Here is a 144179-nt window from a genome sequence, read left to right as displayed (position 1 = left end):
ATGGAGAGAGGTGCTGGTCCTGATGGAGAGAGGTTCTGTTCCTGATGCAGAGAGGTTCTGGTCCTGATGGAGAGAGGTTGTAGTCCTGATGGAGAGAGGTTTTGGTCCTGATGGAGAGAGGTTCTGGTCCTGATGGAGAGGTTTTGGTCCTGATGGAGAGAGGTTTTGGTCCTGATGGAGAGAGGTTCTGGTCCTTATGGAGAGAGGTTCTGGTCCTGATGGAGAGAGGTGTTGGTCCTGATGGAGAGAGGTTTTGGTCCTTATGGAGAGAGGTTCTGGTCCTGATGGAGAGAGGTGTTGGTCCTGATGGAGAGAGGTTCTGATCCTGATGGAGAGAGGTTTTGGTCCTGATGGAGAGAGGTTCTGGTCCTTATGGAGAGAGGTTCTGGTCCTGATGGAGAGAGGTTTTGGTCCTGATGGAGAGAGGTTCTGGTCCTGATGGAGAGAGGTTTTGGTCCTGATGGAGAGAGGTGCTGGTCCTGATGGAGAGAGGTTCTGGTCCTGATGGAGAGAGGTTCTGGTCCTGATGGAGAGAGGTGTTGGTCCTGATGGAGAGAGGTGTTGGTCCTGATGGAGAGAGGTTCTGGTCCTGATGGAGAGAGGTTTTGGTCCTGATGGAGAGAGGTGTTGGTCCTGATGGAGAGAGGTTCTGGTCCTGATGGAGAGAGGTGTTGGTCCTGATGGAGAGAGGTTCTGGTCCTGATGGAGAGAGGTTCTGGTCCTGATGGAGAGAGGTGTTGGTCCTGATGGAGAGAGGTTCTGGTCCTGATGGAGAGAGGTTTTGGTCCTGATGGAGAGAGGTTCTGGTCCTGATGGAGAGAGGTTTTGGTCCTGATGGAGAGAGGTTCTGGTCCTGATGGAGAGAGGTTTTGGTCCTGATGGAGAGAGGTTCTGGTCCTGATGGAGAGAGGTTCTGGTCCTGAGGGAGAGAGGTGTTGGTCCTGATGGACAGAGGTTCTGGTCCTGATGGATTGTGTTGAAGGCAGAGCTGAAGTCCACAAACAGGATCCTGGCGTAGGTTCCTGCTGTGTCCAGGTGCTGGAGGAGGAAGTGAAGTGATAACTATTAGTAAACCATAATGATGGATGTTATTATCAGCAGCTGCCAATAGATCCCCTACATCTTGTATGATGGACCTTTGAAGCACAAGCGCATGCATTATTGTGGGAACAATCAAACGCACCCTCCCAGGCACTGCGTGTTAGCGAAGTACAACTGGGATTTCGAAGAGGAAGATATGTCAATTCTTAATAAAAAAGAAAAACCAACAAATTGAGCACTTGAGTTTTCATTAGCAGCGCCTAGCTACAGCTGCGGAGCTTCGGTCAATACCACTAACAGTCCATTTCCTTAAAATGGTACATATCGCTGAATCTATATTTTTATCTTCAGGTGATGAAATCTGCATAATGTCCCTGTACAATAAGATTCGAGCATTTTGTAATCCAGTTAGGAAATTCAAGACCAGTAAATATTGATTGATTAAACAACACTAAATAAAATGTTAGTGTTTTCTTCAAACTCAGACTCTCTGCTGCAGCTGTACCTCAAAGACAAAACAATTGTCTGATGATCTTTGTTGCACAAGGTCTGATTGTCCTGTACATGTACAATGTGGGGTATTTTTAAATACTTTACTAAACCACATTCAATATTATGTTAGACACAAGTTAGTTATTACTCACATATCAAAGTATTTTCATCTGCAAGATGGAAGAATAGCTGGGTGCTGCCTGGAGAGACTGATGAGAGGGACACAGGCTGGCGTTAGCAGCTTTCCACACAAAGCCATCACATCTTCTCTTCCATAGTCTTCACTGTCCACTGGTGCTCTGTCGAAAGAGTGAACATCACAGCCGTCATGTTAACCCTTTGTTACACAACATACAACCAACATGTGTCAAAAGTGACCCGAATTAGTTTTAATTGTAAATATCTTTGCAATAAATTACTTTAACCATTCAGGATTCCAGGGATTCTTCAATTAACCTGTTTTAGATCAACACCAATTCAAATTTTTATTTTTCCCTTTCTTACTTTTTGAATAAAAATCATGTTTGTATCAATACACTTCTAAGAGACAACATGGGTCAAACATTACCCGTATTCTTTTGCTATGTTATTTCATGCATGGCTGAGTGTTTCTTACTATACATTTTCAAAAATAATTAATTTTAGCAGTGATTTGGACCAAGCATGTATGATGTAGTAATACAAAAAGTATTTTAGTTCACACAGTGTGACATTAGCTAGTCATGTTAGCGGGTAATATATAGAGCAGAGCTAACTAGCAAGTTAGCCGAACGTTAGCGGTTAGCTGTTTATGCTATGCTAGCTGTTGGCTACTGAACATTAACAAACTAGATTCCGCTGTAAGAAAGCTGTGAAACTTGACATTAAACTTGGCGACAACACTGTGACACCCTGCTGCATGTTTATGTGTAATTCTCCCGTGTTGGATACGAGAGGGTGTGGGGGGGGGGGGGGGCAGCACTGCAATAAGCTGTAAGCTAACGTTAGCAGCCACATGTTAAGCCGGGTTTCCCGGGCGCAACATCTGGCAAGAAACAGCATCTCAGGGCTTCTTAACATTTAACAACCTATTAATGATGCATACTAACTTAACGGGAAGAAACTCAGCTAACTAGAAGAAGAAACGTAACCTTAAATAAAAAATAAAACATTCACAAACTAAGGATTATCTAAATACATGTTTAACTCCATTACAGTTGCAGGACTCACCAGATCTCAAGTCTTCTGTTCTTTGTTGACGTCCCGATGCTCATATTTAACGTGTAGATGTAAAACGATCCCGATATTAATCCATAAACTCCTATAGCAAACATACAGACAGCTGTAGCTCGCAGGAGGAGACCCGCTCAAACTGACGTGGATGTTTCATATGTGAACGACAGGCGCGGACAGTTCTCATTGGCAGGTTTCTTCGATTACGTTTATATTAACCAATCAGGAGTGTTGTGGACTCATTCCAAACATGCCTGACTTATCTGCCGTGTTTTGGCTGAATTCTATTTCAAGTGCCTGGCTGTCGGCCAGAATCCGAAAACCATACATTATACTGTAAAATTAAGGTTTATTACTGTATATTGACCAATGGGGAAAAAAACACAACAACATAAATAAAACAAGGATAACTGTGACTTATTGTTGAGTAAATAAGAGTGTGTGTTTTAAACCTTGGTCCTCCCTGCAGAGATTTCTCCACTTTCTATGATTTTTATTTTTGTTTAATGATATTGTCAACTGTAGATGTTTACAATATAGTAAGTTAGGAATTTCATGAAAACATATTTATTTACTTTTGTTTCAACATTGGATATTTTGTGTTTGTGGTGGATTCAATCGAATATTGAGAAAATGATTTATGTAAAAATGTTTTACTTACATTTTACGTTTTTTTTATTTGACGCTTTTTTTTTTACAGTTTTATGTTTACCTTAAAATTACAAAGAAAATCTTAAAGTCTTATAATGGTAATACACTTTTATATTACGAGTTACATATTTAATTACAGATAATACTTTTTATTTTACGTACATCTGCATGTATTTTCTGAAAATGCAAAAATACTGTAAATATTATATAGTACATTTACTGTAAAAAAAAGGAAATAAATGTTATTTGTTGTTATTGTCAAAATACTTAAAATAATGTTTTGGGTTGTTAATTTATAGTTAATATCTGTCATTTTACAGGATTTTGCAAGTTATTTAAAAAAACATGATAATTACTATAAAAATGTACAATTATTTCCTGTAAAATTACAATCTTTTTTTACAGTGTACATACAAGTGGACATTTAACAACTGTAGTTGCGAGGATAATACACATGTATCATAGATTTAATTTAATTTCAATGTAAACCACATGCCTTAACCTGCCACTACAGTTTATAAGAAACACTTAGATCAACCTGCGACTGTCACAGATACTTGGCTTGTCTGGCTTGGCATACCCCAACTCTCTTTTTTACTTGTTCCACAATTTTTTGTTGTCTTTCCAGTAGTGTATATGTAGGTTGATGAGGTGGAGGTGGAGTGCTGATCAACCTCTCCAGTGGGCCTTTCAGGGATCTTCCGAGTGCCAGGACTGCAGGTGTTTGCCCCGTTGTTTCATGATATTAACGCGTTAACTTGACAGCCCTAAGATAAATGTAAAAATAAAGTGAAGGAACAGCAAACCGAGCGGTCTACGAAATGAGACGGTCTTCTGGCTTAGTTCAGTAAAGTTGGAACGATATTGGGAGATTCTGATTTCACGGATCAATAACTCATGAACAAAACGTTATTCAGACACAAATGACGTCTCCTAAGTACCGTGGTAAGGTCAGTGGCGGTTCTAGACCAATTTGACTGGGGGGCCACTGGGGGGCCAGTTATTTTCTGAGGGGGGCACAATAAATGCAGGACGAAAAAGAGAACTAGACAGTATGAAGTAATTGCGCATAAGAAAACAATGCAATACAGTTATTGGTATTTGTTTCAGTACACTTATTTATTTCAGATAGATCTTATAGTTATTACTGTTAGCTTCAGCTTAAGTTATAGTGCAATGTTTACACTCACACCATATTTATATAAAAATAAAGGCAATGAACAGTTACATCTCTACTTTACATAAGGGTGTCTGCACAATCTCACATTACAGCAACAAAATCCTGCGGTTTTTAGCAAACCGAGTACCAGAAAATATACATTTAAAAAAAAAACTTAAAAAAAACTTTTCATTGTTAGGGGGGCCACAGGGGGGGGTCAGAGGTCAGTGTTAGGGGGGCACTTCCCCCCCTGCCCCCCTAGAACCGCCCCTGGGTAAGGTTGACACCGAACTACAATCACATTTTGATCAAAAAAAGCCAATACGTGCCGTCCTCCGAGCTGGACACATTACATTGGTCTCTATTCGCAGCCGGAGAAGAAACGAGTGCTCAGGGACCGTCTGCAAAGTGGAACTCCGAAAAAAGAGAATATAATAATATTCAATCACTACAGTATATTACTACCAAACTCACTACACACATTAATAGTCTCCTGTGTGTCATACTACAGCAAGGAGTTTGGAAGAATATGCTTTTGAATAATAATGGAGAATATTTATAATGTAAATCTTCAATGAATATGGCATCATCTTAAATAACTTTACTATTATACAGTATATTTCTACCAAACTTACTATTTGCATTGCTGTTGTTAGCATCTGGTTAGCTAGCTGCGCTAACGGATATTAGAAGCTGTTTCTCAAACAAGGAAAGGGAGAGCTCTGTCCTGTCAGACTGAGAGATAACTACAGCTCAGTGAGGTAAGGACTCTCTCAGTGTTTAGATAGTTAACTTTAGTCTAGTTATCTCAGTGGGTCTCAAACGTTTTGGACACCATTTATGAGAATAAATGAAAAACAATTATGAAATACTATGACAGTAAAACAAGAATAGAGTTTAAAAGGGAAGTGATTTGTAAAATATCCATAAAGAAAAAGAAAATCTGTGTACAGTTCTGTTTCATATGGGTGTTGAGAGATGTATCCTTAAATTCATTTTTGCTCTCAAAATGCACCAGGTTGACGCATTTAACTTCAATATTAAAACAAAAATAATCTTCCTGGGGGAGCATGCGCCCGGAGCCCCCGGAGGTGAGAACTCCCCCCACTTATAACCTTTGTTTTGTTTCTTTGTTTCTTTTTGTTTTGTTTGTCTACCCTCCCTCCCAAATGTAAAGCGTCTTTGGGTTCAAGAAAAGCGCTATAGAAATATAATTTATTATTATTCTAAAATAGCACTTTACCTCTGCTTACACCTATATGTCATTTTATATGCTGTGAGCTGATTATCGAGCCTTCATTCTAAGAGTCGCGGGTACACTGTGTATGTGCGTATTCCACTGTAGCGCCCGGTACATTAATGGGAAGCCCTAGTTTGTACATGTTCAATATGTAACACTGTACACATGAACGTTTCTTTTTTCGGTTCACCAAAAAAAAAATCACTCCAAGCTGAACTCAAATGTTGGCAGCCCTGTTTAAACACAATGAGAAAATGCGTTAGCATTTACGCTAGCGTTAGCATATACGGTAACGTTAGCATACGTGCTAGCGTTAGCCATACTAGCCTGCACACATGCTTATTGCACTGCTAGCATTAGCTATATTTACCTTGTTTACACTTAGTGGTCCTATGTGTTAATCTGTGTATGTTACACTTTCATGTATGAGATCATTAAGTGCCTTGTATCTTCTTTTTTTATAGTTTCACTCCGTTTGAATGTCAGTGGACTGCAAATAAGTCAATAAAGGAGCATGGCTGCTCATTCCCTGTCTGTCAAGAGAGTTTGGCTGGCTGTTTAATCTATGTTCACACTGAGACAGTAACACATAGAGAGAACAGTACACCTATTGTGTAAGTGCATACAAGCAGGTCACACAGTATGATCACAAATACATAAAATCTGTTTTTATTAAAAAGTACAGGCTGCATTATGTGTTCTCAGCCTTGGAGAAACTTGACATGTTTTGGTACATGTGTCTGAACCTCTCTTTAGAGGTTCATTGATAAAACAGATATTTCAACGTGTGCCTACTTTGTTCATGTACTGTTGAGGTTAATTTCAGTAGTTGTGTGCTCTAATGTATTTACAAAGTGTGAAGAGGAGGCAACATTAGAATAGGGAACCTGTTCAGGTCAATTAGAGTCAAACTACTTGTCACGATCTTTCTGTGTTGTGTTTTGTCTTGTCTTTTTCTGTCTTTGGTTTCATGTTTTATTTTGAAAAGTCTTCACCCCCTGTCTTGCCTGTTGCTGTCTGTCTGTTTTCCCTCCCTGATTACCCGATTGTGTTCACCTGGTGCCCCTGTGTTTTCTCCTCCCTCCTCACCTGTCTTGTTTGTGTGATTAGTCTTGTGTGTATTTAAGTTCTGGTTTTTCTGTCTGTCTTTGTCGGTTCATTGTTTGTCGTTTGACTGTGTTCACGACGGTGGTGTAGTGTTCTGTTTGTTCCTTAAACCTTGAAATAAAGGTATTTTTTCTGTTTATTCTGCATTTGGGTCCTGCCTGCTTCACTCACCCTAACACTACTAGCTTATTGGTTATGAACAAGACTTCACTTTAAAATAGGGAACATATTCTTAGATATAAATACCTAATTTTGAGTTATTTAGACTTAATTAACACTTATAGTTGCATGTCTTGTTACATAAGAATAGATCATATTTGTTAAGTGTTATTGTGGTAGAATTACTATTCTTGTGGTACTACTGCCTTATTAGGCCCATATTGAGCAGCGCATATTAAGACCAAAACTCATGTACAACAACTTCCTTACTTGCAATAAATAAGCACTAATTAGAGGGTTATTGAGGAAAAACTCTCAACTAATGGCTTATTACTTGTAGAATATGGTCATGTAGAATAAGGCATTAATAAGTGTTTTATAATGACTGATAAAGAGCCATATACTGCTAATATGCATGTTAATTGACAACTAGTTGATGGTTAATTTGTGTACCTTAATATAAAGTGTTACCAAAAATCTATTTAAAATGTGATAGAGAAGGGCCAAAGTGAACACTAGTCTGCTGAGGTTAAATGGCGTTATTTGTTGAGATCTAAAGGCCACGTAGACGTGTTGGCGTAGGTGAGCATAAGGAACCAGAGGAGAAGTGTTTATAGAAGCAGAGAGGTTCAGGAGCTTCTTCTGGGCTGATCTCAGGAGCCAGACCCTAATGAGAAACAACTGCTGGAAATGCACTTCAATGGCTCCACAGATCTCTCTTTTTATGTTGCTTGGCTGCTCATCAGCTGCACCTCCAGGCTCATCTCCATCTCTTAAGACTTCTCTGGCTGCACGCCGTTTGTGGATTTCATGGAGGGTAAAAATAAATTTGAGACCTGCCACCTAACTCCCCAGCGTTATCTCTCCTCTCACACACTGAAGGTCTCGTCCTGAAACAACAGGCTACAATCACACTTGTCAGGTCAAATCTGTTCCCAATTGGCCCTGGACTTTCTGTGTTCAGGACCGACCTGTTGCTTTCAGAAACATGACATCATGGCCCTGCTCTACTGTAGCTGCTGTAGGTGCCTTAAGCATCTTAATCTCTCACCCCCGCTCGTGTTTTGGAGTCGAGTCAGTTATCATTAGCAATGAGATCACAGAGGGATCACACTTTAGAGCAAGAAAGTGCCACTGCCAAGTTGTTCAAATCCAACTGTTCAATGCAGACCTGGGGCACAGCATGGATTCAACCACAATGCAACATCCATACAATGATTACACTTCTGGCAATAATGCATTTTGGCACACATGAACCCAGACATGAACCTCTCCAAACTTTTCAAGCTGATCTAATCCTGTCATCAGACCATCTCATGAGGGAGTTCCTCCACATGTTCTCAGACGAGCACTGGCAGAGGCTCTCCCTCATATTTGAACCAGGTGATGGAGTTTCACATCAATATTTCTTATAACATAGACTAAATAATCACAAGGCAGACTTAGCATTGCTTTTTCGGCACTGGTTCTACACTACGGATGGTGTTACAGCTAAAAATGTAGCTTTATTTTCTCACCTGACAATATGAGGAGAAGTCTGGAGAAATATATTGATGGAGAGAATAAGAGAACTTGAGGAAGGGCTGTTGTGAAGTTAATGAGGAGATATACTGCGTGCGTGAAGTATGAAATTGCAAAAGACACATATACGGTACATAACAGAGCAGGCCTGTGCAGATCTCCCAGCCAGACACTTGCTGGTTATTTGACTCAAGAAGGAAAACAAATCAAGCCTCAGCTGAAAATAAACTCTTCACTATTAACTACTGAACTTGTTTGACATTGTTGTAACCGAAATCCCCGGTATTCACACCCTATTATAACCCTATCTCCTACAAAATACATTAAGATAGTAGTAATCTTTTTCTGGACGTCCTTGCTGCCTGGATGACCTTCATACAGACGGGTTGTGTGACTTCAGTCATGGACAGCAGCTCCTGGCTGCCTTGTTGTTGGGGGCTAAGGCTTAAACCAGGGGTCCAAACAGAAAAATAAGTTAAGTTACAAGTTAGCAAAATCAATCAAATATAGGTAAATTATGCTTGATAATAGAATATGCTTTTCAAAGAAAACAGCCTGCATGACAGCTCTCCATAGGGTTTCATTTATTTTGTAGGTAGCTCATCCCAGGAGCCTCAGATTGCTTATAATAAAGGGAAATAAGAAGGGTGTATTTCAAACTGGTGTTGCAAATAAGTTATTGGGCTTTTTTATCAACTAAGATTTGTTTGAAAATGTTTTCAACCTTTATTGATGGAAATCATTTGAAAAGTGGGATTATTAACTCATAAATATGACTGTAATGTAGTTTACAGTCATATTTAGTATGACGTTTGGACAGTGGTCAGTATTTCAAATCAAATAGCTTTTTCTTACTGATAAATGTGTTCAAAAATCCCTCACAATGTATTGTTATGTCCCTTTGCACAAAAGTGTTTACAAAGGGAGAACATGGAGAAAAAGGGAGACTACAATACAAGAGCTCTATGTGTGTAAAGGGTGAACCGGGTGAGAGCCAGTTAAATAACAACAAGTGATATATTCACATTACACTGATTCATAGCCCTCTGTTTCCAACTGGACTGCACAAAAGGAATCCCAGTGAAAATGATTTAATTATTGAACTTCATCGTAATCACGTAACACGTCAAGAGCTTAGCTGTAAGCCTAAACCTGCTGTTCCAGTGATTTACCGAAGAAGGGTATTTTAGAGCGGCATTTAAAAACAGTGCACAAACGCTACGAGATGGAATTCCCTCCTAATTCTGCCCTACGCTCCCAAAAGGGGAGGGGCCTGAAAGGACAGCTAAATGCACAGCAGTCCATTTTCACCAGGCCCAACAACAAGAGCAAGGCTGCTACCAGAGCATCTTATCGTGTCAGTCACGTTCTTGCGAAACACATGAAGTCTTTCAAAGACGACGAAGTTGTGAAAGAAGCATTCCTGGAGGCTGCCGACACTCTTTTTGGGGGACAGTAAAAATAAGGCGGACATCATGACTGCTATTAAGGACGTGCAATTGTCCCGGAATACCGTTACACGGCGGTGTGAGTTGATGTCGGAGGACGTTGAGGAGCAACTGAAGAGGGACAATAGCGCCTGTGAGTGTTTTTCTCTCCAGTTTGACGAGTCGACTGATATGATGGATGTGGCACAATTATATGTTTTTATCAGAATGTTTTTTTTTAGTGCAATTTAAAGGACAAACAAGAGGTGAAGATATTTTCATTTAAAGGACAAACAAGAGGTGAAGATATTTTCCATGCGTTCATGGATTTTGTTAAGAAGAGCCAATTGCCCCTCTTTAAACTCATCTCCATCACAACTGAGCGTGCTCCAGCGATGGTGGGCCATACCAAAGGTTTCATAGCACTGTGCAGAGTGAATCTTTCCCGTGCATCCTTAATTATCATTGTATAATTCACCAGCAAGCACTGTGTGGGAAGACTTGAAATATGAAAGAAGTGATGGATGTTGCAATGAAGATTGTATGCTCTGTTCGGGCCAGGAGTCTACAGGAGGTTGTTCCGTGCTCACTTGGAGGAGACCAACACACTCACTCCCTGAACGTCCAGGAGCGACGCTTGGTCAGGGACCCCGTGGCGTGCAGTTGTGACGCGCCGAGGCTCCTTCAGCTTCATAAAGGGACGCAAAGAGCTTTCAACTGATTGCAATGTATTCCCATCGGCGGCGGTATTTGACGCTCAGGGAAGCACTGCATCCATTTATGACGGCAGCTGTTAAAGGCAATGTGAGCGTCTATTCCCATTGGATAACGGAGAATTGTACACCCGGAAGTAAGTATTATCCTTACTGTCGATTGATTTGACAGTGATATCTCCACTACTCATCAACTCAAAAACACCAGATTACCTTTGTTAATTAAACGACATTGATAGGTTTAAATTGTGTACAATGCTTTTGTGTTTTTCCCCTTCGATTCTGAGAAACAACTTGTTTTCTCTGAAATGTGGAGCGCCAAAGAGACTACACTACCCACAATCCCCAGCTATTGTTGTGACGACGCCTGTCAGTTTTGCGACACACCTCGTGATAAGTCAACAAGCTCTGTGATTGGATGAAACATAAATTCATACAAAAAAAAATCCAACCCTGTCTCCTAAAAATCACGTTCCCACAGAACTAAACTGCATTCTCAATTACGTTTAGCTAGAAACGTATTTTCTCCCACGTTACGTTTATGAACGTATCTTAAATACGTTTATTTTCTACATATCTTTGCCATGTATTGTCTTGCTTATAATAATGATAATAGTCATTTATAAATATCATTTTAGAGAACACATTTGAAATCGAGAATCAGGCTCGATATATGGTTAAATTAAAATCAGTAGGCGAAGCTGTAATTTCTCCAGCTGTTACTCTCATGAGCGAGGCAGAAAATAATAGTTTTAACATGCCAAAAAGCTGCTGTGTCGTTTATTGCACCTCAAACATTAAAACAAATCCAGAGTTACATATTTCTGTACTTCCTCTAAGAAGAAAGGACAGTAACAGAAGATCTCTGTGGCTTCAGCCTTGATTGCCATTCAAATGACAGCGTTGGTTTCCCCAAAAGTGGGCGGGGCTGTAAATGCGATATGATATCCGGGAAAAAAATCTGAGTTTAGGATGGCCGAAGACACTACACTACCCATAATCCCCAGCTATCGTTTGGGACTACAGTCCCGTTGACAAACCCCGTGATTAATCTTCAAGCTCTGGGATTGGATGTTGGAGTGGCAGTGCGCCAAGGTTACGCCTTCTTTGAAATGGAACGAAACCACGGCAGACTATTCAAAACTGGACTCGAATGCCCCCCCAGAACTACACATACTGGCTATTGTGTTTCGCAACATGTTCTCTGCACGTCTCTACTGGGAATTGTAGTTTTAAAAGACGTTTTCGTTTTTCCCAAAATTAGAAGTTGACAGTATTAAACTGTGTACAGCCCTGGAGGTTTAGGCGATAGGAAACAAATGGGTGTGTACAAATTTAAAACATGTAATTAATAAATGGGTGAAAATCGCTTGTATCCATAATGCGCAGCATTAATATATACCCACATGACAGCTCATTGTTACTTTGTAATTCTACTCCACTACAATTCAGAGGTTAACTTGGTATTTTTAGGCAAGGCAAGGCAAGGCAAGTTTATTTATATAGCACTTTTCAACACAAGACAATTCAAAGTGCTTTACAAAAAATGAAAGAGATTAAGAAAATGGCATTTAAAATCAGTCATTAAAAAGAAAAGATAATAAAATAAACATTAAAAGAAAAAATACATGGATAAAAGTTACAGTGCAGTCTAAGATGTGAATAGTTCAATTAAAAGCAGCGACAAAAAGAAAAGTCTTCAGCCTGGATTTAAAAGTAGTCAGAGTTGCAGTGGACCTGCAGGTTTCTGGGAGTTTGTTCCAGATATTTGGAGCATAATAACTGAACGCTGCTTTACCATGTTTAGTTCTGACTCTGGGGACAGAAAGCTGACCAGTCCCTGAAGACCTGAGAGATTTGGATGGTTCATAATTTAGCAGGAGGTCAGAAATGTATTTTGGGCCTAAACCATTCAGTGCTTTATAAACCAGCAGCAGTATTTTGAAATATATTCTTTGACACACAGGAAGCCAGTGTAAAGACTTCAGAACTGGAGTGATGTGATCCACTTTCTTAGTGTTAGTGAGGACTCGAGCAGCAGCGTTCTGAATTAGCTGCAGCTTCCTAATAGATTTTTTAGTGAGACCTGTGAAGACACCATTGCAGTAGTCGAGTCTACTGAAGATAAAAGCATGGACAAGTTTTTCCAAATCCTGCTGTGACATTAGTTTTTACTCCACTACATTTATTTTAGTTACTTTGCAGATTCTGATTAATGATGTGAAATATAAACAACCCTTAAAGCAGACTTTAGTTACACCTGAGTAAAATTCAGTGAAGGTGATTGTCAAGTGCCAACAATCAGGAGAGATATTTGATAGTTGGTGCTTGAGAAGACTAAACATTTATCTGCAGATCCGTTTAAAGTATATTCATTACTCGTTATTCTCTTCTAATAGTTACTTAAAGAATGTATATTATTGCTATTTTGCACATCCCTTTCAAGATTTCAAGATTTTCTAAAGTTTATTGACATATCATATACACAACTATGGTGTAGTTATGCAATGAATGAAAAACTTGGGTCACAGGTTCCTCAACAGTGCATTACAAGACATCTATCAATGTGTGTGTACCTCCACCATTAAACTGTCATATTCTGTACATTTCTTATTCTATCTACATACATAAAAGTATAATTCATATGTATAATATCAGTTAAAATAAGTGCTTCAACATAGTTAACATTGCAGGAAAGCAATATATTAGACGTTAAGGATCATCAGCAGGAGAGGACTCTTTAGAGTAGAGACACAACATACTGATATACACCTGAACATAAGCAGAACAGGACTCTTTAAAGTAGAAACACTACATACTGATATACACCTGAACATCAGCAGGAGAGGACTCTTTAAAGTAGATACACTACATACTGATATACACCTGAACATCAGCAAGAGAGGACTCTTTAATGTAGAGACACAACATACTGCTATACACCTGAACATAAGCAGGAGAGGACTCTTTAATGTAGAGACACAACATACTGATATACACCTGAACATCAGCAGGAGAGGACTCTTTAAAGTAGAGACACTACATACTGATATACACCTGAACATCAGCAGGAGAGAACTCTTTAAAGTAGAGACACAACATACTGATATACACCTGAACATAAGCAGGAGAGGACTCTTTAAAGTAGAGACACTACATACTGATATACACCTGAACATCAGCAGGAGAGGACTCTTTAATGTAGAGACACAACATACTGATATACACCTGAACATAAGCAGGAGAGGACTCTTTAAAGTAGAGACACTACATACTGATACACACCTGAACATCAGCAGGTTGGACTCTTTAAAGTAGAGACACTACATACTGATATACACCTGAACATCAGCAGGAGAGGACTCTTTAAAGTAGAGACACTACATACTGATATACACCTGAACATTAGCAGGAGAGGACTCTTTAAAGTAGAGACACTACATACTGATATACACCTGAACATCAGCAGGAGAGGACTCTTTAAAGTAGAGACACTACATACTGATACACACCTGAACATCAACAGGAGAGGACTCTTTAAAGTAGAGACACTACATACTGATATACACCTGAACATCAGCAGGAGAGGACTCTTTAAAGTAGAGACACTACATACTGATATACACCTAAACATCAGCAGGAGAGGACTCTTTAAAGTAGAGACACTACATACTGCTATACACCTGAACATCAGCAGGAGAGGACTCTTTAAAGTAGAGACACTACATACTAATATACACCTGAACATCAGCAGGAGAGGACTCTTTAAAGTAGAGACACTACATACTGATATACACCTGAACATCAGCAGGAGAGGACTCTTTAAAGTAGATACACTACATACTGATAAACACCTGAACATCAGCAGGAGAGGACTCTTTAAAGTAGAGACACTACATACTGATATACACCTAAACATCAGCAGGAGAGGACTCTTTAAAGTAGAGACACTACATACTGCTATACACCTGAACATTAGCAGGAGAGGACTCTTTAAAGTAGAGACACTACATACTGATATACACCTAAACATCAGCAGGAGAGGACTCTTTAAAGTAGAGACACTACATACTGCTATACACCTGAACATCAGCAGGAGAGGGACTCTTTAAAGTAGAGACACTACATACTGCTATACACCTGAACATCAGCAGGAGAGGACTCTTTAAAGTAGAGACACTACATACTGATAAACACCTGAACATCAGCAGGAGAGGACTCTTTAAAGTAGAGACACTACATACTGATATACACCTGAACATCAGCAGGAGAGGACTCTTTAAAGTAGAGACACTACACACTGATACACACCTGAACATCAGCAGGAGAGGACTCTTTAAAGTAGAGACACTACATACTGATATACACCTGAACATCAGCAGGAGAGGACTCTTTGAAGTAGAGACACTACATACTGATATACACCTGAACATCAGCAGGAGAGGACTCCTTAAAATAGAGACACATACTGATATACACTTGAACATCAGCAGGAGAGGACTCTTTAAAGTAGAGACACTACATACTGATATACACCAGAACATCAGCAGGAGAGGACTCTTTAAAGTAGAGACACTACATACTGATATACACCTGAACATCAGCAGGAGAGGACTCTTTAAAGTAGAGACACTACACACTGATATACACCTGAACATCAGCAGGAGAGGACTCTTTAAAGTAGAGACACTACATACTGATATACACCTGAACATCAGCAGGAGAGGACTCTTTAAAGTAGAGACACTACATACTGATATACACCTGAACATCAGCAGGAGAGGACTCTTTAAAGTAGAGACACTACATACTGATATACACCTGAACATCAGCAGGAGAGCACTCTTTAAAGTAGAGACACTACATACTGATATACACCTGAACATCAGCAGGAGAGGACTCTTTAAAGTAGAGACACTACATACTGATATACACCTGAACATCAGCAGGAGATGACTCATTAAAGTAGAGACACTATACTGATATACACCTGAACATCAGCAGGAGAGGACTCTTTAAAGTAGAGACACTACATACCGATATACACCTGAACATTAGCAGGAGAGGACTCTTTAAAGTAGAGACACTACATACTGATATACACCTGAACATCAGCAGGAGAGGACTCTTTAAAGTAGAGACACTACATACTGATATACACCTGAACATCAGCAGGAGAGCACTCTTTAAAGTAGAGACACTACATACTGATATACACCTGAACATCAGCAGGAGAGGACTCTTTAAAGTAGAGACACTACATACTGATATACACCTGAACATCAGCAGGAGATGACTCTTTAAAGTAGAGACACTATACTGATATACAACTGAACATCAGCAGGAGAGGACTCTTTAAAGTAGAGACACTACATACCGATATACACCTGAACATTAGCAGGAGAGGACTCTTTAAAGTAGAGACACTACATACTGATATACACCTGAACATCAGCAGGAGAGGACTCTTTAAAGTAGAGACACTACATACTGATATACACCTGAACATCAGCAGGAGAGGACTCTTTAAAGTAGAGACACTACATACTGATATACACCTGAACATTAGCATAATAGGGCCTCTTTAAAAACAAGAACTTTGACATCTTAAACACAACATAAGTTATTGACCCTAACTCTGTCTGTTTCCCTTGACAGTAAGGTGTAAACTTCATAGGAAGATTCAGGAACCTTCTTAGCAACTATATAGAATTATTAAGCATGGTAAAATAAAGCTTGAACATTAAATGGCCGCTGCTCACTACTGAATTCTGACTGGAATAATGACTGATATTCTTAAAAAGGGAATTTTTTAACTGTGGACGAACTTCCTCAAGATTGTTGACATGATTTCAGTAAGGCAGCGATGGCCCTGCCACCCCCACCGCCCATCCTACAGTGTCTTTAGCTTATTTTGTGATTTCTTTAGACTTGGCTGTTTAAACACTAAAGTTCTCGTTTTGATTAACTAGGCACTCCATATCTGTCTGTCAGTGTTTATATTAAAAGGGACCTATGGTGCAAAATGCACTTTTTTATGTCTTTTATACATAAACATGTGTCCCCGGTGTGTCAGGGAACTCACGCAGCATCAGAAAATAAAACCCTCTCTCTTTTCCTCCGTACCCAAATCGCTAAAAACGGGGAACAACGGAGCTGATCCAGATTTGCGTCCGATATGACGTAATATCTGAAATGTAGGCTGGCTTTACACCCACGGCCCTATCAGAAAGTTGCTATCAGAAACAATGCCCGACTGTTTTTGGACGTAATATGGTCGGTGTTTACATTAGCATCGCTAACACTCAGAGCTAACCTGTACTGGAGAGCATGTGTGTGAAGAAGCAGGAAATAAAAAGGAACTCACCTTGTGGTATAACCGGCAAGAGAGAAAGCCTTTGAGCTCCAGACTGTTTCAGAGATAATCCTTGATAATCCATGATATGGCGTTTCATCACGGCAGTAGAATCTCTCGCATGAGCTCAGCCCCCTCTTTTTTTTTTTTTTAGCATGATAGGTCCACTTTAACTTATTTCCTTGAATGTATAATTAGCCTACATATACATTTCCATAATGTCTAAGCTTTTACTCTTATGCAGTTATTTTTTTTGCAAAGAAGGCAGTTTGACAGACAGTCCAGCTCCTGGGAAAAGTGGCATTGCAGAAAGGTGGAAGGCATTACGAGCTTTTAGCGACGCCCTCAGGCAGGCTCATGTGATACCCTGTAAGAGAAGGGCTATTACTTTACAGTCAGCTCGGTATTCACCAGAAGCTTGTGTAATTCACCTCAGATAAAGAGCAAAGTATCAAAACAGTCTGAGGATGAGCAGTGGGGCAGCTTCTCTTCTGAGGATCAGGCTCTACTTATCCACAAGGGGTTCACTCGGTGGTCGTATGGAGCACAAATCTGGATGTAAACATGACGTTGAAGTTAGGCTTCGAAATGTGACAGCATAAAACTGAGCCCTGGTCGTGTCGTAATCCATGATACATGGCAATAAAATGTAGAAAATCCTATTTTGTAAAACATGAGAGGGAGTCAGCCTGTTTGATTGATGGAATTGTTACTGCGTCTACTTAACAGTCCTCTAAATTTAGCTCTGATTTGGTATCCCTGTTCATGGATATCTGGCGTGCGGCTCAGGCATTACCTCATCCCCTGAGCTCTGAGTGAGCCTGTGTGCTTGAAGACTGCAGAGCTGCTGTCATCCTGTGGAAATAGCAACAATTGGTATGTTGAACTAAGCTCAGCCTGAGGTGGAATGGCAAAACAAGCAAAGTTGTTCACATTTAGCTATATTATTAGCCACGCTCAACTGAACACGCTCATGGTAATACCTTTTCTAGCAGCGAGTGAAGAGGTCCAGAGGAGCCAGGTGGTCTGGGTTTCTTCACAGCCGCTGTCACTCCAATGGCTTTTCTTGCATTTTGATAAACTCTGTTGTGAATAAAGTGAGCCTGGGGTTTAAACAACTTAATTTGAATGAAAGGATACATACGTATATTCAGGTTGGGAACAGTCTGACTGGCTGGGAAACATTGAGCAGCTAAACAGTATTCCTCTTAGAGCACACAGAGCTTCAACAGAGCGTTTTGCTCTTACAAACACATGATTCCAAAAGAATGATAATCCTCCATGTCTGCTAGATGTGTGAATAATAGTTTAAATTGGACCATACTTGCACACACATACTTGCACACAGTTTTCCTTTGCAATGAGAACAAATACAGTGCTTTGGATCATCTGGTTAGACCTTTTTACATTTCTGTCTGTGCATGTTATCTGCCCGGTTTGACTCCAGAACGCAGCTTTATTGCTCATCACCAATGGAAACAATGGGTTAAACCATTTAAATGAATAGGAATAATTATTTTTGAACTGTGTTGATTTGGACCACCCTTCTTACATTGATTGAACCCAAAACTCAACCCAGGCCACCAACTAATCACAGATGCCAGAATGTATGTGAATGTTAGCAGGGGCCGAAACATTAAGGACGGCTCTGAAGACAGAAGCAAGGAGATCCCTGATAAATCCAGGTATCTGCTTACAGCATTCAAGAATGCATGGAAGTCGTTTTCTGCTCTTCTTTGTCTTTCAAATAACCAATGTGACACGTACTCTCCAAAAGAGCTTATGATGTGATGATGGTGCATTGAAAGTATCTCTCTGTTGAAGCACAATTTGTTGAAACAGCTCCTTTCATCCTCACTGAACACGAATACACATGAGGTTTATAGACATTGTGGTACAGCGAGTATGAAATACATTTACCAGTGTGGTAATCAGTGTATTGTCAATTTTTATCATATTCTACATATGTAGTCTTTTCCTGACATGATTGCTGTTTTGATCCCTCCCATTGACTGCGTTTTACACTTCAAACAGCATCAAATCATTTCATGTTAACACGTACAGCGACGGCATTCTTAAATGAGGAATATTTTTTCTACATCCTGTGTAATAAGAACATTCAAGCTGCTTCCTTCCAGAGACTCAATCATTTTTTTTAACAACAGCACACAAATCCTTCACACGTCCATAAATGACATGAATATTTCATGATCTAACTTTTACGGGCAGCTGTGGCTACGGGGGTCCAATCCCAGGGGGACTGGTTTGATCCCCAGCCCCTGCAGTCAACATGTAAAGAGACTTAGTCCCAGTTTGTCCCACCCCCTCCAGGACACCCTGTCCTCACTGTGCAGCTCCTTCAGCGACAGGCTGCTGCACCCCTGCTGTCTCACGGAGAGATACCCCCCCCCCCCCACACACACACACACACACACACACACACACACACACACACACACACACACACACACACACACACACACACACACACACACACACACACACACACACACACACACACACACACACACACCACAACACAGACTATAACACCCCTTGCTGTTAAATACCATCCAACTATGTGCAATATGTGCTATATGTGCAATATATATGCCGTTAAAACTGTGCCATATATACCTGGCTGCTAAATCCTAAGAACTGTTACAGGATGTGTATTTTGAAAATGATGTAACTTTTTATTTCTTATTAAATGTTATTATATCATAACTTAGTACTTTTTAATGCATGTAACATATGTACATTAAGCTGTCTGTGGCTCTTTCTTCTGCTGTAACGACGTACATTTCCCCTGTGTGGGACTAATAAAGGTATTCTGATTCTGCTCCTGTAGGCATGTCTACATTACTGAAGTACATGTATGGCTTTGGATAAAGCGTCATGTGGTAATGAGCACTTCCTGGCTGGAGTGGCACATGAAACAGAGGAGGCTGTAGCCTGCTGCTTACATCAGCCATGGCTTTCAAAATAAGCATGCTCTCATTTCCCATGAAACAAGGGTTTGGGAATATTTGGAAACAGCTCAAACACAGTGCACAGACCACAGGGAAAACATTTCTACAGGATTATTTAGCAGCAACACTGGCAGCCAGAAAATGTCGTAGAAAATTAGCAAATTATCCATAAATGAAACGTTGTTTTTGCTGAGAATTCAAGACATGTCCTAACGTATTCTGTTTAAAATATTCAGTTTGACTTTATGTTAAAAATCGAATTCCAGAGTCGGGGGAAGGGCCATAAGGAAATCAAAGGAAATATTATGAACTCATGCTATTAGACCTCAAGAAGCCATTTTCCATAAAAATGTCTTAAATATGATATTGAATGACTCCACAATCACCAGATGTAACTCTTATCTGGATGGACTTTATTTGCCTTCAAAGCGTTGACATCAAACAGGGATAACATAGGATTTTATTCATGGTGCTTTCACCTGCGTGTGTAAACTACAGTGTATCCAACAGTGTCTCTAATACATCAAATGCAGTTTGATTCATATTCTTTTACAGCCAACATAAACATCTCACGGTTGCTTTTAAATCTAGGAGGACATCTTGGGACAGCTAGCCAGGGTGTAGAGATTACAGAGAAACTAATTTATGATGCCTTTCTCCTCTGAAGAGAAACACTGCACGGCCAGTTTCAGTTACTGCTCGCTTGACATCATCTCTTTGAATTAAAAACTAAACATATGGTTGACTTAAAGTACCACTTTACACTTTTCAACCTTTTTCTGTACTTATTTGATCCATATATACACTATTGCTAATGGTGCGTGGTCTGAGCAGTATACATGATGGACATGATATGAGTTTACAGGGTGTGATAATATCTAATTTTAGCTCTGGTTTGGTCTCATCCAACTCACTGTCTTCATAGCTAACTTCTAACTTTGTCTGACATCATTATTTCAAATGTTAATGAAGAAAAGTAACTGACTTATTGACATTACAAATAGTTTCCGCCAAAGTTTTATGTTTAAAAACTTAATTGCAATGTCTAATGTAAGTGTGGTGTGTCTTTGGAAGGGAAATAATATGTCACCTGATCATTGGAGCTTGACTGAACTTGAATTTCTCACACACAATGGTTGCGGTCGAACTGTCCTATCGTCTTTTCCTATCCACTATTCCTTGACCTCTGAGTGAAAGGTCACGGGGTTAAGGGATAGTGGATAGGAGAATTCAAAAGGACTTAGGAGAAGAGACCCCGGTACTTTAGAGAATCCGAATGCACTTTCACTATCCGACGTGTTTATGATGCGCCAGCGGACGTCATGAATGTGCGTCTGCTGCTGTGGGGAAACTATGGAAACTACAGTTTTCTATACAGAGGACTACAACATGGATGTTTAATAAGAACGAGGGACTACTGTAAACTCATCTAGAGACTCTGCAGCGTGCTCTGATGCTGTTGCTTTATGCTTTATGAACGTGGACAACAGAGAAACATATTCTTCAGGACCAAAGTTGGAATTGAAATAAAAAAGGAAAGTGAAACTTCTGCTTCACAGTATTAATCCACATGAATCCCAATAAGTATAATCAATCAATCAATCAATCAATCAATCAATCAATCAATCAATCAATCAATCAATCAATCAATCAATCAATCAATGTTTATTTATATAGCCCAATATCACAAATGTTACATTTGTCTCAGTGGACTTCACAGTTTGTACAGAATATCAGTATGACAATACGACACCTTCTGTCCTTAGACTCTCTGTCCTTAGACCCTCTGTCCTTAGACCCTCTGTCCTTAGACCCTCACATCGTACAAGGAAAAACTTCCTGAGAAAACCCACAGTTTAAAGGGAACATGGGAGAAACCTCAGGGAGAGCAACAGAGGAGGGATCCCTCTCCCAGGACGGACAGACGTGCAATAGATGCCGTGTGTAAATTGAAAAGATAATACATTTGCAACATAGGTGGTCCAATGTTTGGAAATGCATGTGTGTATAATAGGAAGATGAATCCATGAGGATGTCAACAATCCTGTGGGAGCCATCAGGGAAGTAGTATAGTGAGAGTCAGGTAGGACCACAGAGACAGGTTCAGCCACGACTCGAAGACACACAGACACATTGGATTATGGATGAACTTCAGCAGCGTTTTTATCGTTTTAATGCCATTGAAGAAAACTTTTGATCAGACAACAACGAAGGTAAGACATATTGCCGTGTTTGCTACCTAATGCTTGTGTTGTGATGTCTGTTTTTGTTTCTCATGTCGCGAGTTCTGATCATGGAGTGATGATACAGATACCTATCGATTCTGTGTATTCTCACGATGCTAATTGATATGTTGGATGTGCAGTTACGATAAGTAATAAGTGTGTTATACCGTGAGTTCTGTGCTAACGACGTTAGAATTGTTTCGCTCAGGGCTAATTCAGAGGCTCAGTGTTTTGATAATAAATAAATGTATTTATAATTTATAATAATGTTATAATTTGATAATAAGATGTTTTTTGCAGTGTATATATTTAGCATATTTTAACATTAGTATATGCTTACCTTTAACCTTTGTGTTCTGTTTGGGTCTGTGGGACCCGTTTGCAGTGTTTACTAAAAGAAAATGTATTCAATTTAATTATTTTAACCCGCTTTATTTGGGGGTGGACCTCACATCCTCTAGGGGGGGCCTCACATCCTCTAGGGGGGTCCTCACATCCTGGAAGATTTGTTTTTTAAATGCATCAATCTGGTGCACTTTTATTCTTATCTTATGTTACCTAGTTAGCATTCTTTCTTCTCATTTATGCATATTGTACTAATCACTCCCCTTTTAAACTGTTTTTTGTTTTTTTTACTGTCCTATAGTACACATTGGAATGATTTCTTACTTTATCTATATTAAATAGATAAAGGTCTGCTCTCCCTCCCTCCCTCCCTCTCTCTCTCTCTGTCTCGCTCGCTCACAGAGGCTGTGTGCTCCTCCATGGCGATGACGGCTTGCGTTAAAAAACAATAATAAACATATTTCTAAAGTGGAGGAACACAAACGGGATTTCAAAAAGTGGGGGGGACATGTCCCCCCTGTCCCCAGTGGAAATTACGCCATGCGTGTGTGTACGTCAAGTGCAATAAATACATATGCAAGTTGCAACACACACAGAGTAAAGCTCTGCCCTCATGTGTTGTATAGGCTGGCATGACTAGGTGGTTCAATGGGGCTGATGTGTTGTGTAGGTTCTGCCAGAAGGAAAATCACGGTCAAACTCCTTATGAAGCGATGAGCTGCCGCTCCACATCGCTTTTCTTCCCGACTGCAACGCTGGTCCCGCAAATCAAGCAAGAACGTGATTGGTCGATATTTATTATGGGGGTGGGGGAGGAGGGGTGTTAGATAGATATAGAGTTGTAGTAAGTAGATAGAGTTCGCTATGATTGATGTTTCGTTTATGCATAGGGTAGATTCTTTTAATTACATTTCCTTTTTTGTTTTGTGTATTTTTGGCGAGCAACCAACAACCCTGCATTCTTGGAACTCAATGCCCGAGTACAACGTTTCTCAAAGTCTGGGGCGCAGAGATGTGATAGGTGGGTCGCGAATGGACGCGATGAACGGAAGATTTTTTAAATTAAATAAATGTTTTGGACCTCAGTCCGGAATCGAACCTGGGTCCTCGCGGGCGGTAGTGGACTATTACAGCCGGAGACTCGCAACGTCGGTGGACTTTCACAGCACCGCTGCGCCGGACCCACCGGAGCCGCTGGAGCCTCGCAATGGCGGGTGTTTGCGGCAGCGGGTGCGGTACCGGCGCAGCGGCGCTGTGAAAGTCCACGGCCCACCTATGCCAGAGCCAGCGGCCCACCGAAGGCAGCAGCCCACCAACGGCAGCGGCCCACCGGGAAAAGTCCCGATACAGCGTTGCAGTCGGGAAGAAAAGCAATGTGGAGCGGAGCTCACCACTTCATAAGGAGTTTAACCGTGACACTTTTCGAAATCCCGTTTGTGTCCCCCCACTTTACAAATAGGCCTATGTTTATTATTATCTTTTAACGCAAGCCGTCATCGCCACGGAGGAGCACACAGCCTCTGTGAGCGAGCGAGACAGAGAGAGAGCTAGAGAGCACACCTTTATCTATTTCATATAGTTGTAAAAAGAAAATTAACAAATCATTCCAATGTGTACTATAGGACAGTAAAAAAAAAAAAAGTTTAAAAGGAGAGTGATTAGTAAAATATGCATAAATAGAAAGAAAGAATGCTAACTAGGTAACATCAAATAAGAATAAACCGGTTTAAATGATTTGTTATTGGTTGTGATCATATTCTAAAGATGTTTGGATTATTGAAAAGTATACAGCTCCCTTTCATCTGAGTGTTGAGAGCTGTATCCATACATTCATTTTGTGCTCAAAGTGCACCAGATTGATGCTTTTCACTTCAACATTTAAAAACAAATCTTCCAGGATGTGAGGTCCACCCCCATATAAAGCGGGTTAAAATAATTAAATTGAATACATTTTATTTGAGTAAACACTGAAAACGGGTCCCACAGACCCAAACAGCACACAAAGGTTAAAGGTAAGCATATAATAATGTTAAAATGTGCTAAATAGAGGAGTAAAAGTAGCTCTCATCCTAAAAAAGGTTGGAGACCCCTGTTATAGAACGATACATTTGACAATTTTAAGCTTGCCTACCATTTTATTGGAGCGATGAGGAACAGGTGGGGCTTGAAAAGGCCCACCTGTTCAAAGTGGGGAATGACAGAAAAAGTTTGAGAACCAATGCCCTAGTAGGACAGTAGGGTATAATGAGTTCTTTAAGGTAAGATGGCGCCTGCCCATTAAGGGCTTTGTAGGCGAGAAGAAGAATTTTAAATTCTATCCTGTGTTCTATAGGGAGCCAGTGTAAGGCAGCCAGAACAGGAGTAATGTGGTCCCTTTTCCTAACTCTGGTTAGTACACGAGCTGCAGCATTTTGAATCAGCTGAAGCCACTTGACTGACTTCTTGGTACACCCTGATAATAAGGAGTTACAATAATCCAGCCTTGAAGTAACAAATGCATGGACTAGTTTCTCTGCATCGTTTTGAGGCAAGATATGCCTGATTTTTGCAATGTTACGTAGATGGAAGTAGGCGGTCCTTGAAATGTATTTTATGTGGGCGTTAAAGGATAAATCCTGATCAAATATAACACCAAGATTCCTTACAGTCTCACTGGAGGCCAAATTAATGCCATCCATAGTTAGTATATCTTTAGATAGTTTGTTTCGTAGATTCTTCGGGCCAAGTACAATAACTTCAGTTTTGGTCGTGTTTAACATCAAAAAGTTTAAGGTCATCCACGTGTTTAAGTCCTTGAGGCAGTCTTGAATTTTATTTAGGTGATTGGTTTCATCATTTCATTTCATTTCAAACCTTTATTTATCCAGATTGTCCCTTGAGATCATAGATCTCTTTTTCAAGGGAGACCTGCAAAGACCTGCAGACTTGATTGATAAATATAGTATCATCCGCATAACAATGAAAATGTACAGAGTGAAGGAAGCATATATAATGTGAACAAAATAGGTCCAAGCACTGAGCCCTGTGGGTCAGTGTATGTTTTGGTCATTAGATATTCTTTTCACAAAAGGATATTAAAAAACAAAAAACTACTGGATATTTAATTTTCGTTTTAAAATTGAAAATCCAAAATTGAAATACAAGGCCTTTTTGCTTTTTACCTTATTAAATGGTCTAATGGTCATTGGAGCGAGGGGTGGGGCGAAACAAAACAAAAGCACTAATTTGAACGGTGATAATATTATAAACAAAGGGAAAACAAGGTGAATTTAGCGATCACAATGAAAACGGCCAAGACACATATTGAGCCCAGAAAATGAATGTTATTAAGGGCTGTAAATATAATAAGCCTGTGTCTAAAATTGACAACATTGTAACTAAGGAGATTTAAACTATACAGCGATTCTGCACTGCGGTCACCTCAGCCGTCTCTCGAGTTTGTTTTTTCAAATCAGCTGCTCTTCATTTTTTGTCCTGCTATATTTGATGATCGATAGAAATATTTGTCACCATAAGTTCTTAATAAAACTGATACTGTTGGACTCGGTACTTGTTTGACTGATACCAGAAATAAAGTACTTTTACGGTGTACTTTGTGAGTAATCCTCTGTCAGAGTCCCCTCCATAGTACATAATGCATGTTTTCTGCTATCTTTGATGAGTGATACAAAAAATGTTTACCATTAGTTTTTATTGTTATTGATCCTACTGGACTCAGTGGTCTTACACCTACTACCACAATACAATGAAGTACCTCTATTGTGTTGTTTAAAAATAAATAAAATCCTCTTGTCAATGTCCCCTCCTGAGAACAAAATCAAACCACTTCTGCTAAGTTTGATGAGGGAAAAATTATTGTTTCCATTAGTTCTTCATGAGTTTGACACTGTTGGACTCAGTACTAGTGAAACTACTCCCACAAGTACTACGAAGTGCTTTTATCTATTTCAGATACTTGACATACATTGCTGTCAATGAACATTTCAATTATTGTACTAATTATTTGTTTTGATTTCTGTCATTGCAGATCATTCAATTCTGAAATGGTACCACATACAGAGGACTCGATTATCAAAGCTGCGGGAGGGCAAACCCAAGAAGAAATCCCAGAAGAGGTCTGGTGATGGTCTGTCGAGTGGTGACGAGGAAGACCCCATCCTTGCTGAGGAGGCCAGTGAGAATGACAATGACCGTGACAAGTTCATCCGCCAGGTCTTTGGGTTTCTGAAGCCACACATCAGACGTCACAAGAAGGATACACCAGCTAGTGTGAGTATATCATTGAAATTAAATTAAAACTGAACTTTGTCAAACATGTTCTATTTCCCATATTTTTGTTTCCAAATATAACTTTCAAATGTACTTATTTTTGTTTACTATTTTTGTCTTTGCAGTTTAAGGACAATTGGCCCTGGCTGAGACGGGTGAGCTGGCTGGGAGTGACGACAGTACCATGGCAGGCAGTCTTGCAGACGAATCCAGCGAGCCCACCAAGAAGTACACTGGCTACCCTACACGGAGACCTCCTTCCAGGATAGGAACAGCTGCTGAGGACCAACCAAAGTCTCCTACCATGGAGATGAGAGTTACCGGAGCATCATCCCGTGATCTCCAAGATAGGCTGGTTCAGTTCAAATCAGTGGTCCTTGGCCAGCTCAGCAGTCCCAGCACAATGTGACCCAGGACAGCCTCAATATCAACAAAGACATCGATTTCTCAGAATTAGTGTCACATGACGACAATAAAAAAAATCACACAGAAACTTGAGATTGTATGTAATAAAAATGTTCCGACTTTGTCCTTTTTTTGGTCCTTTATCCTTACTTTACAAGTTATTTTCATTTCTATGTTAAAGTACTATAGGACTTTACATTTTGGAAACTTGAGATTATATCATAAAAATTGTCACTGATATTTTCAGACTTTGTTCTTTACTTTCTCCGTCTTTATATGTAGAAGATAATTGTTTGAGATGAGCTCGCCTGAAGTCGGACAGCTCGGTGTCGGCTTGACTCGGTTTGCAATGACGGAAATTTCGTTGGCGTTCTTCGTTGCAGATTAAATGGATGCAATAGAAATCCCACAATTATTATATCACTACAAATGAATGACTCAAGTGTCTGTTCATTTGAAAACAAATCAATACAAGGGGGGTTGAATCCTACATGTAAAAGACAGAACCACTTATTACTTTTCAAAACTACTTCCGTCAGTGGTCTTGACCAGTTTGCATTTATAAAGAATGCACACATGTGTTTAATCGTTAATGTCAGATATGTACTAAGTAAATATATTTGTTCCTGCTCAAGATTAGATTCAACTGTATTGATATTGCACAGATTACAGGTACTGAGACAACGAAATGCAGTTTAGCTTCTGACCAGGAGTGCAACAAGCAGTAAAGGGAAAAGTAATGTACACAATAGACAGAATAAAATATAGAATGAATTGAATGATGAATAAACAGTGAGGGGAATGAATACACTAGATATCAGCCTGTGAGTAGTATGAACAGTGTGTATGAATACATATACACAGCAGCCTGTGAGCAGTATGAACAGTGTGTATGAATACATATACACAGCAGCCTGTGAGCAGTATGAACAGTGTGTATGAATACATACACAGCAGCCTGTGAGCAGTATGAACAGTGTGTATGAATACATATACACAGCAGCCTGTGAGCAGTATGAACAGTGTGTATGAATACATACACAGCAGCCTGTGAGCAGTATGAACAGTGTGTATGAATACATATACACAGCAGCCTGTGAGCAGTATGAACCGTGTGTATGAATACATACACAGCAGCCTGTGAGCAGTATGAACAGTGTGTATGAATACATATACACAGCAGCCTGTGAGCAGTATGAACAGTGTGTATGAATATGCTAATATATATAAAGTATGAAAACGGTAAGCTGTACAAGTATAGTATAAAATATATAGATATTAATTTCATGATGATAAACATTGTGGAACAATGATGAAAAATGGGAATGGAAGTGGCGACGTAAAACTGACACAAAACAACAACAAACTTTTGCCGAGCCAATTGGAGAGTTTCATCACCAGCACGTGGTAAAAACCACCAATGAGCGCTCAGCTCGAGATACCGAGTCGTTTCCCATCAAGCATTTTGCTTCCGCAGCCCGTGGAGAAGAACTGCACTGCCTCGCCGCGCCTCGCTCTCAAGGCTGCGGGCGTCTTTGTCCCGCGAGATTTCAACGTCTCATGTAGGCGAGCCTCCAGAGCAAGTCGGACAAAATGACTAACCATCATGCAACGCACTAGCAAGACGTTGATCGCAACTGCGCAGGTCTGCCTCGGTCTCGCTCATCTCAAACAAGCCTATTAAGTTTTCTCCGTCATATTGTTTCCATAGCAACAACAACTTCCTGTCAACAGCGTAAACTCGCCTTCAAAATAAAAGCATCTACATAAAACAGGAAGTTAACCTAAATTACATTTAAGACATACAACCATGGCCGTATCCACCATTGAGGATTTTTTTCGAGCTGTGTCTATACCAAAACTTGTGAAATAATTGCACTAAACGGGGTTCTTTGTAGTACTTCCATTTACTGTCGATGGGGGCGCTGCATAACTACGTAGCCTCGATTAAAGCAAACAGAAGAAGACGACATGTATCAACAAACCACCGCAGCCCGGACTTGTACCGGAGCAGCGGAGGATTGATGAGGTATCTAGAGATCTGAGTCCAGCGGGCTGCTTGTGTTTCTGTTCATCAGGACATCATATGACCAGCAGATCCTGTGTGAACGCTCTACGTTAGTCAGTGGACGTCCGACAACATGCACACTAACTTATATTGCAGCTAGGCTATACTTTGGTTTAAATTGCGTGAATAAACTAGCTAGAGAGCTACAGTTAATTACATTCATCCAATGTCAGAAGGATTACCTTTTAACAAACGTTGTAATGCTTTTCTTTCATTTCAATTTGAGTAAAACATTGAAGATATAACATTGTATTGTTTTCTTTTTACACTGACTCAGATATAATGGAAAGACTACGTCAGTCGAAGCTCAGCTTTGGTAAGGAAGAGACAGGACAGGCAGAGAGAGAGAGAGAGAGAGAGAGAGAGAGAGAGAGAGAGAGAGAGAGAGAGAGAGAGAGAGAGAGAGAGAGAGAGAGAGAGAGAGAGAGAGAGAGAGATAGAGAGAGAGAGAGAGAGAGAGAAAAAAAGTGATGGAAGTCAGGGAGGAACTGCAGGTACAGTCACACACAAATAATGTAAGAACCCCATCTATTTATCCATCTATCTATCTATCTATCTATCTATCTATAACAATAGTCTTCATTTACAATAGGCACAATTGTAAAACAACATACATCTATTGCAGTTATGATGTCATAATAACATACAATTGTATACAACACAATTTGCTTACATCTTTGTTCTCTTTTGAGAATCAAACAAAATAGATTTAAATAAAATAAATAATGCAAACAAACAAGTGAAATGAACTAAATGGCTGAATTGCTTTTAATTCACTGGCAGGAGCGACAAGTGAGGAGGAGCAAAAAGTGAACAACGAGGGAGAGATTGAACAAAGAGAGAGAGAGGAGAGGACAGAGAGAGTAATGAACAGGAAGAAGACAGAGAGACTAAAGAAGATGGAAGAGAGGGTGCAGGTTATGGAATGGAGAGAGACGTGGAAAATGAATGTTGACAATATGTTGTGATCATTTTAGCCTCTTCTGCATGTCCAGATCATTAATAGTAACAATCAACTGATTCTTATGCATTACACTTTCAATATGCTGCAGCCCACTGACATGGTTTGAAATCAATATATTATCCAGTCCCCACAGGACTTAAAAAGCACCTAACTAGATCATGAAAATCACAAAAATCTCTGGGGGGGTATACCCCCGAACCCCCCTAGCATGTTTGGACCTCGGTATTTAGGAAATCCTGGATACGGCCCTGCATACAACTGCAACGAAAGTAACAAAAACAATGTAATATCCTTTTCAGTTTCACAGAACACATGCCCGATGGCACGACGAAGATGACACGATTTGACAAGATGCACTCACGAGTATCTTACGAAGGGCACAATGGACACACACATTCAACACGAAAATGAACCTTCGCAAGGTCCTTCGGCAATTTGTTGGCATGCCAAAGATGTTGCCACCGCTTACGAATTTGCTGCCGGAGCCTGAGAAATTCCACCGGCGGTCATACGATGGCTTAGATGCCCTCACGAATGGCCCGATGTTGTTACGATCAGAGCCGAATTTGAACATTTCCTTTATCGTGTGTCCATCTGGTGTCAATTTCGGGACAGTGTGACAGGGGCTTAAAGGAAGGTCCAGTGTTTCCTAAGCTAAAGGAAGTTATAAAGGAAGTTTCAAACCTCCTTTCCTATTGTAAATTACCTTTAATATGTTTAACCTTTTGTAGAGGTGGTTATATTTGTGTGCCGATGTTTCCTGTGGTAAAGTTTTAGTTTTGTACTTTTATTTTGATAGTTATAAGATCCGGACTTTTATTTTGAAGGGACTTTTGCCGGAAGTGAATAGAGAACGGAGGATTGTAAACCATAGACTGGTGTAAACACGTGTAATGACGGAAAAATTAACATAAACCTGGCTGATAGGGGCACAAGGTTTGTTATTACTTTAATTAATATGTGTATTGATATTATGCGGTGTTATTTCGTAGTTTTGCAGAGTTTTGAGTCCATGCTTTTGAATGAGCAAAACTGCTATATTAGCCTACATGTGCTCTGCTCTGTTAGTTAGGGGGCAGTAGTGAGCTATAATTGCATTATTTAGTTTGTATTAGAAATGTAACGTTTATAAATGCAAGGAATGGAGATGTTTTATCTGTGAGATGGTGGCTAATTATTGTGCTTTCTTTCTTTTCATAGCTCTTACGTTTGTACGTTGATACTTAATGTATACATGCAAGGGTGTACAATAACAGGATACCATCAGTTCGAGAGTATTACCATTATTCAGCTGGGGACGCTACACCTATCATCTGGAGAATTCAAACGGCACTTATCATGGCTGCCACTGAGGGACTTCCGGGTCATTTCACTCCGTTAGGAAGGTTCCTAAGCTAAACTGACAATTCAACCGCAACCATAGGCTGTGGCTCAGAAAAAGTGAGGTCATTTTCTCATAGACTTCCATTCAACCTGCAGGTAGTCAGAAATAAATCATCTTCTTTAGAAGCACGGTTGAAGACTGAAGTCCAGAAATAGCACTGGCTGTACAGCTGTTGTCTGTGTTGTATGAAATAAGACATCTGTCATGCCATTATCTCTGGCCATGGAGACAGTACACACACATGCACGTAGTCTCCACCTTCAGGACCAGCACGCGCCATCCTGCAGGTTTTAGTGAGTGGAGAGGGGTGAAGGAAATGATCCATCACTCAGAGTAAACTCTAAACAGCCTAATGACACGTGGCAATATAAAATGGAAAATTCAAATAAACACCAGTAGGCCTGTTTGGAGGCACTCCTGGTACAATAGCCCAAACACTGGGCATTTGCGTAATCATTACTACTCATAACTCAGCACACTGGAGATGTTAAATAAACAGTATACTTCGGTAAGGCATATACAACAAGGCCCACATTTACTTTAGCCGTATCACAGGAATCTGTGGGGTAAAGGACACTTTGCAGACAGAGACTTTAATGTCATGTCAGTCCTTTCATCAACAGCTTTCTGGACTCATAGTAACCCCCCCCCCCGCTGCAGGCCTTGGTGGCCTCTGGGCTCCGCTGTGGAAGTTGCATGACACAAAGAGTCAATGTCTGATTTAAATATATCTTTATATCTGTTCCTCAAACACTGCTAGAGGACATATTTTATCACAAACAATTTTCCAGCACGCTTTTTTTGCCAGCTCTACCTCTGTGTTTTATTTCAACAGGAGAAGTATTTAAAGAGTGTGCTTGTTATAAACCCAGGAATGAATAATGAAACCAGAGTCTGCTCAGCGTCTAGGGTTGATGTGGACGCTGTCCGCAGAGGTGAAATTCTGCTTCTAATTGGCTCCTAATTGGGCTTGATTACATGACAATTAGGAAGAGCTCAGCCAGGCCGAGCCCCAGGGGGGGTTAACCCTGCTGCCAGAGGCTGAAGCCCAGGTAAGGTATCCCCCAAGGGCCAAAACCCAGAGGGGCCCTCAGTTAGAGCTGAAATTAAGGCCATTACAATACTGCTGTTGTATGCACTTTCAAAGTGGACAAAGAGGAATAATCACATAATAAATAATGCTCTTAAAGAGTGTTTTTAAAAAATTCCTCATTCAGTAGAGAATGTTTATTTCAGTCCCCGGAACCTGAACATCTTTTAACCTTTAAACACTGACCCACAGTTCGGCCCAACTGTTTGTTTGTGCTGTTTTCTGATGAGCTTTAATGTTTGTCAATTCCCAGTTTTCCACTCAATTAAAACGTTACTTTTGCTTTCACTTCCATCTTCTGTGCCGTGGTTTAATGTCACCCGACTGGAGGAGAAGATGCATCCATTGCTGATCTCTATGCGCCAACTGCTAATATTCACATGACAGTAGAAGATGTAAAAAATGAAGAAACGGTTTTAAAGGTATGAACATCTAGTGAAAGAGTTAATGGTCAGAGATGACAAGTGTGTACAGTCTGTAAAACCCGCTGAGACTATTGTGCTATTGGGCTATAAAACAAATCAATTGTAATTTGTGTTGTGCGAGGTCAAAAGTGAAACGTTTTCATTCCAGCATGTTCCTGACTGTCCTATCTATAGATAGTTTCATGCCCAAACTTCTGCAAGCTCTCAATATGTGTGAAAACAGCCTTTCATGTCGTTCTGCTGGTCCCCTGACAGCCATTACTAACCCAATATCCTGTTCCAGAGCGAGTGAGCCTCCAGCCTGTTGCTTTTGGCCCCTCACCAAAATCTAGAAAGTATGTAAATTACCCATCCAGTGATGGCCTGCAGCTCTTTAAAAGCCATCAGTGTTTCTTTTGACAAACCTCCGAGGCTCTGAGGCCAGACCTGACTGGCAGAGCGCAGCTCTGCCCCCCCACCGACCACAATACGTCTCGCCTACCTCCCCCCACAGTAACCAAACAGCCATTTGTAAGACCTTATAATCCAACGAGCGCAAGGCCTGCTGATCGTAGTAATGTATGAAGCAAGATATACAGCTCTACACGTCCCTCTGAGGGCCAGACCTACAAATAGCTGTGTCTCTGGGTGTGCTCCCCATCTCTTTCTGAAACAAGGTGACACCAGAGGCCACTAGTAAGCTTTTCTAACATTGTGTGCACCCAGTGTTAATATGAGTGAGTTACAGCAACATGAGCATTTAAACACAATTATTGTCTTTCACTCTTTTGATGCTTAATGCAGTGAACTCAGTTCATATTCATTTTAGATCGTTGAGGATGTGTCCATGGACAGTTAAGGACAAATACCACCACCACAAGTACTCCTGAATTTATTCAGTTAAGTGTTAAGGGAGAGCAGGGCAGGTAGGACCCAAGTGCCGCATGGGCGAAGGATTAAACTGAGAATAACCTTTATTCAAGGTTACAAACATCAACCAGACCAAAACTCTCTCCTTTGTAAACTCAAAGAACCCACACAATGTATATTCATACAAGACGCATGAAGAAGACAAGACACTGCTGGAGAGGCACCAGGTGACCAGAATCAGATAATCAGACAGAGACAGGAAGCAAAGACAGACATGAGACAGGGGCCGTTTCTCAATGTCGAGTATACCTGCTGCAGAGCCACTATTTCAAGTATACTACGTCATCGAGTGGCGCTGAATGCTGGGCATTTAACATGCATTTAAACAGTCCTTCGGTGCCACTCGATAACGTAGTATACTTGAAATAGTGGCTTTGCAGCAGGTTTACTCGACATTGAGAAACGGCCAGGGGATGAACACTTTCAAAGTAAAACAGGAAAACAGACAGTTTTCCGTGACACTAAGAAATACTTTGGTTTACTGCACCTTATGTGGAGCTGAAACAGGGTACATTTTACAAAGTAAAATCATGTTTAATGAAAGGTTTGTTACTATATGTTTTGGGTAGGCTACCATTGATGTTAAACTCGGTTTTAAATGCACATTCATGCTTTGAGTTAAGGAGGCCGGGTCTGCGTCTGTCTCATTCAGATCATTCAGTGGAACTTCTTCTCTGCAAAGAACGTTCAAAACCTAATAAAGTAAAATCATGTACTTTGAACAATATATGGATAAGACTTCATCCAAATCTGAACTGAATGATGACACTGTTGGCCTGAAGACAAGTCCCAGAGAAGCTGGAAGCAATCAAAGCCTGCACCGCCCTCTGCTGGTGACGTGCAGGAAGTACAGGTATACACCATAACATTCATGGAGCACTGTTGGATCAGACAGCTAGGACTACCTGATAAACTGCCTAATGAGTCTACAATGAACTCTGGTCTCTGTCAAATAATGTTTGCACATAGCAAAGGCATGACACAATTAAACTCAAACACACACTTTGATAATGATTCATAAATAAATAATAATCAGCGTTAGAAATAAAAAATGATTTATAAATCTGAAATAACTAAATACAGTTTATGCTGATAAGTTATTAAATAACACATTTCATACAGTGTCATGGTTAATGGTTCTGCTTTTTCTGTTAGTCTTTGTGAGATCCTTGTTGTTGTTGAGTGTGTTCACGGGGGAGATAGTTCTGCTCTGTATGTACAGTTGTAGCCTTGAAATAAAGGTATTTTTTCAGTTATACCTCGATCTGTTCCTGCATTTGGGTCCTGCCTGCTTTGCTCACCCTGACAGATAAAGCATATCATACAGTCCATGTACCATTTGATCTTCAAAGTCTTATAGGAGCTAAACCTCCTCAGGTGCTTCAAGATCATCTCACTGACACGTTCATAAAAGTAATCAATCCTGACGGGGCGAGCCCACTGAATGCTCCTAACGTGTATTGTCAGATGAGGGTTCTCACACAGGACTGCCTCTGTGTGCCTACAGCAGCACATCCTCCTGCTCATAAACCAAACTACTACAATGGATACAATAATAGTGCCCACTTGAATAAAATGAAAAATAATTAAGTAATTATAGGCTGCTTTTAAGTTGATAAAGATATTCTTTGTAATATTTTATATTGTTTCGTCACAGTGTGTGCTCAGGCCCATCCGAAGTGTAATTCTCAGTCTTTAACTAAAATGACATGACATTACTCCAGAATCAGTATACAGTCAGTGGCGGCGGGTCATTAGGGGCAGGTGGGGCACAGCCCCACCTAGTGTCAGAAGAAAGTATTACAAATAATGATTACAAAAAAATACTAAAAAATAAATAAAAAAACATATAAAATATATTTTAAGGTCATGTTTAATAATCTGATTCGTCTGTACATTTCTGTTTTAGTCTGTGTTCTTCTAATTAGTGTCTAGAGTGCCGTTTTGAGCTGTTTAGAGCCATGTGGGACAAAACCCGATCCTGCCCCTCCCTCTCACAGTCTAAGTGAACGGTGATTGTAAAAACTACACTGCGCATGCTCAGAGTATTTTTCTATTTAATGTGTGTGGCAAAAAAATAATGACCGTAGGGGCATAGTGCTCCCATCCCCACCATACGTCATCTCACATAATTCAGAATTGATTGGCTGTAAGTACTCACGTGTGCAGTGCTGCGAAACGTCACGTGTAGTTTGAAGAGGAGACGAGAGAGCAGCATATAGCTAACATCACCAGCGATTAAAAGAAGTAAAAAACTGAAAGAAAATGAATGAAGTTGACCATTTACTGGAGCACACATTTGAGACACTTAGTCTCGGAGAGAAACTGGAGGTAAAGCGCCTCGGTGCCCACCATCCACCGGATTTCCAAATGGTCCAGACTGCGGGCAAAGTTAAACGTGGGTTTAACGCTGAGTGGTTTGCTAAAAAGAAATGGCTAACGGCGAGCATCCAGAAGAATTCCCTCTTTTGCTTTCCTTGCCTGCTTTTTGGTGAAGATCAAGGTACTTGGTCGAGGACAGGTTACAAGGACTTAAAGCATCTTTCGGAGAGGACAATGAAGCATGAGAGCAGCAACAGTCATTTGGAAAATGCCGTAAAATTGGGATTACTTGGAAGGGTGAATGTTGCAGCTCAGATTGACAGCGCCTACAGACGCGGCATTGATTCTCATAATAGGAAGGTGGAAGAAAACAGGTACGTGCTTGGTCGGATCATCACCTGTATTAAACTGTGTGGGAAATGTGAGACAGCACTGCGGGGCCACAACGAGTCGGCGGACTCTCTGAATCCAGGGATATTCAGGTCAATTTTCGAGACAATGTGTGAGGGGCGATTCCAGGCTTCAACGGCACTACGAAGCTCAGCTTGTTTTCAAAGGGACATCAAGCACCATACAGAATGAACTCTTGGACTGCATCTATGATGTGTACAGGGAGGACATAGCCAAGCAAGTGGATAACACATCATTTGTTGCCGTTCAGGCCGACGAGACAACCGATGTCTCCTGTAAATCGCAAATGGTGATTGTGCTGCGATACATTATGCCTGACCTCACAGTTACAGAGCGTTTTTTGGAGTTTGTGGAAGTAAAGGACAAAACTGGTGTAGGTCTCTCTAACAGCATCAAGGCTGTTCTGGAACCCCTGAAGCTGAAAGAAAAGCTAATCGCTCAGACCTATGACGGGGCGGCCGTCATAAGCGGTAACGTGCGCGGGGTACAGACGGTGATGAAGGAGACGTACCCAAACGCTCAGTTTGTTCACTGCTACGCCCACCAACTAAACCTGACCCTGCAGCAACTGTGTTCAGCAAGGATGAGCATCCTGAAGGTGTTTTTTGCAGATCTAACTGCTTTTTCCACTTTTTTCTCCGGTGCTCCAAAACGTGTTGCAGCTCTTGCAGAGGCAACACAGAGACGCATCCCACGGCCACCGGCTGTGAGATGGAACTTTAAAAGCAGAACTGTGAACGCGGTTTGGGAGACCCGAGATGCACTACTTCAGTGTATGAAGCATATACGCGCACAACCAGGATGGGATGCGGTCACCATAAGTGAGGCATACGGCCTGTCAAAGAAACTGCGGGACCGAGCATTTATGCAGCTCCTGGAGTTTTTTTCGTTGCTTATGCCAGAAGTGGATGTTCTATACAACACTCTGCAAAAACGAAGCATCGATGCACCTGGGATCAACAGCGCGCTCTGCCGTTTCAAGGAAAATGTTCAGAAAATGAGGCAGAAAACTGATGCATTGGCCGCCACTGCTCATGATGGAACAGACGAGCCAGGCCGACGAGTCAGCAGCACAGCGCCGGTGATGAAGGAGGCTTGTGACACAGTCATCTCACAGGTGGAACAGAGGTTCTCACAGAGTGACCATTTGATCGCTGCAAAGCTTGTTGACAGCTCATTCTTCCCACAGCATGTCCTGTCATTTCCTACACCTGAGCTTGACTGCGCCGTGAAACTGTGGCCTGCGTTGGGAAACAAGGAGAAGTTGAAGTCTGAGCTGACCACGCTCTACCGCCACAGTGAGCTTCACACTGGAAACACTGCCCTGTCTCTGTTGAAATCCATTCACGAGAACAACTTGGAGGAAACGTTTGCTGAGACTGTTATTTTGGTCAAAATAATAGTGACAACTCCGATGACGACATCCGAGTCAGAGAGGAACTTTTCCACCCTCAAAAGGATAAAGACTTTCACTCGCAACACCATGGGACAGCCGCGACTTAACGCATTGGCCATGCTTTCAATTGAAAGCCAGTTGATCCAGCAACTACAGGACTTCATCCCCAAAGTGATAGACACATTCTGTCAGAGGAAGGACCCGCCGTGCCGCTTTTCTTTTCAAGTGAGCCTTCAGCTTTGGTAAGTTCATTTATGTCATATATTTTGTTGATCTTCTGTGTTTTGCCTCTGCTGGATCGATTGATATTGTGACCTCGATGATGAGTGTCTGTGTTTTCCTTATATTTACAGTCTATGGTGTTTTAATGCTAAAGCATTACGGTTGTTGTTATTGTTAAGAATTACTTTGTGATGGTGACCTTTACTCCATGTATGAAGGTGCATTACTATGACATCCCCACGCTGTGTACGTAAATGTATGCGCTCACAGTGTTGCTCCTGTGGTCTTCAAGTATGTCAATTTGACACTCCCCTCTCTCTGTCCTCTCTATCTCATCTCGTCCTCTCACTCTCCTCTCTCTCTCATCTCCTCCTCTCTCTCTTTCTCTCTCGCCTCTCTCACTTCACTTCTCTGGTCCTTCATCCTCGATCTCTCTCTCATCCTCCGGCTCTCTCTCATCAGCTCTCTCGATATCTCTCTCTCCTCTCTCTCTCTTCCTCTCTCCATCTCTCCTCTCTCTCTCTCTCTCTCCTCTCTTCTCTCTCTCTCTCTCTCCTCTCCTTCTCTCTCTCTCTCTCTCTCTCTCTCTCTCTCTCTCTCTCTCTCGACCTCTTTCTGCCCCCCCAGTTTTGTACACCTAGAAACGCCACTGTATACAGTACACCATATTTCGAGAAAATTATTATTTCAACTACTAAAAGTGCATAATTAAAAGCTGGTATATTGTTCCATTTACTCTTCTCGACTGAATTTCCTCCATGGAGCGTTCCTGCTGCCTCACATTCACAGAATCATTCTCTTTAAATAACTTCTCTTTCTCCTGCAGTAGTGTAGCCTGTCTTAAAATGTCTTGTGATGGGACTTCCGGTTTACACATGAGGCGATAAGCAGCTAAGAAGAGGAGCTCCCGGCCAAATAAGTTCAAAAAGGAAGAAAACCCCGATAAATGTGATTCGAAGTTGGAAGAATAGGTCATGAGCAAATTAGTAAATAAGAAGGAACGGAGAAAAAGACGAAAGCCGGAAAACAGCCGGGAGAGATGCAGGTCCAGACGGAACACAGTCAGCCGCTAACGGCTAATGCTAAAGCTAGCAACGACAAGCAACCGAGCTGGGTGTCGGCGCTGCACACTAGCTTAGATGCCATGCGGGATAAACTCGAGAAAGCCCAGCACAACACGGATGCTAAACTGGATCAAATTGGCAGCCGGATGGAAGAAAATCTCAGAGGAGTACGTGAAGAAATGGGACAACTGAGAGAATATATGGACAAACACAGAGAAGATATTCAGCAAGGGCTTGATAGCTTCAGAGAGGAAACAAATAGAAACTTCGAGACCGCTGAGGATATGGAGATCCTAGAAGAGCGTACGGCTGGGGTCGAGGAGTGGAGTACCGACGTCCAGGACATTATTACGGCCTCTCTTGAACAACAAACCAAGCTCCAAGATAAGCTGTCCGACATAGAAGGGAGGTCGAGAAGAAATAATATACGAATCTGGTGGTTGAAGGATGGAATAGAGGGAGACTCGGTCTCCGAGTAGGTCGACAGGTTAATTCACAAGGAGCTGGGAATGTCGGAGGATATTAAGTTGGAGATTCAAACGGCGCACAGGGCACCTGCTCAACTTGTCAACTTGTCAACTTCTTGAGGTTCGAGGCCAAGGAGAACGTCATTAAGACGGCCTGGCGAACGGCGATGGAAGTGAAGGGACGGAGAGTGACATTCGACCACGATTATTCTTCTGAGGTGGCGGTTAAACGTCGGAAATATGCGGGGCTCAAGAGAATTCTCAAAGATAAGGGGATTCGGTTTCAATCTCCAATGGACACACTGAGGGTTTACTGGAACGAAGGACCGATAGTGTATAAGAGTGCTCAGGACGCAGCGAGGGCGATGCAGCAGAGAGGCTGGCAGGGCCGGACCCGGGAGTAGAGAGACCTACGCTGCTGCAGAGACTGCAGGCAGCGCGCAAGTGGACCAGACTTCGGAGACGAGAGCGGGGAGACAACAACGAGATGGGAGTGAGGGAAGACCGGCACCGTATCGAGGGTGTTGATGAGTAGTCTATGAGGGAACAAGATGCGGCGTTGAAAAGACAGAAGGATGAGAGGTGACGGGCCACGGCGATCAGAAAAAGACAGAGCACAGACACAAACAGATTTAACCAAATTACTTATAAATGCTATAGCCTTTTATTTTGTGCCCCGAAAATACCTTTGAAACACTGCAGTGGGTGAGTAAGAAAGATTGTTATTTGTTTTTATAAAAGAAACCTGTATGGACATGTATGCAGGCTGGGGAATTATTTATCTATAACATTTTACGATTTGATTCGGACTAATTTAAAGAAGTACTAATTCACTAGAAACATAGAATCACCTCGATCGCCAATACAGAGACCAAGGGTTTAAAGACTATATGAAAAATGTTCACAAAGTTCCGGCCGGGAGCTCCGGAGTTTAAACCACACGCTGGACAATTATAGTGAGCTTGGGAGATCAGCCACAGGAGAGATCTCCGCCACTAGGGGGGGCCCTCTCACTAGGAGAGGCCTTACCTTCCACCCACCAGCGGGGGAAAGGGGGATATTTTTTAAACCCCCGAAAATCTTGGAAGACCAAGTTCTGATGTTTAATTTGTATTTGTTTAGCTTAGCGGTTGCTGCTACTATATATATTGTGTTTTGTGACATGGAGGGAACGAAAAGATGCTTTGAAGGGAAATATAATGCAACGTAGGGGAATCAAAATGGTGTCGTTAAATGTCAATGGTTTGAACAATCCGATTAAAAGGGGGAAAGTATTAACCACATTTAGAAAGGAGGAGATGCAGGTTATCTTATTGCAAGAAACACACCTATCAGTACAAGAACATGAAAAACTGAAAAGGTATGGATATAACAACACATGTTATAGTTCATTTAAGCAAGGTAGGAGAGGGGTGGCTACACTAATTGGGAACTCAGTACAATTTGAAATAAACAAAGAAATATATGACAGAGAGGGGAGGTATGTGGTGATCAAGGGGAAAATGGAAGGACAAATGGTTACACTAATTAATGTTTACGCCCCACCGGACAGCGATAAGACTTTTTTTAAGGAATTGTTTGATATCATAGCTGTGGAAATGGAAGGAATTCTGATTTGCGGGGGGGACTTCAATGTGGTACTAAACTATGATTTAGATACAACAAGTACAAGGAAGGCTAGGACGCATATTGTCAGATACATGAACATACAACTGAAGGAACTAGGAATCACAGATATATGGAGAGATATACACATACTAGATAGAGACTACACACACTACTCACACCCACACTCAGTCTATTCTAGGATAGATTACTTTTTTATGTCAAAGGAGATAAATATAGGGTAGAAGACTGTAGAATAGGTGTTACAGACCTGTCTGACCATAGTGCAATATATCTAACATTGAATCTAAATGGTAGGAGGAAGGATTGAATGTGGGTCTATTAAACAATAAGGGGTTAGTGGACGAAATAAAGAGAGAGATAATCAGATATAAGGAGGAAAATGATAACGGGGAAGTAGACCCAACTATTCTGTGGGATGCACTAAAGGCAGTATTAAGGGGGAAACTAATAGCACAAATGGCACACCTTAAAAGAACCAGACTGGAACTCTATCAAAATGTAACTGGGCAACTAAAATAATTAGAGAGGCAACATAAAAATACAAATGACCCAGAGACACTTAGGAAGGTTAAGGACATTAGAGGGAAGATAGAAAATATATTATTAATAGAGGTGGAGAAGAAAGATAGGTTTGTAAAGCAGGCATATTATGAAGGGGGGCCCAAAGCAAATAGATTATTGGCTAGAAAGATAAGGGCACAACAAACATTAAACACTATACATAAGATTAGGAATCCTAAACCAATGAGTTACTAAGAGAGCCGGAGGAAATAGAGAGAGCATTTGAGGATTATTATAGGACACTATACGCACAACCAACTGCAGCAGAGGAAGAGAGTATGAAGGCATTTTTAGAGGGGCTGGACCTACCATCGATAGGAGAAGAACAGAATAGGTTATTGAACTCAGATATTACAGAAAAAGAGATGGGGGATGCAATTAGTAGAATGAAAAATAGCAAGTCACCAGGCAGCGACGGGCTGCCATCCGAATTTTATAAGATATTCAAATCGGAATTAAGCCCCTTACTGTTGGCATCATTTAAATATACTATGAAAGAGAACAAAACTCTCCCGTCATGGAAAGAGGCTATCATTACTACAATTCCCAAGGAAGGCAAGGATAAAGAATGATGTAGTAGCTTTAGACCAATATCCAAACTTAATGTAGACTACAAGATGTATACGTCCATAATTTCGAAAAGATTTGAGACATTCATGCCCGACATTATAGATGAGGACCAGACTGGTTTTATTAGAGGGAGACAGACACAAGATAATATAAGGAAAACAATTCATGTAGTGGAGGAGGCCCAAAGGAGGGGAGACAGTGCAATTTTAGTGAGTATAGATGCAGAAAAAGCTTTTGATAGTGTGAACTGGGTCTATTTGTCTTAGAAAAGTTTGGATTTAATGACAAGTCAATCAAATGTATAAAATCATTGTATCTTGAACCAACAGCTAGAGTGAACGGTAGTCTGACGGATCGGATTAAATTAGAGAGGTCGACAAGACAGGGCTGCTGTCTCTCCCCAACACTTTTTGATATCTTCATCGAACCATTGGCCCAAGCAATTAGGCAGAACCAGAATATACAGGGGGTTGAGGCAGGAGGTTTAGAACACAAATTGGGACTATTTGCGGACGACTTGATAGCATACATGGGGCAACCAGACGTGGGCTTCCCGATACTGATGGATTTACTGGAGGAATATGGACAATACTCAGGGTAAAAACTAAACGTGACAAAGACACAGATTTTAGCACTAAACTACACACCAACACCAGAGATCAAAGACAAATACAGAATTAGATGGGACATGGATACAATTAAATATTTAGGGGTTAACATCACAAAAGGGTTAGACAAATTATACAATGCAAATTATACGCAGATCAATCAGAATATCAAGAGGGATATATGTAGGTGGACGATACAGACCTTAGACCTTAGTTCAAGGATTGAAATACAATTCAAAATTCACTTTAAACACTTGGAACACGGTAATAAAGAGATACAAAATAGGAAAACAGACAAAGATTTTGAGATGGATAACAAATGATAATAAATTCCAGCCGGGAAAAGAAGATGCAGGTTTTAAGCGATGGGCCCAAGGGGGCATCACAGCAATATGTAGGATGGTGGAAAAAGGGGAAATGCAGAGTTCTCATTCATAACACTCCGTTCGATGTCTCACTATGGGATGCGCCTCAACGCGTATGCATCAGAAGCATCAATCTCATTACGCCAATCCTGATTGGCTGGTGATCTTGACGACTACGTCAGGGAATCCACCCACCCTTTAAGTAGCTTGCGCTACGTCGCAGCGTCATTCAAACACCTCTTCTCGCTTCGGAGCACATCTCAAAAATATTAGTAGCCGGGCTAGCTTAACTGTCCACAGACTGAACCACAAGCTAACCTTCGGTCGCCGGACGCTTGCCGGCTACTTTTGCTTCGCACAAATATTTGATTTATTAACACACCAGTTAATACTAAAATCTGCCCCGCTGTTTATTTTCCTAAATAACGGTAAGGTTTTTTTTTTTTTTTTGGTTTGTCCCTCCATGTCAACACCCCGGCGAGCGAGGATGGACCCTTCTCTCCCTCACACCAGAGGAGACGGAGGCTCGGAGGCTCGACTCTGCGGCTGCGGGTTCAAGATTTCGAGCACGGAGTCACACCTTTTCGTGAGTCCGTGCTCGAGTTCAGACCTCCTCTGAGTTCAGAGTTCCTCTGAACTCAGAGGAGGTCTGCTCGTCCTGCCTTAGGCTGGAACATGCCCGAAAGGCTATCGGCGCCCCCAGTTCGTGCGGACACTGTGCCCGCTGCACCACAAAGAGCCTCCGCCGACGGCTAGCGCGCCAAGCTAGCCTGTCGGGTTAAGACCCCTTCATGCCTGTTGATTTGCCGGCCGGCAATCGATGCATGGTGGCGACCGCCGCGGGAGTGGAGCCCAGCGCTGTGTCAAGCTGGGGCTCAATGGCGGCGGGAGCCACGGGAATGGAGCCCCGCGCTGTGACAAGCTGGGGCTCCCAACTGGACCTCACCGTGGTTCCACCCGCGGAGGATGTCCTGGAGCTGGATTACATGGAGGAAGATGAAGAGGATACCTCTGAGTTCCTCTTATCTCAGACGAAGACGAAGATGACATCTTCGTCCCATATGCTCAGGCTGCCAAGCCAGAGGCGGTGTCCGCTCCCCCAGGCGAAAGCGCGCCAACTTCGCCCCGCCTCAGCATGGACTTGCAGGCCGTGTGCCAACGCGCTGCGTCCAGGCTGGACATCCCCTGGCCTGAAGTAGCCAAGGAGACCTCCAGATCTCGCTATGAGGGGAAGTACTTGCCCCAAGCCAGCTTCTCCCTGTCTTTCCAGAGCTGCTGGACGAGGTGTCTGTCTCGTGGAGAGACCGCCCTTTCAGCAGCAAGGCCCCAATCCAGGGAGCCTCCTCTTTGGACCTTGAGGGCATGGAGAAGCTCGGCTTGCTCTGCATGCCGCCTATGGAGCCGCTTGTGGCAGCCCACCTCCAACCGTGGCTGTCTTCAGCACCTAGCAGGAACCCCACGCTAACGACAAAAGCAGACCGTTTCCAGTCAGCAATGACCGAACGGGCTTACAAAGCGGCAGCTTTGTCCGTCAAGGCGCTCAATATCTGGTCAATGCTGACCGCTTACCAGGCGGAGCTCTGTGAGGACAAGACGAACAAACCTGAGCCTGCCGTGTGGGACGAAATCACAGCGATCACGGACATTTGCTGTCCACAGACTGAACCACAAGCTAACCTTCGGTCGCCGGACGCTTGCCGGCTACTTTTGCTTCGCACAAAGATTTGATTTATTAACACACCAGTTAATACTAAAATCTGCCCCGCTGTTTTTTTTCCTAAATAACGGTAAGGTTTTTTTTTTTTTTTTTAAACGGTATCATACCTGTTACTGGTTTGTCCCTCCATGTCGACACTCCGGCGAGCGAGGATGGACCCTTCTCTCCCTCACACCAGAGGAGACGGAGGCTCGGAGGCTCGACTCTGCGGCTGCCGGTTCAAGATTTCGAGCACGGACTCACACCTTTTCGAGCACGGACTCACCTTTGTGAGTCCGTGCTCGAGTTTAGAGTTCCTCTGAACTCAGAGACGTTGCGCGGCTCGTTGCGAGGCTCGTTGCGAGGCTCGTTGCGAGGCTCGTTGCTGCTCGCCGCTGCTGCGAACTGCTGCGAGGAGCAGACAGGCTTCCGGGTCGGCGATACAGAGAGACACAGCGAAACTCATCCTGAGCACTCAAACACTCACAGCCGAAGTAAAAACAATAAGTGTGGCTTGATATTGAGTAAGAAAAAGGTTTATAATGCTGTGAGCATCGGTCTGCGGAGAGCATTTCTCCACCATCCCAACTCGTCTATTACAACACATTCTCACTCCCAGGTCGGCCTATGTTGACGTTATGTCAAGTCCCCTGTGTCGGCTTTTTCCAACGCAAGGGGGGGCGGCCCTTAGCGTACATTTTCATCTTTCCCGGGATGTAGCTATATAGCTACCTAAACGTATGTTAATGTAGACGACTTGAGATCGCGAGCGAATGCTACCTGAAGATCCATTCTCACAGCGTTTATCAACCTTTTTCTTACTCAATATCAAGCCACACTTATTGTTTTGACTTCTTTATTTTAATTGAATAATGTAGGACTTTTGTTGCCGTCAGTTAGGGGAGAGTAGGGGCTCAGAATACTGAAATCTGTATTGTTTCATCGTTTTTTCCTTCTAATTTTGTATTCTTTTCTAAACCACACACTGTTATTTACTCAACAATAACACATAATTATCCTTGTGTTTATTTATTTGTTTGATTAATAAACACAAGTTGGAGTCCGTCAGGACCGAGGGTCGGAGCAGCTCATAGTAGTTGCTTTAGAGAATGTTACACCCGGAAGTAAGTATTCTCTCCGCTTCGCTTGACAAACCCTGTGATAGTCCTCAAGCTCTGTGATTGGATGTTTGAGTGTGCGCCGAGGGTTAGGCCGAGCGTCGAACAGCACTTTGAAATGGGATGGAACCACGGCAGACTGTCCAAAACTGGATTTGAACAGGTCCACCCCTCCCCCCCCTCCCCCACCCGGTCCCCAGAACTACACATGCTGGCTATTGTGTGTTTTGCAACGTGTTCTCTATCTATGGCACGTCTCTACTGGGAATTGTAGTTTTAAAAGACGTTTTTGTATCTCCCATAATAAGAAGTTGCCAGTATTAAACTGTGTACATCCCTGGAGGTTTAGGGGATAGGAAACACTCAAATTCAAAACATATAATTAATAAATGGGTGAAAATTGCTTGTGCCCATAATGGGCAGCATTAATATATATACACACATGCCAGCTAAGGTCAGAAGAGCTTTATTTAACAGCTGGTCTTATGTCTATAAGCCTGAAACATGCACTTGTCAAGGTTCAGAGGCACATTTTGCAAATATGGCAGTAGCCATCGATCATCTTAAGATAAGATATACTTTATTGATCCCAAGTTGGAAACATTTGCGTTACATTGTGTAACAGTTGTAAATATGCAGTGGTGTTTATTTGTAAATCATTTAGTATAATCACACAAATTCTGTGTTTTATATTTAATCATTCTGTGTTCTTTATTTATTGATTGTTCAATACCTGACAAGGCCGGAGATGAACAACTTGGGTCGCAGGTTCCTCAACAGTGCATTACAAGACATCTATCAATATGTGTATACCTCCACCATTAAACTGTCATATTCTGCACATTTCTTATACTATCTACATACATCTTATAAGAGTATAATACATATGTATAATATCAGTTAAAATAAGTGCTTAAACATGCGGTAGTTAACATTGCAGGAAAGCAATATATTAGTACTTTGTCAGGCTTAATATTTATACCCCCAAAGCTTTTTTCTTATTCAAAAGAAGACCTTAACCGAAAGTATTCTTTAATGTTTAAATAAAGCCTTATTAGTTTGTCTGTCTAATAATCTAATAATAAAAATAATAAATTTCAATAACGTGCTTTAACCACCAGGTGTCCCTTTCTATCAGCTGTGCGCCGTTATGATGTAAATATACCACTATACCGATTGGATCAAATATAAAAAGTCAGCCGAATTAGTGTCGATACTGCAAGGAGACTTATATTGTGAAGAGAAATTGAGGATTGTGTTTAATGGCTGATATATTTATGATCCACGTCACATATTCAGTTTCGGCGGCAGTGCCTCATGTTTGTCTAGAAGTCTTCTAATCAGGGCTCTATAAATAGAGAACTACGGCAGATGTGTAATATTTAATGCAGCCGAACCGTGTATTACAATGCCTTTATGTGATGACCTTCAAAGAGAAAAGCAAGCACACTCGGAATAAAGTATTATTTTATTTTTAAAAAATGTTTTCGTATTTCACATCAACAGGAAGTCCGGTTAACTAAAATGTCCGTGCGGAACAATACCCCAACCCATAGATCCGTGGGTGAATAATGTCAATCACCACATTACACACATCCCTTCACATTTACATTTGAATTTACATTAAAGTATTTCGTGAGGCCTTCTAAAATGTTTTTAAATATAATTAGGGGTTGTAGTAATAATCACGTCCATTAATACAGATACAGATTTCAGTATTCTGAGCCCCTACTCTCCCCATAACTGACGGCAACAAAAGTCCTACATTATTCAATTAAAATAAAGAAGTCAAAACAATAAGTGTGGCTTGATATTGAGTAAGAAAACGGTTGATAAACGCTGTGATAATGGATCTTCAGCATTCGCTCGCCATCTCAAGTCGTCTACAACATACGTTTAGGGAGCTACAGTATATAGAAGCCTATGGACATCCCGGAAAGTTGAAAATGTACGCTAAGGGCCGCCCCCCCTTGCGTTGGAAAAAGCCGACACGGCCCCCCCCCCCCCCCCTTGCGTTGGAAAAAGCCGACACGGCCCCCTCCCTTGCTTGGGAAAAAGCCGACACGGCCCCCCCCCCCCCCCTTGCGTTGGAAAAAGCCGACACGGCCCGCCCCCCCTTGCGTTGGAAAAAGCCGACACAGGGGACTTGACATAACGTCAACATAGGCCGACCTGGGAGTGAGGATGTGTTGTCTATTACCAGCATTCAGGGAGCTCTATGCAAGTCAATGGGGACTCCCTCTTAGTTAGCCAAGGGATCCTGGTGTGTGAGGCAGAGTCCTGCATCGGGTCGGGTGACCCGCAAAAAAAATGATTCGCGGGTGGTATTTTTTCAAAGGCTTTTTTCCGGGTTCGGTTCTGGGTAAAACAAAGAAGATGCTGGTCGGGTCGCAGGTGTTGCATAATAAATATATTAAAATAATAATAATTTAGTTTAATGTTTAAAATCCTCAGACCTCTCCCCCGCGGGACCGCGCATAATCATAACCTCTGCAGCGCATCAATCTGCTGCTGTGCGCGCCACATTCGAAATGGCTGAGGTGAAGCTCTCTAGCGGAGAATACAGCATTTTCAATAACACTTCCTCAAGAGCGAAATCCAACGTCTGGGAGGCTTTTGGTGTCATCCTAGATGGAGGAAATAACCAACATCCCACGCTTTTTGAGACAAATATGAAACTGCGTGTGTTAATAATTGCACGTTTTCACTGCTCATAGGCTATTCGGGTCGGTTTGCGGATCTTGTGCCGTCGGGTCGGGTTGCAGAACTAATTGGCAATATGTGCGGGTAACGGGGCGGGTTCGGTATTGCACGTCGCGGGTGCGGGGCGGGAGCGGGTCCCCATGCAGGACTCTGGTGTGAGGTGCTCCGCGGATTGGTCCATTTGGGCCAATCCGGTCATTTGTTGTTGATTTGGGTGTTCACACATCACAGAACCCAGGAAGAAAACAATGGAAAATGAGAAATCTCCAATGAGGCGTTCTGGGGCAGCACAGACAGGTCTTCTCTGTGTTAGAGTTTTACTCGCTACAGGGCGTACTTTGAGGGTTTTTGACTCTGCAGACCGTTTACATGCAGACAAACCTTCATAACACACAAGGGGACGGGTCATAACCAGAAAAGCATGACATGGGACCTTTAATACATTTAACAAAATAGTTTAATGACTTCATTTCAAGTTATTTACTTTCTTAAAAGTAGGCTACCAATCAAGAATCAGACAGGTAGGCAGACAGACAGACAGACAGGCAGACAGACAGACAGACAGACAGACAGGCAGACAGACAGACAGACAGGCAGACAGACAGACAGGCAGACAGACAGACAGGCAGACAGACAGGCAGACAGACAGGCAGACAGACAGACAGACAGGCAGACAGACAGACAGACAGACAGACAGGCAGACAGACAGGCAGACAGACAGACAGGCAGACAGACAGGCAGACAGACAGGCAGACAGACAGACAGGCAGACAGACAGACAGACAGACAGACAGACAGACAGACAGACAGGCAGACAGGCAGGCAGGCAGGCAGGCAGACAAACAGACAGACAGACAGACAGACAGAGGGAAATCCTGGGTCAGCTGCAGGTCTCTCAAGTTCCCTAGCAACGGCTTGGTGAAAGCAAACTCTGGTTACTATGGAGACGGAGATACAGAGCTCCCAGTCAGTCAGGCCCAGGACAGCAGCACGTGCAGACATGGAGCCCCCCGCAGAGGACAGCAGACTGGCCTTCATACGGGACTATGTGCTGAGGACCCTCAGACTGCAGCCGGCCCGCTGGCACAGCTGTGTGTCCAGTGAGGACAACCAGCGGGTTCTGCAGGATTTCCTGGACCGGGCCGAGCAGCGGACCCTGGTGGTGTCTGTGACCGTGGCCGGGCAGCTGCAGCCCGCCGCCGCCCTCCCCTCCTCCCCCGCCTCCAGCAGCAGGGGCAGGGCGGTGTACTTCGTGAAGCGGAGCCGGAGCGCGCTGCGTCGGGACTGCATGGAGGAGAGCCTGCTGTACGGAGACCTGTCCCACAATGCACTGCAGCACTTCTCTGCTCTGGTTGAGGAGGTGAGCAGCACACTGTGTTCATGAAGTTAGTCATTGTTGTCTTCCAAACATCTTCTGTGATCGGTCCAACAGGTGCAGAACACCCGGCGTCACCCCACTGTGTCAGCAGAACTCCAGTCCTGTTAGTCTCGGTTTATTGCAGGTTTTTCTATGTAGCCTAAGTGCTATCCTAGAGACAACCAACAGACAAATCATTGTTTGTAACCTTAGTTACTGCTACAGCATGCTCAGTAACCAAGGTTACATGGATACAAAAGAGAAATAATAAAAGTCTTAAAACTAATATATTCTTCTAAAATATGGATGGGTTTTAATTTTGGCCCCATGCATTTAGTTGTGCATTGAGGAGGTATTTTGAAGCACATGATACAGACTCAGTCTGAGCCGGACCCTTGGCCCGGTGCGGTGCTGCTGTTAGACACATGAAGGTTTTACATTAAATAATATGATGAGCTTATTCAATATTTCCCATGAGTTCAGACTGTCACATTCTGAACGGATGTTACCAACTGTTTTGCTTTTTGTGAGCGAGGTCTTTAAGTAACATATATATTTGGTATTGTGTATGTCCTCCCGGCTTGATTTTCTGGCCAAACACGTTAGCTCTGTGAGCATTTGATAGTAAAACACAATGCATGACGTAATAACATTACGTCCAAACACATGTCCACGGTTGCACAGTGTGTATGATTTAAAGAGACAAAAATAAGACAGGACTGCTAATAAACTGTATATGACCACATCTTCCTCTAAGTCTCAGATTCTCAGGTTGGGGTTGGTGAAGTTCTCCTAACTCTCACGGAGCCTACACACGGTGGCGTGCGTTGCCGCTTGGCGGTGGGCGTGTCTTGAGCTTGGGGAGTCAATGCGAGCAACGCGACCAACAACCAATCACATGAATGTCCCGCCCCGGACATACAAAGCAAAGCATTCATGCTACATCCATGCTGGCTAAATATACTGTCTATGCTTGCTAGCTGTCCATTCAAACGAAGTACACTGGATATAAACTCCCCAAACAGGCGAAAACCTACCAGTGTCACCCACTGTCTCTGCCACCTCCCCCCATGCCTGGCTCCTCCGGTTTGTATCCATGTATGTAAAGAGGGACTGGTCATATAGTCCCGCCACGATCATTTTCTCCTCCATTTTTTTACATATGGGAAATAACTGCGGTCTGGCTCTCCCAACATACACGCGGTTTGATTGGCTAGCGCTTGTAATGTCAGATTTGCATACGCGGGATTTGATTGGCTGACGCCTCCGTCGAGGCGGCAAAAGTAGAACATTGCTCTACTTTTGCAGCGAGCACCGCGAGAGAAGCTACGCTTTTCTCCCACAATGCAGTTCGGCAAATCGTGACGTCACCCCATTCAAAGTGAATGGGCAGAAGCGTTGAAGCGGCAACGCACGCCGCCGTGTGTAGGGGCCGTCAGAGTAAATCCACCTTCAGGGGGTCCACCAGCTTGCACCTGTCTGCATGTCTTTTTTCTATGATGACTGGGGTTTAATGAATGATGACTTTTTTGATTCATCCCTTTTCCAAATTAAACACAATCAATTGGTTTCTAGAATTGTAACAGACCATTACATCATTATAATCTTAGAATTCTTGAAGGGAAACATTTTGGGATTGTAATTGCACACACAAACACACACACACACACATTTATTTTTGTCCTGATTCACTTTCACCTGTGTATTTATCACACGTTTACTCTAAAGCACAAGCTTTTTCCGTACGGAATGTCAACTTACTTACACTGCTCCAGGTTGTGGCCCCTCTGCTGTTCAACAGTAAGAACCACACTGAGTGGCCCCAGGTGGTGTCTCAGGACGTCAGGCGCCACGTCCACTCCCTCAGGACTCATGCGCTGGTGGTGTCAGGCCAAGTCCACGGCAGGACGCTGCTGCCTCTGCCTGCAGGCTGCCAGAACGTGGAGCAAGCTGACCTTGAGACGGACAAGCGGTAAACCAACAATCATGTCGAACGGTCATTTTCCTAACTCCAAAGTAAACATCTCCCTTGTGACTCTTCCCAGGGGGGAGATGGTGAATAAGAGCATCATCCACTCCCTGGAGTCAGCAGTGATTGAGTGGAGCCATCAGATCCACGCCGTCCTGAAGAAAGACTCCTCTGACGCCCTGCTGGAGGGCCAAACGCCCACACCTCACTCAGAGCTGCTCTTCTGGAGGGACAGGTATGCTCCTCTCTTATTACACACTGAATGTAAAGTGCTTCTTCCTTTGCTGTGAGTGTGTGGCCCTGACAGAGGACCTCCAGCTGGTACTTCTTATTGTTTTAGATCCAGAACTCCTGTGCATTCGAGGGAAACTGGAAAATGTTTACTTTTGTTAACTGTGTTCTTATTCTCAGCGTCCAGGAAAGAGAAGCTTAAAAAGGAGACTAAATGGAGTCTCTGAGATGTTTTCAAATTTGGTACTTTAATAATAAAAAGCGCAGTAAAATCACAAACAGGATATTGTTCGACAGAAAAGCAGCTGTCCCTGGCTCTCGCTAGCAGAGAAAAGAGGCCGAACCCCTCAGGTCTCGTTGTTTATATATCCTCTCCTGGCTCCTCCCTGGGGGCCGGCTCTCCACGTATTTAATGTCCGTTGTTACACATATCACAAGATACAGACATTGTACATTCAATATATATCTAAATACGCCTTTTCTCCTCCTTAACTCTTTCATGACTTTTCATTTAACACATTCTAAACGCTGTAATCAATACTCCAAAAAATACAGGAAATCCTTCACAGCAATTTGGTTCCGGTCGTTCCGAATGTTGTCACATGCTACCCACATCTGTAAACAATAACGAACTCAAATAAACTGTACCTTCATTTAATATCCAACAATAATAATATCTCGACGTCTATAGTTGTAGTGTTGAAATCAGTAGGTTTCGGTGTGCAACATCATATCGCTGCTAAATTCACCTTTATAGGAAATGGTATATTAGCCTCATGCTAAATGCTAACCGGAGGTGAAGGATTTTCAGAATAAAAGTCTAACTGGTTGTGCACAAGAACTTCTGGTTTTTCAGTATAAAACAGCATTTAAACTAAAGGTACATTTAAGGTACATTATGCCATCAAAACATTGATTTTAATTTCTAACAGTCCCTCCTTACACACCTAAAAGGTGTGTATAATACTGAAATCAATGAGTTCTTCATCTGAACTCTGCATAGTACATAACTCATATCAAAAACATACAAATGGAATGGTTCGAATAGCCTCAACTTTACAAAAATACAAAAATACTTTGACTGCGTTCAAACATAAAAGTTTTCCCTTTTGCATAACTTCTAGTGTTAACATTCAATATGGCTCTTTAAAATAGCAGCAATGGCTTGCTATCAGAACATTTCTTCCTCCCTCCTTTCACACAAACCGTTCTCATACCACGCTCAGTGTTAAGGCACTTGTTTTTACAAAGTGAAAAGAAACGACCCATTTTAAAATAGCAATGATTTATAAAACATGGGATCCATCATATTAGTACAGTATAGAATACAATATCTTGTACCAGTGTAATGTAATAATAAAAAATGAAAATACACTATCTTGGAATAGTATAGTATAATAATGAATAAAATAAACATACACTATCTTGGAATAGCATAAGTAAATTGAAATGGATTCACTCCATTTTAGCATTTTTCTTCTTCACATGATTTCATCATTTAAAGAATCACCTCGGCTGGACATTCATTGAACAACCTCATCTCTGAACATCCATATCGTTTAACATCATTCAAACTAACTCATCATTTTCATCAACATCTGTATACGAGGGTGGATCGTCCTGTTCTACTAGCATTTGTAACTGTCCCCCATGAGAAATGTACCCTCCCTCCTTTCATATCATTTAAGGTATGAAAGTAATATGTTCTCTAAAAGAGGCCGTTGTGATCAATCGGTATTTTAGGACATGGAATTAATGCAACATCTAGGCCTCCCCTGGGCGCCCCTATGCTATCCTTGTACCCTTGAGCCTAAACTCCCCCTGGGACTGGTCTCTTAGCCCTACTGGCTTTGGGGTGTTTCGCCATGTTGATTAAAAACATCACTGGCTGTGCTAGTGCACAGGTCCCAGCCCAATCCTGTGGCGAGACTGAGTACAAGGTTTTAGTTCCACGATACCACCAAACATCTACTCTGGGGTACGGCATTTTAGACGGTCATTTCTGGGAGAAGATTTTGGTCAGTTACAACAGTTGTAGAATTTCATCACTTAAAAGTTCCTACTTCAGTAGCTTTGGGTGGTCTGTTCTAATGCAGTGATAAAGTCCCTGAAATGGTGTGAAAACCGGTGAAATATCACTAACGCATTACACTAATTTATTTTCAATTCTGGTCTACTTAAATAACTATGCTGACCCCCTTTAACAGTGTGTGGAACCTTGGGTGCCCGAGCATGTGATAATTACTCCCTCCTTCAACAAGGACTTTAAAAACAGAAGTCATTTCATTAATGGTTTGTAGTTCAATTCAGAAATGTTCACTCATGGCAGATATGTTTCTCCTTTTAAATAACATCTCTAAATGTCAGGTCATCACTGATTAAATGGATGAGCATTAGGAGGTGGTGGCACTTGTCTTTTAAAACTCATACTCTGGTGCCGTGCGCTCCCTCTGAAGCTGCAAGTAAGATTTAAAACATCTGCAGGGTGGGTTGAGCGACCCCTTCTCCCTGAACGATATTTGTTGTTGAAAATATGCACCATTAAAATGAGTGATCCAAGGCCCCGCATGTATTATTCCCAATTATACTAGTTTTTTCAAAATTAAAATCTTCAATCGCTCTTTGCCTAGTGTCTTTTTAAAACTCTACATCTTGGACGACAAACAAATGTTGTTTCCACCTTAACAGTTCTCCTATGGTAATAACCATGCTACAATGGTGAAACCAATACTCTAGATTGGAATACTTTATTTGGCTTGGTTCCAGCTCTACCTTTAACATTTTCCATTCAAATAAAGATTTGCCTGCTATCTATTTTGTAACAAATTAAATCTTCCCCAAATTCTCACATGAATAAGAATCTCTATAAGAATAATTTGTTTATATTATGAAAAGATTGAATAATATGTTCCACCCTCAGTGTGTTTTTAGGATTATTTTCTAATAAGTGTGTTTATGTGTAAACTCACTCACTCCTGTGTTCCTTCTCTCCCCCTCTGCTCGTCAAGCCACGACCCCCTCAGGTTCTGCTGGCCCATGCCAACTCCTCTGGTTCTGTCTTCTCCTCCGTCCTGTCTTCTCCTCAGTCCATCCGCACTTGGATCTTCCCGCTGTAACTCTTTTCAGTGGCCCAACTGCTTTGCATTTCATCTCCTCCTTTTCAGTCTCTACGCTGTTGCATGGAGGGCGTATTCCGCTCTCATGTCCCACACTCTGCTATTGTGCCAAATCTCGTGGCTCAGTTTGGAACTTCATGTCCTGTTTGAGGGACCGATGAGTTTGCCTCTTTGTCAGCATGCTGGTTTGGTTCTGGATGCCTCAGGTGGAGATGGTTCTGGATGCCTCAGGTCGTTGTTGGTTCAGCTCGGGTAGTCTGTCTGTTTGATGGAGGAGGAGGAGTCTCCTGTGGTGAGGTCATTTGTCTGAAGATGGGGTCGTAGCATTCTGACAGGCAGAGAGAGAGAGATCTCGGGCCGCATTACCTATAGTTAATTCTAACACACTGAGGTAAAACATATCCAATCCTTTCCACTCTATTTTCCTAATCTTACTATCTGTCTTAGATGTTAAATGTCATCTAAACCCAATTAATGTCTACTAATGGTTGTGCCATATCCCTAAACATTGTTTCCACCCACTGTAACATGGCTACTCCAAATAACTCTTTCAGGAAACCATTTTCTTCTATAAATTAAAAATACCTACATGTTTCAAGCACCACATATTTCACACACTATAAAAGAACGTCCTCATATTTTCTCCATTACTTTAAATCTCACTGTTATTTAGAACATAAGTAACTTTTGTGACTGGACATATCTGCAATGTCGCCACAATCTGCTGGGGAATTTTGTTCATAGAGTTTGTACGTACAAAGCTGTACTTGTGGGTTAGTAGCCTGTTTCTACTGTAATCATTTTCAATAATTGTGCTCTGGTCACCGGTTGGTTGTCCATAAACTTAACAGGGGTGTTTCTGGCACAGACTAAAACATGGATCCAGTGTATTTGGAGATTCCCCTAATCTGTAAATCCCCATCACTGATTATCCCGATCACTTAAACCCATCTCATCATTTGATACAAGAACTGCATATATGGGGGGTGAATCATCTTGATTGTAACCGCGTCACCTTTGGGACCGAGTATTTCTAACTCCTCCTCTTGTTGCTCAGCTGATCTTTTGGCTCTGGGGATAAGTGAAACTCTCTGAAACACAGCTGGAGTTTTGTTAGTGATGTGGGCATTCTCTATGAGTGGACTAATGGATCCATGTCTTACTTGATATTGTACTCCCCATCCAAACAGAAAGGTGCCAAGTGTAATGAGCACAATCAACAATGCTATTCTGACTCTTATCCCTAGGGGACCCCACAATAGCTTTGGCTTTGTTCTTGACATCATCTCTATTTTCTCCCTTGGTGTCAGTTACAGAATTTAAATAATGAGTACTATAATAACATATACAAAAATTGGACTCTTTTTCAGATGTAAAGCAAAAATAGGTTTTCACTTTAGTGTACTATCTTTAACAATCTATAGACAATTCGTCTTTTGAGCTGTTTCTATCTTTATCTTATTTCTATTTATCGTTTTGTTCCAGCTCTGCCAAATCAGTCCTAACTCCCAATAATGTTCTGGAAGTTGCCAGTGAAGGGTGACAATGTGTGAGGTGGTGTCAATTTGCTCCTTTTTCTTTACCTTTAAACCGGAGCGCGTGTGAAGTTCATTACAACTTCTCACTGTTCCGTCCACTGGGGATCAGCTCACTGTCTTTTGTGAACTTTCACCCTCACCTGGCCGAACAGGAGTCTCTTCTGGTGTCTCGTCTTGTATCTCTGTAGCTTTCTTAGCCTGTGTAGACAAAACTTGGATAATATTACTCAGAGTTCTGACATATTCATTACTTTTATTCGTCTAATATCCAAAACTGGACCACTCCCTCCTTGGAGGAGGCCCAAGCGTCGGCATACCTTTTGTCGTTATGAGACCTATTATTAACTACATGTTATTATTTATTAACTACAACGTCACTGAAATCAATATATCTGTATAATCATGACACTCCCTCCTTTGGGCAGAACATGCTCAATTAATATTGCAATGATTACCCTATTCTGAACAGGACATGTAAAACCCATAACGTTGCATTAAATAAATATAACTTCTCCGTGTACCCATAAGGCGTACAAAATATCGTATGATGTATGGCTTTCTGATGGTATAAAAACATATTTACTAAAAATCTGCCATTAGCACAAAAAATGGTTTACTTGTTGCAATAATGGCTTTTGTCCTGGTATTATGCATCATTGCTGCTGCGAAAAACAATACCCCTGGTGTCGCTAATGCGTCTCAATAATTCTAGGATTAGAGGATTGTTTGATACTGCTGTACAAAGATATAATAAAATAATATGTATCTAAACTAGAGGGAAACATACGAACCATTCTCACAGAGGGTGACATGCATGAAGGGCTGGTGCCCCTCACTCAAAATGAGATAGTGCCTTACGCACTACATTATAAATCAGTAAAATTACTCAAGAATAAATAAATAAAAACTGATTCTTGAAACTGTTGTAAAATCCCTACAACTTCTTCATCCAAGCTCTCAATCAGTGTTATGTTATTTAATCTGCAGCTCATTGCCTTAAAACAGATACTTCAGACCGATTATAAAATTGTGTTTATGAGAAAAATGTAATCTGACTCCATAAATCACATAATTGTTACAAAAACGACACTTCCACTAACAATAAATGAAGTTCCCCTTTAAACATAGCCCCAGTCTTCTGACGGGGTCTATCTATGTACTGGCTGGAAAATGTTGTGCCAGTCTCTGTCGCTCTGTCACTGTACTCCCGCTAACAGTCACTCTCTAGTTCTGCTGGGTTCTTGTTGACTTCTTCACTGGTTTGAGACAAGCGACCCTATCGGACACCTCCCTTTGTAGCCAGACTTCACCACAGCAGAAGCGAGTTTCTGTTTTTAGGTCTCAACAGCTCCACGTCAGGTGTATCGCCGCCCCTTGAACTGCAGTCGGTGTAAACAGGAGGATTTGGTTAGGATCCTCCGTCTTGGGCGAGTACTAGGTTTCCGTCTTCATATTTTTGAGTGGAAACCCGTCGTCTTGACCTCACTAGCTGTGTGGACACAATAGTTTTCTGTGTGGGGGAACAACATCACTCTTACTCTCTATCCTTCTCATAATTACAAAAATAGTCTGCTAAATGTTCTACTATGTTTTAATCTTCTACTAATCTGTGGATGCTTTATGTGTAAATGCAATATGCTACTCACTATCTCTTTAAATAACATTCAACTTCTCCCTCCTGTGGTGACAGATATGACTCAATGTAGCTGGATTTCAAAATACCCTTGTGCTGAAGATGCATCACCTGGTGGTCTGGCCCTCTGAGCTTCCTCATTGCTGTGGTTGATACCAGGGTGTCAGTGGCATTTGGGTCATGTTTGACACCCCTGTTCGTCTTTGACATCTCTGGGACCCCCTGCCTCCGTTGTCATCATGGAAACAGGGGTAACTGCATGGAGGGCCGTTGTTTGGTGTAATGTTCTGCGGACACTCTCTGGACCAATGTGTCAGCTGACCACATTTGTAGCAGCCTTCATCTGTTCTTCGTCTTGATCGTGGCTCTCCTCTCCATTGTCCCTTTTGTTGATGCTGTATGGGAGTGTATGCCTGTGCTTGCGGCAGTACTTGGGTAGGATGATATGCAGGTGTTTGCTGTTGCCGAAATTGTGTGGGAAGATATTCTGGTACTTGCAGCATCCTGTGTTGCGGACAATATCTGGCCCAATGTGAGAACTGACCACATATGGAGCATCCTTCACCTTGGATACCTTGTCCTGTTGATCGATTACCTCCTTGGAAACGCCCTCCTTCTCTGCCACTTTGTCTTCCTCGGAAACCTCCTCCCCCTCTTTGTTGATTCTGCACCTGAATGTCTGGAACTTCCTGAGCTTGAATTGTTGGAGGTGTCTGACCTGCCTTCTCTGGTTCTATGGCCATTCCTGATGTAGCTGCCATTTCTTGTTTTTATTAGCTTCGGTATCTTTCTCAGCTATTTGCATCTTCAAGAGTCTCAGTTGTAGTGCTTCCATTTCTGTCTTTTGTGTTTGTCTTTCTTCTGTGATTTCTTCTAATCGTATGTTCTCTTCTATCAGGTGTTTTGATTTACTGGTTAGCACTTTTACTTCATACTCCAATTCTTTGAGATGTTTGTCCGTGGAGACTCCATCCAACTGCAAGACTTCTCCTATAGAACCAACATTCGGGGAGGGAGGAGGGACTGCTACTTGGACCACATTTATGCTGTCTGCCAATAAGCTGGCATATTCCAGATGGAGTATCAGACTTGTAACTCTTATAAATCTTTCTTCAGCTTCTCTCCATATAGTTAGCTGTTGTAGGCATTGTTCGTGCTCATAGTCGAGTACTGCTCTTCGATGGGCTTTTGTTGGTCCAGGTTGATCATCTGCTGGATACAGTCCTCTCGTTTGCCATTGTTGCAACAGTTTCTCCATTTGGCTCCATGTCTTTCTTCTAAGATTTGGAGCTGTTAAAGCATCTGATCTGATTTTTATCCTTCCTGGCTGTGCGTCTAGTCCCAGCTTAGTTTGTTTTGGTGACATGCTCTCTTCCTATTCGAATGAATATTATTAAGTTATCAAAGATTAAGCACCAATCCTCTGACTAGCACCGTCGTTCCTGATAAGTAATATCCTATGTCATCTGAACCTAACTTTAAATCTGCGCTTTTTTAAGTTTTTATTTATTTATTTTTTTATATATATATATATATATATACTAATAAAGTTAATTAAAATATACAAATTATGCAAATTTTAAAATCGGAAATGCTAAAATAAAAATGGTATAGTGTATGGTTTTGACTTTGAAATATGAAAATTAGAAATCTGGTGAAAATCTAAATCTACTGTGTACAGTGCATACCAAAGTGTATGAAATTATGTAAATGTCCTAACTTGTGTTAGCTTCAATACATTTGTTTGCTTATTTGAAAAAGTATTATGTAAAGTTTCTTATCTTATAATTAGAAACCACTTGCAATTCTATCTCGGCGATGAAACATGTGTTTATTTATAACACTTAAAATTAAACTTCAAAATGCTATTGAGTGCTATCTATGTAATAATTCTGTACTACCAGCAGAGTGCACTATTGTAATTTCCAGCTTAATCCACTAGGGATTACTGTTGCAAAACTAACCTCTATTTAACAAGAAAAGCTTATTTTTCTTCTTAAAAATGGAAAGAGAATTACACTAGGTAAGAACACTACACTATGGTAAAACAACACAGCACATAACCGCCAAAACACATTTGCAAACTGGACTATTTAAAAAAACGTCAATTCACACTTCCAAGCAGAAAAGAAACTTCCAAAATCAGATCCCCACAAATACCAAACTTCCCACGGTAAAATAACCTGTCTATTTTATAGTTCCAACTCTGCAAAGAAATATGATTTATCCTTCTCAAGATGGAGTGCCTAGCCTCATGTGAGTAGGACTGAGCACTTTCAAATTAGCATTTCACGAAATGGCGACTGCCATTGCTCATTGTAAACACGAGGACAAGACAAGATGGCAACTGATTTTCCAACCTTTGACCTGAAGAACAAAGGGATTTGAAAACACCTCGTGGCTCTCAGAGCGGAGTTGAAATAATGAGGGTGATCTTTTAGTTCTAGAAAATTCAACACAAAACAACACTGCAGTTTAAAATAACATTTCTATGTAATGTACAATTATAAATGGGCCTCATACCCTTACGTCACAGCCCTCAACCCGTGTACGTAATGTTTTGACTTTAAGAGCCAGTATGGTTATCTCCTCTGTTTAAACACGCTATCATGGGACCAAGTAAGACGCTAAGCAAACACTATCAGAAGAATATCTTCTATCTAACGCACGAATGTCGCACTCCTCATCGTAATCCATGCGCAATGTCTGTTTGAAAACAGAAAAACAACCACTGAAAGCTTCAAACTTTTCAGGCCTTTTCCCAGAAAAGGACTTTTTTTTAAAAAGAAAGCCTCACACTGTAATTAAAACACTCACTCAACTTTGTTCTTGTCTCAAACAGTCCCCACTGTTTAATGGCCTAAAACCATTCACGTTAAATTATCATCACACAAAGGACTTTAAAAAAAGAAAAACAGCCTTAACACAAACACTCACTCCAATATTCTCAGTTTCCACTGTGATTGTGTTCTTTATCTCAAACAGTCCCCACTGTTTAATGGCCTAAAACCATTCACGTTAACTTAAAACGTAACAAAAAACACTTATTGGAGCGATTAGCCTTCTGCCGACATGTAATAACAGACAAACGAATAGCATGCAGGGTTAAATATAAGAAAAATAAGTAATTTGAACTCACCCTGTTTGTGAAAATGCAACGCCACGTGTTATGGAATTCTTATTGTTATAAATTTGGTTGTTTTAACATTCATTTCCCAGCTATTTTCAGGAACCGGAAGCAGCCGTCCAACACACAGTCCTAAGATTGTCCTGCATAAACTATTGAAGAATTTTGATGTAACATGTTTCTTCTTACTGAATTGTTTGAGCTCTCTGTGTGTCGAACGGGATTGCCAGCGGCTCCGGACAACAGCCGCGTGTATAATCTCTCCCGGTGCAACGAAAATCCCGTCAGTAAGCCACCAATTGTTAACTGTGTTCTTATTCTCAGCGTCCAGGAAAGAGAAGCTTAAAAAGGAGACTAAATGGAGTCTCTGGAGGTACAAATGTGGTACTTTAATTAATAAAAAAGGCGCGGTAAAGTCACAAACAGGATATTGTTCGACAGAAAAGCAGCTGTCCCTGGCCCTCGCTAGCAGAAAAAGAGGCCCGACCCCTCAGGTTTCGTTGTTTATATATCCTCTCCTGGCTCCTCCCTGGGGGCCGGCTCTCCACGTATTTAATGTCCGTTGTTACGCATATCACAGGATACAGACATTGTACATTCAATATATATCTAAACACGCCTTTTCTCCTCCTTAACTCTTTCATGACTTTTCATTTAACACATTTTAAACGCTGTAATCAATACTCCAAAAAATACAGGAAATCCTTCACAGCAATTTGGTTCCGGTCGTTCCGAATGTTGTGACATGCTACCCACATCTGTAAACAATAACGTACTCAAATAAACTGTACCTTCATTTAATATCCAACAATAATAATATCTCGACGTCTATAGTTGTAGTGTTGAAATCAGTAGGTTTCGGTGTGCAATATCATATCGCTGCTAAATTCACCTCTATAGTAAATGGTATATTAGCCTCATGCTAAATGCTAACCGGAGATGAAGGATTTTCAGAATAAAAGCTTAACAACTGGTTGTGCACAAGAACTTCTGGTTTTTCAGTATAAAACAGCATTTAAACTGAAGGTACATTTAAGGTACATTATGCCATCAAAACATTGATTTGAATTTCTAACACTTTCCAATTATGTTTCCCTCTGCACAAAATGTGTTCTCCATCTGTCTACAACATATGCACTTATGTTCTGCATCACAGACATATGTTCTGTGAGCATCAGTAGGAGGTGAAGTAGGAGGCCCCTAGCTGACAGTCGTGTATCAGGGCTCAGTTGCTGTGAGGAGGACCCAAGTTTGAATCCGGTCTGGAACCATTAGGTCCACCAAATTATTTTCAAGTAACAAGTGGTTACCACAAGACAATAATACCAGAATATCAAATATATACTTCACCTTAAAGATGCTGCATGTGTTTCTGACCAAATCTTTTTTTATCAGATCAGTTTATTATTTTCTAAAAATGGAAAAGCTGCCATATGTAAACAACACTTGTGACATCCTGTGGCCACATCTTATTTACTGATGACAACTTGACTGATACCTTGTTGTTCTCCATTTGCTTTCTCCATGAAGATATGCAGACCTGGAGTGCATCCACTCGCAGTTACATTCCTCCAAGGTGAATAAGATGGCGCTGCTGTTGGAGGCTGTGGAGAGCAGCTATGCTCCTGCTTTCACCAGCCTGCAGCAGGGGGTCCTGACAGGTAGGACACTATCTACAGTATACACCTGCAGCATACAGAACTGAAATGAGATAAAGCACAAACTGGTGGGCGTGGTTTTTGATGATGCAATATTCTTGACTCAATCACATGTTGCCTCACCAGCTTTGGAGGAGGCAGAGGACGTGCGCTTCTACCTGAGGCCCCTGCAGCCACTCTTCGAGGACATGGAGAGTGCTGAGTTTCCTGATGTGAGGGGTCAGATTGGTCCTTTGATGCACACTGTGTGCCTGGTGTGGGCCAACTCCAGATACTACAACACCCCCCCACGCCTCATCGTTCTGCTGCAGGAGACCTCCAACCTCCTGATTCAGCAGGCCAGTCTCTTCCCTTGTGTCTTTAGTGGTAACAACTGTTTCTGAGATGACCTGTCAGCACAGAGTTGGTGTGTGTGTGTGTGTGTGTGTGTGTGTGTGTGTGTGTGTGTGTGTGTGTGTGTGTGTGTGTGTGTGTGTGTGTGTGTGTGTGTGTGTGTGAGATAACAAAATATAACATGTTGTTGTGTGAGCTTTAACATATTTTTGTTTTGCTAAACTAAGCTTAGCTTGAGTAAGTGGGCACCATGTACTGCCTCTATGGTTTATAATGTAAACACCACCCAAAGTGTTAAATATGCAGTTGATAGTTTCATACATGCTATGATGGCCCGTCCACACAGCAGCTTTTGGCGATTTGTCCACCGCTTCCAGCGCGTCTCCGCCCATTGACTTTGAATGGGGATGACGTCACTTTCCCTCGCTTGTCGCCGAACTGCATTGTGGGGGGGCGAGGCGAAGATTTCCAGGATGTTCAGGATTCCAAAGTTGAACAATGTTCAACTTTTGAGGCTGAGCTGGAAGCGACAGCCAATCAGATCCGTTTATGCAAATCTGACAGTTCAAGCGCTAGCCAATCAAACCGCGTGCAAGCTGGGAGAACCAGACCCGCAGTTCATTTCTATATTCCACAAAAATGGAGGAGAACTTAGTTATTGCGGTAGCAAATCACCCGGTTCTTTATGACCAGTCCCTATTTACTTACCGGGATACAAACCGGAGGAACCAGGCATGGAGGGAGGTGGCAGAGGCAGTGGGTGAAACTGGTAGGTTTTAGCTTGTTTGGGGATTTTATATCCAGTTTACTTCGTTGCTAGTTTACTTCGTTGCTAGCAAGCATAGACAGTATCATTAGCAAGCATGGAATGTAGCATAAAATAGCACCATAAACATTAATCTCATAAATGTTCAAAATGTTAAAAGAAATAGTGGAGAAGAACCGGGTTTTTTTTGCTTTGTATGTCGGGGGCGGGAGATTCATGTGATTGGTTGTTGGTCGCGAAATCCCCAAGCTTTCAGACACGCCCAGCTCCAAGATTTTCAAGATTTTTGAAAAGCTGCTGTGTGGACGTACCGTGAGCCAGCGGCAGTGTAAGTAAAATGGGGAGGAGAATCCATCTGTTACTATAGCAACAACTATGCTGTTACTGCTCTCCAACTCTAGGCTCGGGTGTATCTGGTCCCAGAGGAGGTTCTGAGAGGAGAGCTTTCAGAGAGTCTTATGAAGGTGCAGACCACCCTGGAGACCCTGCAGCTCTTCAGGAGCACCTACGACGAGCGCAGGGCCAATCTGAGCCGGTACCAGAGGAACGGGGGCCCTGTGAGGCCCTGGGACTTCTCGCCACTGTTGGTCTTCTCTGGACTTGACTGCTTTATTAACAGAGTTAGGAGCATTAAGGTGAGGATGGAAATGTTATCCATTATTTATAAGTTGACATATACTGTACCTGAAATCTGCCCCCATGTGAGATGACAAAATAAAACGGCCTTTGGTAACAGACCAGGGGCCTCATTTATAAAGCTTTGCGTAGGATTCACGTGGGAAGGTGGCTTACGTAGGACAAAGCAAATAAATATGCACAAAAATATTCCGATTTATAATACACTGCGCACGCACGTCCTACGCCGGTTTCCCTTTATAAATCTTACGCTTCACGTAACGCCCATATTTGCCTATAAATAGTCAAAGAAACGCCCATTCATTTATTCTGACTGACTTTATGAAGAAGATCGCAGGAAATGACGACAGAACAGCTAAAAAAGACATCTCACACCGTGTCAGATTTTGGTTCTTTTGGGGAGGTGGAGATAAATCATATTGTGTGGTGGATGCAGTTTGAACCAGAGTAGCAGCATGGAGGTCGGATCGTCACCAAAATAAATAAACAAGTGGTCCGAAAAAGGTTCATGACAAAAACAATACAAATAGCCTTCCTCAGGCAGTGTGTTTGTACCGGGGACAGGAGACCCCCCCCTTGATGAGAGACTGTAAGAAATGATCGGGGAATCCCTCCGGAGTGGAGTCATGACGACTGGATCTGAATTATGTTTTTGGTGGTTTGTGTCCCATCTGTCGATCAGCAACTATATATCCATAATCCACCAGTAAAGGAAATACAACTAATGTGTTGTGTTATATTAGCTGTACAATTTACCACATAAGGTGTTCTGAGTTTCCATACCTCCTGTGTTTTACGAGCGACTTATGAAGTAGGCTATTGGCGAACGGCATAAAACATGATAAAACATGATAGTATATAAAACCATTGCTATCTATACAACCTATAGAAAAGCAAAACGGCGTCAGTTTAAGTAATTCTGCTTACCGCATCATTTATGAGAAAACATTTCTTAACAAGAGAACATAATCGAGGGATGATCAATAACATTTATTTATATATGTTGTGTGCACTGAGGAGTCGCAAACAAGCGTTTGTTAAATCATTTTAAGGTTGGTTTTAATCAATGTTTGAAAATGAATTCTTCATATATGATAAATGAGAGGTAACATTCTATTTCAGTCAGACAACTCACGTGTTCCTTTAACATGTTTATTAGAAGCAGCATATAGTTGAGTTTGGCGACTAGGCTCGGGCATCATCACTCCATAGATATACATAGCACGATGAGTGATGATCAAATAACTAACCCCCGAGCCTACAGGTGGAAGCTGGGGTGGTGGTGGGGCAGCAAGCAGCAGCGACGTAGAGGGAGCTGCAGCAATAGCAGCAGCAAGCAATGCATGGAGAGAGATCTGGCAGGTTAAATAGAGCGGCGTATTAAGGAGACTCTGTTTGGTTGGTTGTAGAGTGGCAAGGGGCGTTATGTATGAATGCAGCACAAGTGCTCGAGTTGACTGCCTGAACTAGCTCGCAGGCTTCGCCCCATTTATGGTATTATTTCCACATATTTCTCTCCATTCTTCCTTCTGCCAACGCGGTGTCGCAGTTTCTCGTCTCTCCCGTTGTTGTGCTTAGTGCGTACGCATGGGTTAGAGTTTGCGTGGAGGACCGCACGTTTTCCCATCAAGTTTGTTTTTTATAACTCGCAAAGATTGCTTAGAAACTGGCGTACGCCATCTTTTGAGCATACGCCACGTTTATAAATGAGGCCCCACAACCTTATGCAGCTTGACTGCCTTCTATTTCCATCCCTTCTCCCATACAGGACATCCTGTTGACTGCTGTGGACCTGCTGAAGCTAGACAAGTTACAGATTGGAGGAGTCCGGGGCCGGGCCCTCAGCCAGCAGGTCCAGGTGCTTCACCGGGGGTTTGTGGAAACGTTCAAACTGTTCACAGAGAAGCCCTACCACTGCCTGGACCTCAACAACAAGGTATGCAGTGTAATAATTACAGGATCCATGATGCTTTTGTCCACTTGTCTTCTGGGGAAAAGAAGCCCTACATTTGTAGAAAACATTTGTTTATTTCGCAAAGGGACAAGTTATTTTTTTCACTTCAGCATTTGTGTGACTCAGTCTCTGCTCCAATGAAATGACATATTGCTTGCATCAAGTTGCTTAAGCTAGATGCTCCTGACTTTTAGCAAGAGAAGAAAGGACCTGTGAGCCAGTGACATGTGAAAGGCTGCTGGTCTATCTGCTTTGCAGGAGTATGAAGAAGATCTGAGGGAGTTCAAACTCAAGGTGGATGACACAGACAGACAAGTAGGAGCCATCTTCTGTCAGGCCTTCGAGGAAACCTCTGGACTGGAGCACGCCTTCAAGGTCTGAGAAATGAATCTCTCTCTGCTTCTCTCCCACACATCTTCATTCACACACTTAGTTCCCCTTTCTGACGTCCGCAGGTTCTGGATATGTTTGGAGGCTTGCTGGAGCGCCCGTTGGTGGCCACAGATGCTCTGGACAGATTCGCTCTGCTGGTCTCCATGTTTGACAAAGAGCTGGACTGCTGTACACGCCTTTACAATAAACACATCCAAACTGCAGAGGAGCGGGGTGAGATCTGCAACAATGTCTGCATTTTGTACGATTTGGTTTAGGCATAAATCAACCTTTATATAGTTGAGATTAGGTAACTGCTGTTGTTGTTATGCAACTTGTGATGGTTTTGATGTGAAGCCCCCACTTTAGAAGTTGTAGGAATGTGTGGGATCGCTGTCCTTTTACTTTTGTTGCATCCTTCTAGTGCGGGACAACCTACTCGTTATCAGTCAATCATGCTTGACCTCCTCAGGTTGGGCTCCAGTGAATAGGAATATGCCAGCAGTAGCTGGCAGACTGAGATGGGCCCAGGAGCTTCAGCTGCGCATCAAGACCCCCTTCTCCAAGTTCAGACACCTCTCCTACCCGTGAGTCTGCAACACATCACATCAAAAAAGAGTATTGGAGTTGTTCTGTCGCTGTAAAGTCATTTCTTCATGAACTGTTTTAAAGGCCTCATAAATGTTGTCTTCTCTTCAGGTGCCTGGAGTCTGCAGAGGGAGCCAGGGTCATCCACAAGTATGAGGAGCTGATGCAACTGCTGAACAGGTGTGTGTGTGGATCTTATCTCAGTGTTTTTCACTAAATGTCATCATAGTCAGATGCATTACTAATTAAAAAGAACAGAAAGGGACATGAAACAGAATATACGGTGGTATAAGAGAAGGCTCCATATTGTACTGTGATATTGTAAAAGCCAGCATGAATCAGATATCAGGTCTGTGTTTTTTTTTTTTTTTTGCTCTGTCATTTCACAGCGGCACTGTTTTTCTAATTGAACAGTTGGGATTGTGTTAGTATAGTATGAAGCAAATATGAAGCAGCCCCTGTGGAACATCTTGCAGCTCCAGGCACGATGTATGTTCTCATTACTGTGGCGCTGCTCTGCACATTATTTCACAGCGCACATAATCCCATAAACTCAGTCCCTGCTCACTGATGCCCAGTGAGGAATGGCTTTCTAGACCATCCACCATCATAACCTGCAAGATAAAGCCCCCACTGTTGGATCATAATCATAATCTGTGTTCAAGATGCATGAGAGTCAGAGAGAGACTTCACATGTCCATACAGTATGACCTCACACATAGACTGCAGACACTTTAAATACAACTGGATATTGGCAGCAATTTAAGAATCCCTAGTCATTGTCATTGTCCTTCATAACCTCACTATGTTGTTGAGATTGGACTATCCAATCTTCAATCAATCAATCAATGTTTATTTATATAGCCAAATATTACAAATGTTACATTTGTCTCAGTGGACTTCACAGTTTGTACAGAATATAATATGACAATATGAAACCCTCTGTCCTTAGACCCTCACATAGGAAAAACATCCAAAGAAATGGGGAAAAAAATTGAATAAACCTCGAGGAGAGCATCAGAGGAGTTCCCTCTCCCAGGACGGACAGACGTGCAATAGATGCCGTGTGTAAATTGAAAAGATAATACATTTTACAACATAGGTAGACCAAATGTTTGGAAATGCATGTGTGTATACAGTAATAGGAAGATGAATCCATGAGGATGTCAACAATCCTGTGGGAGCCATCAGAGAAATATTAGGATGAGAGTCAGGCAGGATCACAGCCACGACTCGAAATCCAGGACTCAGGATGCAGGACTCAGGATCCAGGACTCAGGATCCAGGACCACAGCAGGACCACAGAAACAATATCAGCCACGACTCAGGATCCCGGCGTATATAGACACCAAAAAGACATTTCGGGGAAGCTGGGTTATTCGGAACATGAGAGTACACAGGTACAGACAGAGAGAAGGAATAAGATTCCTTACAGTCTCACTGGAGGCCAAATTAATGCCATCCATTGTTAGTATATCTTTAGATAATTTGTTTCGTAGATTCTTCGGGCCAAGTACAATAACTTCAGTTTTGGTCGTGTTTAACATCAAAAAGTTTAAGGTCATCCACGTTTTTAAGTCCTTAAGGCAGTCTTGAATTTTATTTAGATGATTGGTGTCATCAGGTTTGATTGATAAATATAGTTGAGTATCATCCACATAACAATGAACATTTACAGAATGATTCCTTATAATATTGGTCCTCACCTACAAAGCACTCCACCATCTGGCCCCCCCTTATCTCACAAACCTTCTCACTCCTTATCAACCCCCACGGTCCCTCAGATCCACCGCAGCCGGACTCCTATCCATTCCCACATCCACACTCTGCAGCTTTGGGGACAGAGCCTTCTCAGTGGCAGCTCCTAGGCTCTGGAATGCCCTCCCCCAAGATCTCCGTGACTCTGAGTCCCTCACAGTCTTTCAGTCCCGCCTCAAAACACATCTTTTCAACTCTGTCTACCCATAAGCCCCCCCCCCTCTCTCAATCAACTTCCTCTTGACTGCCTTTTTTTGTTTATTTTATTTTACTATATTTACTTGTTGGCCTGTCCTTGTTTGTCTACCCTCCATCATACTGTAAAGCGTCTTTGAGTTGTGAAAAGCGCGATATAAATAAAATGTATTATTATTATTATTATTATTATTATTATTATTGCCTAACGGAAGCATATATAATGTGAACAAAATAGGTCCAAACACTGAGCCCTGTGGCACTCCATGGCTAACTTTGGTTTGCGTGGAAGATTCATCATTGACACGTACAAACTGAGAGAAACTCAGATAGATAGAACCTAAACCAGTCTAAAGCAGTTCCCTGTATGCCAACTAAGTGCTCTAGTCTTTGCAATAGGATATCATGGTCGATAGTATCAAATGCAGCACTGAGATCGAGCAAAACAAGAATAGAGACAAGTCCCTTGTCTGAGGCTATTAGAATGTAATTTGTGACCAGAGCTGTCTCTGTGCTATGATGTGTTCTAAAGCCAGACTGAAAAGCTTCAAATAAATCATTGTTTTTTAAGTAATCACACAACTGTTTTGCGACCGCTTTCTCAAGAGATTTTGAGAGGAACGGAAGATTAGAAATAGGTCTATAATTGGCTAAAACCTCTGGATCGAGGTTGTGCTTTTTAAGAAGCGGTTTTATCACTGCTACTTTGAATGATTGTGGAACATAGCCTGATAATAAAGACATATTCATAATATTTAATAAAGAAATGTTAATTAATGGAAAAACTTCCTTTTAAAGGTAGTTTAAAAGTTTTAAAGGTAGTTAAGTTTGAGAAACCGGCTCGAGATCGCTAGAATTTGAAAATACACGACCGGAGAAAATCTGCCACTTCCTTACAGAGCCCCTCCTCCAACACACACGAACGCGCACATGACCAATGAGGGCACGAGATAAGTTTGCGCACAGATGGAAGGCTGACAGGCAGCTAGGCCATCCAGTTACTTTCGCCGGGCCGGCTCAGATGATTGGTCGTGCTTTTTACAGTACTACGGCATCCAGAGATGACATTTTCTTATGGATTTTTTGTCAAAGCACTTAAGATATTCATTGCTATCGGGATGTTAAGAGCATTCCATGGAATATAACAAAAAGTGTATCTCGAGCCGGTTTCTCAAACTTACCTACCCCACCTTTAACAGCTTAGTTGGAATTGGGTCTAACATGCACGTTGATGGTTTTAGAAGAAAGAATCATTGAATTTAATTGTTCAAGGTTTATGGCTGAAAAGCATTCTAGTTTACTATCTAGTGTAATATTAGAACTTACGTTTCCGGGAGCTGTTGATAACACTATACTGGTCAAAGGCAAGAGGTCGTTGATTTTGTTTCTAAGAGTAACAATTTTATCGTTAAAAAAGCACATAAAATCATTACTACTGAGTGCTATGGGAATAGAAGGCTCAATCGAGCTATGGCTCTCTGTCAGCCTGGCTACAGTGCTGAAAAGAAATCTTGCATTATTCTTATTCTCATCTAGTAATGAAGAGTAGTAGGCTGCTCTCGCTTTACGCAGTGCTTTCTTATATTCATTGAGAGTAATATGCCAAATTAAACGAGATTCTTCAAGTTTAGTGAAACGCCATATCCTTTCAAGTTGTCTCGACTTTTGCTTTATTTTGCGGGTTTCGGCATTATGCCATGGAGCTAATCTATGTTGTTTTATTTTCTTCTTTTTCAAAGGAGCAACAGAGTCTAATTTTATTCGCAGCGCATCTGTAGCACTATCAACAACATGATCAATTTGGGGTGGTGTACATTTTGTATAAGTTTCCTCCCCTACATGCAGACATGCTATCGAGTTAAGTATTGGTGGAATCTCTTCCTTAAATTTGGCTATAGCACTAACAGATAGGTTTCTGCTGCAGGAGCTTTTGACTAATGCTTTGTAGTCTAGTAACATTACTTCAAAAGTTACTAAGAAATGGTCGGATAAAGCAGGATTATGCGGTTCGACTAATAGTTGCTCAATTTCAATACCATAAGTCAGAACAAGGTCGAGAGTGTGATTATAGCAGTGGGTTGGTTTATTTACACTCTGACAAAAACCAACAGAATCTAATATAGAGTTAAATGCAACAGTAAGGCTATTTTTATCATCGTCAACATGAATATTAAAGTCACCTACGATAATTACTTTATCTGTTTTAAGTACCAAAGTTGATAAAAACTCAGAGAATTCAGATAAGAATTCTGAATAAGGACCTGGTGCACGGTACACTGTAACAAATAAGATTGGCTGCAAAGTTTTCCAGGTCGGATGCGTAAGACTAAAAACAAGGCTTTCAAAGGAGGTATAATTTAATTTCGGCCCACGCCTCGGGCAATATGAGTATTGATATGGCTGGGTGGAGTGGCCTCATTTATGCTGACATATTCTTCATGTCTCAACCAAGTTTCAGTGAGACAGCATATATCAATATTATAATCTGATATTAAATCATTTACCAATATTGCTTTAGATGCTAGAGATCTTATGTTTAAGAGACCACATTTAATCTTCCTGTTTTGTTGCACTGTAGTATTTGTTACATTTACTTTTATTAGGTTATTATTAGGGCTGTCAGTCGATTAAAATAGTTAATCGCGATTAATCGCAAATTAATCTCACATTTTTGATCTGTTCTAAATGTACCTTAGAGGAATATTTTTCAAGTTTTTAATACTCTTATCAACATATGAGTGGACAAATATGCTTTATGATAATTATTATCATTTGAACAATGACAAATATTCTCATGAATATTAAACACAACAACCTCTGAACATTACAAATATTCGCCTCAATTCAACCTGGAACCTCTCTCATTCAATAATACGTGTGTGTGTGTGTGTGTGTGTGTGTGTGTGTGTGTGTGTGTGTGTGTGTGTGTGTGTGTGTGTGTGTGTGTGTGTGTGTGTGTGTGTGTGTGTGTGTGTGTGTGTGTGTGTGTGTGTGTGTGTGTGTGTGTGTGTGTGTGTGTGTGTGTGTGTGTGTGTGTGTGGGAGAGAGCTATGTGCAACTCAAGGCATATGCTCGAACCGGAGCTGCCTGGACGCTGCAATCATGTTGCACTATCCGTGCTGAGTGTGCTGACTTTTCGTACAATGTCCCGCTGTCTGGCTTCCTGCATAAAGTCAAGTGCTCGGCACAGTTGTGTGGATAGAGCGCTCCTCTGTTTTCATTTAAACAGCTCCTTATATCCGTTAGCGTAGCTAGCTAGCACCAGATGTTAACAACAACAATGCACGTAAGGTCTCTCTCTCGCTCGCTCGGGCCACACATACACACACCCTCCCGGTCCTCCCAACAGCCAGTCGGTGCCTGCCGGTGAGCGTGGAAGTGTGGTCTGCCACAAGCGGGCAGCAGGAGCGGGGCTGTCAGCATCAGCTTGTAGATGGTATTTTAAACTCGATGCGCTCTGAAACTACGGGGCGGCCGAGGAAAAAAAAATACACATGCGTTAATCGCGTTAAAATAATTAGTGGCGTTAATTTGTTTATTAACACGTTAACTTGACAGCCCTAGTTATTATGTATGACACCTCTGTTAGGTTTTTACCTTAAAGGTCCCATGTCATGCCTTTCCGGTTATTACCCGTCCCCTTGTGTGTTATGTGTAGGTTGCGGGTGCTAGTGGAGCCTCGCAGATGGGGGTGCTGCAGCCACCTCAGCATCCCTCCCTTCCTGCGATGTCTCGCTGTCTCGCAGACCCCACACAGCAAGCAGGAAATGAACCCAGCTCACACTGTCCGCTCCTGACAGCAGAGAGCCGCGCAACGTCCCGCCAACACGGCACCCAGACCCCACGCAGCATTCTCATCTGTTTGTCATTACTAGTGTCATTTTCTGGTTGCTAACGCCATTGTAACACATAATCACTGATGTTCCGCTGTAACGGTGGTGGACTCATCAGAGCACAGTGGGCTCACAGGGAGAGGGGGGGGCAGGAGCTCCAACAAGCCGTGTAGGACAGAGAGTGAATACACATACTATACAGAGATGCTCTATGAGAAACCAATGTGAGTTTGGAACATTGAACAATGTAAATCTATTCTAGTAGACCTCAACAATGGAATTATGATCAGTAGAAATGGCCATGACATGGGACCTTTAAATTGTCCTTGGGCAGACACACACACCGTTAATATTGGGTATTTTATTGGGTTCGGGATTCCTATGAATGACGAGGAGAGAGCGCAGAGAAGTGTGTCAGACTGCGCCTCCGCCTCCTAGTCTCAACTCCAGTTTGTCATGGATTAAGTCCACAAAGCCCTGAAATCAGGGTTCAAATTTTAATCTGAGCTTTATAGGGGTCTTTAAAACGCATGCGCACATGTGCAGGAACACACACACACACACACACACTCACTCACTCACTCACTCACTCACTCACTCACTCACAGCAGCAGCAGCTCTCTATTTGCTACAAACTTAAATATGAAAAGGTTCAACTACGTACACACACATAATCTCGGCTCGCGCAGCACGCTCACAGCAGGCATAGATTGCACAATAATGTATTGCGCACCTTGGAGGTGAAGTACAGGCATATTGTCATTCAAGAGAGAATACTCGTTACATTGACACATGCATTATTGAACATACAGATGTAGCACCTAATTTCAGACCGTTCGAAACGCGAGGGGCCGTGGCCGGCACGGGGTCTGCCGTCGCTCAAGGGAAAACCTCCAGCTTGACTTGAGACCTCCCCTGTGATAAATACATGTAATTATAATGAAGCCAGCTGCAATGGATCATTGATCCACCAGGGGGTGCAGTGGGGTTCCACACTGGAGCTCATGTGAAATAAAGTCAGATACAGTAGATGTATGTCTGGTAGGCTACTACTGTACAGCGGAACTTTGTTAAGATCCATATGTCACGGATAGGATCATACTCTGTGCTAAATAAGAGACATGTAATCATTTACTAAACATCACCATGTTTTTATTTAACAAAATAATGTTGGTTAGTCCACAACTACTGTACAAAAAACATCAGGAAGCCCACCGGCTCCAAAAACGAACAGGAAGAAATGCAGCACGGCTCTCGAATTTTAATCCTAATTTAATCATCATCTTCACCACGATCATTTATGTTTATGTTCGCCGAATTGACATGAAATCACTGACACATATGAATATGCTGTATTCAACTTCATTAAAACGTCATTAACGTGCCTAAACTCAGTAATTCCTCGTCGGCAGATCAGGATCCCGACGCGTAGCGGAGGGATCTTGATCAGCATGAAGGGTGTTATTTTCCCCATAATGACCAAGTCGCTGCACATTATCCCGCTTATTACATGGCCACATTCTCAACAAAGTAACGACATGACTCCCAATATTAATTGAAATGCTTTTATGGATTTAGAAAATGTTTTTATTGATTTAAAAAATAGTTGTATGTATTGATTTAAATTGACATGCATCCGCTAAGAAAAATAGTCCGTTGTTACCGTTTTTTAAACAGTCTGAATGAAACGGTGTTACCGTTTAACTGGTGACGCGGGGGAACTCGTGACGTTCTATAACGGTAGGAATGAATGAAAACTTTATTACAGACTCAGGGTCCAGATAAAAGACAAGACATTACATATAATAAATGACATACACAGCATAACAGGAATGTGTCAGGGGCGTGTACAGTTATATTATGGAGCCGTGTGACTAGGGTTGGGTATCGTTTGAATTTCCACGATTCTGATTCCGATTCCGATTCTACTTTTCGATTCCGGTTCTTAACGGTTCTCAATTCCGATTCTTTGAGGGGCAGGGTAAAAAAATGATACATGCTTCTTCCACCAAAAAAATTACATTTATTCGAGAAACTATTACACAGGTTAGTTTACAGTAATATTCACATTAATCAGTCTGTTTATATTCACTGCTGTGTAACTGTAACCTGAGAACCACTGAAGCTACAACAGTGCAACAGTCCAACTTTTAAAGAACAGTTCTTGTTGAGAAAAACAAGCATATCTGCCTTCTCAGGCTTACCGGGAAGAAATGTTTGAACATTTTGAAGTAAAATGCTTCAATCTGGTGCACTTTAAGCAGAATTACTAGAGACTAGATCTAGGGGGTAACTCTAAACACCCATATAAAAAAGATCGGTTTACATTTTAATAATCAAATAAGTATGTGAACATAACCAGTAACCTACCATAGCCAATAACAAATACATGTAATATATTTTATTGTTGTTCATTCATATGTTATTTTACTATTTTATTTATGCATATTTTTTTATCTCTCCAGTTTAAAATGATATGTCTGGTTTACTGTCCTATAGTATACATTGGAATTATTTCAAACCTGTTTTATCCCAATAATTAAAGGAGTGCCTTGTGTTTATGTGTTTACATAAATTGTGATCAAACCGTTTGAGACCCACTGAGATAACTTAGACTAAAGTGAACTATCTAAACACTCAGAGTCCTTTACCTCACTGAGCTGTAGTTATCAGCCTCTCAGTCTGACTGGAGAGGACTCTCCCTCCACATCATTGTAGAAACATCTTCTTCTTCCGTTAGAGCAGCTAGCACCAGATGCTAATAACAACAGCGCTGGTACTGGTGCACCCTCCCTTTCTCCCTCGCTCGCTCCCACGCTCACTCGCACTTTGGCTGTGAGCTGCGGGCGCCAGATAAGCCAACATCCCCCATTTTCATCACTTACAGCGCCCATCGTACAGGGCAAATGAAAAGTGTAACTGGGATGAAAAGGGTTTTACATTTACTTAATTATGAATGTTGTTACATCAAGGCCGAACATTAGGATGAGCACCAAGGGTCAAAACATTTTTCCTCCCAGAGCTGTCAGCTCCACAGATCTGGCGGCGTAGGCGAACATCTATAACGCCAGTGCGACGGGCCGGCCCTGGTCTCAGGTTACGCTGTAGGAAGTGTAGGTACAACGCTACATTTCCCGCCCCGCCGCAGTCATACAGTAGGCTACGGAGAGCGGCGAGAAACATTTCCTCAGGCATCGAAAAGCGGAACCGAAATTCACATTTCTAAATGATGCCGTTGGAATCGAACTGTTGGAACTGGTTCTCGGTACCCAACCCTACGTGTGACTACCGAGAGTGGTGTGTGTGTGTGATTTCCAGCAGCAGGTCCTGCAGCATGTGACATGGCGCTCTCAGGTGGTAGAATAACTATTTTGTAGGCCTGTGCACAACCAGCACACATCTCTCCTGTGTGTGTGTGTGTTGTGTGTGTGTGTGTGTGTGTGTGTGTGTGTGTGTGTGTGTGTGTGTGTGTGTGTGTGTGTGTGTGTGTGTGTGTGTGTGTGTGTGTGTGTGTGTGTGTGTGGTGTGTGTGTGTGCATGCACGGATAATTTCATTGGTAAAAAAAGGCAATTTTTTGAGGGATGTGTTTGATGTGTCTTTGAAGAGGTGCTTGATTACTCAAAAAATAAACTGTTAGTGTGTTTATGCACCTGGCTGCCAAAGATAAACATGCAGTTTGACCAAGGGTTTATTTCATTAGTGAGCAGAGAAGGAGAAAGACCTGGAGCAAAGAGAAGGAACTCAAATGAAGAAGCATTTCAGTGCAGAAGAGACTTCAGAAATAATCTTGCAGCCTTCATCTTCCAGCGAGCTGCAGGACTCATCTGAAAAAGACACACGATTCAAGGGGGGTCTGACACTGAATGCTCTCTGGAGTCCAGCATTTCTTTGAGTTCCTCTGACCCTTCCTCTGAAAGTGGAGAGGACACTGAGGGTCCGGCCCACCATTCTCTGCTCACTAAATAAATAAGCCCTTGGTCAAACTGCATGTGTATCTTTGGCAGCCTAAAGGTGCATAAACACACGAGCAGTTGTTTTTTGTTTTTGAGTAATCAAGCACCTCTTCAAAGACACATCAAACACATCCCTCAAAAGATGCCCTTTTTTTACCAATGAAATGATCCGTGCATGCTTACAGATTCTCACACACACACACACACACACACACACACACACACACACACACACACACACACACACACACACACACACACACACACGGAGAAGGAGGAGAGGGCCTAAACAATTGTTGTTCTACCACCTGAGAGAGCGCCAGGTCACATGCTGCAGGACCTGCTGCTGGAAATCACACACACGCACTTACACACACACACACACACCACTTTCGGGGCCCCCTGGTAGTCACACGGCTCCATAATATAACTGGCAAAAATGTAAGAAAGAAAAAAAATTAATTTGTGTTTTTTTGTCATAAATAATGAGATAATTCAAATAATGAAACAGGCATTTAAAGGGTTAAAATCCTGAAAATTAATGAATGTTTGGTAGTTTTGAGTACGTTATAAGTTCTTTAAGTGATTAATGAACAAAAAAGTAGAACAAAATATTGATGCATGATGATTTAATAGCAGTTATTATGGGCGTGTACATTTTTGCCACGAAGGGGTCGAAAGGTTCGAGGAGGGCACAAGGGTTAAAACATAACGATCACGCACACGCTCAGACACAAACAATCACGGTCAACACGGTTGAAAAACGTGTGGCTTCCTTTCTAACCTCTCATCCCAGCTGATCACCCGTGCCCACATATATAGGTTAATTACCTGCCATGCTCCCAGGTGCGCAGATTGGATGATGATGCGTTCACACACACACACACACATAGACAAACCCCGTGCAACCCAAAGCAAATTGGCTCCAACACACCGGCCCCTAATTGTGACGGTATAATAAAGTGACAATTACACTAAAACACCAGTGGAGTCAATTATTAGTAAAGAGCACGAGAGTGTCTCAGTCTATAGAGTGGCGAAGTCCCTCCCCTTCCGGTGGACCTCCATGAGACCTTATTTCGGAAGAAATATGTATTGAAGTCAATGGAGAGAGAAAGATTATCTTTCGATCCCGTTTGAATTGTGCCACGAATTACACATATGACATATGTCAATTTAAAAGATAATTTTGCAAGTCAAAATTGTTTATATGTGTCGTAAAACTGTGAAGTAACACTTTTGTTTGTGTGAAACGCTGAATGAACTACATCTCTGGTCTCGCAGAACAACACACGTCACCAAGATGGCCGTCACTACTACTATGCAAAGCTGCCTGCCTGCCTTCCTTTGATTCTCTCTGAACTGCCTGGTCTTTTTAATGGTTAATGTCAACCATTTGTGCAGATAGTATGAAGTAGAAAAGATCGGCGATCGCCGATGCTAGTGTTAGCATTTCTCCCCTGGGCTTAAATTGTGTATTATAGAAAAATCACACCGGTGACAGTACTCTTCAAAGGGTTCACGAAATATGACTACTACTCTTACTGTTTAACATTTTGGGTTACATAATGTTACTTCATGTTAAGGCTAATAAAAATGACAAGGCTGTAATACTAACTAACGTGCTAGCTACTAGCTAGGTAGCTAACTTGATCCAGCCACTCCTGGTCCTTTCATCAGACGGGAAGCGAAGACCCATTGCTGGTATGATAACAACCTGGTACTAAGCACACAGGCATCTTGTTAAAGTTATCTTATCTTAGCCTGCGCCATATAGATAGATTATATATATATGGCGATTATCTTAGCTATCTCTGAGTGGAAGAAAACAATTGTGACATCACTTACGCGACTCTCGGATTTGTAGACTTTCTAGTTGCGTATTTTTCATAGTATTATATTTCAACAGTTTTACAACAAACTGACTTTTTTTACATGGACATTTTTTTTTAAGATTGACAAACATCATATGTGTAATTCATGGCACAATTCAAACGGGATCGAAAGATACGTTTTCTCTCTCCATTGACTTCAATACATTATTTTTCCGAAATAAGGACCCACGGACCGGAGGTAGATGGGCGTGACTTCGCCACTCTATACTGTCAGTCAAAAAGTGTCCAACAAGGGAAAAAGTAATCCGAACATAGGGATCTATGTCAGTTCTTCATTCAGCTTCCTGGAGAAGACAGATCTTGGTGACTGGTCGTTCCAGTATGCTGCATTTTGTCTGGACTTTAACAGACCGCACGTAGGAATGTAGGAAAGGTCTGCAGTATTTTCCCCAGCAACCAAGATCCACGGGGGGCAGTAGAGTCTGCGACGATGACGATGTCTCCTGTGACGAAACTCCTCTTCTCCTTTGTGCACCGTTGACGTTCCTGTAACAGTGGTAAGTACTCCCGGATCCATCTGCGCCAAGAGATCTGCCAGGAACTGAAGTTGCCTCCAACATCGTTTGGTGTACAGGTCGCCTTTCTCAAACAGTCTAGTAGGTAGAGCAGGTCTGATACACCTTGGCACACTGAACATGCTTAGCTTTTGAAGGTCGTCCAGCCACTTCACCCACTGCAGCTGATTCGTTTGTGGTATTTGATCATCCCAGCTGTAGCTTAATCTGCACAGGTTTTGCAGCAGTAACTTTGCGGGTAAAGTAAAAGGTGCAAGAAAACCAATAGGGTCATATACTGAGCTCAGCATGTACAAAATATCGTCTTGTGATTGCTTTTTCCTGGATTGCCATTTTGAATCTGAAAGTGTCAGTTTGCACACACCAGAGTAGTCCCAGAGTCCTCTCAACAGGGAGACTGTCTCTGTCCAGATCCAGTTATTTCACTTCCTTGGCCGTCTTTTCCACATCAACAGATTCTAGCCAGGGCTCGACATTAACGACTGCCCGATGGCCCGAGGCAATCTAGTATTTAGCTCGGGCAATGAAGCCTCACCTGCTGGTTGCCCGATCGGACAATCTATTATGCAGGGTTCCCGCGGGGTCTTAAGAAGTCTTACATTTGATCATCTGAATTTAAGGCCTTAAAAAGGTCTTAGATATGACCAAAAAAATAAGAAAGGTCTTAAATATGATTTAGAAGGTCTTAAAATGTGTTTTGGGGGAAATGTCCGGGCTGCAGAGTAACCAGTACAGTAAGAGCCTTTCAGTTCCCCCCAACAATCTGTATTGAAATAAATCAACATGGAACCAGTAATCACTAACTTTGTTTCTCCCGGCCCCTTATTGGAGAACACCCAGCTAGTAACCTAGCAACCAAGCTTCAGCTAGCGGCAGTCAGAAACTCATGTATCTTCAAATCTACATAAATATGGGGAAGTGTAAGTTCAATTTGGATGGAAAACATCGAATTTAGTGATTGGTTGAAACCAGTGGAGGGAACGTGTTTGAAGCCCGCTGTACCTTTTGCAAAATAAATGTGCGTTTGTTTTGCTAATGTAGCGTTTGCTAGTGCAGCGTTTGCTAGTGCAGCGTTAGCTTGTGCAGCAGCTCCCGCAACAACACCGGGGGACCTCTGGGCGACGTTTGGGTCTACGTCAACCCTAAAAGCGGAGGTGCTGTAGACGCTAAATGCCGTATTAAACACCAATCATACAACAGCAACGATGAAAGATTGTAGCCAAGGCAGCAGAGCTCTGAATATAGCTCTTGTTACTCTCTCTCATTCACTCTCTCACACACACACTCACACACACTAGGGCTGCTCGATTATGGCAAAAATCATAATCATGATTATTTTTGTCAATAATTGATATCACGATTATTAAATACGATTATTCATTGACTTTGAAAACATCCATTTATTCAACTTTAAAACGAATAATAATTTGAACAGTATCTTTAACTGTTGATTACCCTGAACGTATAATTCAACTGAAAAACCAATACAAAAATAAATGATACACATTTTAAATAAATAATATCAAAATAATAAAAACCAATAAACAAGATCAACAAATATTTTGGAGCGCACTTCCACAAGCTACTATGATAAATACAAATAAATTAGACTAAAATTAATTAGATCAAATATGTTCTAGTGCACTGTCACAACCTAGCAAAGCAAAATAATGTTGTTTTCGTAATTGTGGCAGGCCAAAATCGTAATTGTGATTAAAATCCGATGAATTGCACAGCCCTAACACACACACACACACTTTTTGTCTAACACGCTAACACAGTTCTGTACTGTTATGCTGTTATGTTCAGTCATTGTTCTTATGTTGAACATGAATACATTTACTTTGTAAGTAATTATGGGACGTATTTCTTCTTTCATAGCAATTTTCCTTCATACTTTCTTGCCGTGAAATAAGTCTTAAATTCTATTCAAAGTGGTCTTAAAAAGGTCTTAAATATGAGTTGGCGAAACCTGCAGGAACCCTGTTATAGCAATAGACCTATCGCTAAACCACGCCCCAAATAGAATTTGTCCAATCATATCACAGCGAAAATCCCTCCTGACAGAAAACTCGGACATCACCAGAAAAGCCGTTTGTGGGGCGCATCAAACCAAAACCAGACGTCTGTGATCGAAACCACTGTGAAGAGTTCAGTTTCTATGTTTATTATCTAGCTAATATCTGATGGTGAAACGCTGTGCGTGGGGTACCTGTAATTTTGGACACCAGGTACCCTGAAAGACTGGATGGAGGAGTATATTTCGTACCTTTTCCGAAGCCCAAAAGAAAACTCGACAAATGCAAGCGGTGGATTATGCTGTGTCGTCAACCACATACACAACTGAATGTGAAGACAATTATCAAGGACACTTATGTTTGCTCAATGGTAAGGTCAATTCATAAAGACATCATATTTGACAGTATGTATTAGAAACGTAGACCAAACTATTAGTTTGCTAACGATTGACTTTGACTGCCAACTAGCTAGCGTATATCCAGCCCAGCTAGCTAACGTTAGCTGCCAACTTGTTAGCCAGCTAACTAGCTACAGTGTTATCAACATCAACGTTTGCTGTCTGACTTTTCGTCCTCGCTAGTTAGCTGGTGTTTTTAGCTAACTTTTGCTAACTGTCTTTTCACCTCAAAGCACTTCAGAGATGGGAAGCCAACTCTGGAATATCAGATCCCATCCGGGCTCTCGTGTGTGCTGCTCCGAAAAGACACAGACCCTCACCCAAAAAAAAGGTAACGCTACAGTCAGCCAGGTGCATAACAGTGAAAATGAAGACCAACAAGGACAGTTATAGTTATAGATTTAATGTAGTGACCACCACTGCTAACATTCAACATCATATTATCATTTCAATGGTTACACAACAGTCACCACTACACACGACAGGCAACAAGATTAGATATTTTATATAAAGAAATACATGGCTACCTTTTTACTCTTGCTTTTAACTGTTAACTTTCATCTGCTGTTGCTTTTATTAGCTCTTGCTTCTATTTTAATGTTATTTTAACTTGAACTCCCCCCGCGGCCATTGTCAAGAGTCATTCACGGTCGGCTTTGTTTGTCCGAGTTTTCAAAGGGGGCGTGGCTTAGCGATAGGTCTATTGTGGAGACGTGTCAGTGCCTGATAGCGGTCAAATCGGTTGGAAAACTATGAAAAAGTTGCCAAAAGTCGGTCAACCCGTCTTTCTTCATGGACGTCGCCATTTTGTGTGCTTCGCGGATGCGTTCGGCTCCTCTCGACTGCTGCTCGGGTCTGCTCGGTCAGCTTCCGGATGAGGAGGCATTCGTTCGACCAACTTCGTGATGTGATGCTGGCCCAGTCAATACCATTTCTATACAATAAATACTACCCGGACAATGAATCGAATGCAACCACATTTTGGCGGGAATTTCAATTTGTTACGGATTCTGATGCTGAATACCTAACGATCAAATCATTTAAAGTCAGTGTATTACAAGGTTTCTTAGTCCACCAAAGCAAGGGGAACAACTTGGAAAGAAGAAGAGAAAGACTGAGCTGGGGGAGGCCCCTCAAACCCTTCGTGCGTCATTTCGTCCGCGCGCATTTTTCAGGGCAATCTCTATTGGGCTCAAATTAGCTTAGATGGCCCACAGGGCCCAAAATCCTTAATGTCATGCACTGCTAGCACTGACCTGCTATTGCTGATCAATTTCACCAGCTGAAATCCTCCCAAGTGGCATACAGCCGTCAGATCTTTCACAAGGGCTATGGCTTCTGCCTCTGACGACACAGACTTCAAGCAATCATCCACATAACAGTTGTGTTTTATGGTGTCAACCACCTGTGCTGAAAAATAAGCTCGGTTGTCTTCTGCAGTTGTCTTTAAGGCAGCTGGCACAGCTGGGTGATGATATTGCACCAAACAAATGTACAGTCATCCTGTAGTCAGCGAAATGTTGTGTCAGCTCACCATTGGCCACCAGAGGAAGCGAAGAAAGTCGACATCATTTCTTGCCACTTTGACCTGGTGATACCTTGCTTGAATGTCGACCATTACTTCTAAAGATTATTGGCAGAATTTTGTGAGGACTCCAAGCAAGGAATTTGTCAAATCAGGTCCCTGCAGTAGCTTGCTGTTCAGTGATGTCCCTTTAAAGCTTGTGCCGCAATCGAACACCACTCTCAAGGTTCCCTTTTTAGGGTGATGCACGCCATGATGAGGGATGTACCAGACTTTTCCTTCTCTGCCTTCCAGTTGCTGTTCAGGCACTCTTTCTGCATAGCCCTTTTTTATGACATCGCCCAGAAAGTTGACATACTCCTCGTTAAATGTTGCATTTTTCTTGAATTTCTTTTTAAGACACGGAGCCCTTTGCTCAGCAACATGGCGATTGTTTGGCATTGAAACTTTCTCTTCTCTGAAAGGTAATTTCAGACCGTAATGTCCATCAGTGAGGTTGGCGGAACTTTTCATGATTTCCAAAAACTTAAGATCTTCTCTGGACATTTCTGGCTTTTCATCAACTGATCTCTCATTGAAGTCGTGGTTGTATTGCTTTACCAGCAGTTCCTCCAAGCTGGTTAATGATATGTGATTGACTGCAATGGTGGGACAGCTGTTTACAATTTGGCGGTCTCCTCAGCAGTCCATTGAAAACCCACCCTAGCAGGGTTCTGACAGCATAAGGTCCACCATCATTGCTGTTCACCACCTCCCATGGTTCCATGAGTTTTGAGACATTAGCTCCAATTAGCAGCTCCACGTCAGCGTCAATGACAGGAAGTTTCACAGAGTTTAAATGATGCCATGCACTTAACTCTTCCTGTTTTGGAATGTTGTCACGAGTCACAGGCATTACAGTTTGTAATCAGGTAGCACATACTAATTGTTACTGTTGAGTAGGGGTCGGGTCAGTTTGATTATTAAGTATTATTCTGTTGATCAATGTCATTACATTTGTTGAAAAGCACATAATGACTTGTTTAAGACTCGTTTTGTCAAAGTTTAGGACTTGAACTTGACTTGAACTTGCCCATCCTGACTTGAGACTTGACTTGGACTTGAGCGCAAAGACTTGAGACTTGACTCGGACTTGCAAAACATTGACTTGGTCCCACCTTTGGCTAGCCAACATGTATCTAGCAAATGTTTAGCAAAATATTAGAAGTGAGGCTAACGTTAGGTCTACTGTAATAGCCTCACTTTTAATAGTTTGCCAAACATTAGCTAGCACTAGTGTTTTGCAGTTGCTAGCAGCTTATTGGGATGTTATGCTAGATAGACAGGCATTGTTTTGATATAATAAATTAAGCAGTATTGTTAGTTAAGCATGTCAGCCTGCAGCCCCACTTTTAACTCTGTCTCTCTCTAACTCATTGCAGATGGCTGCACTAAAGAAAAGGGCACAGAGAGGAAACCAGTTGTAAGATGTTTAAAAGTTCATTAAACATAATATATGCTTAAATGCATTTCAAAGAAGTTGTGTTGAGTTGTGTTGGAGTTTGTGTTGTTCTACATTTTGACACCAAGATTTTCTGATTTTACTGCAAATGTATATCGGTTTCAAATATCGGTTATCGGTCTCCTTGATTACTAATAATCGGTATCGGTATCGGCCTTGAAAAATCCATATCGGTCGATCCCTAGTGCAGCCACCTCCAACCCAGAAATTATGTGACTATCCACAAGCTTTTCCTGATTCATTGTTTTCAACAGGAATTTGGATTCTCTTCCTCTCATCTTAAGCTCCCTCATCAGTCGCTCTGAGCAAAAGGTGGCCGTGCTACCAGGATCTAGGAAAGCATAAGTGTTTATCACTGTGCTGCAGTGTGTAGCCTTGATCTGAACAGGGCACAATGGGCAAGGCACAATCCTGTCCTCCAGCCCCAATATGGCCACATGTTTTGGTAGAAACTTTGTGATGCTCTGTTGATGTTTCGTGCTGTATGTCCTCTGATGAGACTTCCTTTCTTGGTGAATGGATGTGGAGGATGGTGGGATGTTTTAAATTACACACTTGGCAGTACAGGCGGCTGCGGCAGTCCTTACTCATGTGTCCAACAGCTAAACAACCAAAACAAGCACCCTTTTCTTTCAGAAAACTAATTTTCTCTGTGTGCATCATCCTCTCCTTTGTGTAGCATGTCTCCAACTTGTGATCCTCTTCACACAGCAGACACGATATCCTTCTTAGCCTATACGGTAGGCTATTCTCCTTTTGCTTTTCAGGTGCAGTTCCACGATTGACAGCTTCAACAGAAGTAGCAAAACTGCTTCCTTTCTGGCGGCTGCGAGGCTGTGATGTGTTGTTTCCACTTATGTATTTTGGTGAAGAGAGTCTCTTGAATGTTTCCAAACAGCGGATCAGAGGCAATAGATACTTGTCGCTCAACAAACTTGACAATATCGCTGAAACATGCTTGACGATGTTGCCTCTCCTGTGGCTCATTTTGACTGCGGGAGGTTTTATTTTAGAATTGTCGCAGGATTTACCTTTATCCTGATATGAGAAGGTCTTTCACAGCTTGTAACAATTCTGAACAATCCTACCGTGGCTTTCACAGCGTTCACATGTCAGCAATCATCTGGAGCTGTGTGGGAGCGCAGCAGCTCCTTCTTCCGTGTCCGAGATCCTTTGATTCATTCATTGGAGAGTGTTTTTCAACAAGTGTAGCGGCGATCGCTCATCAAAAAAGGGCACTCATGGGGGTTAGCAGTCAGAGTTCCCAACTCGTGTTGTTGTGAAGGATGAGGTCCACCATGACGTCATTTGTAATGCTTTATTTATTTATCCACGGTTAAAATTTTCTTTTATTGGTTCACGTATCTAAAATATTGTTTAAAACATAACGATCATGCACACGCTCAGACACAAACAATCACGGTCAACACGGTTGAAAAATGTGTGGCTTCTGTGGAGTCTATTTCTATATAACATTAGAAAGACTGAGTCTTATTATTACATTATTTGCTTATTGTGCTCATTGTATGTGCTGTGACTTAGGAATAAATGGACCCAATCACTCTCCCCAAGTTTTGATGGGGTGGACAGGAACGGAGGGAAAAGTTACATGAGAAAGTGTTTAGCTTGCAATATTGAAAGTAGCAAGGTCGAGTGCAGAAAGAACACAAAGAGGTAGTCAGAACAGCACATCGCACCGGCCTTGACTTTGTATGGGAGCCACGCTCCCCCGCAAAGCTAGGAAGCAACATTATGGTTTCCCACTATATCTGAAGAAACATTAGTATGATGGCGCCAGAGTAGGGAAGGGACTTCCACAGGCCGGCCGAATGCTGATTGGAGGATCGTGTTGCCAAGAGACTCTATCTGAGTCTGCGCAACAACCAAAGAGAACCAAGTCTAAACCACGGTATCTCTTCAGCTAGTCTTGACCGATCTAAAATGTATTGTCGCACGAGGTTCGAGGCTCTTGACGGATTTGGTGGTTACAGATTACAGCTTTGCTGCCTGTGATTCCCAATGACGTGATGAGTCCTTGGCCAAGTAATATATGTTGCTCTCTTTACAATAAATAGTTCAACTTAGAAGTTGTCTGTCTTTCCTGGAATTCTGAACCCAACAAAATGGTGACCCCGACGTGATTCAAAAAAGACGATTTTTCGAGACCTCCTCCGGATTCCTATCAATACTCACAGGGCCAAAATCAAAGGTAAGCAGATGCCTGTTGTATAACTACCACATTTCTGCATAGGTAGAATAGGACTGTTATAACTGTGAGTGTTGGTGGATGAACAGAGGAGGTAATGTAAAACATATGAGACAACTGAAGTGTGGGGGGAGCAAGGGATATATTTCTGATAAGTGTGGACATGGTTTAGGTATATGGGACCCTAAGAAATATTAAAGATAAGAGTCTGGGACCTTATAGAAAAATTAAAGATAAGAGTCTGGGACCAGGGCCCTGACCAATTTGCTGCCCTAGGCAAGATTTTAGCTGGCGCCCCCCCCCCCCAAAATGCAGACACTCACTATGACTCGCGCATGCATGCACGTGCAGGGTTGTGGCATGACCACCAACACAGACAGATATGGACACAAGATGTGTGCAAATGTATTTAGTATCCTATCCATTTGAACATGATTTAAGTGGGGGGGGGGGGGTGGACCTAACATCCTCTAGGGGGGTCCGGGGGCATGCTCCCCCGGGAAGATTTTTGTTTTTATATTGAAGTTAAAAGCATCAATCTGGTGCACTTTGAGAGCAACATGAAGAGATCTATGGATACATCTCTCAACACCCATATGAAACAGATTTTATTTTTATTTATGGATATTTTACAAATCACTCCCCTTTTAAACTGTATTCTTGTTTATTAATAACAACTTTTTTTTACTGTCATATAGTATTTTATACTATAAGAGAACAGATGAAAATCTATTCTCTTATTTTTCTATAACTATAATGATCATATAAAGGTGTGCCTTTACCTCACTGAGCTGAGGTTATCAGCCTCTCAGTCTTTCAGGAGAGAGCTCTCTAATGGCGCATTTCCACTGCAGGCCTCGCTCGGCCTCGCTCGGTTTGGTTAGGCCTTATTAGGCCCGGCTCACTTTAATGCTGCGCTTCCATTACAGTTTAGGAACTGGGGTAGTTACTATAGTAACGCAGTGTAGGCGGAGCCGTGACGTCATCTTCAATGAGAGCCCCAGAAAAACAACACAGCCGTTAGCTCTTAGCACTCAGAGCTCACAGCTCTTCATATCTGTTCAGAAACTAGACAAAAGTTAAACAAGTACAAACCACAGACTGTCTGTGTCATGGAGAATACAGTCGCTGGTTTATTTATGTCTGTATAGGCCGTTGTTGTGAGTGTGGACGGTCAGAGCATATATAACGTTAGCTTAGCCAAGCTCCATTCGGAAAACAAGCATTCTAAAAGGTTTTTCGCGTGCCGTCTGTCTTCAGACTTGTCAAAGCATTCATTCATGGTTTTTACTAACCGGTATCAGTATGTTGTTACATCGGCATCATTTAGAAACGTGTATTATAATTTAATCACGGTAAAATATGTTCATTTTGTTGTAGTTGTAGCTCCCGAGCGCGTCTTGTTTGAATGATGCGAGTAAACACAGCTGTCAGCCGCGGTGAAACTCGAGCGACTAGAGCGATGCGATAGGAGCGTTTAGAGCGAAGCGAATATTCGCATCGCGTCCGGTCTGAACACAGCATTAAAGCGAGCTCCGCGCTGCACTGGAAACGCGCCATTACATCACCAGAAGTCCTAATTTAAGGGGTCATTTCTCCCGAAAAAAAATGTTTTACTCACTGTGAGGGATTCATTTTGTCTTTACTTTAGATATTTGACCTTTCGGCCTGTTGACGTTTTACGACCGAAGCCGAAGTCTGTAATCTGTCTTAAGGAATGGGAAGTTTCACCTATTGCTGATCTTACCAGTTTTATGACCGGTCAACTCTCGGTCACAAGAGCCATAGAGTCAGATAAAGTGATTCAGTGCCTCCAGGTGTTCACAGATGCCTTCCCCAATATGTGGGTGGACTCCCTGTAAACTGGTTAAAAGGTCAACATTGATGAGAGGGTGATCAGAATTGACATGACAACCCACCCGTGCAGTCAGAACTTTCTGCTGCTGTGACTTGTGATATGAATTCTCCGGCCGATGCTTGTAATAAACTGCCAGTGTTTGACATCAGAACTCCTGCTCGTCCCGTGTCTCTCTGAGTCCTGACTCTCCATTGCTACAGAAGTTTCCCTTACAAATTGGCGTTGTCGGCAGGATACCAACATATCTTCAGAGACTGGTAAGTGTCATTTCAAATCCACATTTGGACATTGCCTTACCAGAATCTGTGATTGACGGTATCCTAAAATTACCTGTGAAACTGAGCGGTTGTGTTTCATTTTTGGTTAATGAACATTTGGCTGATTGCCTCTGTGCATGCTGCTTGGGACGAAATTACCATACAAGCATGCACAGCTTATGTTCTGAGTAACCTTAAAGAAATACATCAGTAAAGTGGAGCTTCTGTATGAAAGCAATGTAAAGATTTGTATTGGACAAATCGGCGAATTCTGGGGGTTTCAGCGGCCAAAACAGCAGTTAAAAATAAGCAGCCAGAGATATTCCCCCTATCGCCTCTGTGAGCACGGCTCCAGCAGCGGGTGTGTGTGTAAACATCCCCCCTGTCTGGGTGGCTGCAGCCGTGCAGCTGAGAGGAAGAAAGTCACAGCTTTTGTCTATAAGCTTTAACTCACACCACCGCCATCCCTATTAAAAACGGGATGGTCTAAAAGCACTCGTTGTCTGTGACCATCTTCTGCATTGCTGGTAAGGCTGGGGCAGCGCGAGGTGCGTGCATCACCTGATGCGCCACAGCTCTCTACTCTGCTGGAGGAACATTTCCTACGTTGCTTGGAAGTGTTGCCTACTTCACTGGACCAGCTGGTGGCGGTGCATACATAAAATTATAGGCTAATTGATCACGGGTGGGCAGTGGCAAGCAAGTGTGGAACAGAAGCTGTGTTTCACCGTTGTGATGAACTCGATGGCGGGTGTATAGGCTGGTCGTGTAGGACTACAGTTAACTGTGCTGTTTTTGGAGAGAAAGGGTAGCGGTAAAAAGTCTATGTTCTCCTGGTCGGGGTATCATAGCGCCACTAACTAGTGGTGTCGCAAGAGGATAAGCTAGTTATCGCTTTTGGACGGTCTTCAGGCACGATCGTAGCACTTGTACAAGGGTGGATGCGCGAGTCAAGGTGCTCCATTTCAATAATTCCCTACCCCCTCTGAAAACCTCCTAATTCGGACTAAATTGAGCTGAATGACTTTGCTGTCGCGCTGGTATTTATTGCGAGTTCGTGTTTGTTTGTCTAATTGTTTCTATATTGGTTTGCCTACCCGCCGTCTTGTGTATGCTTTGTAACAACTAATAATGAATCAGTCCATAGCCAGGGTAAAATGAACTAAACTTTAGTTATCTCACCAAAAGTAAATGACTTGAGAAAAATAAATAATGTAAAGATGTAAAGCAAAATTATACATTGTAGTATAAATGTGCTGCAAAAGGAAAATAAATAGCAAAAGAGTGTTTTTATGTCCTGCATCTGTCTTACAACCGAGACCCTCAGAGGCATCACTGCTGGTCATAAATACCGGCCTGAGGAAATCAGGGTTGCAAAAAATCTGTCTGCTCAAATAGGTCAATGTTGTATTATTTGTTTCATTTATTCTTAATCTATGTATTGTATGGTAATAATGAATACAAAAAAACGTAATGTATTGAACACATTCCGAAACAAAGCAGATAAGACAGAACTAGACTCAGACATCATTGTGGTTGAAACCTTTTGCGCTGTTGCTGCAAAATGAAAACTTTGTTGATTGTCTGTTCCAACTGGCCACTGGAATTGGATAATTGATATAAGTTGAAGTTCAATTACAGTTTTAAATATAGTTTAACATTCTTTATTAAACTGTTTCAAATTATTTCTAGTACAATTGGTCTACAGACATTACTACAAATCTAATAGCTGTTAAACTACTGAGCTTATGAACAATAGAGTAAAGGTCGCTGGTTAAGCCAGGATCAATATATTTGTTGAGGTTTTTATTGTGTACATAATAAATGTGTTTAAATGAATTGAGCAATTTTTAAAGGAGTATAATGTTGCAATCTCTTTAAGATAAGTAATTGCAGTTCCAAGATAGATGTTGTTTTCCCTGGGCCTCTCCTTCACAGGCCCACACAATAAATCATGAGACTTCCAAATCCGAACAGACAGAGATCAGTATCACAAATCCATGAAGGGGTTCTACTTGGCCCAATTTAAATACCATAAAGAGAGTATTCACCCAGCTGTTTTGATTTCTTAAAAAAATTGTTTAGTCTAGTTTCCTTCGAGTTCAGTCTAAGCTACGAATTGTTTCTCATAAACATTCGCACCGCTGGTTTTAAACCTTGAGCAGACAAGCTGCTCACACACCCACCCACACACACACACACACACACACACACACACACACACCACACACCACACACACACACACACACACACACACACACACACACACACACACACACACACACACACACACACACACAACACACACACACACACACACACACACACAACACACACAACACACACACACACACACACACTTTGGATGAGTATTTGCCTTATCCACTTTTTGCCTTCTTTAGAGTTATTAGTAATTCAAGATTAATTATTGAATTAAATGTGCTACATAAGATAAAATACTCAAGCTTTGACTTGATCATTTCGTTCACAACATTAGACCTTGTCCTCTCATCTCTACTAAATAAGATACGTGTGCATGTTTGGGTGTTTTAACACTCCTGTAATGTACCTAGTCTTGTCAGGGATGCAAACTCATCAGGTAAAAAAAAAAAAAAGGTGACAAGGATCCGAGCCCCCCGACCCCACGGAATATCGGCTTTAAAATGAGGAATAACAGATGATTTTAGCAGTCAGAACAACTAAAGCAGCAGGTAATAATAACAGAAACGCTAAAAAGTCACATCTAATAGAAATATATAAAAGCATTTATTTTAATTGTGTAGCAGTCAGTTTATAATGTTGGCAGCACTGTTGAGCATTTTGAAAATGTATTTTCATGCCTCTGCAAGGCTTAGTCTTTCTATCTGTATAGCCACTGGTGTTAAGTAACTAAGTTCATAAACTCAACAAGTACTATACTTGGGCACAATTTTGAGATACTTGTACTTTATTTAAGTATTTAAATGTTTTGCTACTTTGTTCTTCTACTCACTACAGTTCAGAGGTACATGGTGTACTTCTACTCCACTACATGTATTTAATACCTTTTAGTTACTTTACAGATCTGGATGAATGATGAGAAATATAATCAAGTGTTAAATCAGACTTTAGTTCCACCTGGAGTAAATCCACCAGCTACCCTGCAGTATACAAAGTCATTCAAACTAGCTGCACCTTTACCAGCTTTGAGAACACTTTCATGATCAATCATTATAAAACATATCATATATATTATTCTGAAATGGACCAATCTGCACAACGACTACTTTTACTGTCGCTATTTCCACTATATTTTGATGAGAATACTTTTATACTTTTACGTGAGTAACATTTTGAATGCAGTACTTTTACTGTAACATAGTATTCCTACACTCTGGTACTTCTACTTTTACTCAAGTACAACATCTGAGTACTAAAGCTAACGTTAGCAGATAGTGACAATGTGTGCTGGTTAGCTAGCTCAACGATTCCTTAAATAAATATTGCGACAGAAACATTTTTCAGTTCACATCACGCTCTGCCGCTCCGACAGGGAGCTCTGCTCTGAACACCTGAACGCCCCGTTCTAACAGCTGTTCACCAGCGGTCCAGTCTGTGCCACAGTGACTCCGGACCACACAGTTAATATTAACGAACGCACCCGTAGGTAATGTAGCTGCTGAAGCTAGAACATCTTCGCGGAGCCTTATTATACATCCATGAGCAGAGCCGACAGGCAGGAAGACTCGAGCACACAGCTCGCGCTTCATTATCATATATAAAAAAGAACACCATGCGTGTCATGATGGCACATAACAGCTCGCGGCTGCAGATTACTCCGCTTCCCAGACCCCCCCCATACCCCAACGATATTTTTATTGCAGATCTACATGAATCACACAAACGACCTATTTTGGATTCCAAATGGCGAATTTCGCCGAAAGGTGACAAGTTTGCATCCCTGCTTGTTATCCTTTCATCACAGAGCTGGGAAAATGGTGTATTGATTACTGATCCGTGCAAGTCCAATTTTAACTGACTTTAGTTCTAATGTTAATGTTAATTTGATTTCAACCCATAAGTAATTATTTAAATTAACTCAACATTTCACATGATGGATTAGTGTTCCACATTTTTCCCACTAATTTGTTTTATGATTAGGCCAATGGTAAAGAGAGACATTGATGGCCCTGTGTCCCTTTTGTTAGTACGTGGTTCCATTTTGTCTATGGCCTTGGACGGCTTCACTAAGAGTCACCCAGTTCTGCCCTGCTACAGTCCGGCTGAGTGCAGTCACAGAGATGCTATGGCTGCTCTACATGACATTAATGGTCTGGTCTGAGAATGGACACCATTTCCTGCTCCCGGAGAGAATGACGCTCCTCAAACTGAACGTTACAGCCGTTGATACTGTCTGACGTGGGTCTGCTCCCCCCCACCGAGCCATGAACTGAAAGCTTGACATCTGCTTTGAACACTTGGAAGCCTCCCTGTCACACCAGCACCAACCCTTGGGTCAGTCAGATGAGACTAACGGCTTCACTTAGGGCATTTGGGTCAGAAACATGACTCTCGTTACCACAGAGTGGGTTGTTTGTTTTTTAAGGCTATTCATACTGCTATGCAGAGGATGCCTGTAAGTTGGCAAGCTGTTAAAAGCCCCGACTATGTTTAGTATAGGCCTAATGTCAGGGGCCTCTTACTGTCTACTTCTACATGTATTCACATTATATGGACCATGTTTCCACCTGGTCAAACTAGAGGCTGCACGGAACTCAGGCTACAATACAACCATTCTGTTCTGCTCTGACAATTCAATTTATAGATTCTACATCAAAACAGTTCGTTTTTATAGTTTCCAATGATAACGTCACCTTAAGTGGAGGAATGCAAACCTGTCTTCAAATGTAAGGTTTTGAATTTGTTTGACATTTCTCAGTAATGACACCCTCAGACACCCACTATCATTCATGCTATGCCTTCAGTGGTAACTCAGATATTAAGGGGGTTGAAGCTTTTCCTCCCAAATCAGCTATGCTTTGTTTTTTTAACAAAGGTATGCATTTCCTGCATAATATGTTTCTCACAATTGTTTTTTGTTAGCTGCGCACAGGTGATACTGACTCTTCTCAAGTAATGGATTATGACCTCTACCATGCTTACATGGACTTGTATGTTTTATTTCATATCTAACAGAAGTGAGAGTAGAAAGACATGGGGAAGTAAGAGAAGAAAGACATGGGGAAGTGAGAGAAGAAAGACATGGGGAATTAAGAGAAGAAAGAGATGGGTAAGTGAAAATAGAAAGAGATGGGGAAGTGAGGAAAGAGGGAGATGAAGATGAGAGAGAGATATGAGGAAGAGAGAGGGATGAGAAAGAGAGAATAGAGAGAGATGTGGAAGAGAGAATAGAGAGAAGAGGGAAGAGAGGGATAAGAAAGAGAGAAGAGATATTTGCGAGTTGCATACTGATACTGAGTCTTCTCGATTAATAGCTAATAGACATTAACATGTTTAAATAGACTCCTACGTTATTATTTCATATGTGACATATGTAAGAAAAGGGAGGGGGGAGTCAATTATATTGAGTAATTGATTTCATATTGGAACATTTATTTCTCAAACCTATATTTTATGGAAGAAGAAATGTACTTCTGATAAACTAATCTTTTATCAAACGGTAAATTGTGAATTAATATAACATTTAGAATCATTGAGAAGGGGTGATATCCACAGGGACTAGCTCACCTTTAACTTACAATACAATTTCTCTGCTTTGGACTGATGAGTATATGATTCTTGCATGTTAAATGACTAACACAAACCTTACATTTATAATGTGCATGTGTCAGGAAGGCTCCCAAATAATTCTGAGGGGCCTATCCTATTTTTGTAATTGAATGATAATGTGCTAATCCATTACCTTGAGTTGTCTTCACTCAGGAAAACATCCCTATCAAGTGTTAACCCAATAACTAGGACAGCTCTGAAGGCCAAGGGTCAGAGAGAGAGGATCACATTCTGCGGTTGCAGAGAGCACCCCCATCCACGGGCAAGGAGGCACGAGGTCGTTCGAGATGAGAGGATTCTAATCGTCAACTTTCTGATGAGATGGGATGCTTCTTCATCTTTCTGCTCGGGGGGGCTCAAACAGACAACTCTGTAGGACGAGCGATGGTTTCAGAGGCTTCTATAATACAAGGTTCCATGTTTCTTGGAGGAGCAGATGTCTTCCTAACCTCTCCCATCATGGGGGGGGGGGGGCATCTGGATGTGCCACTTGGAATAGGCAGTTGCACTGCTCTCAAGCAGATAGCAGAAGGAATGCAGGCAGATGAGCCTCCATTTCACTGGGGGATCAGCTACAGTGCTAACTGAATGATCCACAAAAAAGCAGAGCAATTGGGGAGGTGAAATATGGTGCTCTGATAAAGAAGAGTTTTGAGCCAATCAGCACCTCAATGCTAATCTACAGTATCAGGATGCCTTTACACACCAGACACTCTGTGTCATAAAGAGAGGAGGAGAACGAGTCAGGAGGACATGTTCTTCCAGCTCTTGTACAAAGATAACATTTGAATTGAATGACCAGATGTTTACAGATGTACAATTAATGATAGTTCTTATATTTCCGATGAACAGACATGTGTTAAATAGTGGTGATAAATAGAATTTGTCAGATTACACTTTCACACTAAACAAAATAAATTAATTGATATTTTCAGGTATTGAATAATAGAAAATGTCTAATATTATAACAAATAATGTTAATATCCTTAATTGTCCAGCAATCAGGTTTAACAACACTACTCTTAAATGTATTATCCATGCACAGAAAGACCTACAATGATGTTTCAAGTTTTACATATTTAAACCTTCCTTTCCAGGTTTTTACAAAAGTCTTTGAATATTTGCCTAACTTTTCCTTTTCAGATTGTTAAACATTTTGAGAATTGTTTAGTTTTCCCTTCAGATTTTGAAATGACATAATGATTGATAGTTGAAGTAATGTAATTATGTTATCATGCCATAGTCTTTTGATTTAATATGTAATGAAGTAAACGTAAAGTAATCCTGAATTGAGGACACTGTAACTTTGCAGATTACGAATTGATCAAATCACCACTGTGAATTGTATACCTTAACTGTGATTTTATACCTCACCTGGATCTCTTATGATCCTGATTTTATACCTCACCTGGATCTCTTATGATCCTATGTTTTAAATACATTTGACAAGTGATTGCCTTAAACTAAATCTTTAAACTGCAAGCTGGTTTTGATTTTGTAGTTTCAGTGAGATCAAGTGAGATCAGCTAATGGTTACATGTTAAAACATATTATTTTAAAGAAGATGTTTTTGCTATTATGTATCTGTGTTTTATGTGCGTTCATTATTGTGTTTTTGACAACAGACGATCCAAACATTGATGAGAGATGATTTTCTATCGTGATTGTCTGTGTCAATCATTGTGGTTGAATGTTTCAGTCTTATTCTACTTGTGATGTAAATTGATGTATGGTGAGACCACACTCAAATCTGAAGACACCTATTGATTTAAGTATTGACCAAATTATTATTAGACTAATGTTTTCAGGTTATCAAAGATGATAAAAAGAGAGGAACTGTGAGATATTTGACCTTTCGGCCTGTTGACGTTTTACGACCGAAGCCGAAGTCTGTTATCTGTCTTAAGGAACAGGAAGTTTCACCTATTGCTGATCTTACCAGTTTTATGACCGGTCAACTCTCGGTCACAAGAGCCATAGAGTCAGATAAAGTGATTCAGTGCCTCCAGGTGTTCACAGATGCCTTCCCCAATATGTGGGTGGACTCCCTTTAAACTGGTTAAAAGGTCAACATTGATGAGAGGGTGATCAGAATTGACATGACAACCCACCCGTGCAGTCAGAACTTTCTGCTGCTGTGACTTGTGATATAAATTCTCCGGCCGATGCTTGTAATAAACTGCCAGTGTTTGACATCAGAACTCCTGCTCGTACCGTGTCTCTCTGAGTCCTGACTCTCCATTGCTACAGAAGTTTCCCTTACACTCACTATATCAACAGCCCCACCAAAAATATTTTCCACCAGCCGCCGCTGCTACCTACCAATACTCTATCTATGCTGTAGATTTTTCAGAACATCCAATTTAAGAAGAAGTAACATAGAGTGCAAGAATGCTCACAACGTTGTAGTCTGCTTATATTCAAACGTTGGGCAAATCAAAACTAGGGCTAACTTACCTAACAATTAGATAGCGATTTATGCTAAACCAGCTTAACTGGACTCCACTGTACTGAGGGGCTGCATATCCTTGCACAATATACTTTGCAACAGCCCTATGACATGTTGCTTTCTTATCCTGTGTCATTATCCCTCGTTTAGCTATAGAGAATGGAGAGGCCATCGCTGTCTGACTTCTCCTAACGTGTGGATGCTGTCGCTGCCGCTTCTTGACTGACGTTGTCTATGGGATAATTAAGGAACATACATTAGAAGTTGCTTACTGTCTCCGAGTTAATAATTGCAGAGTTATTAAAAAAAACAAATGTTACCTTCACTTGTCGTTGAGGTCGAGGCAGCCACATTTGTCCCGCAAATCATATCAGGTTGGACTTAGGAGGACGTTGTTAGCGTGTGTCAGAAATTAAAATCAATGTTTATATGGCGTAATTTAGATTAAATATATTCTTATAATTAAAGCTGTTTTTATTCTGAAAAACCGGAAGTTCACACACACTTTTAACTTTAAACTTTTATTCTGAAAATCCTTCATTTCCGGTTAGCATTAGCATGTGGCAAACCATACGTTTTTAAACCGTGAATTGAAGGTGGTGTTGTACACTAAACACACTGTATTTAACACTCATTTATTGACGCTGCAATACTGTTATTAGGGAATGTTTAAATAACCACAGACATTAGAATGCTGTAATTAACACCAGAAAAACGACAGGAATTGACTACAGTTGATAACCCGTGATGGACAGGGACAATCGATCTCTTTTTCACCCTCCGTTGCCCCAACGCGAACAGGACCAACAGCTGGGAGGGGGGGAGCCACCAACTCGCACATTTCATTGTATATCGCAGCATCATTTGTTTAATTAAATGCTGTTAACTTTTATAAGCTTCCTTGTACTCTTTTCAGTTTATCCTAGTCTCGGGGCTAAATAAATCCTAACACGTGCTAGCACTATTAGCAGTATCGCTAGCAGCCACATTGTTTAGGCAGTCACAAATAATTGAGTACATAGATTGCACCTTGCACTATTGCCACTACATTTTTTAAAGTGCACTGTTGGAGTCTGAGTGGTTTTAAAACCCACTTCGGTCCCGCGTGTCGTTTGGTGAGCTGCTTAAATCATAAAAGGAAGGGAATCAGAAAACACCAGAATACCAGTTAAACAATAATCTGTTTGAATTATAAAAGGTAATAATATAATACAATACAATACAAGGAGTACTCCTGCCCTGGTTCGCGTGCTGTTTAGATCTTCCGGTCTTGACAGCAGGAGAAGAGAGAGCGATCTAAAGACACAACAGACTTATATGCAAAAAGAACGGGGAGGAGGTGTGCCGGATTCTCCTCCCATAGAGTCCATTCATTGGTTGATATAAAAACGACGAGCTTCCGTAGCGAATCAGCGCGAGCCAGCCGAGGACCCACAGAAACAAGAGTCTTTTACCATTTAACACTAGAACCGCCAACGGGTACATTTTACCCGCAGCTGTTTTTTTGATTGTATGTAACTTTATTTCAATAACATATTAAAGTCTCCCAGTCCGTGACTTTTCCTGAAAGTGTGTTATGTAGCACCCTCTGTTGTTAACAATTGTCAATATGAAGTCAGATTGAAAAAATCGCCAAAAAAATGCCAATTATACCCATATCCACCAGCGGGTAATATTTACCTCATAGAAAATGCAGCGTAAACATGACGTGTTACTATAGCAACGCCTTTTGTCTACTGCGGTTCCTTATAGATAGAGAGATAGATTGAGAGAGAGGGATAGATAGATGGATACATTGATAGATAGATAGAGAGAGAGATAGACAGATAGTTATAGATAGTGTAACATCTTGGAGAATACAAGATCTTGGATGACTGAGCTCACGTTGAGGACGTAATGCATGTGTGCAGGTTACGTGCCAGTTGAATAAAGATGGACACTCGCAATGAGAGAAGTAGTTCGCGTCGTCTGTTTATGTAGACAATTATATGTCCATAGAACAGAACATTACGGATAGATCGATAGATAGTTATAGATAGATAGAGAGATGTGTACCTAAACAAAACACAAGTCTAACACCAAGCGTTTAAATCAGCACCCTTAGCGATATTTTATACTTCATGTTATCTGCACAAACTATGTCATATGAAAAGCTGAGAGTCCACATATTCTATTGGTATACGTTTCATCCCTGTGCGATCAAAACTCACTGTTCTGTATGATAAATAAAAGAACATTGTACCATGAAAATCAATAGCGGGTACATTTTACCCGTTGGCGGTTTTAGGTATACAGCGACCTCTGGTTAAGGTAAAACAGACGCATTGGGTGTACTTTCACATACCCACACATTTTGCAGAGACTTCCCTCTCTGTGGCCCCATCTCCCCTTAGTTCAATGTACACACAGTTTCACATACTTTTGGTATAGTTGTTATAGTTGACTAATACAAGCAATATATGTACGTTACTTTAATATCAATAATAACGAGGAAAACATTACCTCTGCTCTCAAGCAGTGAAATAGTAGAATATCAACATCTATAGAGAACGCACACTCATTTTTCCTTAGGATGTGTAACGCACTCTCATTTTTCCTTAGGATGTGTCACGCACACTCATTTTCCTTTTTTTACCATATAAGGTAACACAGACACATTGGGTGTCCAGCACGAGCCCTACATAAACATATACAGAGAACGCACACTTATTTCAGAGATCTGAGCTATCTTCAAATAAGGACATTCCCCTGCTCACATCTTACTCCAAATACAATGGTTTTACTCATATTTCCAACTCCCTTGTTACACAGACTATTATTATTGATACAAAGTAATTAAACACACACATATATTTTAGACATGTATCGTTCCAGCTACTTGGTATTCTGTGTTTAGATAAGAATGTATCCTCTCCCCACATCTTTAGTCTCCTGTCATGCAAACCTGCACCTTATTTCACACAGAGTAATTTAAAACACATTTAAGCCAACTACTTCACAATGTTGTGGCAATTTAGTACTCACAACCTGAAAGAATAAAACAGAAATAAATCAATAAAAACACAAGCATCAGTATAATTGAGCAGTTATTATACAGCCTATGGCTCCTGCAATGCATACACACACATATTCTACTCTGCTGTATTCCAGCTGTTTTGCCCTGCTATATCCATATAAGGGTATTTCCTCTCTCCACTTCTCCTAACAGGGAAGTTTTCACTTCTCATCTCTCCAGCTTCTTGTTCATATAAACTGCTACTATTAAATACAAAGTAATTAAGTACACACATGAATATATAAAAACACACTTCTTATATATCAGGGGACATTAAAATGAATATACCAAAAATATGCTGTATTAAACTTTTTGCTGCATCACGTTACTTCAATTTTCTTCAGCACCCAGACCTTCGATCGATTCGCTCTGTCCGCCATGCTTGCGGGAGTCTCACAACAATTATAAGAGCGCTGTTGAGAGAGATGACGAGTGGCATTTACAGTGGCCAATCAGAGGGCTCTCAAACCGAATACATCACACGGGATGAGGGTTCCCAACCAACCAGAATGGTTTAAACCATTCTGGTTGGTTGGGAACAAGGGCCAAAATGTATCCAAATAGACACTATCGCGGGCCAGCGATTTTTATATAGTCCACAATGCTAATGGAGCACGCTCAGGTACTGCGGACCGCATAAAGCTTAGCAGACTCTTCACGCTAACGAAGCATCACTTCTAGGCAGGGTTGGGAGGGTTACTTTGTAAATGTAATCAGTTACTGAATACTGAATACATGCTCTGAAATTAATCAGAATACAGTTAGTAACGTATTCAGATTACTTTTAGAATACTTTCTTTTTCCATAAAAGATGGGTATGTTTTGGTGAACAGGAGACACTTATTTTACTGTTTAATGGCTTATCAAGAACACAACATCTTGGTGTCATTCTGGACAGCTCCCTCTGCACCCCACATAAAAAACATCACCCGGACTGCATTCTTTGTACTGACTTAAAACCTTTCCTTGGAATATGTTATGAATTGTAAGGTGTCCTTGGTGCTTTGAAAGGCGCCCCTAAATATAATGAATTATCATTATTATGTATTATTATTATCTGAAACGATGTAATAACTTTTAAAACTTGTTCCAGTCACTTGCCCCATGCCTTCAGCAGCAGCAGGCCATTCACTTTGATTTGATCCCGTTATGAAATGTCATAATTTCGACAATAAAGAAATGCTACATAAACGTTATCTTGCACATTTTATTTAACCATCTCCGTTTCTAACTTTCAATATATTTTAAAAGAGATCTCTCTCTCTCATCTGCGTGCGGGGGCGGGGCCTCACAGACACGCTGCATCTCTCTCGTTCACAGACATGCTGCAGCGCTGTGCAGTGTGCACACAGTTCTGCCGGTAATGAATATTAAATGTTGTGAGGAAACTTTTCCACCAATAATTCCAATAAGTATTCCAAAATGTATTCACTTCAGGTTTACGAAAGTAACTGTAATCAGATTACTCGTTTTTCAAATGTAACGCCAGCTGAATACAGTTAGCCTACTTGATTTGTGTATTCTGATTACGTAACGCCATTACACGTATTCCGTTACAACCCTGCTTCTAGGCTACTGTCCCGCAGCTCCTGCCTCTCTGTTGGACTCTGTCGCAGCGGGGCTACTGCTGTGCCGCGGAGCGCACAAAGCAGACTCTTCACAACGAAGGATCACTTATTCTTCAAGGCAGGGAAGGTTTCGCAGTACGCAGTCTACTGTCCCGCAGCTGCTGCCTCTCTGTTGGACTTCAGTACTGCACCTTACTCACGAGACGTTGTAAAAAAAAAATGGGCGTGGGGCGAACGCAGTAACCACTCCGCCAATGCCACAGTCACCCCAGTCGTGCGGGCCGGATAAGAATGTCTGGCGGGCCGGATGTGGCCCGCGGGCCGCCAGTTGATGGTCACTGGTTTAAACTAAGTAAGTAGCATAACACATATACCGATAGCAGTACCGTTTGTTCTGCGGCTTAACGGTATACTGATACCGTCCAATCGGGTACCGGTACTGACTTAATACCGGTTCTCGATACCCATCCCTACTCACATCTGTGTGGATCCATGCTGGGTCTGGTCCATAGACTGGTCTGATCCTGACGTTTGACAAAGGAGGCAGATTTCTCTTCCGTCTCCTCCTCTCAAAGGGTGTTTCTTCCTTCTCCATATTCGCTATCTAGTTTTGTTTACACTCCATCTCCGTCTAACTCTCTCTCATTCAAAGGTCAATCACTCACTCTGGCGCTCCTGCTGCCCCCAGTTGGCGGTGTTAACAGCTGCTTTGGGCACAGTTTGGTGCGCCCCAAGCTGCTCCTATCACTTGTATTGAAGAGGTGCGGACTGTGCATGCACCACTTATAACGAGAGTCAATGGCCAAAGATCTCTGCGCCCCAAGCAGGAAACACGTGACTTTTCAGTAACTTTAGACATATCGTCATCATTGATCAGATTGGGGAGGGGACCAGAGCAAATTACGGTGTCCAACATTGTTTTAGCATATCTACACACCGACTCCACATTAAGTTTGGTGCATTCTGATTGGCGTAAACGAACATCATTACCACCGACGTGAATAACAATCCTACTGTATTTACGTTTATTTTTAGCCAGCAGTTTAAGATGCGCCTCAACGTCGCCCGCTCTGGCCCCCGGAATGCATGTGACTGTGGAGGCTTCGGTCTCTAAGTTCACGTGTCTCATAATAGAGCTACCAATAACCAGAGTTGGCTTCTCAGCGGGTGTCTCGCTGAGTGGGGAATATCTGTTAGATACGTGAACGGGTTGGTGGGGACCTGCGGGTTTCGCGTTACAGTCAGCCAGTCTCCCTGCTGCTCGGGAGTTGCCGGGGGACGGCTAATAGGAGCTACCTTTTGCCGGTCCGCACCGGCTAACATGGGCTTTACTGTAGCTGAGTTACTTTCTAAGATGCGGAGCCGGGCTTCTATGGCTATGATTCCCGCCTCCAACCTAACAACTATACTACATTTAACACATGTATCGGTACCAGTAAAGGAGGTAGGGAAGTAACCAAACATGAGACAGGTAGAGCAGGAAATAGCAGCCGAGGGTGGGGAAAGAGCCATGGCTAGCTATCAAGCTAAAGTAGCTACCGTTAGCAAACCCGAAAGGAGTGTAGGCAACTGTGGAGTTACAGTCGCTAAGACAGGGGTCTCCAACCTTTTTTAGGATGACAGCTACTTTCAAAAAATAAAACAAATCGTGAGCTACTTTTACTTTTTTGTTTTTTGCAGTGTATATATTTAGCACATTTTAACATTATGATATGCTTACCTTTAACCTTTGTGTGCTGTTTGGGTCTGTGGGACCCGTTTTTAGTATTTATTAAAAGAACATGTATGCAATTTAATTATTTTATCCTGCTTTATTTGGGGGTGGATCTCACATCCTCTAGGGCAGTGGTTCCCAAACTTTTTGTGCCCAAGGCACACCAAAGGACAAGTAAAAATCTCAAGGCACACCTATTGTGCAAAATAGCCCTTATAACACATGTTATCACTCATATCATGTAAAATATCTGTAAATGTGCATAATTATTTACTAATGCCAAATAAAATGTGACAAAGACAACTACATTACTCATGAAATATTTATTAACGAAATATTTCAGAAATTAATTTGAAACTTTATCAAATTAGGCTTCATCAAAGCAGCAACACACTCATTTAAACCAGACAGGTCACAACATTAAAAATGAGGCAAAGGAAACTCAGCAGAAATTCAGCACAGAGAACTGTCAATGCAAGGAAGCTGCATTGTCCATGGTCCTGAACTACAAATTATAAATGTAACATTTCAGCAATCAGCATTGAAACATGTGCTATTGTAAATATTTTTGCCGACTTACAAATTAGTGAGATACATGTGCCTGTCGGGGCGCGCAGAATTTTTTAATCCTTGGTGGCACTGAGGAGAGGGCCACTCGCAAGTCCTGTTCAGAGAGCCGTGACCTCCTGTTGTTCTTCATGTAAATCAGAGTAGAGAACGCCAACTCCAGAGATGGGATCGTTACTAATTTTTTAAAATATATTACATATAACTTTTTTTTAAAAGTAATATATTACACTACTTCGTTACTATCTACATAAAGTAACTCGTTACTTTACTCGCCGAGCACGTACGAACTGCGCATGCGTGAGTGGCAATAACTTTCCTTACCAGCAGGCGGCGGTAGTGTGTATTTGTCATTCAAAACAGGCAACAACCGGAAGACAGAGAAGAAGAACAGACTGCGTGATATAAACAAAAACAAATAGCGTGTGCGGTAGCTTCACCTTAGCATGTGTTCTTTGCAGGTGCTTGTTGAGGTTTGACGTGGTGTTTAAAACAGCTTCTGGCCTGGACACAGTTTGCACCTCACCGTCACATTCCTGTCTATTCTTCGGACGAACTCAACATAATGGGCATACCTCCACCCCTCGAGAGTTATCGCTGACTCAGCCATGTTTATGCAGCACTGCACGTGGAGATGTGGACGTGCAAGTCGCGCAGATTACGTACATATAAACCTACAAAGTACTGATATAGTAAATTAAAAAATAATTATTTTTGTGTAGTTGTATATTGCAATAATAACGTATGGTTGTCACAAAATCCCACGGCACACCCGGACTTGACTCACGGCACACCAGTGTGCCGCTGCACACCGTTTGGGAACCACTGCTCTAGGGGAGTCCGCACATGCCCAGTCATGCACCCCCGGGAAGATTTTTTTTAAATGTTGAAGTTAAAAGCATCAATCTGGTGCACTTTGAGAGCAAAATGAATGTATGGATACAGCTCTCAACACTCATATGAAAGGGAGCTCTACACTTTTCAATAATCCAAACATCTTTAGAATATGATTTGGAATGATTTCTTACTTCATTTTTTACAACTAGGCTATAATGAATAGATACAGGTGTGCTCTCTCTAGCTCTCACGCTCTCTGTCTCGCTCTCTCACAGAGGCTGTGTGCTCCACCGTGGCGATGACGGCTTGCATTAAAAAAATAAAATAAACATATTTGTAAAGTGGGGGGATACAAACGGAATTTCTAAGTGTCACGGTTAAACTCGCGGTGAGGTGCTGCTCCACGTTGCTTTTCTTCCCGACTGCAACGCTGGTCCTGCAAATCAAGCAAGAACGTGATTGGTTGATATTCATTGTGCGGGAAGGAAGGGTTTTAGATAGATATTGTTAGTAATTATTGAACCCTGAGAGCAGGACTGACTGAAAAGAGTCAAGGGAAACCTATAAAAGTTAACAGCATTTAATTACAAAAAAGATGCGGTGATGTACAAATGAAATTGCAAGCTGGAGGCTCTCTCCCCATGCGTCCGGTCAGCCCATGGATGTATAATAAGAACTGGATACAGCGTGGGAGGCGGGGCCTCATTCATTCCTATGAGAGTTGCTCAATGGCGCATGATGACAAAATGGCCCAACTTTTGAGAGAGCGAAACGTCACAGATTACCCGGCATGCCTGAGAAGTACCCGTATGTGCGCTCATAGAGCATGCGCAACTTTAACCACGCCGCCCAAAAGGCTCGTTCACATTAAGCACGTGAATTTGCGTACACGTAACAGCACCACGCGTTCATGACAGCATGGTACTGGATTTATATTAACGAGGCGGCAGTTAGCAGCTAGCGGCTAGCTAGTCAATTATGCTATGTTACACATCAATCGTTATGTACTTTTATATTACGCCGACATCAGGATCTAGTGATATCCAAGCAACAGAGCTTCATTTAGCATGATACTTGTGTGGGTTGTACATGAAACCACTTGGTAATATATAAAAATGTATATGTTGAAGCCTGTTATGATCAATTGTGAGTTAAAACTTTATCTAAAAAGTAAAGCTGATGATGGATTACTGTGGTGGAGTTAAAATAACAATAGCCTATTTCTTTTTGAAATGTGATGGAGTAAAAGGATAGTAACTGTGATTATTCATGTTAAGTAGCCCACAAGTAACTAAAACAATTGCAAGTGCAATAAGAAGCTACAGGAACGTTAATCTACGTCGGTAATATTAACTTTATTTAATACAACATTTACGGTACAAGATTTACATCATACAGCCCATGTAGTATAATATTTTACAAATGATGAATTACAGCAAACATGTGCAATATATCCATTATTACAGCTATGTGGGCTGGCAGTAAGGCGATATGGTCCGTTGTTATTGTGCATCCATGGGTAAAGAGAAACTCATGTAGTACTGAACACGTAACATGAACGTGCCGGGCGGCGCGGTCCCGTGGGTTAGATGCGCGTTCATAATGCCGAGGGAAATAACTCTCAGAATAACGTTATTAGGGTCATTCCAGAATTGGAGGACAATTTAGACACCAACATTTTTGAAAAATGAACCTTTTATTTTATAATTTTTTTGTATGTCTTTAGGAAAAACAGATAATAAACCATCAAAAAAATTGATTTGCCCAGCTAGGCATCAAATTAATATTTTCCAATGAAGAATTACCCCTGTTACTCTAATTATAGTAACAGGGTTGAAAGTAACAGGGTTGAAAATCAATGCTAATTTGAGCTTTAACCTCAGGAATTATTGCTAGATGTAGCATGTAATGCTACTTTCAAGGCAAGGACAAACTTGGATATCTAATGCAAGAAAGATAACTTTTAAATGAATATGCTTTATTCTGATAATATTAGTAACAGGGTTGAGTGGGTCAGAGTGCCACACTCTTTTAAGACTGAAAAGATTATAAAAATATGAAAAATAAAAGCGAGGACTTAGTTGTGGTCTACCCATGGCATTAGCACATGGCTTGCTGATGTCACTTCCACTGTGTCATCTGACTTACAGTTTGTTCACTTCCTGTGCCAATCTAAAAAGGTTTGGGTAACAGGGTTGAACGCATGTTGAGGGACACACCTTCTGTGCAAAATTACTGTTATCTAAAATATGTTTATGATTTAGCACATTGATTTTACCATTACAAGAGACATATATCAATAGAATAATACCAAAAAAAGTAAATAAAATCCCTATTTTAAATGTTATATTTGACATGCAAGTTGGTCACCAAGAAGCGGGGACAAGAGCAAAATGCCATTTTAGGGGATGTTCGAGAGCTATTTGATAATTTAAATAATATTTTGAAACCACTTTTTCTACAACTTTATATACATTTTGTCTCAGGACAAGTATGTTTAACACAACAAGTGCATGTTTTAGCATTTTGGGCAAGGATTATTAGATTTCTTATATGGGGGACATGAAATGTCCTCCAATTCTGGTATGACCCATTAGCACATTTTCACAACTTGAGGAACGAATGTTTTTAATAAGGGCTATACAAACGTTCATACTGGGCAGTTTATTTAGTTTAAAAAAAATTATCCAACGAGTTACAGACCACTCTTTCCCAATGTAAGTCAATGGGAAAAAGTGTTTCCGGGCCAGCAACCTAAAGGAAGTGTAGTACCGCCGATTGACCAGCACGAATATTCTCATCAGACTCCGGCGCACTTCCTGGGGGCTTGGGTCAGCCGAGGTCAGGAGAAGAAGAGGTCGATTCTTGGCTTGCTCTTCCTGGGTTGCGTTCCGATAATCCAAAAATCAGCTCCTAAATTCTAACCCTATCTCCTATTCCTTGACCTCTGAGTGAAACGTCACGGGGTTAAGGGATAGTGGATAGGAGAATTCAAAAGGACTTAGGAGAAGAGACTGCGGTACTTTAGAGAATCCGAATGCACTTTCACTATCCGACGTGTTTATGATGCGCCAGCGGACGTCATGAATGTGCGTCTGCTGCTGTGGGGAAACTATGGAAACTACTGTTTTCTATACAGCGGACTACAACATGGATGTTTAATAAGAACGAGGGACTACTGTAAACTCATCTAGAGACTCTGCACCGTGCTCTGATGCTGTTGCTTTGCTTTATGAACGTGGACAACAGAGAAACATATTCTTCATGACCAAAGTTGGAATTGAAATAAAAAAGGAAAGTGAAACTTATGCTCGTCACCCTCTCCCTCCGGTCCACATTAATACAAATGATCCCAATACGTATGATTGTATGAAAATATCTTAAAATCAATACAAATGTATTTATTATAAACGTTAGTCCTTAACATCTATCACTGTGTATATCACCATTCAAACATCTTTTAAAAGTTGAACAAACTCCACACAGCTCAGTAAAGACTGTGAAATGTTGACTTTATTTGATCATTTCAGTAAAAACTAACGTTCATATTTCTCTTTTTGATTATAATACTGATGAACGTTCAGAAAAAAGCACTTTGGCAACTTACCACATATGTTTTAAAATGCTTAATAAGCACCGTAACTTTCATGATATAATTTCTCAGTCATAATCGGTTGTTTCCGTGAACGGCCGACTGTTGAGTGACGGCAAATGCTGTGGCTGCAATTGTGGGGCAGCATTTTCTCCTCTCCTTTCGGTTAGGGAGGTCCAGTGGTTCCTAAGCTAAAGGAGGTTATAAAGGAAGTTTGAAACCTCCTTTCCTTTCATTTAGAGAATTGGAACGGCACTTATCATGGCTGCCAGTGACGTACTTCCGGGTCATTTCACTCCGTTAGGAAGGTTCCTAAGCTAAATGGACTATTGGAATGCAACCCTGTTGTCATCTGAGGTCTTCTCCTATTGGCCGCCGTCGTCGGGGGGCGGGTCCAATGCAATTCCTGCCTTTTTCTGTTGCTAAATTACATCATTCTGGTGTCTGTGGTTATTTAAACATTCCCTGATAAACGTTATTCAGCGGCAATACATGAGTGCTGATCCCAGTGTGTGTAGTGCACAACATCACATGTCATTTCACCTTCAATTCACGGTTTTGAAAACGTAGCATTTCGCCATATGCTAATGCTAACCGGAAATTACGAAATTCACTAGCGAAAAACCGGAAGTCATGTGTGAATCTTCGGTTTTTAAAATAAAACAGATTTCAATTAAATAAAGTGTATTTAATTCAAATTACGCCATATCAACATTGATTTTAATTTCTAACAATCCCTCCTTACATACCCTTTATGGTATGTAAATAATATTGAAATCAATGAGTTCTTCATCCGAACATTGCATGGTACATAACTCATAAAAGTAGAAAATACAAATAAGAATACATATTCATCATAAATATGAAGTTTTTCATTTGTGCACAACTTCTAGCTTAAACATTTAATGTCACTTTGTAAAATAGCAGCAATTAGCTTGTTATGGAAAACGTCTAACTCCCTCCTTTCACATCATAAATCATCTTCTTACTGTATCTGGTGTAAAGGCACTTGTTCTTTTACAAAGTATAAGAAGGATTAAACTATCTGAAAATAACTAAATATTACTCTTTATTTAAACAACCTTATCTTCTTCAGTTTTTTATATACCCTTTTTCAACTAATGTCTAGCGCCATTCTATCGGTCTGTTTTATCTAACTGTTTGTCATCTTTTTACTGTGTCTCTGGTAGGGCTGCAACAAACGACTCATTTGATAATGGATTAATGAAACGATTAATTGACTATTCGGACTATTACGCCTTGCACAATTTCTCAAACCCTCTTATTTAGCCATCAACTTTTAGATGTAGCTTGAGGTTGTTTTAGGCATGTGGAAACTAACAATGAAGACAATAAAGATGAATACTTGATTCAAAAATACATATATTATTAAATTAACTAAACACATTTTGAACAAAATTAACATAGCTTTTTATTTAAATAAAATAAATAATATTTCACATCAAAAGAAACAACAGTGTTTTAACAAATCGTATTAAATAATCTGATGACAGAACTGTAAACAGAATAGCTGAAACTTTAACTAAATAACTCAGTTTCCTCTAATCATTAACCCATGTTTGTATAATGTAGTTAACTCTGTGTGTTGCTGCTAGCATACATAATAAGACCTGACGTGGAAACGTTACTCGTGAATGGGGCTACAGAGCTACTAGAGAGACAGTCGAACCCGGTGCATTCCTCCGTCTGAATGTGGAGCACTTTTGATAAATGTTTAGACAAATTGCTCGTGTTACCGCCCTTACATGCTAAACTCTTATTGCACTTTGGCAACGAGCATTTTCCACATCGAGACGGGTAAAGTTTAACCACACCTTGGAGCGCGTTCTCTCCGCCATCCCCGCCGTGTGTTGCTGCATGTAGCAGCTGCGTGTGTGTAAACTGCCCCGCCCCCTCGCACACAGACAGGAGAGAAAGATCTCTCTTCTGGATTGGAAAGATCGAAAATACATCATAGATGCATTTTGTCTTTTCGCATGTTGGCGACACTAAGACTGCGATATAATGCTTATGTAGCAATAATACATGACATGTATTTTTTAAATGTCTCCAGTACCGATAAAAAGACCAATAACGTTGGAGCTTAACGGCGCGTAAAACACACGTGATGACGTCACCAACGAATCGACGACTGAATTAGTTGCCAACTAATTTGGTAATCGATTTTAATCGATTAAGTCGATTAGTTGTTGCACCCCTATTCTCTGGTGTAATTTATGAATCTCTGCTGGTTATAGTAGATATAGTTCTTCCCATCCACATTGTTGTTGGTTGTGGGACAGAGGAATAATAATTCAGAACCTGCTGATATCTGAATCGTACGACTGGGCATATGTTACAAACAAAACAAAACATCTTCATGGTGAACTAAATAACATGAAATGTCTGATGAGCCTCTGTGTTATTCCTAAATAAAATCCTTGTAATCTTTCTCAAATCTAAATAAAACAATGAACTATTCCTGTTTGCAGTAGCGTGGCGTGGGAAAAAAATTAGGGGAAGCCAATAATACGTCCTTTCTTTTGGGTCGGGGGTGTGGTGGTCAATGTAATAACGTAACCAGATGAGTGATTACAGCACCCGGTATCATTTTACACACATTTGTATCAGATGCAGGACTTACACACGCCTGTTATCTAACCGACAGGTCCGCACGCACTCTCCAGCCCAAACTCTAATAAGCATTCATTCACAAACTAAATCAGGAGACCTTTAACGTTTTACGTCCGATTCGCTCCTTTTTTCCTCGCTGTACACAGCTCCAGTTTGGGCATTGGCCTGTCATCCGATTGTATTTGTTGTTGCTACTGTAGCGGAAGTTTAGTACAATTATTTTTGATGAAATACTCCAAATCTCCACCCTCCATAATTGCACTTGCTTCAGTTGCTTGCTACTTTCTAACGGCGGTGAGAGTGATGCAGTGACACTATCTATCTTCTATCGATTCGATTTATGATTAGAAAATTATAAAAGTAGGGTAGACATGTGGATATTATCCGACTGAACAAAACTTGCATTTATCTAACAGGTTTGTTTTCCACTGACCTTATTTCGAGCTATTTTCCTAAATCCTATGGAGAAATCCCATTGTTTTTTTGTCGAGGGAAACCGAGCGCAGCTTACTTCCGGATTTTAGGATGCGTCACTGCAACACTAAGTTGATGCGATTTGATTGGATTGTGAGGCAAGGGAAGCCAGCCGCCTCTGGCTTCCCTTGGCATGGCCCTGACCAATCACAGGTTAGCAGGGGCATCACGTGAGCCTCATCTGATTGGTCAATCCCTCCATTTTTTTTCACCAAGGGAAGCCAATTTCGGCTGGCCTCCTCTCGCAACAGTGAGTGCAATCTACTGTTTCACCATAACATCTAGAGGGGCGCTGTTTGTTTCACTCTTTGTAAAATACTCAATGAGAATGGGGGAGAGACGGGCCGGCAGCAACACACAGCAAAGGAGAATTATCTAAACAAAACAAAGTGTTTTTATTTATTTAAATTATAACTACAAACCGAAAAAACAGGGGAAGCCTGGCTTCCCTTGGCCTCCGGGAGAAAACGCCACTGCCTGTTTGTGGTAAAGACACACTAACGTTATGTAATACAATTTCATTATGGATTCAAAAACAACTAAAGTCATGATGCTGTCAGAGTGAATGATTTCCTGAGTGTATCTGTCCTGTAAGGTACGTCATTCTCTGCTTGGATCGTGTGCAGAAATCCCATCGATTGCACCTGGCAATACGGCTTCTACCTGTCTATTATCAAGCTGAAAAATGAATACAGAATTCCAACATACTGTCATTAAATGTCTTTCTATTATGAATTTAAATTAAATGTATATCCCCACAATGAACTAAACAATACAGTCTATGGCTTTTACTTCTAATTCTTTACCAGGCTAGTTACAATATGTTGTCTAAATTAAATTATGTCTCATTACATTACTATGTTTTAGCTTAACTTAACTGTAATATGTTCTTTCTACATTTCAAACCTCAGTTACTCTAATGTCTGTTAAAATATTACAACATTGTTTCATTATCACAGGTCAACTTCTTCGGTATTCTATTCTGGAATTACAGCTCTCACAGTAGCCCCTTGGCCACTGATTCTGTGTTACCTGTTATAATTCAATCAATATTTAGAAACATCTCAACATTCATCAAACAGTATGTTATCCCCAGATATGGAGCAGGTTAATTCTAAAACTGTCATTCAATGCTCAGTTTGAACATATGGGTTGGGGCGGAAGGTTTCTTTCAATCCCTAAAAGAAAAATGTAAGTTGTGAATTTTACAGCCATGTTGACATTATACATTATACACACTCCCCCCTTTTCACACATGAACTCATGTGTAACAAAACCCTGTAATGGGGAGGTGGAAAAAACGTTCAGGTAAATATTGGTTAGGGACTTAGCGAACATTTACAATTTTACATCCATCATTATTATTTCCACAGTAAACACTCCAGTGAAAAGAAGTGTTTCTCTCCGTCGTTCAGTCCTAAAAGAAGAGCTTCACATTTTGCAAATCGCCAACTCCTGTGGGAGTAAAATATCAAGTAGATTAGAAACGGGTCACATGTGCGGTTTCCCCTTTTTGTGGAATTTTTAGGAAACCTCTCGTTTCCCTTGGAGCTCCAAATTAATATGTTAGTCCAAAAACATGCTTGGTTAGTTATTGTTTTAGAATCATGCAGTTACACTGATCACATGCAGACATTCTTTCACACTCACACCGTCTGGTTGTCAAGTCAGGTTCGGTCAGGTACACCCCAGAGTCAGTCATTGACAGTTCTTTTAACACACTGTCAGTCAGGGTCAAAGGTCATTTGGTCTCGGTCTTTTGGCCATGTTGTGCTCTGCAGAGTCTTTTCAGAGGTATTTCAGCATAGGCGGGTACCCTTTATCTACAAAAATATGTCATATGCAGAGCGCCATTCCTTATTCATTCACGATTTTAACACATTTCCTGAAACTTGGTACAAAACTCACTTCCTTATAGTACTACTACTACTGCAATTCATTTACACCTAATTAGTATTAAAATGTCTAATAACTATTATCTTGAGTCAAACCATTACTAGGATCTGTGTAGCTCTGCTATGCATTTCATAGCTCATTATACTCATTTATCTTTAATTCTGGTCTACTTAAAGAACAATGTTAAACTCTTTAGCAGTGTGTGGAACCTTGGGTGTCCGAACATGCAACAATTACTCCCTACTTTATCAAGGATTTAAAAACAGAAGTAATTTCATATTTCCATCTCAAAGCCCTCCTATGGTAATAACTATGCTACAATGGTGAAATCAATACTTTAGATTGGAATACTATATTTGGCTTGGTACCAGCTCTCCCTTTAACATTATCCATACAAATAAAGATGTGTCTTATAGAGTGGTTCCTAAAACTATCCTTTTAATGGTGATCAATATTGTACCAAATGAGATCACTACTTTATTCACACGTGAATACAAATCTCTTAAAGAATAATTTGTTAACATGATGAAAAGATTGAAGAATATGGTTCTACTCTGTACTCCGAAACACCCACTGCTTAAAGTGTAGTGAATATTTCCATCATGTCTCCCCCTTTATCCCTCAGTGTGTTTTAGGATGATTTTCTCATTTCACTTTAATAGTTTCTTCTTTACTGCTATTTTTAATTTACCAATTGATTAATTCATGGTTAATAAATCTTTTTGTCTTTACGTATTTATCAAGTCTATTCAAGTTCTTTAAATGTGGTCTCTTTTATGTGCCTTTTGTGAATAAGTGTGTTTATGTGTAAACTCACTCATTCCCGTTCTCCTTTTCTCCTCCCTTGGTTTTCTCAAGCCGTGACCCCGGCCTCCTCACTTCTAATCGACCAACTCCTCTGATTCTGTCTTCTCTTCAGTCCATCAGCTGTTGAATCCATCTGCTGTAACTCTTTAGGCAGCCTTTGGACCAGTCACATCTGCAGCCCCCATCATGCCACTGTTCTTGCACTGCTTTGCATCTCATCTCCTCCTTTAGAGTCTCTCTGCTGTTTTTATGGAGGGCGGATTCTGCTCTTCTGTCCCACACTCGGCTCTTGTGACAAATCTCGTGGCTCAGCTTGGAACTTCATTCCCCGTCTGAGGGACTGATGAGAGTATCTCTCTGTATGTCAGCATGCTGTTTTGGTTCTGGATGCCTCAGGTGGAGATAGTTCTGGCTGCAGTCTTGTTGTTGTTTCAGCTCTGGTTCTCTGTCTGTTCGATGGAGAAGGAGGAGTCTCCTGTTGGGTTGGGTCAAGGTCTGCTTGGAGGGTCGGGGTCGTAGCCTTTCTGACTCAGAGGGGGAGTCCAGGTCTCGGGACGCATTACCTGTAGGAAGTCTAGCACACTGAGGTTAAATAAATCCAACCCTTTCCACTCTGTCTTTTTCTAATCGTACTATCTGTCTTAGTTGTTAAATGCCATCTAAACAACACAGTGAATGTCTACTAATGTTATTACAAAAACTCCTAAAAATGGTTTCATCCATTGTTACATATTTACCCAACATAACTCTTTCAGGAAACCATTTTCTCCTATAAATTGGAATACTTACATGTTTCCAGCATCACATATTCCACACACTACGAAAGAATATCTCCTCCAATATTTAAAATCCCACTGTTACTTAGAACAATAGTAAACCTGCAGAGCACACTAATCAGATCACAGTAATGTAATTTGACTCAAGTGTATGCCCGTCTACTTTCCATTATACTTATTACTTTATTTATACTATCTAAATTCCTTGTTTGAGTGTAAAATGTGTTTTTATCAATGTATTTACACTCTACAGATTCTTGAGTTTACTCATCTCCTGGTGCTGTCTTTCCTAAAAATTCAAAAAAAAAAGTTCAATTCCTTATTGTTTTGTACCAGTTTTCCAAAATCAGTTCTAACTGCCGTGCCGTTTCAGGAAAGGTGGCGGTACGGCCAGGCCCGCCTTCACCTGCCATCAGGCCCTGGGGCTGATAGGTTTTGTAGGCCCCCTATTTAAACAACAAATCAAAGTCATTTATAGCCTCGGCAGGCTCTGTGATCGCACTTCTCCACTCTGCTCTACGCGCGCCTGGTCCTCTCCTCCAGATGAGTGACGTAGCAAGTCCTCGTCGTATTCTCCATCTCCTCTAACAGATAATGTCCCTCCTGTCTGTTTTTCCTCTCCCGCTACTCCATCGCTATCAGAACCAGACGGCCTACTTGGCTCAGAGGCCCGCTCGGTACAGAACTAATCTGTCCTTCCTCCTCATCCTGGCCTACAGGTTTAAAACAACCTGTAAGCTTCAGCATTTTTTGTAATAGCTGCTTGTCTCGAAACTCCTTTTCCCTCAACAATTTCCTTTCCCGAGCGCCACTCTCAAACTTTTTCTTCTCAAACTTTTTCTCCTAAACAACCTTCATCTGTCACTCAATCACTCGCAATTTGAATAAGTCACATGTGAAACATATTCTCATTCTGATTCGCTGTGAAGTGGTGCCCACTGACTGTTACGGAGTCATCTCTGGAATCCATCGATCTGATTGATTAGTGGAGCAAATGATCAAAATACTACGGAGGGAAGATATTTCCGTTTGGATTACTGGTCTGGGGGAAGCTCGTGTGTGTGTGTGTGTGTGTGTGTGTGTGTGTGTGTGTGTGTGTGTGTGTGTGTGTGTGTGTGTGTGTGTGTGTGTGTGTGTGGTGTGTGTGTGTGTGTGTGTGTGTGTGTGCTAGCCTGTGACGTCAAGTTACTCCGTTCTCCGCTTGTAATTATGCCGTTACAAGCTTCAACGTTGTATTTATCATCTGAATTTGCCGAAACAAGTTTAATATTCTGAAAGCCAAGACTTTGTTTATTTGAAACCAGATGAAAACAAACTGTAACGGACCCTGCCGTGTTATCTATGATTGCTCTACGCTTACATTCATAATTTCAGCCGGAGGGAGGGGGGCGGCACTGCTGAAGAGCAGATTGCGAGTGAGAGGTGCCTGTCATCTTCCCTTTACAAGCTTAAAGAATGTATTTATCGTGTGATTTTGGAAATAAAAGTTTCATATTCTGAAAGCCAAGACTTTGTTTATTTAAACGTTTTTTAAAAACACTTTTTTTTTAATTACATTTTTTTTAATAACTTTTTTATTGGCTCATGATAGGCCCCTGATCTCCGTAGGCCCCTGGGCTTCAGCCCAGGTCAGCCCGTGCATTAAGGCGGCCCTGGGTACGGCTACACAATGTGTAAGTGGGTGCCAACATGTTCCTTTTTAACTTTGATCCGTAGAGCATCTGCAGTGCGTTCTAAAACTTCCCATGGTCCACTCCATATAGGTTGCAACAAGTTCATCTTGTGGATTTTTACATGTACCCAATCACCTGATCCAACAGAAATATTCGTCATGGCCCTGGCATATGCTTCTGCCTCAATTTTTCTAATATCTAACACTGGTTCTCCTCTGTATTGTGAGGTGCTACCTTGTGGTGGATATTGCTGAGTGGGGCAATCTCTGGCCAGATGTCTACAATCTCCACATATGAAGCAGCCATCATCCCTTCTTCCTCTTGATCGTTGCTCTCCTCTCCATTGTCCATTGTTGATGCTGTATGGGAGTGTATACCTGTGCTTGCGGCTGTACTTGGGTAGGAAGAAACACAGGTGTTTGCTGTTGAAGATACTGCAGTGCTTGTGGCTGTACTTAGGTAGGAAGATACACAGGTGTCTGCTGTTGAAGATACTGCGGTGTTTGCGGCTGTACTTGGGTAGGAAGAAACACAGGTGTTTGCTGTTGAAGATACTGCAGTGCTTGTGGCTGTACTTAGGTAGGAAGATACACAGGTGTCTGCTGTTGAAGATACTGCGGTGTTTGCGGCTGTACTTGGGTAGGAAGAAACACAGGTGTTTGCTGTTGAAGATACTGCGGTGTTTGCGGCTGTACTTGGGTAGGAAGATACACAGGTGTTTGCTGTTGAAGATACTGCTGTGCTTGTGGCTGTACTTAGGTAGGAAGATACACAGGTGTCTGCTGAACTTGGTTTTGTGGACATTCTTTGGACCAATGTGACGTCTGACCACATGTGTAGCAGCCACCATTTTGGAAACCTCTTCCTCTGAAACTTCCTCCTCCGCTTTGTTGGTTCTGCATTTGATTCTCTGGTTCTTCCTGAGTTTGAACTGTTGGAGGTGTCCGCCCTGCCTTCTCTGCTAGTATGGCCATCTGCTTTGTCGATTTCTTGTTTTTATTAGCTTCGGCATCTTTCTCAGCTACTTGTAATATCAAAAGTCTTAGTTTTAGTGTTTTCATTTCTTCATCATTTTCCCTCTTTGTTGCCTGGTATTTCAAATTGTGGTGAATGAGATGTAGTCTCCATTCTTCAATGGGTTTAGTGCAGTGCTTCTCAAAGTGTGGTCCGCGGACCACTGGTGGTCCGTGAGCGCCCCCTAGTGGTCCGTGAGTATATTGGTAACATTTCACATTTGAAATAAATAAATAAATTTCAGTTTTCCGCACTCTCGCGGGAATATCTCCGCAATGGAGAGAGCTTAAGTTTCAATTGCATGATATAGCCCAGCGCAACACCTTCGTCACACATGTTACCACTTGTTTGTACCATTTTCAGGCGATTAGTAATCTGTTCTAGAAAAACTATGTGTTTTTTGATATTTGTGGAGTTAGGTGGTCCGCGAGTGTTTTTTTATTGGTTAAGTGGTCCTTGGAATGAAAAAGTTTAAGAAACACTGGTTTAGTGTCTAATCCCACCACGTCTCCCAGGCCTGCCTGCACTGATGGGGGAAGGGCTTTAATGACAGCGTTCTTCCACAACATTTCAACAGATGGAGAAAGATCATGTCGTTCTCCCGTGCTGTCCTCCCACACTCCTTCACATCTCTTCCAGAAGGCATGCATGTCTTCCTCCGTGCCTTTCCTCAGGCTGGTGAGGGCATGTAAACTGTGTGTTGTCGTTTAGATGTGACGAATAGCAGCCCAATAGCTCGGCCTGATATTGTTGAATGAAGTGTCATCTGGGTCGTGCGTGCAATTGGCCTGGAAATCTGCTCTTGCCTCTAGTCGTCCTTCAATCCGTCCAAGCAGTGCCCTCATGTCTCCCAAGCACAGGTGGTCTTGGACAGTGTACTTCTCCAGATCATTCACCCACTTCTGACCTCCTTTGGTGAGTGGAGGTAGCTTTGACACTAATGCTTCCATGTCCCTGTGAGTCCATGATTGGTATTGAAATCGTCCTTCTCCAGCTGCTATCAATGGTAACATGTGTCTTGTGCGGTCCTTGAATCTTCCAGCTATAGTTACTGTTCTTGTTTCTTGTTGGTCGTTTTCTGAGAGTGGTGTAAGACTCCGTTGTTGCTGTGACGGTTCCAGGTATACAGAGTGTCTGCTGGTTACAGAATGTGCACTGCCGTTGTCATCTTCGTCTCCTTGTCCTTCGTAATATTATTCTTCAGGAGAGTAGTTTGTCCGGCGTGTTCTTTGTTGTTTTTGTTCTCTTCTTTCTCTCCCTTGACTGTGTTCGTCTTGTCTATCTGCCATCATTTCTTGGAATCTTTCATCGTCTAGTCGTCTTTGCACCAGACGTTCTTGGTATTCCTCTTCTCTCCTTTTTCTTTCTGCCATAATGTCATTATGTGCTTCATCTGCCTGTTGTCTTTCTTTTGCGGAATGTGTTGTTTCAGGAGAGTAACCAGTTCGGTAATTTTTCTCTTCTTGTTCTTTTTCCCATATTTTTCTTTCTTCATGTTCTTGTCTTTGTCTTTCTTCCATTCTTCTTTTGAGTTCTTCCATTCCTCTGATGAGTTCTGCTTCCATTCTTCTGCCGAGTTCTTCCATTCTTCTATTGAGCTCCTCTTCCAGCTGGAATGACATGGATGTTTGTAACCCATGTGATCTGTCTTGCTGAACTTGGTTGTCTCTGTTGAGCTCCTCCTCCAGTTTATAGTCCAATTGTTTCACATTAGGGGCTTGAATTGAAGCTTGGTGAAATCGGTTGTTCTCTGATATGTCGGGAGGAGACACTTCGGTCAGGCTTGGATACTGCTTTGGAGTTTGGATAACTGGAGCCTCTTCTGTTATTTCAGCTGTGTCTTCCTTTACTGGTAGATCTGCTTCTTGAACCACATATGTCAATCTTTGGCTTGCATCTTCCAGATGGAGTACCAGTCTTGTAACTCTTAATTTTCTTTTTTCAGCTCTGTTCATAGCGATTTGTTCAGGTCCATACCAAGAGGGTCGTCCGGCTTTGATCCATGCTTCTTCCTGTTGTAGGTATTCTCCATTCTCATATCTCTATTTGGTTCCATGTCTTCTGTCTTTTAGCTGTCACAGCATCTGACCAGATGTGTACCCTCTCCTTAATATCTGCAGTTGAGCCTGGCATTGTGAATGCTCTTAACTTAGTGTCTTTTGGTGACATGTTTCTTAAATACTTGGATACAATTACTAAGTTATCAAAAAATGAATTACTAATCCTCTGAATAGTACCTTTGTATTCTTTATAAAGATATCCTATGTCATCTGAACTTAACTTTTTTTTAATGTTTTTTTTTTTTTTTTAAATTGTATTTGTATGTAAAAAACAGAAATTGGAAAACTACATCAACATTTTGAAATTAAGAAAAAAATGTAAAATCAGAATTTTTTTTTATTAAAAATGAAAAATGAATGGTTTTGACTTTGAAATATGAAAATAGGAATATGGTGAAAATCCAAATATGCTGTGTACAGAGCAGGGTGGGATTTTCACGGCGGCCATGACGGCCATGGCCGTCGTAGCCCCTCGGTCTGGCCGTTATGCCCCACAAATAATTGTACGTCCTACGGCCACCATGGCCTTTTGTCCACACTGTTAAAAGTTGCTTTAAAAGCGTCAGAACAGTGGTTTCTGAACTGCATTATGCTGCGTTCACAACAGACGCGATGCGAATACTCACATTGCTCTAACCGCTGGAGTTTCACCACGGCTGTTAGCTGTGTTTACTCCTGTCATTCAAACGGGACGCGCTGGAGAGGGGGAGGGGCGTATCTCCATGTAAATACTGTGGTGGTAACCAACTACGACCAAATTAACCTATTTCATCGTGATTTCATTGTAATACACGTTTCAAAATGATGCCGAAGTAACTAAATACTGATAACGGTTAGAAAAACCATGCTTTAATGCTTTGACAAGTCTGCAGACAGACGGCATGCGAAAAACCTTTTAAAATGCGTGTTTTGTGAATGGAGATTGGATCGATCAGGCTAAAACTAACGTTGTAGCTGCTCCGTCCAAACTCACAACAACGTCCTAAAGACAGAATTAAAGCAGCGACTGTATTCGTCATGACACAGACAGTATGTGGTTTGTACTTGTTTAACTTTTGTCCAGTTTCTGAACAGATATGAGGAGCTGTGAGGAGTTGATTACACACACACACACACACACCACACACACACACACACACACACACACCACACACACACACACACACACACACACACACACACACACACACACACACACACACACACACACACACACACACACACTTTTGCATTTCAAAGTATTGCTTGTTCATACAGTTGGATGTTGGAGCTTCACTGTGCACTGCTGAATGATGTATGTGCAGAGTTTGACCCTTGAAGGCTGTTTCTTCTGCTCTGAAATGGAATATATTTGTTACATATTAATATACTTTTTGATTTTTAGATTTCATTTCAGATTTGTGAATGGGAGTAGTAGTAGATGGAAAACATACCAAACACTAATTATTCAAAGTAAAGTATTTCATTTTATATACGGTAATACTAAGGAGGCATAGGCCTATATGATGATACGATTATTGATATTAAAAAAGTGATTTGTTTGTTGTTATTAGAAAGTGAAGTTATTTATTTGTAAGCTCCAAATCCTAATTTGTCCCTCAATGGCCTTTGTGCCCTGGCATGTGGCCTTTCCGCCCTGAAAAAATGTGTGACACCAAATGCCAAATGGCCTTGCCCCTAAAATGACGAAAATCCAAGCCTGGTACAGAGTATACAGTGTATGAATGATGCTAATGTCATGGAATGTATTAACTGTAATACTTATTAGCCAATGACAGCTATGCATGCATCCCCTGGATATTATTTTAGAAACTGCTTTCATCGCGTCGCGATGTTTCCAGAGAGAACAGCTGTACGGTCCGTGCAGAAAGCAGAGCAGTGTGTATAATATCACTCAGTATAACAGGCCTACTCTCTTTATTTGCTTTAGTTTAGTAGATATCTACAAACAAAGAGTCAATATTTTTCTAAGACCATTGCTTCACATAATAAAATACACAACGGCTTATGCTTTAGGAGCTGTAGGTGTGTGTGGTACAGTGTGTAGGTGTGTGTTGTACAGTGTGTAGGTGTGTGTGTGGTACAGTGTGTAGGTGTGTGTTGTACAGTGCGTAAATGCGGCGGACAGACGGGTCTCAGTTGGTTTGATGTCCTCTGCTTACTTTTAATAGGCCTACTTGTAAATACAACTTTTGGCCCGTAATTTCAATTCCCCATTTCAGCGACCAGAGAGAGGGGGGGATATATCCAGTCTCTGATTGTGTTACGTTATTATGAGAGTGCTCTCATACTTTAAATTGTATATATTTATATAAATATATTTGTGTGTGTGTCCGCATCTGTAGTCTGTTATTGTCTCATTATACCGCACTCTCAATGAATTCAAAGTAAATATGTGGGGGAACAATGTTCAGCTGATCTAACAGAGATACAGCGCTATGACAAAACACTCAACAGCTGATGCAGCTGTTGCCACGTAATAATGAACGTCTCATTAAAATGACCGCTCAGAGGAGAGGAGTTCTCATTTCTTTAAACGTCTGCTGCTTCCCCTCCTCGGTCCTCCGCTCGCATCTCCTGTGGGCGGGTCTAAGTCTCGAGGAGGGGAACCGAGGAGGGGAGTCGAGGAGGAGACATTTGAGTATTGAGAAGCCTCTTTAGTCTCAATGTTCATCTACACCAGGGGTCGGCAACCCCTGGCACGCGTGCCAGCATTGGCACGCGGCACCGTAACCAGTGGCACACTAGGAATAAGTGGAATAAGTCTGCAAAATATTTAAATGTTATTTTCGGATCCTGAACGAGACCGCCACCAGAGCGCGTCTCCCCGTTACCTGCAGAAGGAAGCCATGCACGCAGCGCAGCCCCGCTCTCTTTAACTCCAGGTGACTTTCTGCCGCTTTCCTCCGTGGTGCAGTGCTGATCGTTTCACCACAGAGGAAAGCGCTTCACTAATTGCAGTACCCATAAGGAGCTGTACAAATGCCGCAGTTTGTGCGTGGCTGTGTCTTTAGTTGAAAGCCCAGTGGCGATCTGATCATCTCTCATCGAAATAATATGCTACAAAGGGGCAGACTGGCCATCTGTGTGTTGAACTTTCCTGTCGGCTCCCAGACCGTAGTCGAGGAGGGCAGAAGCAACAAGCTTCAGGTTCAATAACCCACTTTAGCTTAAATGACTGGAGAGAGGCGAGCTCTTCTTGGGAGGCCGTTGCATTTATTTAGCTGTTCTTCTGTTTCACAAAACACATCACAGACCTCTGTTTTTCTGCTTCCTCGTTTCACTTCCAGAAACATACACACGCTCCCTCACTGTCGCTCTACCATCCACAAACACACATGCACAAGCCACACCCCTCTCTCTCTCTCTTAAAGGGTCAGCAATCTCATCTCACTCTGCATGACCCTAATATCATAACATGTGTGTTCTGGAGAATCACAGAACGGACGATCGTCCTTATTATTATGCCGTTTAAACCAATTATTTAAATGTCTTTGTTAAATTCGGCATAATGTAAGTTGCGCTGACAGGTCCGCACACTGCTTCCCCGCAGCGAGGCTCCCCCCGCCCTCCTGCTGATAGTTGACGAGCGTCAAGCTCCTCAACCCCCCCCCCCCTGTTGATAATTCTCGATCGTTGGCACGCTGATAACAATTTCTTTTTTTAATGGCACTTCATATAAAAAAGGTTGCCGACCCCTGATCTACACCATCCCTGTGTATTTAATCAGTAGTTACCGGTTGTATCTGTACTCAAACTATTTCCCCACCTAGTAATGCTAACTGGCTAGCTAACTAGCTTAGCAGTATAGCATTAACCTCATGTGACTGGGGGAAGGGGAGGGGTACAATGGGAACACTCAACATGTGCAGATAAACAAACCACACTGCTTGAAAAACTAACTTAAATACAAAACAACACAACCTTCATTTATCTTAACCCTAAATTCTATAGATGCTGACCTTAAAAGCTGATCTTATACCAATCTTGTACACAATCTTTCCGGCTTAGAACATCACACAAAAATATACTTTTCGGACAGACTGAAAAGAGTCAAGGGAAACCTATAAAAGTTAACAGCATTTAATTACGCAAAAGATGCGATGATGTACAAATGAAATTGCAAGCTGGAGGCTCTCGCCATGCGTCTGGTCAGCCGAGGTCAGGAGAAGAAGAGGTCGATTCTTGGCTTGCTCTTCCTGTTGCCATAGAGGTCTTCTCCTATTGGCCGGCGTCGTCGTCAATTCCTGCCTTTTTCTGTTGCTAAATTACATCATTCTGGTGTCTGTGGTTATTTAAACATTCCCTGATAAACGTTATTCAGCGTCAATAAATGAGTGCTGATCCCAGTGTGTGTAGTGCACAACATCACATGCCATTTCACCTTTAATTCACGGTTTTGAAAACGTAGCATTTCGCCACATGCTAATGCTAACCGGAAATGACGAAATTCACTAGCAGAAAACCGGAAGTCATGTGTGAATCTTCGGTTTTTAGAATAAAACAGATTTGAATTAAATACAGTGTATTTAATTCAAATTATGCCATATGAACATTGATTTTCATTTCTAACAATATAGAGTTGTAGTAAGTAGATAGAGTTCGCTATAATGGAGGTTTCGTTTATGCATAGGGTAGATTCTTTTAATTACATTTCCTTTTTTTCGTGTATTTTTTACATTTTGGATTTGCTTGGCGAGCTACCGGTAGCTCGCAATCGACGTGTTGGAGACCCCTGCGCTAAGAGAAGGGGAGTTGTGAGTGCTTAACCAGTTAAGCCCGAAGGTCCCCCCAGTGGACCCCTCCCACAGTTTTTTTTTCTCACATGTCTCAGGGCTTCTTAACATTTATGAAACTATTAATGTTTCATACCCTTTTAAAGGTAAGAAACTCCGCTAACTGACAATAAGAACAATTGTTAGCTAAAAAAAACACAAGAGTAATACCAAGCCTTTGAATTAGCATTGAGCGAAAAAATGCTAACTAATGCTAACACTTTTTTACACACAACACACGGTAGCAATGCCCTTATTACTATCTTAACTGCACAAACAAGATATACGATTTAAAGCTGAGACTCCACAGATTCCACACATGTAATGTCATCACTGTCCGACCTCGAATTCCTGGAGCTATCAGCCAGAAAAGAGAAAGTAAACAACATCCGGTTCCAAAAATATTACAATAATTACGTCTTACCTTTTTTGATTTGGGATCAAAAGTTGTGTTCAACGGAATAAAAACGCATCTCAAGGTTAATCCAATGTCTTTGTGTCACGTATGATTTTTTTTACTGATAATCAATCATCATATTTATGGCAATATACTCGGTATAAAGTATTGCCGTCCAGGCTTGCACTTTCAGATATGCTTTGTTTGCTTCTCTATTACGTCCGCTATGGTAATGTTTACGTAGATTTGGGAACTGCCCATCGATTCTATTGGTTCTGATGGTTAAGAAAAAGGTGTAAATCACACGAATCGACCAATGGGTTCCAGAGATATGGTCCTGCGTAAATTATAAAGAATGGCAGCCAACTTAAAGGGATAGTGGAAATGGAACCTCAAATAGTTTCGTTTTAACTTATATACAAGCATAATTACGTACCAAAACAATCACACCTGATTAAAAAAATATAATAATTGCCTTACGCATGTTAGAAGCACTTTATTGCAGCTTCCCCGAAGTTTTTTAGAAACGAAATGTTCGACTCAGCCAAACCGGAAGTGACGAAAACTTAGGAAGACGATACGATAACAAACCATGGCGTCTATGCAGAATGAACGTGGAAGGGCAAATATACCAGACAAAGAAGAAGGATTGTACGAGGTATCCAGTGATGATAGCGAGTCAGAAACATCCTCTCGGCTTTCCTACGAAAATGTCGTTTTAGGAACTGAATCTGAATCCGGTTCAGTAAGCGACGATGGTGACAATATTGAGCCAGACGATGGACCATTACGTCCTTATTTGTTCGAGCCCGAGCCCGAGGTGATGGTTCACGGCATGGGCAATGGCGAGGATGACAAGGACCAGGCGCCAGATGATGCACCCCTACGCACAAATAATCTTGACTGGTAGGTCCCTAAGCATAGCTCACGCATCTTAAGATCACCTGTAGCCTTTACAAATATTAATCATTGTTAACCAGTTAAGCCCGAAGGTCCCCCCAGTGGACCCCTCCCACAGTTTTTTCTCTCTCACATGTCTCAGGGCTTCTTAACATTTATGAAACTATTAATGTTTCATACCCTTTTAAAAGGTAAGAAACTCCGCTAACTGACAATAAGAACAATTGTTAGCTAGAAAAAACACAAGAGTAATACCAAGCCTTTGAATTAGCATTGAGCGAAACAATGCTAACTAATGCTAAGGCTTTTTTACACACAACACACGGTAGAAATGCCCTTATTACTATCTTAACTGCACAAACAAGATATACGATTTAAAGCTGAGACTCCACAGATTCCACACATGTAATGCCATCACTGTAAGACCTCGAATTCCTGGAGCTATCAGCCAGAAAAGAGAAAGTAAACAACATCCGGTTCCAAAAATATTACAATAATTACGTCTTACCTTTTTTGATTTGTGATCAAAAGTTGTGTTCAACGGAATAAAAACGCATCTCAAGGTTAATCCAATGTCGTTGTGTCACGTAGAATTTTTCTGTCGCACTACAGCCATACAAAACACATCTATTCACCATAATAAAGGTCGGCTATTCACATGCAAATGCTATTGAATGTCCGCCATTGTTTGTGCCCGTCTTCCTATGCTCTCGTCATCACCCGAAGATTCCAGACGATTCCCGAAGTATTTCGTTTCATTGAGAGGACGCAGTAAAATTGAAAATAAAATGAAACTAGGCGCATGAAATAAAAAAATGTTGTTTATTATGCTTCTTTTTAATAAAAATACATAAGTTAAACCCAAAATTCGCGGATTTCCACTATCCCTTTAAGTACATTACGCAGCCGACTTCATTTATTGTTTACAACGTAACGAAGCAGGAAATGCAGCAGGACCCAGAGCGCACAGAGCGGACAGCAGATAACGGAATTGCAGTTTTATTGCTTATAGATTATCAGAACATTTCAAAGGGGACACAGCCCCATTGGATATTAATCTATGGATTAACTACATCATCGTTTTTGTCGTTTTAATGCCATTGAAGACCAGTTTAGACCAGACAACGAGGAAGGTAAGTCATTGTTAGCCTAGCGCATTAGCGCTAGCGCCATTTGTTTTGATGTACGTTTTTGTTGATAACGTCGCGAGTTTGTATCTTTCAGTGTTGGGCTGTTCAGGTGGGCACCGTTAGATTCTGTGTCTCCTTGCGATCATAAACAATGTGTTGGATGTGCAGCTAGGATAAGTAATAAGGGAGCGAGGAGTGATTTTCGGTGCTGTAATAGGTTAGCATTTTTCGCTCGGGGCTAATTCAGAGGCTCACTGTAAGAGTAAGCCTATGTTTTATTTTATTTTTATTTATTTATTTTTTCACAACAGTTGTATTTGGATGGAATGAATACCTATAGTGATAATTCAAAGTAATAAAATGATTTTTACAGTGAAAAAGTTCAAATGGAACCGATGGTTCCCAAATTACCCAGAGGTGTAAATCTCTCTAAAAAGGTCAAATTTCACTTGTTTTGCATCAATCTTGATACAGGATACTTATTATATGTTATAGTTTGGATTCCTAAAGCTTTTAGTCTACTAACCCATCATGCAAGGGTGGTTTTCACTATAAGTAAAGGTTTTTGTTTAGGTGGACATTAGAATTGACATGTTTTTACTATGTTCCATCTGAATTTACTTTAAAATAAAAAACATCTATATTGATTCTGACACTTCTACATCCAACTCACAGATGTAACCTTGCTTTGAGAAAAAATAAGCTTTTGAGAAAAACAGGCTCAGGGCTTAACTGGTTAACCTGTTTTTCAGGTTTCAGGCTCGAAAATGCCACTAACACAACAAATGATATATCTTCACTTCTAAAAAGGGGTAAATTAATAATTATTTTTCTCAAAGCAAGGTTACATCTGTGAGTTGGATGTAGAAGTGTCAGAATCAATATAGATGTTTTTTTATTTTAAAGTAAATTCAGATGGAACATAGTAAAAACATGTCAATTCTAATGTCCACCTACAAAAAAAACATTTACTTATAGTGAAAACCACCCTTGCATGATGGGTTAGTAGACTAAAAGCTTTAGGATTCCAAACTATAACATATAATAAGTACCCTGTATCAAGATTGATGCAAAACAAGTGAAATTTGACCTTTTTAGAGAGATTTAGAAAAATAAAGTCTAAGCGGACTCACCTCTGGGTAATTTGGGAACCATCGGTTCCATTTGAACTTTTTCACTGTAAAAATCATTTTATTACTTTGAATTATCACTATAGGTATTCATTCCATCCAAATACAACTGTTGTGAAAAAAATAAATAAATAAATAAATAAAACATAGGCCTACTCTTACAGTGAGCCTCTGAATTAGCCCCGAGCGAAACATGCTAGCCTATTACTGCACCGAAAATCACTCCTCGCTCCCTTATTACTTATCCTAGCTGCACATCCAACACATTGTTTATGATCGCAAGGAGACACAGAATATAACGGTGCCCACCTGAACAGCCCAACACTGAAATATACAAACTCGCGACGTTATCAACAAAAACGTACATCAAAACAAATGGCGCTAGCGCTAATGCGCTAGGCTAACAATGACTTACCTTCCTCGTTGTCTGGTCTAAACTGGTCTTCAATGGCATTGAAACGATAAAAACGATGATGTAGTTAATCCATAGATTAATATCCAATGGGGCTGTGTCCCCTTTGAAATGTTCTGATAATCTATAAGCAATAAAACTGCAATTCCGTTATCTGCTGTCCGCTCTGTGCTCCGTGCGCTCTGGGTCCTGCTGCATTTCCTGCTTCGTTACGTTGTAATCAATAAATGAAGTCGGCTGCGTAATATTGTTACGCTGGCTGGCATTCTTTATACTTTACGCAGGACCATATCTCTGGAACCCATTGGTCGATTCGTGTGATTTACACCTTTTTCTTAACCATCAGAACCAATAGAATCGATGGGCAGTTCCCAAATCTACGTAAACATTACCATAGCGAACGTAATAGAGAAGCAAACGAAGCATATCTGAAAGTGCAAGCCTGGACGGCAATACTTTATACCGAGTATATTGCCATAAATATGATGATTGATTATCAGTAAAAAAAATCTACGTGACACAAAGACATTGGATTAACCTTGAGATGCGTTTTTATTCCGTTGAACACAACTTTTGATCCCAAATCAAAAAAGGTAAGACGTAATTATTGTAATATTTTTGGAACCGGATGTTGTTTACTTTCTCTTTTCTGGCTGATAGCTCCAGGAATTCGAGGTCGGACAGTGATGACATTACATGTGTGGAATCTGTGGAGTCTCAGCTTTAAATCGTATATCTTGTTTGTGCAGTTAAGATAGTAATAAGGGCATTTCTACCGTGTGTTGTGTGTAAAAAAGCGTTAGCATTAGTTAGCATTTTTTCGCTCAATGCTAATTCAAAGGCTTGGTATTACTCTTGTGTTTTTTTTAGCTAACAATTGTTCTTATTGTCAGTTAGCGGAGTTTCTTACCTTTTAAAAGGGTATGAAACATTAATAGTTTCATAAATGTTAAGAAGCCCTGAGACATGTGAGAAAAAAAAACTGTGGGAGGGGTCCACTGGGGGGACCTTCGGGCTTAACTGGTTAAGCTGTAGTAATGTGTGATTACAACGTCAGGTAGCTGCTGTGATCAATAATTTGAACACGATCGATTTAAGTTAAGATAATACAAGCTATCAGTAGCAGAACAGACACACAGGATACCCGGAGGTAACAACAACAACTGGAAGTGACAACACGCTTAACGCAATATTGAGGGTCCGTGTAGAAATAGTCTCTTCTTCACTGTATACTGTGATCTATAAGATTATGCATTGCATTGTGGGATTGTTCGCAGATGATAATCTACACACCGCTGTTTACTTTTCATTGTGAGAATTGTTCATCATCATTTCTGCAGGCCTTTTAGAGATTAAGTTTGAGTGTTATGTAAGTATGAGAGTAGTTGGAATCAGTGTATGCATTGTGGAAGGTTAGGGTTAGGGAATGCATGGTATTATAAAAATGATCCAGAAGTGTGTTAATAAGTATTTTATGAATGAGATCCATATCAGTGCACAACACAGAAGCACTTACACACACTCATTATTTATGCTTTGCCAGCACTTCTTCACTTCATGCCCCCCCCCCCCCCCAGCAGAGCAATGCGATGATGAACAACACCAGTTATTTGCCCTCAATTTACTCCCATCACAAATTAGAGCCCTTGTTATGCAGGAATAATCATCGAGGCTCTCTCCAATGAATACCACCATTATTATACATATTGCATTCAGGAACAGGGCGGGCATGCTCTCTCATTACCCGCACAGACAATATGCAGTGTGATTTATGGCCGTGACCAAGGCCTTTGATTGCCTCTGCGTCTGCGGTGCCACTATCAGGAAATGAAGCTCACAGCAGAAATCCAATAAGGAGCACACAGTGCGCGCTGAAGTTTTCATCATAATCGTGGCAATTTACGGATTGATATAGCTGTACTGCGCCCTGACATATTCTGTGTTCCCAGTCTCTCTCAGATGAATCAGCATTTATCCTCACATTACCCCCCCACCGCCTAGATCTAACCCTCCTTTACCACTATCTGTACCCACGCCTTGTCTGCTGATAAGGATAAAATAATCTCGCCTTCCATTCTGTTTACAACTTCAGAACATTTAAAAAATAGGTTAATTTCCATAATGCAATCCGTTTTCACGCTCATGGCGTTGTGGAATAACAGTCCACAGCTTTTAATGGCAATATTTAAACAACGTTATACCCTGTGGAAAATGTATGAATAGTTTTTCTGATTGTGTTGGTTGTGTTTGGTACTGCAGATACTCCAGTGGCCTGCATGAGGTATGGACAGAGAGCGTGAGGGAGAGTTATCAGTACGACCTCCGCCTGCCGCTGATCAACAGGGACCCCGAGACCCGGCTCCTCTCTGTCAACTTCAGCCTGCAGGTCTGAACATCATCTGATCCAAGACCAGCTGCTAAATCTGGCAATGCTGGAAATCCTTTTGAATACCTGTGGACAGATCTGAGGGATTGTATATGTTTAGTGATATATCAAGCTCATCTCTTGTTAAAAATATTGTCTCTGTACGTTAGCATATCAAATAAAATCAAGTTTTATTTATATAGCACATTTTTGGTCGAGCCAAAGTGCTGTACAAAGGGTTCGAGTTATGTGGGAGCCAATGGGAGCTGAGCTCCCACAAGGAGGGGCCTGATCTCCCACGGACGCAGTGAAATCATACATCTGTGGGGGTCGCTAAAACATTACCAATAACCATTATTTTAATCACAAATAATGCATGTGTCAATGTAATGTGAGTATTATCTACGTTAACGAGGTAAATAGGCTAAAAGAAAAACATGTTTTCCAAAAGAACTACGCATCTCTTGAATGACAATATGCCTTCACTGCACCTCCAAGGTGCGCAATACATTATTGCGCAATCTATGCCTGTGCAACACACTCTCACTCCCTAAGCGTCCAGGAACGACGCTTGGTCAGGGACCCCATGGCGTCCAGTTGTGACGCGCCGAGGCTCCTTCAGCTTCATAAACGGACGCAAAGAGCTTTCAACTGATTGCAATGTATTCCCATCGGCGGCGGTATTTGACGCTCATGGAAGCACCGCACCCGTTTATGTCGGCAGCTCTTAAAGGCAATGTGAACGTCCATTCCCATTGGATAACGGAGAATTGTACACCCGGAAGTAAGTATTCTCCTTACTGTCGATTGATTTGACAGTGATATCTCCACTACTCATCAACTCAATAACACCAGATTACCTTTGTTAATTAAACAACATTGATAGGTTTAAATTGTGTACAATGCTTTTGTGTTTTTCCCATAGACTGTATATATAAATGGACGTAGGGTACGTGACGTCACCCATAGGATTCTGCACAGTTGCCGAGAAGCCCTTAGTAGGCGGAGTCGGCCACTAACGGCTCGACAGTGACGTCAGAGTTCAACTCCCTCCTGCTCCAAATAAGGGCAAAGAGGCGGAGCCGAGGCGGGACCTCCTGCCACCGAGCTGGAAGTTCCAGAGCTAGCTGAAGCTACCAAGCTAAGCTAACATGCTCCCCATCTGCACACTGCCGTCGCATTTTACGTTTCTAAGGTAAGCGGATATGAAACTATTCAGCAAAACTATAAATAATAATCTAATTTATTGAGTTTTTAGCATAATACTTCAGAATCTTAAAACCCCTTAACGTTTGTATGCAATTGTGCTAAATTCAACACTGGAATTAAGCAAATATTAATATGTTTGCATGGCATTAGTTATTTGTATTTTGATATCACTTAACTATACGTTTAATACATTTAAGTCAAGCTAAGGTACATGTGATGGTAGCTAGTTAGCGCTCTTACCTGTGAGGCCTCCTCCAAACGGCATAATAACCAGACTGTATCATTAAAACTAAGTACCAGTTCTAGATCCTTGACTTTAGACGAACAATTCAAAAGACAACATGTATTTAAAGACCAATCTTTATTTGAATGTGCCTCTTAACCTGAGATATTAGTTATACAGTAATAGTATTGACAATCTAAAAAAACTGAGCAACTCAACAGTCAACTTTATGTTTCTTATTGTCTAAAGCAGGCATGGGCAAACTAAGGCCCGCGGGCCACATACGGCCCGTTGGACCTTTTAATCCGGCCCGCGGAATATTGGTACAAAATTGTCCAAATTATAGTAATGACCGCATTCATTTTGCCTTTTTCCTGCAATTCCCGTAATTTCAGTTTATTCCACTAGATGGCGCACTCTAGACACAATTGACCACTCGGCAACCCGGCAAGATCTAAGAACCGCATATGTCACCCTTACAATGGAGGGGGTCGAGATGAACCTGAGCAATCATGGCGAGTACAGCGAATACAAGTTGTAACAAGTAATAGCGCTGAGCAAAGCGACTAAAACGCGACCACACACTTATAAAAAACACTTATATAAAGTCAGGCAACACTAACCAGCTTAGTGTGATTCTGTTTATTTTACCTTACTTTAATGACCATCCGTTCGCCGTTATTGACCATTGTGAAGAGGCAGATGTTTTCCTGTTGTTTTGTATTATTGCAGCTATCGGATGGAATCAATGGGCTACATGTGGCCATCACAAGTAAAATCATAACGAAAACTACGCCGGTAAAATTTGCTGGCTTATGCCACAATATGATAACAAGTAGTCAATATAGTCTGATTAGCTTCGGTTGCTATGCTAACATCACCTGTAGAATGCCAGAGAAACTTTCATAACAGCGTTGTGATGCCAAACAGCGTCAATTCAGACTGACACACATTCACTGATGGGGATGGGGAATATTTATCAGCTGCTTGTGTGACAGTCAGACAGTGAACACTTTCCAGCGGCCGCTGCTGGAGTTAATGGGAGAATAATCTCCGGTGGACGAGCCGCGCTCCAGCGGGCGGTAATGCCACTGAAACACATTAATAAACAATGCACCACGGCACTCTGGAGAAAGGTATACGGCTGGAGAAGTAGTTATTTAATTTAATCTGGCTTCGTAGGATTAAAAACAACCCAATGCAGTCCTCTATTGATGTTATGAGCGGTGTTGCGGAGAAAATCAACCACGTAAAATGCAGTGTGGGTCTTAAGAACTTCGAAGGCACGTTATGTCATGACGCAAACAATGACGCAATAATTCACCTTTGAACCTAATTCACATTTGAACCTGCATTTAACAATGAGTGGACCAAAGAAAAGAAAAGTCGACAATGAGTGCCGAGTGTTTAAAGAGGAGTGGACAGCGAAATATTTTTTCACCGAAGTGCGATCAAAGGCTGGCTGTATGTCTTATTTGCCAAGAAACCGTTGCGGTATTCAAAGAATACAACATCAGCCGCCACTTTTCCACCAAGCATGCTAACTATGTTAGCAAACAGTCAACGCAAGAACGGGCGGCTACTGCTCAGAGGTTGGCAGCCAATTTAAAGACTCAGCAAAATATTTTTCTCCAACAAACTTCTATTCAAGAGTCAAGCACCAAGGCAAGTTATTTGCTAGCATTCAAATTAGCAAAGGCCAGCAAACCTTTCTCCGAAGGGGAGTTTTTGAAAGAATGCATGGTAGAGACAGCAGGTCTCTTGTGTCCAGAGAGCAAAAACAAATTTGAAAAAATGACTTTATCACGCAGGACAGTGACTCGCCGTGTAGAACTAATTGACGAAGATTTGGCCAGCGAGTTAAACAAAACAGCTGAGTCATTTAAGTTATATTCGTTAGCACTGGACGAAAGTACCGACGTAAAAGACACCGCTCAGCTCTTAATTTTTATCAGAGGGATTAATGACAATTTTGAGATAACGGAGGAGTTTTTGACCATGGAATCTCTAAAGGGGACAACACGAGTAGAGGACTTGTATGGCAGTGTGTCTGGTGTCATCGAGAGGCTGAAGCTACCTTGGTGTAAACTTGCCAATGTCACCACAGATGGATCGCCAAACTTAACAGGAAAAAAAGTCGGGCTGCTGAAAAGAATCCAGGATAAGGTGAAAGAGGAAAACCCTAAGCTGGATGTCATTTTCCTGCACTGCATAATCCATCAGGAAGCCCTGTGTAAATCTGTATTGCAACTTGATCATGTTGTGAAGCGAGTCGTAAAACTCGTTAACTGTATACGAGCGAGGGGACTTCAGCATCGTCAATTTATTAAGTTCCTTGAGGAAACGGATGCTGATCACCAGGACTTGCTTTATCACTCTCATGTCCGCTGGTTAAGTTTGGGGAAAGTATGTCGACGAGTGTGGGAGCTCAAAGGGGAGATTAGCTCATTTTTGGAGTTAATCGGGAAAGCTGACGATTTTCCAGAGCTGAGCGACGCAGATTGGCTTTGTGATTTTGCTTTTGCTGTGGACATACTGACACACATGAATGAGCTGAACACGAAGCTACAAGGGAAAGATCAATTTGTGCACGAAATGTACACAAATGTGAGAGCCTTCAAAGCCAAGTTGACTTTATTCTCAAGACAAAGGTCAAACAAATCATTCGCTCATTTCCCCACACTAGCAACACTGAAAGAGGCCCCTCGACGTGTGAAAAAATACAGCAAATCGCTGGACGACCTGCACGGAGAATTCTGCCGTCGCTTTTCTGATTTTGAAAAAAATCGAAAAGTCACTTCAGCTGGTGTCATGTCCCCTGTCACAAGACTGTGAAACAGCGCCGCAGGAGTTGCAATTGGAACTGATTGATCTTCAATGTGAGAAGTTCAACTCCCTCAAACTGGAGGAGTTTTATGCATCACTAAGCGAAGCCAAGTTTCCAAACATTAGGAGGATGGCACAGAGGATGCTGGTGTTGTTTGGCTCTACCTACGTGTGTGAGCAGACGTTCAGCGTGATCAACATCAACAAATCACGCCACAGATCCCAGTTAACTGATGAACACCTCAGATCTGTCCTGAGAATTGCCACAACCAAACTGACACCAAACTTTGATGCACTGGAAAAAAAGGGTGACCAACATTACTGTTCCCACTGAAATGAAATGTAAGTTTTCTTAACTTTTTCAGGTAATGGCTTTTACTTGTAATTTGTATTTGTTCACACAAACACTCTCCATCCATCTGCTACTGGCCCGGCCCGTCTGTCAAATTTGAAAACTCATAGTGGCCCCCGAGCCTAAAAGTTTGCCCACCCCTGGTCTAAAGCATTTATTATTTTCATTTTCCCCCTCTCATATTCAGTGTGGACGGATTGAGACAACGTGGTGTCCAGAGAGCTGCAGAGACTTCAGGGAGAAACCTCCGTGTGATGGACGTCCTGTCTGTTGGTTTGGAGAGGACTGAGGGTCTATCCTCAGCGAGGAGGACCAGGCCTGATGGAGGAGCCCATGCTGGGCATAGCTGATACCAACTGCACAGGCCTAGTCTGTCACTTTATTTGACTAAATGTGTTTACTTATACATTTAATAGGTTTACACCTTCTGTCCATATGTGCTTTTTATTTAAAACATTTGATTAACTTTTGGTTCACATTTCAATAAATTGTATTTTCACTCCTTTTGTCCATTATTCTTACTGAAAGTGTTAGATTACACATTCACATCTGACTGAAGATTTGCCCCATTTATTTGTGACGTTGCAAAACAAGGTACATGTTGTGAAGCTCATAAAGTGAGGCAAATAGAAATAATCAGCTGATGGAGTGTAGATGTGGAAATAGCTGCATTCGATCAGCTGACTGTGTTTTCACAATAAAAGTAGTTTCTTAGTGAATGTCCTGTACTGGTCTTAAAATCTCATAACATCAGCTTTTAATGTTCCTCTTGGATGTTCTTCTTGACCCTCAGAGAAGGAGAACATGTCGTGTCTTTCAGGCATGTCATTTCCTAACAAAAATAACAGGAAACATAAAACACATTATTGTAGAACAAGTGTGTTATTTATGAAAGTGGTGTGTTAGTGTGTTTAGGGGCTGTAGATATAATTATTTTGTAATTGTAATGTTTTTTTTATTTCAACAGTGAGCTACAAAGACAATCAGATTATGAATGAACAGTATGAAGTTCATCAACATTGAAATATATGTTATTATCAAAATAATATTGAACTGTTACAAAACGTAGTGCAACTGTAGAAGCTGGCTCTGTTGTCTCACTGAAAGAATAACTTTTACCACGTTTTCTACAGACAATATTGAGAGATCAATAGTAGCAGTTCTCAATATGTGTTAAATAGCTTTGCCTTCAATACATGAAATTAGAAAGCTGACAAAATCATAGTGCTTGTTAACATCTAAATGTAACTTTTTGCATGGGCAAAAACCCTCAACTTAACTGATGTGTAGGTGATCTAGTATTTAGTATTGTTTAATGGAATGTATATCAGTGTATTCAAGTCAATACTTCATTCATTTAAACCTATATATTTCGTGATTCTTTGTACAGTATGAAAAAAGAGTCTTTGTACCTGAGCTGAAGTTCACTGCTGTGAGGAGTCCAGTTCTGTCTCTCACTCTCTGGTCCAGCCTGTCTGCATCACCTGGACACCTTAAACAAACAGATATATATGTAAAGTACCATGTGTACAAACAATATAACTGATTCTCTTCTGTTGGACATGTTGGATTGTGTATTGTCCGAGTCAGGGTCCTTTTTATTTTACTGTAACTTTGGAAGTTGTGTTACCAATGCTTACTGTTTATTTGATACCCATTTGGTAATGCAATTAATAAAAACAACAAGGTTTGGGTTCGTTCTTCAGATGACTGTGACGTTAACGTGTAAGCTTGATAATGAACTCCAGCTCAACTAACCATATTGTAATATCTAAGTAATCATCTTGAAATATGACATTAATAATTGTAATATACACACATCTTATTGTGAGGTTGATTTCACATACACTACTTCGACATTAGCTTGTCTACATACTTGAGCATAGCCAATTTAAATTAACCTTAGCGATGCATACAGTTCTACCTACATAATAAAATATCTCTAAGTTACAAGGATGACCTTATTTTATAACCTCAAACAGAAGCCGTTTGTTCAACAGTATTATCCCACTTAACACTTGTCTATTTCGTTTTAACCTTTATATATACAGTCTATGATTTTAACTTGAAGGCTACGATTAGCATCGTTAGCACCGATGTAGCTACCACTCACTTACACACTAACCCAAGCCTTACCATTCATTACGTAGCTGATTAAAATCATTAACACATAAATAAAGTACTCAAATTTCACTTACCGCAAAACCGCATTCATGCACCGTCTGTTTTAACCGCAGAGCGAGTCACAATAGTCCGATATATAAGCATGAAGAACAAACAACCACGGCCGGCTACAAGTTGTGTTTCCTGGATGAGCTGAGCAGGCAGAGTCCCTGTAGCTAGCTTCACGGAGCAGCTAGCTTCACGGAGCAGCTAGCAGAGAGACAAGAAGCTAACAGCGGCAGGCACTTGACAGAGCTGTCACTCAATGTGACCACGCCCTAATTTATGCAAACACTTTAAGACCTAATATAAATAAAAGGGTCGTGTTAGAAAACAATTCACTCACAGATCCATAATCATGAAGGTGGAATCTAACTATATTCATAATAATATTTATTGCATCCATGTTTTTTTATGCTGCAAAGTTGGGCATTTTAACATGGGGTCTATGGAAATGGCTCCTTTCTGCAGTCAGTCCCTATCGGCCAATATATGAACTGCAGTGTGTGGCACTTCCGTATTGGCATCCCGGTTCTTCCCCAGAATTATAGAATAATCAATTACCAGTGTATTCCAATTTTACTCGGCAGTTCGTTTAGTTAGCTAACGTTAGCTAAAGCTAGTGCTACTAGTTAGCTACGCACAGGGTCGGGTTGTAACGGAATACATGTAACGGCGTTACGTAATCAGAATACAAAAATCAAGTAACTGTATTCAGCTGGCGTTACATTTGAAAAACGAGTAATCTGATTACAGTTACTTTCGTAAACCTGAAGTGAATACATTTTGGATTACTTATTGGAATTATTGGTGGAAAGATTTCCTCACAACATTTAATATTCATTACTAAAGGTACAGCCGAATCATCACAGCCCACAAAACCTTTTACCGCCGCAGATGGACCAAAAAAGCGTTTGAAAAAAAATCGCGGGTCCGCTCAGTGAAACAATAACAGCGAAACATGGAGGAACACAAGTCTGCGTTTAAATCGGGTGTGTGTGGTTAAAACACATCAGCCTGCGGTCGCTCTTTCTTTAGCCTTACTAATGATTATTTCTGAAGGTAAACACAGTGAAGGCGGTGTGTGAAAGGCACTGCGTGCTCGTCTTCTCAGAGGCTGAGTTAACCCTCCCGCTGCCTCCTGGTGCTGCAGAGATTTCATGAAGTGAAGGAGGTGTTCCTTCTATAAAACAGCTGCGGGCAGCAGATACTGTGAGAGTCACGGACATGAATTAATAGATCAAGGCAGACTGGTGCACACACTCTCCTGTTTTGCCAATCCGGTGCTTAAACAAATATAGCTCCACACCCCTGGCCGTAATGTCCTTAAAATGAAGTCCGAGTTTGACATTTTAATTCATGGCGACACGCTCGTTCTAAGCCGTGTCCCTCACTCCTCACATCCCAAACTGCATCCCCAAAAAGTTAATTATGTTGTTACATCGTTTCAGATGTTGTGTTTCAGTTGTGCTCTTGATAAGCCATTAAAACAGTAAAAACACATTCCTTTTGCTTTTTGTGTCTCCTGTACACCAAAACATACCCATCTGTGATGGAAAAAGAAAGTAATCCAAAAGTAATCTAAAAGTAATCTGATTACGTTACTTTTTTAAGACACGTAACTGTAACTGTATTCGGATTACTTTCAGAGCCATGTAATCAGTAATCAGTAACTGATTACATTTACAAAGTAACCCTCCCAACCCTGGCTACGCAATGGTTTGTTGCTTTGCTCCGGGTTGCAGCCGCAGGTCTTCGCATGAAACGTGCTCGTTCTATCGTTTCCCGGCCAATGTTTTCCAAAGGAGAGTCTGGATTCGTGCCATGAGGTAAGCTGACGTTACATTTTTGTCCATGTCACGGTGAAATGTAAATGATGGGTAGTGACTGTATCGCCGTTTTAGAGATGGCACTGCTGAAAAGACCGCAACATAAGTAAACATAATGAATAAATCCTATTAAAAACCTGTGTGGCTTATATAAGTATAATTAGTACAAGCAGCATAACGTTTCACCATGTAACTAAAGATTGTAGTCAGGGAAATCAGTTTGACATATGGAATTAATAACAAATCACCTCTGGCTGGCAGAGAACTCTCTGCTCCATAGCTTCTCTTGGACGTCAAATCACATGTACATTTTACATTTACATTCAATTTAATATTTAATATTCCATCCCTCACATACTTTTGTATAATAACTTATATTTTGTTTTTCTTCTTTCTTTCTTCTTCACAAACATTTCCCAAATTGGGATCAATACAGTAATATCTTATCTTAATTAATTAAGAAATATAACTATTATAATTAGTGTAGCAGCTGACACCTATTTCCAATATGGATTAATCTACCATTTATTTCTTTAGTTCAATTTTGATCTATAAAAATGTCAAAATAGTGAAAATGTCCACGAGACTTATCAAAGTGCAAGGATATATTTTTAGATGTTTTGTTTTAGCCTATGTACTGTATGTCTTAATGCTCTTAAGCAGTGTGCAACTCGATTTTGACAGGAAAGCAACTGGAGACTTCTAGAATTGTGTGAGTAAGATTCTGTTTTTAGACTTCTCTGTTTCAGTGTGTGTACTCTGTATCAATGCTCTGAAGTTGATCTGACTGAAATTATGATTTTAAATCTCAAAACCGCTACAGTATCTGTCAGGCAGAAACTTGGGACAAGTAATTTGACTGAAACCTTAAAACTGAACTAACTGACTGCTAGGGTTAACTTTGATTTAAACATTTGTAGAATACTAAGAGCTTTATTGAGTAGGTGTAACTGTATTAAGGGTTAAACTCATAACTTTATAACTTAGGGTTTAATGTAATTGTAAAACCATTGGGCCACTTAAAATACAATATTAAGTCAGGAGGGAGCCAGTCTCGATTTCCTTTTGAGGGCCACCAGCTGCAGAGAGTTAACTAATTAAAGGGACGTGGCCCCACAGCTGTGAGAACTCAGTAATCAGGTGTCCATTTTAGGTAGCACTTTCCTGGAGGGTCAGCTTCAGCGTCAGACAGGCTAAGACTGACAAAGACATTGGAGTCCTGCGGGAGTAAGACTGACAAAGACATTGGAGTCCTGCGGGAGTCACGAGGGAGGCAAAGAGGAGGAAAATCCTACTTTGATTGAGCTAAGTATCGCTGGTGTTTTATTTTATTTGGTTGTTTAGCCCCTCATGCTATAATCATGTGTATTTTCTCCATTCCTGTTTATGTGTCTTCTCGCAATTATCACTGGCCCCGTGTATCTCGTAATCGATATAACCTGCCTGCTCTCGTCTATCCCACATGCTCCACTGAGATCCAACATCTAGTTTCAGGCGGCCTGTGGAACTGCCAGTCAGCTGTTCCTAAGGCTGACTTCATCTCTGGCTACGCTTCCCTGCAGTCTCTGGATTTCCTTGCTCTCACTGAGACGTGGATTACTCCATCCAACACATCTACCCCAGCAGCTCTCTCCACAGCATATTCCTTCTCCCATACACCCAGACCCACTGGCAGAGGAGGTGGTGGCACTGGTCTCCTGCTCTCTCCCAAATGGAGCTTTTCCCTCTTCAAGCTACCTAACTTCACTCCTTCCACCTTTGAATTCCATGCCGTCACAGTAACCCATCCTATACAGTTAACCATTGTTGTTCTCTACCGTCCACCAGGCGCCTTGGGGGACTTCTTGGAGGAATTAGATCATCTCCTCTCACACATCCCTGAAACTGGTCCTCCCGCTGTACTTCTCGGAGACTTCAACCTCCAGACAGGGAAGATAGACGAACTAACATCTCTGTTAACCGCCTTTGCTTTCTCACTCTCTCCGTCCCCACCAACTCATAAAGCTGGCAATGTCCTTGATCTCATATTCTCAAGGAACTGCGCTACTTCTAACCTCTCTGTAAACCTGCTCCACACATCCGATCACTTCTTCATTTCATTCTCTCTACCCCTTTCCAAACATAACAAACTAATCTCTTCTCATCCTGCACCTGTCCGCCGTAACCTTCGTTCCCTCTCCCCCTCTACCTTTGCCTCATCGGTGCTCTCAGCCCTCCCTTCCTCGGACTCGTTCCAACTACTACCTCCAAACTCTGCTGCAGAAACTCTCCTCTCTACTCTCTCATCCTCTCTGGACTCTCTCTGTCCTCTCATATCTCGGCAGGCTCGTCAGTCCCCTCCTGCTCCCTGGCTAAATGATGCACTGCGTGCTAATAGAACCGTCCTTCGGGCAGCAGAGCGGAAATGGTGGAAATCCAAACACCGTGACGACCTCCTAACCTATCAGGCTCTCCTCTCCTCTTTCTCTGCTTCGATCTCTCAGGCAAAAAGCACTTTCTTTCAAGATAAGATCCAATCTTCCTATTCCAATCCCAAAAAACTATTTTCCATCTTCTCCTCCCTCCTGGACCCCCCCAAAGCCCCTTCCCCCTCCTCCCTTCTGTCAAGCGCCTTTGTTAACCACTTTGAAAAAAAGGTTGATGATATTCGCTCTTCTTTTTCTGACTCACCTTTACTCACCGCTGGGTCACCAGACCCTCCTTCCACCATCACACTAACCTCCTTTTCCCCTCTCTCTCCAAGTGAGGTTCTTACCCTCATTACCTCTGCCCGCCCTACCACCTGTCCTCTGGACCCTATCCCTTCAAACCTCCTTCAGACTATCGCTCCTGATATTCTACCGTTTCTCACCTATTTCATCAACACTTCTCTAACTTCTGGTCACTTTCCAAACAGTCTCAAGGAGGCAAGAGTAAACCCTCTCCTAAAGAAACCCACTCTCAACCCGTCTGATGTTATAAACTACAGGCCTGTCTCTCTCTTCCCGTTCCTGTCTGAAACACTTGAGCGCGCTGTCTTTAAACAACTCTCCTGTTATCTCCATCAGAACAACCTTCTGGATCCGCACCAGTCTGGTTTCAAGGCAGGTCACTCCACAGAAACTGCCCTCCTTGCTGTCACTGAGGA

At 41.5% G+C, this 144179-nt stretch overlaps 1 protein-coding gene and 1 long non-coding RNA gene across 2 annotated transcripts; one reads left to right on the top strand and one right to left on the bottom strand.

Moving 5' to 3' along the window:
• Positions 1-981: 981 nt before the first annotated feature.
• Positions 982-2861, bottom strand: LOC117552375. The gene is made up of 3 exons (XR_004569943.1): positions 2743-2861; positions 1686-1832; positions 982-1038 (listed from the first exon to the last, which is right to left on the bottom strand). It is a non-coding gene; the product is annotated as an uncharacterized LOC117552375 (long non-coding RNA).
• Positions 2862-50204: 47343 nt separating this feature from the next.
• On the top strand, positions 50205-132548 carry dnah9 (dynein, axonemal, heavy chain 9). The gene is made up of 12 exons (XM_034225759.1): positions 50205-50624; positions 52397-52593; positions 52667-52825; positions 63766-63896; positions 64020-64231; positions 65394-65627; positions 67397-67564; positions 67841-67957; positions 68038-68188; positions 68427-68541; positions 68654-68722; positions 132345-132548. Exons 1-12 carry the CDS (start codon positions 50205-50207, stop codon positions 132475-132477), a joined length of 2106 nt encoding a protein of 701 aa, XP_034081650.1. The 3' UTR covers positions 132478-132548.
• The last annotated feature ends 11631 nt before the right edge of the window (positions 132549-144179 follow it).

This window comes from Gymnodraco acuticeps, unplaced genomic scaffold, assembly GCF_902827175.1.
Source record: "Gymnodraco acuticeps unplaced genomic scaffold, fGymAcu1.1, whole genome shotgun sequence".
NCBI classification, from domain to species: domain Eukaryota; kingdom Metazoa; phylum Chordata; class Actinopteri; order Perciformes; family Bathydraconidae; genus Gymnodraco; species Gymnodraco acuticeps.
This window is presented reverse-complemented; position numbering and strand designations above follow the sequence as displayed.

Coding starts and splice junctions, on each gene's coding strand:
- dnah9 (XM_034225759.1), top strand. CDS start 50,205: ATGGAGACGGAGATACAGAGCTCCCAGTCAGTCAGGCCCAGGACAGCA. Junction 52,594..52,666: donor GACCTTGAGACGGACAAGCG/GTAAACCAACAA, acceptor GACTCTTCCCAG/GGGGGAGATGGTGAATAAGA. Junction 67,958..68,037: donor GACTGGAGCACGCCTTCAAG/GTCTGAGAAATG, acceptor TGACGTCCGCAG/GTTCTGGATATGTTTGGAGG.